The sequence below is a fragment of the Coffea eugenioides genome, chromosome 6 (genome assembly GCF_003713205.1).
Source record: "Coffea eugenioides isolate CCC68of chromosome 6, Ceug_1.0, whole genome shotgun sequence".
NCBI classification, from domain to species: domain Eukaryota; kingdom Viridiplantae; phylum Streptophyta; class Magnoliopsida; order Gentianales; family Rubiaceae; genus Coffea; species Coffea eugenioides.
The window spans coordinates 31,145,656-31,289,834 of NC_040040.1; the positions used below are offsets into that span (position 1 = coordinate 31,145,656).

Sequence of the window (144,179 nt, forward strand, 5' to 3'; positions counted from 1 at the left end):
AGCGCAAATGCTTCAAGTGATCAACTGACATTGATACCTTTTTATGACCAGTCTTTCTCAAGTCCAGTACTCTTAATGACCTAAATTTCAGTAATGGGCCATCATTAAGTTCTTGCAATCCAACCCCACTTTTGCAAAAGAATATAAAGGTTCGTAAACTATGATATGCAAGAAACTCTGGGTGCTCAAAGAACTGTACTTTTGTCATGGCTTAAAAACAAATGACGAATGTTTCCATAGGAGGGATACCAATTGATACTTTCAATTTCCATCCGATAGCATACATTTGAAGAAACTAACTGTGTCATGCCATGAATAAGATCGTGCATTTTCCATATCTCGGGAGAATTAGGATTGCCAGACAAACACTAAAAGAGGGACCTCCACAACAGATCCTTGAAGTAATCTTTACCAATGTCTTCTAGTCTTCTTCCACTATTAGGCTCTACAAATCCCTCTACTATCCATAGCAAGATCAAGTCATCCACTTCAAACTCATGGTTTTGAAGGAAGATGGAACAATAAGCAAAACATTTTTTTTAAATGTGCAAAGAGATGATAATAGCTGAGGGCAAAAAATGGAATGATGCCATTTTTATCTTGTTCCAAGTCCCAGAATGCACTCTCCAAAATTGAGTACCAGTCCTCATCAAATTTAGAATGCAAGAAACTCCCAAGAGTTTTGGCTGCCAATGGCAACCCTTTACATTTTTTGGCTATTTCCTTGCCTATTTGTTCCAATTTCTCAGGTACCTGGATGTTCAATTCTAGAAAAGCCATTTGCTTCATAACTTCCGAACAATCCTCATCAAACAAATGTTGAAGATTATATTCAAGGCCAGTGCGAACAATTGATAAAGCTAAAGTGCTTCTAGTGGTGACAATAACTCTGCTTCCTGGTTCTCCATATCTAAAATGTAAACTTAAAATTTCCCAATCATCATGTTTTTCATTCCAAAAGTTATCTAACACCAATAGAAACTTTTTTTTGTTGAAACACATTTTTGAAGTTTTCTCCGAATAGAATCCAAAGTTGACAATTTGCACTCTTTATTAGTAGCAGATTCAAGAATCTTTTTTGTAATGGCAATTGCATCAAATTCTACAGGCAGGGAAACCCAAATTTTTAATGAGAATTGTACTTCTTCACTGTTGTAAACAGCTAGGGTAAGCGTAGTTTTGCCAATCCCTACCATACCTGTGATTGGAATAACTAGTACACGTTCGTTTCTGTGACCAGACGACGGTTTGTTTATGTGAACAACAAAATCAATCATACCAAGAATATGCCTTTTTTCATCATTTCTACCCACAATTAGTTGTTTATGTAACAGCATCACGCTCCCCTAGGACATACCCAAGGGTTTGGTGGACTACCTACTCAGCTCTCGTTAGGACTCGGTCATGCGCTACGAAATTTTAGAACAATAACATCAGTAATAAAGGCGATAATAAATACAACCTCCAATGTGTACAGTTATGGATCTCAAATGCCCGTACAATCTATAAATACAGTCACGGAGTTGAATTTACAAAATCAAAACCATATGAGCAAGCTAGAAATTCTAAGGAGTGCTACGCAAACAACTAACAAAACTTAGATAAAGTCTATGCCTTCCCAATTCAACCTCTCATGTTCTCATCCTTGTAAGGAAAACAAATTTATAGAATGAGTTAAAAATCCAGTGAGATTCCAATAAAACAGGCAAGTAAACTCGCATACATGATACTATTCACAGGATATTGGAAAACAAGTCATACTCAAGCAGACCATGACATATGGTTTAGTAATCCGGTAACCAGATAGATCATGCATTAATATACGGTAAAGAACACATTTATGTCAAAAAAATATAGGCTGCTCTCAGGAACAGGTTCCACAGCTGCTTGTTCGAGATTCGTTGACTCTCCGTCAACCAGAAAATTATAATATCCGTAGATCACCACTAAACGTCAATCTCCGTCCACCGATCATCCCCCTACCAAGTCCGAACACCAAAAGTACCCATGATTCGTCAATCTCCTCGACCAAACCCTTTACCGGCTCAATTTCACCAACTAGCCATGGGGTTGAGCTTATAGCCCCAGGTATTCAAGAATCAAGTATTCATGATATGGTTTAAAACCCCAAGTATTCAAGAATTTACGAGTGGAATCGCTGGTTGTTAGTCAACGCTCACGCAGTTATTGATTGGAGCCGTCTTACTTAACGCTCCCTATCAGAGATTTCACAGTGTTCAGCCGTTACCGACTTATATTCACACATACGCATGAGTAACCCAAGTTCCAACTTACCTGACGTCTCAGATAAGGGTCTAAGGGCCCAGTTCAACCGCTGTAAGAAAATACAACCAGCTTACAAGTCATGCATGTATAACCGCTATAAGAGAAATACAGCTGGCCTACATTTGCACACACATATACATGCAAGATCAAGTAATTCAAGTTCACAGAGATTGAGTGTACATAAAAGCACACTCGTCTAGACAGGATCAAGTCACAAGTAAGCTCAACATATTATATTTTCAAGCATTTTAAATATTTCAAATCCAAATACAGGTTACTTGTAAATCAAATTTGCTGGTACATGCATGAATAAGAAATCAAAAGTTTAGTCGAACTAGTTCAAGTGCGATAAAGTACACATTTGCTTATGAGATGACAAATCAAGTGCCTAGCAATTTCTAGCAGCAATGAGCACGAAACATGCAGTTGAAACACTCACCACGGCAACAAGCTTAAGTGTTTGCTTCAGGAGCACTTCCGGCCTCACTTTCAAGTCCTAAAATCAAGAATGTAAAGTGCCATGAGATCCACTATTCCAAACTACTATATTCAAAGGAAAACACTTCCAAACCAACCAAGTTATCTCAACTCCAATCATAAAACCAAGCTCAAAATGGTTCTACAACTCCAACTTGAAGTTGGAAATGAAAGCACTAACAACTTTCGAAGAATAGAATTTTCTCCAATTTTGCGCAATGCTATTTGAAAAATCATATCTCAAGTTTCTGAAGTCCAAAATTTATAAACTTTATACCATTAGAAAAAAAACTCAAAGGATTACAATTTCTCATTTTAAGATTCTATCTACAAATTAGTCAAATTTCAGTCTCAGGTTGTTGCTTCATCCGGTAGAAAAACAGAGCAGGTGTAAAAATTCAGTCAATTTTGAAAAATCACAGATATTTATAGGAATTGAGAAAAATTCTGAAATTTTCACGGTAGAAAGCACTCTGAATATAGTTTCAAATGCAATAAACGAAACGTAATTCTGACTTTTCTACACAAAATTATAACCAATTCACTACTCATACTAGGGTAACTGTCCAATTATGTGTTTAGGGCAGTAATATGCCAAGTTCATCACACAAAACCAAGAACAAAACTATATAAAGTCACACTCTCTCTCGGTCAGTTTTGAGCAGAATTCCAGCCATGAAAACAGTGAAAGAAATGGTATTCTTACCACTTAAAACTCATGATTTTTGTTCAAATCTAACACATACTTATAGCTTAACATATTATAGAGTATTTTGAGCAAAATTGAGCTTAAAATCATCATAAAAATTTAGAAATCAAGGCTGCAATTTCAGCCCTAAATTTCGGCCAACAAGCAGAATTTTCTCCAATGGATTTTCAAACATTCCTCCATTTAATTTCCTAATTTGTCAACCAAACCTACCTAACAAATCCATAAGATTTCATCACCAACATAACAATAAATACATATAAGCCAAAAATTTCAACAAGAAACCCATCATAATAACATATACATATAAACCCTAGCAAAGCTATGAAATTGCACAAACATGCTTCCTTTAGCTTCTATAACATCAAACCTCAAATAAAATCAAAGATAAGAAAAGAAAACTATGGTTTCTAGCCAAATTCAACTCTTTACCTCCAAACCCAAAGATGACAAGCAAATCAAGAGGGATGAAAGATTTTCTTCTTCAAAAACTTCACCAAAAGTTTCTCTCCAAGCTTACCTCGAGATTGATCGAAGTATATTAGGATTTTTCGTTGGATTCTTCATGATTTAAGCAAGAGATCAAGGCTGAATTTGTTTTGTGTTTTCTCTCCCTTTCCTCTCTCAAAATTTCATCCATGATGTGTGCAAGAAGAAGAAAATGATAAAAACAAAAAGGTTTGGTCAAGATAAGAAGAAAAAAGCATGGTCTTGGTCAAACTTGGTTGATCAAGCTTGGTTGGCTAATTGACAAATGTCAAGGAAAGATGTATTATCTATCTTTTTGCCTCTCTATTTGTCTCTAATCACTAACATATTGAATGCCCCTCTAATTAACTCTTAACACTTCTTGTCATATAATTCCTTTTACGCAAAACTCCCTCTAATCCTCCAAATTTATCGCACGCACCTCACTAGTCGATCACACTAGTATCATGCACTATAAAATTTAACATGTATCAAATTAAATATGCGCCAAGGTAAATAAAGTAATGGGGTTAAGAACACACCTCAATCATCAAAGCAACTACAAATCTAAGGCAAGTAAGAAAAATAAGATAAAAGATAAGAACCTAATTTGCAGGGCCTCACAGTTTATCTACTAATGAACTGGAATGGATGATGCTTGTGTGACCAGTGTAATTAGTCATTTGGAGTATATTAAAGCCCCCAAACTTACTAACCATTTCATCTATGAAGAGGTTATTCATATCGACCTCCATTTTTCCTAATTTGCATTCATGGCATCGATATCATTTGGCACCTTTATGATATTCAGTGGTGACTTGAAGAGCTCACGTACCTGCTCTGGACTTATTTGGTCAATACCATTGAAGTTGGGAAGTTGGAAAGAAAGCTTATCAACTATATCCTCTGCATCATAGCAAAGTATGTTGAGATCTACAAGCCACATCTTCCAAGCCTCTTTGCATTTCTTGTTAGGGAATATCACGCGACCATCATCCACATAATCAAGCAAGGCTTGCATTCTCAGGAGAATTCTTTGAAATTTTCTGAACCCATCATTAACCCCCAAAATCAGCTTTATTTCTTCAGCAGCAAGGTTACATATTTTTTTGAATAGAACTTGAAAGCCCGTTGATGAAAAGCCAGATCTGAGTGTGTCTTCCATGGCTCTGGCAAAGACTGCTAGGTCTGTGTTGCTCCTAAGAAGACTCCTTTTAAGGTGTAGACTTCATTTTCTGGTCTTGGTCCACTTATTAATTAATTATTTGGATAAAGTATTATTTGAAATATTATTTAAAATAATTATTATTATATTTTTTGTGATATGATGTATGTGAGATAAAAAAAATTTTGAGAATATAAAAAGGTGGATTGAAAAATGTGTTTATAATACAAAAGAAATATTATTTTGAAAAAATTTGATATCCAAATATAAAATCTTCTATCTTTCTTGGTGGACTAATAACAGTCTCCCTCCCCACCACCCCGACAAATAATTATGAATCATGTGAGTTGATTAAAGTAAATTTACCTTCTGTGAGTGTTGGGATTGCAAACCAATTGGCAGAGGCAATGAAATGACAAAAATGTCTTCTACTAAAACAAAAACAAACAAAATCTCAATTGATTAACACTTTTTCCTTGAAATTGGATCAAATTACTAAATCAACCATGTGATTTGATCAAATTAAATTTACCTATATGAGTGATGGCAATGAAACCCAACTAGCAGAAGTAATGAAATGACAAAAATGCCTTCTACTAAAAAAACATCTCCACTGAGATTTGTCAAAACTACAAAAGAGATTGGAAGAGGGTCGGATTAGGTAAGGAGCGTAACGAGGCGGGGTTGGGACCGGGGAACACTCCCCCATCCCCCGCCCCGCTACCTACAAATTTCCCCCGCCCCATCTCCCGTCCCCCGCTCCCCCCGCCCCGCTTCCCCCGCGGGTGCCCACGTGGGGCTAATAAAAATTTGTTATATAATTTTATTATAGTTAAATTTCAGTAAATAATCAAGTATTAAAATATCACCACATCATCAAATTATTATTCATTGTAATTCCACAATTAAAACTTATAAAAACAATCAAACAAAAATTATTTGAATACAATCCAACATGATGAAATAAATACAAGTAGTCAAGTTTTCACTTTTGGCACAAATGCAATCACTAATTCATTATTGTACTTGTGTTTTTTTTGAGAAAAAAATGTTATTATATTAAGTGTAATTAGGGATTTAGTATAAATGCATTAGTAAATTTAGTATAACCAATTAATAATTTGTATTAGTACATATATATAATTATTAGTATAATTGATAATATCAATTATATTACATATACTAATATATATTATATAATACATATAACTAATAATATCATTATCATAAGTTTGTAACTAATTAAATTATATATTATATATAATTATATACATACATATATATATATTATATTTATTGTTTTAAAGCGGGTGGCAGGGTGGGGGTACACTTCCCCGCCCCCCAGCTCCATTTCTAAGTCAAGAGGAGGGGAGTTCCCCCTACTCCCGCCGCAACCCCCGCCCTATTAACCCCTCGTGGGACGGGTGGTCGTGCCCATTGCCATCCTTAGGATTAGATGCTAAGATGGCAAAGATTATAAATATGAGGTCTTGAATTTAAAATTTTAAAAAAACCTATGAAAGAGATCTTACAGTTTGACTAGAATACAATTTATTTAACCATTTAAGTTAGCCAAAATGAAACCCAAATTTTCAAAAAAAATAATAATTTGCTCAATAAAAAGAATGACAAATTGAAGGAAAAAAATCTAAAAAATTTCTTCATTTCTCCTTTTTCTTTAAGGTTAATCATAGGGTAAAATACACAGCACCCCCTTATGGTATCATTTAAAGACACAAAGTCCCCTTATTCTTTGAAAATCCCTTAACTAGGTTTTAATTAAAGTGGAAATGTGATTTCTGACCTCACATATAACTAGTCATACATTTTTACTAACACTATTATAATTTAGTTTATACTTTATTTTTCTTGCCTTTTCCCTCTTTTTATTCAAAAAAATATATTTCTTTTCTTCTTCTTCCTTTCTAACTCCATCATTTTTTTCTTTTTTTTTATTTTCCTTTCCTTTTCTTTTTTCCTTTTCTTTCATTTCCTTCTTCTTCCTCCACTGCCACACAGTCACCACTACTACACCTCTATATTCTTTCTCCTTCCTCCTCTACCACCCGCCATAACTCTCTTCTTTTCTCTCTCCTCTTCCTTATCCACTTTCTCTTTCCCCTTCCTCCTTCTTTCACCTTCTTCCCCATCTTCCCTCCCTCTCTTGCCCATCCCTCTCCTCCCTCACAACCAAATCTAGTTGTGAGGAGAGATCTAGTTGCAAATCTTCTATCGCAACTTTTAGTTTACAACATTGGTACAAGAAATTTTTTTCTTGGACGGTTGCACTCCAAGTGGAACTTAACCAAAAATAAATAAATAAATAAATTCATCAAGGGTGCAAGATAAATTCGGCAGAGAAATGGGAATTTTTAAAGCTATGACAGTTGATTCCTTTTCCTTTCTGCAGAACTTGGTAAATGCGATTCTAGGTATAGCAAACACTAATATGTTTGAAAATCATGAGAGGAGAAGGAAGATAAGTGAATCATAGAAAATAGATGAAAGCTTAGGTGGATTAGCATCTAAAGTGGTAGCCTTGCATTCGAGAAAAAGCCTCAAATATTCCTTTTAATGTTACACTTTGTTTTGTTCTTTGGGTCGGGCTAATTGTAGATTCGACAAGGATGGAATAATTCTATTGTGGGTTTCTCAAGGAATTTTTGAGCCTCAGATGGAGAAATGATCAAGGGCTGTTTTTTATTCCATGTGGTAGTTGATTTAATACTACCGTGCACAATTGATTGCCATAGTTTGAGAAGGTATAGCCTAAATAAGAATATGGTTGTCAACCGCCTGTGTGAGGTAGGGCTAGTGGCAGAAAAGCCCTAGTGGTAGAATATTACTTGGTGATAATGAACTCGAGAGTAGTACCATGTGGAGAAGAAGAACATCAAACATCTATATCAATCTCCCATGCATAAGGATTTTGAATTAGTTACTTCAGAGGTTTTGAAAAGTTCCACAGTTTTGACTACTCTCATATTGCATTCTCACATGTTACATTCTCAGTACCATGCTCGTACTCCTATTTATTTACCTTCCAACCTCTTCTGCCATCTCAAGCATTTGAGAATCTTGCACTTGCATCAACTAAATATAACTCATCTACGTTGTTCAATTGGACATATCGAATCTCTGTGTTATTGTTTTAGAGACTCCTATAAAGTCATTAAGAAAATTGATTCCCTTCATTTGTCGGAAACCCTAAAATTAAAGGGTTGCATGGAACTTTGTGAATTACCCTAAAACACAAGGCATTAGGCTAGTTTGTGCCATCTTGATCTTGACGTCCTTCAGCAATTCATGCGTATGCCTGTAGGTTTGGGATGCCTAACTACCTTACAAACTTTGAGCGGATTCCTGGTTGGATAGGATGATGGTTGCTATATAGGAGAGTTGGAATTTCTAGTTTACCTTAGTGGTTCATTCTACATATCAAGTCTGCAAAATGTGGCGAATGCGGATGAGGCCATGCAACCTATATTTAGCAACAAAAGATACATTGACAAATAAGAGTTTCGCTGGTGTGATACTCATGAAGATGGATTTCAAGTTGAAGAGAAGATATTAAAATGTCTCAAACCATACTTTCTCCTAAAAGAGTTGAAAATAGTGTTCTTCAACAGTTGTAAATTACATTCTTGGATTAGCAATCCCTATGTGATAGCCCTACCTTCCCTTGGAGCGTACCCCAAGATTTAGCGGACTGCCTACCCAACTCTCGCCAGGACTACGGAGTCAAATCACACAAGCCCTACATAACGCACGATAGAACCACAAGAAAACAAACAATCAGAGACTACTAAGCCGAAACATGATTACCAAACCATACGGTGCAATAGGATTTTGATTAAACGCTTCAACGAAAAATGCAAAGAACAAACGCCATGTCAGAATCCGGCCAAAAGTTGGCCGGATTCCTGGCCGAATTCGAAGCAGTGAGCAAAAATCAAAATTTTCAATCTCCCCTGCCAATCCGGCCAAGTATCCAGCCAAGATCTGGCCGGATATATGGCCGGATTGTCTGCAGTATTTTCCCGCCAAAATTTTTTTCTTTCCTTGTTCGAGCTCCGCACTCCCTCGATTCACAACGGATACAAGAAATGTTCACATAACCATAAAAACATCCATCGCAAACGAGTACTATTGAAACACATGATTAAACACTTATATATAAATACATCGAAGTCTTCCACGAATTAACTTGAAGTACAAACCATAGCATCCATAGTTATACAAAATACAATTAACGTTTTGGTTACAGAGGAGCGTAAACAAAAGAATGTCTATCACTAGCTCAACTCTTTTCTCCCAAAAATCACGGTATTAAAACATTGAACCCTGTAAGAAAAACAAAGATAATGGAACGGGGTGAGTTTACGCTCAATGAGGTACCACAAGTACAAGCAATCAAAATCATGGAACTTCACTTTTAACCAGTCAAATATACATTTCAAATAAGGAAATGAACAAACACCTCCAATAGAAAGGATACAGGTGGCTCTCAAGAGCCAAATTCTCGTTGCAATACTTGATCCCAACTCGTTGACTCTCCGTCAACGTTTGAAGAAACAAACATGACTATAGATCCCATTTACACCAAATTCCGTCCACCAAACATATCCCTTACTGGGCCCGAACACCTCACAGAAATAGAAGTGGTAATATTCAAGTATACCGGAAATTCAGAGTCTCCAATACCCAAAGATTCCCCAGAAACAGTCCCCATGGATTGCCAATTTTCCTCGACCAAGCACTTGCTGACTCGATTCAATTAACTACCCATGAGGTTGAGCTCAAATTTCACAGACACAGGAAGGTCATTGGATACAAGCCTCTAAATGACATCATATTAGGCACAAGTAACAGATTCAAATTTATACAGTAAACCAGTCACACAGGCCAGAGAACGAGTGTGATAAAGTACTCCCTTGTCTCGTATAGAATAAACAGATGGTACAGTCATTCAATTCACAAATTGCAAGTACAGATAAACCAGTTAAGCAACGATTCATGAGAGTGGTACACTCACCAGTTCAAGCAAAGATAACTTCAAAAGTTTTCTCCCAAAGTATGCCTTTGATCTCCAACACGTCCTAAGAATAACCAAGGTAAAACAATTATGGTTCCCACATCCACAAACCCAGTAAATGGAATGCACAAATGAGGTTCGACTACGCGTCATTTGCCTATCCAAGTTAACTACTAGTGCAAAGAGATAAAATTGTGGCTTTGGAGTAAAGCGGTTACAGTTGGTCCTAAGGACATGAACAACCCCAAAACCCTTCATTTCTACCAAAATTAATCCAAACTTGAAGGAACCAAATGGCCTTAAAATTTTGGCAGCACCTCCTCTCAAATTCCTTTACTTTTTCATCCTACAATCACTACCAAAGTTCATCCAAAATAGCCTCAATTGCACATACAAATCACAACCTATTAAACACACTTAATTAGGGTTACAACACCCTTCAATTTTAGCCAAGTGATAGCTCCAATAACCAACCACAATCATGCCCAAATTGGAAACCCTAATCTGAAATTCACACACATAAACCGAAATTTTCTTTGGGCAAGTTAAACTAGCCTATAAAATCTCAATATATCACATAACAAAGCTATCAAACCATGGCCAATTATTAAGAATCATATGAGGGCAGAAAATTCACCATAAAAGCTGAAAATTACCATAATACTACTTCAAACCATAATATGTCTCATAAATCTACATGTTTTGCAACCTTAAACCACAAATATGCTAGTATTAGAAGTAAAAAGGAATTTCTTGGCAAAGTTACCTAGTGACCTCAAGAAAAATGGTAGCTTAGCACTTCTTCCTCCAAAATCACTCCACCAACACCTTGGAATCCACCTTAGTTAGCACTTTTATGGAGTAGTTTGCAATTTGGTTGGTTGAAACTCAAGATTGAAGTAAGAAATTGTAGATGCAAGATGAAGTTTTCTCTCTTTTTCCTCTCAAAGGATTCGGCCAAGAAGGGTGAGAAAGTGATGAAATTTGGATCAAAATTGGTGTTTAGTAAAGGTAAGAAAGGTTGGTCAAAGACCACCTCCAAGGGTTTCGCGACAAATGGCATTATAGGGTTCAATCTCATCTCTTTGTTTTCCAATGGTTAATCTCTCTAACTAACCTCTAATTATCTCCTAGCACTTTGTAAAATAATATCCCTTTATACAAACTTCAATTAATCGTCAAAATTTTATTGCACTGACCACACGAGCAGGTCCCACCTCCATAATACGCTTCAAACTTAACATGAAATAATATGTACCAGGAAAATGATTTAAAACTATACTTACTTATTAAAATCTCTGGAAAATTACTATAATAAAGTAAAGTAAAGAAAATGCATGCGAAGAAATAAAATAAAAATAATATAAAATAAGAAAATTTTGCGGGTCCCCACACCCTATTTTGTGGATTGGTTGACATTAGTCTTTTCCAGTGTAAAAATTGTTCTTTTTTACCATCGCTTGGAAAATTATCATCCCTACATTTCTTAAGATATATGGAATAAATGATATAACTGTTATTGACCACATCTTCTATGGCACAGATGGGTTTCAAAAGCATTGTATGTACCCAAAGTTAGAGAAACTAGAACTTCATTTGCTATTGAATTTGGAGTGGATTGGAATTGAAAATGGTGACTCCTCGAGTGTTGCTTGATTTCAGCTTGATAAATTGGCTGAATTTTCTATCTCTCCCACGTCTCTCACCTCAATTCCCTATAATACTTGCAAATAATTTTGTGCACAGTGTTGTAATGTTTACCTGATAATGGCCTTTCGACTTCACTTGAAATAGTGCTAGTCAAAGACTGCCCTTGACTTAAAGAACGATATGCCAATCTAGATGGTGCAAACTGGTCTAAGATAGCAAATGTTTTTGGGTTGTATCTTGATATCAATGTCAGTGAAGTCGATAGTGAGGATGAGGATCTAATCAGCTAGAGCTATATGAGTTAACAACCTTATTGTTAATTGTTACCTTACTGGTTACCTATTAATATATTTGTGAAGACTCATGTATTAGTTTCATCTCTCTTCTAGTTTGCCTAATCAACTTTGTAAGTAAATGGAAGCCATAAAAAATACTAATGATAGTTGTTTTACGTCAAATTGGCACATTATGGTTTGAAACAAAAATTTATTCTACTTGTTTGTTTGACACCCCTTTTATGATCTATTTTGACCTTGAGTACTTGTTACAATAAAAGGATGATAGAATTGAGGCTGAATCAAACTGTTGGAAGAATTTTTTTTATCAAACTACTATATTTATGAAATTTTCAGTTTTTAGTTGTTTATATACTTGAAATAATGTTTGTCAAAAGTTACCCCCCGCTTAGTTAGAAAATGTTCCCAGGGTGTACATTTGATTAGGAAAATATTTACCTATCGAATATGATTGGGGTTTGATTAGCTAGAGTAGCATGAAGTAAACATTGCTGTTTTGTCCTTATTGTTTATGTAAAGACACATACCTTTATCCATCTTTCTTCCAGTTATTTTTTTCAATTTTATTCTATAAGTGATTTGTCTTCAGGATAATTAGCTATACTTGACTTACAAGTTCAGTAATCAGAGCATAGAAGCTAGAACTTTTTAGCTAAATCAGAGATCTTTGATTTTAGTGCATTGGGTTATTTTAGATGACATTATAGTACTGGCAATAATTTTCAAATATTTTCCTAAAGCAAATTATTTAACTTATAATAACTAATAATCGCAAGCAACAACAGAAAAGTCTTTGACATAGCTACTGGTGGTAACTCTGTACAAAACTATCTGCATTTTGATTAAACAAAAGCCAATTTTCTTTTTCCTGGTCTTTTCCCTAGTTATTAATGCTTATCTTGCATACCCAAGGGTTGTTTTTCAATTTCTGGGTGAGAGAAATGAGCTTGAAGCAAACTTGCTAAAAGAATTTTTATTTGATCAAAGTATTGACAGTTTAAGGAACTATTAAGTTCATCAATTTGAATAAGCTTTTCTCATAGTCTACCCAGTTCATGTTACCAAATGAATATGAATTTATACATTTTAGGGAAGAACACTTGTATTTTAAGGGAAGAGAAGGAAATCAAAAGTGTTGTTTTAGTCTAATGTAAAAATCATTGCCAAAAATCACTTGACGATGATTTTTATCGAATATTCCTCTTGGAACATCAGTTCAATCATTCGTATCTTTGTTTTGAAACAAATATATTAATTTGGCTAGGTGTAACCATCAATTGTGCACATTGAAAGGTTGATCACCTTGTTTGGTATCAAAGCATTGTGGTTTTATATTGGCATCTCTCCTTGGTACTTATGGACTTTTACATTGCAAAACTAACAGTTCACAAAAATCTACAAGGACTCACCTTTTGCACATTGTAGGGAAGAAGGAAACTCTTGGAGTAGATAGACAGTTTAAAAGTGAATATAATGTGAAAACTATTGGAACCTACCTCGGAATTATGAATGACCTGACTACTATGCAACACCATTTCTTATATTCAAGCTGCAAAACCCTAGAGGAGTTTCCAATTGTCCAACTCACAAAGTATATTTTGATCAAGAACTTAACATTACAATAATACAAAACTGGTGGTATAACTCCTCTTTTTCCCCCATTAAATTTTAGACAATGCCTACCCTCTAATTTGTATATATCCATTGCATAAGCAGCTATTGAAGATCAACTTCTCACTTGTTTTACTGAGAATGACTAAAAATTTGGTGTAAAATGTATTTTGTTGTGCTTCTATGAAATCTTGACGTGTTGCAGGGACTTTTTTTGAGCAGATTGGAACTCACCTCCATTAAGCTTTACTTGTCTAGTTGATTGACGTGGGTGGGTTTTTAGTTATGATTTCAGTATTGATCTTCTTGGCTGGCTGACTAGGGGTTATTGGATCCATGTAGAACTCTTATCAATCGGTAGATGTCACCAACTTTGCTAAACCAATCTACTTAATTTGACTAACTCTTATTATCTACCAAGTTCGATACAAGAAAGTTGACGGCGATTTTATATATTTTTCTGCTTCTCTCAACCTGATTCACATCCATTCTTCCTTCTCTAAAGTATAAGAAATGTGGTTCATGGAGATTAGTTTCGATCTTGCATTTTCATTATTTCGAGATAATTCACCAATCTTTTCTCAAAATGCTCCAGGATACTTTGATGTTTTCTATTTGCTTTTGAAATTGGTTTCCTCAACTAGTCTAAACTTGGTTTTTTGTTTCCACCTAAGCAAACTTTTTTGTTCTTGAGCTCTGGGGAGTGGAGTATTATTGAGAATGTACCCCTTCAAGTCTGATTAATTTAAGTTTACAACGTTGCCTGAAACTTCTATCTCCCCATTCATTTGACACCTCAATTGCATTAGCTACTTGGAAATCGTAGCATGTAAAGAGTTGGAAGCTATGATGGATTTCCGACTTTAGATGATAATGACAATCAAAGACTACCTCCATCTTAAAGAACGATGAACTTGTCCAAATGGTAAAAATTGGTCTAAGATAGCAGATATTCCTTTGTTGTATTTTGATTAGGAAGAGATGTACTAATAGAGAAGACCAATGAGGATCCAATCAAGCTAAAGATGTAATATCCATAAAATTTTTTATCTATCTATTTATTTAATTCAAAAATAGTAAAAGTAAAATAAATTAGTAAATAAAAACATGTAAAATTGTAGTTATATGAAAATTGCCAGACTTAAAAATGAATAAGTGAGTTTCTGCCTACTGTCTCTTAATTAACTAAAATTTAGCAGGAATGGATAAAGAACATGTGTTTGTGAGTGAGTGAGGTAGGTTAGTTACAAGCAGTCAACTTCTACAAAGTAATAGATAAGTGTTTATTTTGCATATTTTTAATCTATTTTATTACTTGGTTTTTTGTCATTTTAGTTATTTTAAGAGTTGAATAACTAGATTTCTAGTGAATTTTGTATTTTGTGGTAAAAGTAAGAAATGCTGCATTTTTATGGATTTAAATGGTTAAAACTTCAAGTTTTTATAGGTTTTAGTGACTAAGTTGTGTTACAAGTATTAGATTAAGAAAATTTTTGAAGCATTTTAAATCTAAGACCAATGGCTGCATTTCTTATGAAGATATCAAAGTTCAATTCACACATTTTCAAGGTCAACAGGCTGAAATACAATCATCCATTTCTGTTCCAAAAATCTGGAAAAGGCTACTGACTTGTTAAGGGTATTTTGATTATTTTTCAGTCACCAGACCTCCAAAGGACTTGATTCTTGATGTATTGGAAAGCTAACTCAATATGTTACAATTTTCATGTTTTGTGCAAGAGTAGTATAGCTTCCATTATTGAGAAATTCACAGATTAAATTGGCACAAAAACAAAAAAATTTTGAGGATTCATCAGAAAGTCCCAAACCTACAGGGAAAGTGAATCTGTGGACCAAAATGCCAACCTCACTTGTGTTTTCTCTTTGCAACTTGTTCACACAGTTTTTTGGACCATTTTTCTGATCATGTTTTGACTGTAGCTGCTCAAGAAATCTTGAAGGTTTCAAGAAACAACTTGTGATGATTTCAAGGAGCAATTTGCATCAACTTTAACTTCATTGTTTGGAGTTTGATTTTTCTATAAATAGGCCATTCAAGACACATTTTTACTTAACTTTGGAGGCTAGAGGAACTACCACAAAAAATTTATTTTTTCACTAGATTTCCTTAGTTCATTAGCTTAGTGTAGGATTAGTCTAGTTTTCATCCAATCTTGTACTAACTAAACTTAGATGAAGATTGAACATTAAAGGTGGAGAGGTTGATGCTCACAATTGACAAAGCGTTTAATTTCTTCAACTTTTTGCTTCTTGTATTTGATTCTCATGTTTAGTACTAATACAAGTTTGGTTCTTGTTTTCCTTTACTTTATGTTTTGTTAATTTATATACCTAGGGGGTGGATGAATTGTCTATTATTGTTATATGAGATTTTCATGGCTATTTGAGTTAATTGGCCACTAATTATGATTGTCTAAAGGTATTGTCTCATTAATGAAAGTTATGATCTGACACTAGTTCATGAAAGTGTTAAAGCTAGGGAGTGTTTTCATGATAGTAGGGAAAACATTTTTTATGGTTATAACCAAGAAATTTTATAGAATTTAATGAATCTATAACTAGTTTCTTCATCATGAAACATAAGTGAGAGATAGTTATAGGGTATGGTTTGTATATCGGTGAAAATGAGTATTACATACATTAGAAAATGAGCCATGATTTACCCAAGATAATCAATTTTATTTAGTCTGTAAATTTCACTTGTAAGAGTAGTTAGGAATTCCATAACCTTAGGCACATTTTTTGTTATTTTTACTACTTTTATTGCATGATTGTCGAGTAGATTTACTTGCCTTATTGATGATTGTCTAAATAATAAAGGAATTCGAGTCGAATTGATAATTGAAAATTTTCCCTGTGAAATCAACACTCAAATATTCCCTATACTCGTGTATGACCTGTGCACTTACAGTAGTAGAAGTTTAAGTTATATTTATAACTTGGGAGCAATTAAGGTTCAAAATTTGTATGCATCAATAATATATCACTTGACCACTATGAATAACCTACCATTTCCATTTTTTTCATCTTGAATTAGAAACTTAAAGTAAGAAAGAGGAGAAGAGAAACACTTGTGATGAATTGGAGACTCACTTAGGGCAATCACCTATACACACCTAAACAAGTCATCAAAAAAATTAGTAAATGCTCTTTTTCTTAAGTTAGTCAATTACAAGCTTGTGATTTTGTTTAATGTTAGAGATTATATTTGTATATGTTTTAACCATTGAAATTATAAGAAAGTTCAAGTCTAGCATAGGAATTATTGCTAGATTAATATTTTTAGAGTTAGCAAATTCATTAATGATGAATTTATAAAAGAAATTAAGAAAGTTTTCAAGTTTATAATTTTTTCAGGCCAAACTACGAAGAAATCGAAGCTTAGGGCCGTAGTAGAAGAAACATGTTAATGGTAGGGTGATTTTGGAAAGAAAGGGGAAAAAAAAGAAGAGGAGGCATCAAATTGTCTACGAAGAAGAAGGGTTCAATAACCCTTCATCTCTCTCACTATTGTCAATAAAAGGCCGGTGATTCCTATAACAAGAACTAGATGGCCAAGCTAGAGCAGCCATGGCTACTAGAAGTCGCAGCTACCAAGCAGGATGTAATTGCAAAGGTAACAACCGTTGTTGCTTCATAGGCTGGGGACATTGGAGATGGTAATGGCGATAAAATGATATCAATGATGAAGATGTTGATAATAGGGCTAAGGTTTGTAAAATTAGGGTTACAAGTTAGGGTTTTCTAATTTGGGAAAGAAGAAACCCGTTTTGTAATGGGCCGGATTATTTTAGGCAAATAGGTTAGATTGTTTTAAGTTAAATGGGTCAAATTAGCTATGGGGTTTTTCTAAATGGGTTACCAAATTAAAAGACCTGGCCTAAATATTTATGTACTAGTTCTTCTTTCAAGGCTAAGATCAAATAATGAACCACTTGAAAAAAATGTCTATTAGGCCACTATTGGTCAATTTGAAACTAGTCATAAACAAAAAACCGAAATACTTACTTGGTCTGTTAAGTTTTCTAAACCGATGAAATAAAATTTGTGTATTAGGCTCAAAGAATTAAATTTACAACATTTATATTTGGGCATCTTGTTTATCATAGAATAATGAGGCACAAAAATAGTTGAATTTTAATTGTCATGGATCTTCTCTTAATCAGTCAAGCTCAATGCTTCTTTTAGTAAAATCAATTTTATTTCATTAGCCCAGTATTATCAAATAAACCCAGGAACAACTACTCTAAGCCCAACTAAATCCAAGTTTAAATTAAAAAAAAGTACACATTAATAGATGAGCTTAGTCTTAGGGCCCAGCATGAACTTAAATCTGGCCCAAATTCAAGTCGGACCATTTATACAAAAAGAGAAAATTATTTCTTGGTTAATTAAGCTAAAGCAACCTTTCATAAAAGGAACCTTTCTAAATAAGAAAACTTTCTAAAAAGGGAAGCTTTCCATTTTGGGAAACTTTTTAAGCACACTTTGTAGAACTTCTAGCCATGAATTTTGGGGTTATTTAGAATAGGAATATGTACTCAAAAAATATAGGATATAGACTGATTAAGGTATGCATGTGCTTATAGGTACGAAACATGTGTGAGACACATTAAAATCTTTTCACGTAAGCAATCTAAAGTAAGTGGTGCTTACCCTTTTGTGTCTTTCAAAGATTAAATATGAGTTTTTCTCAAATGAAAGTATTACTTTGCTATAAATAAAATGGATCATATATGCTTACTTGAAATACTTTGCTATGTTATGAAATATAAAATGAGTGGCATGTTTTACCAAATGAAAAGAAATATGCATGTGATGTGTCAAATGTGCTCATGTTATGCAAAGTTTTAAATGATCATGAAATGAATGGTAGAAACTATAGTCTTGATATGTTTATGGACATCATGGTAGCTATTGTGATTGGCTGATTGACTCGTGTTCTATTATCTGGTCAAGCATTAATCTAAAAACCTCTTGATCACCTTCTAGAAGAGATTCAATCTCTAGACTGAATACTCAGAAGCCGAATATTGCGACGACCTCACCTCCTCCTAGGGCGTACCCCAGGGTTTAGCGGACCGTCTGCCCAACTCTCGCCAGAACTCACTCACGTATAACTGGAGAAAGATACCGTATCCATAGAGAAGAAATGAAATAACAATCTCAAACTTAACATATACATTGATGTTCACATCCAGCTACAAGGTTTTACAACTCAAGTACAAGTATATCAAGTTAATTGCAACAATAAACAAGTATATACCATATTAGGACAAATGCGATAAAGTACACTCTTGCCCGATCAAACGAATCACATATCATGTATTTACATTGATCAAGTATTGACAACAAATGTCCAGTTCAACCAGATATTTGGAAGCATTCACCAAAATGTAGTGCTTTTTCAAAAAATCACGTTCAAGTCCAACGCCTTGGTTGGAGTCCAAATTTGCGATAAAATATCATTGACGAATGTAAAACTCTCTAGAATTCAAAACATAGGAGTTTCGCTTCAAGAAAATCAAGTAAATGTAACTTGTTTAAATAGTATTCAAGATACTTATCAAATTTCGAAAAATTTATGCTCGCTCGTTTAGTTCCGGTAAGGAAGCGGTTAAAACTTTAGAACTCCCATTGGAGTCAAAAGAACGAGGAAAACGTATTTCTATTGATTATTACTTTCATTTTCCAACGGTACGAGTTTCTGGCAAAATTTTATCTTATATACCCTGACTAAAGAAAACTCGAATACCATAGGCGATCCAAGTCCAACTTGACCTCAAATCCCTATTTAAGTCGCGAGTATATCTACCTAGTCCTCGAGCGCAAATTTGGGCAGCACGCCCTTTGTTTTTACCTATTTTCTAGCAATTTATAGCTTCATTATTTCCTCAATCAGCCCCCAAAATCACATACAAATAATCTCATTACAATAGCCGTTCAATAGGCTAAAAGTCATTCAATTACAAAACCAAGTTAGAAAAGTGAGCGGAAATAAGGTTTCAGGCAAAGAATAAAATACCAGGTTTGACATCTTTTAGCACTTTGGTCGCTACGCTTATCGGATTGCATTGAATTTTATACTCTGCGAAACTAAGAGAAAGAGCTACAACTTTCATGAAAACCACTCAATCCGGTTCACAATATATCTAGGTCAAAAGTGCAGATTACAGAACCAGAATGTCCTTGTCAGTACTGAATTCAAATGACAATAACTCAGGATACACAATCCCGTTTGAGGTTTTTCTGGATGCGTTGGAAAGCTGAAACATAGAGCTAAAAGTTTTGTGTTTTGACCAGAGGCTAACTTGATATGGATCAAGGTGAAAAAATGCAGCCAAAATGAGGAAATGTCAAAACTGTCCACAAAACTATACCTATGGCAGCAAGGGTAATTTTGTCTTTTCACATGCTACAGTACTTGGATTGAGCTGAAATTTTACAGGCAGCTAAAAACCATCTTTCCCTACAACTTTCATGTTTTGACCTAAGGCTGATTTGGCCTCTAACATGGACTAAAAGACACGGTCAGAAACAGGACAATTTCAGCATTAAAACTGGAAATCAATTCTTACAAATCACCTTTCTTGCTGACCGAAATTTTATGTGCTACAAAGGCAACAATTTTCAACCATGAATTTACTTCCATACACTAAGTATAAGCATTATCACAACATGAACACCAAGAACAACCATCCATTTCAACAACCAAAACTGAAAATTACACTAGAAAGCTGGAATTTACTAGAACCACTACTAAAATCATGAAATCTACCTAAACAAGCCATAACTTTCACTTGTAAACCAATAAAGAACACAAACATGAACTAATACCAACCTTACCTAGCATTAGAGAAGCACAACAACCCCTAGGAAGCTTGAACCACCAAAACACTCCACTCCAAGATAGCAATCTACCTTCCTAAGCAATTTCTATGGATTATTTGACGAAACTATCGGTTAGTTTGCAAGATTGAGCAAGAAATCAAGAAACCAAAGTTGAAACTTTTCCTCTTAAACCTCTCATAGAGCTCTCGGCCCTCTCTCTTTTTTTCCTCTTAATTTTTGGCTTTGTTTTGCATTTACTAACAATAGAAGATATTTAAGCCAATGGTCAACTTAGACTTTTTCTCCACCAATCAAATTTAAGCTTGGAAAGATCCTAGAAGCTTTGATGTTACTAATAATCTTACTTTGCCAATCCTCACACTATGACCCCAACTTCTTTTAATCTTTACAATTAACTCCATATATCACTAACTTAATGAAATCCACAAGCTTAATTGCACCTCTCTACTAACCACCCAATCATTATAATTACCTATAATAAAATATGCATTGTCATACATAAACTCAATTACATAATAACCTTGTAGTCACAAGTAAAACTAGGGTTTTGATTTAAATTTAAAGTGTCCAATTAAAAAAAAAACAATGTTTGTAAAATAAAACAAAAGAAATAAATCAAAATTTTAAAAGAACAAGGGAAAAACATTTTCCTAAAATTCGGGGTATCACAAATATTACATTAACTTATTTATAAGCTAATATGACATATTTTACACTTTTAAGATCTCATGTATGACTAGGTTATGCCATGAACGACATGTTTACATTGCCACTCACGAGTATGATATGTAATAAGTTCTTGTTATGATTTTAAATAACTATGTATGTGAGAAGTGTACAAATATTATCAAAATATATTATATTATAACTGCATGATCCAATAGGGATGTCGGTCAATGTTTTAAAACTCGAACTGCTAAGTGAATTGGTGGGATATTCGGATCATGGTTCAACCGATCTAACAGGTTCAATCCCGGGTCAATAGTTTTTAAAAAAAAATAAAATATATAAATATATGTTCACAGAATAAGACATCTAGTTGACTAATTTAAGAAATCACCTAATAAAAACATAAACATTTCCAAAGAACCAGAACCTTCAAAAATAAATTTTAGTGATTAGTCTTTAGGGTCAAAAAAGTTGTTCTATTTTTTTCAGTTTAATTGACAAAAGCATAAAAATGCTAGTTCACGGTTCATTTTGGTTTGTATAGTTCACATGGGTCATATAGTTTTGACCAGTTCTTGAACCTAATCAGCCCAAAGTATGAACTAGACCAATCAACTGATCGAATCAACCAATCCGATCCGATTTTTGATGTATGACCCAAATTTATGGCTGGTTCGATGTTCGACCGATCGAATCCAATTTTCAAAACATTGGTATAGGTGCTACCTGTTGATTATTCATTTGGAACTGAAGTATGCGTAATTGATAGTAATACATCTAAAAATGCTTTAGGGTGAGTCTTGATGCAAAATGAGAAAGCAATTGCTTATGTGTCCTGCCAATTGAAATTATATGAACAAAAGTACTCAATGCATGATTTGGAGTTGGTGGCAGTAGTTTTTGCCCTAAAAATATGGATATATTACCTATATGGAGCGTAGTGTGAGGTTTTTGTGGATCATGAGAGTTTTAAGTATCTGTTCACACAAAAAGAGTTGAACATGAGATAGAGGAAATGGTTAGAGCTAATTAAGGATCATCATATAATGATTAATTGCCACCTAGGCAAGACGAACAAGATAGCAGATACTCTTAGTAGAAAGTCAAATACCATAAAAGATTTCTCGGTGGAAGAGCAAATAGAGGGTTTTCAACTAGAAATGGTGAACTCTCCAGTTGAAGCACTAGCTCCCTAATTCTTACACCCATCTTAATAGATAGGATCAAGGAAGCACAATACTTAGATACCGAGTTGGTTAAGATTGAAAAGAAGGTTAAGATTGAATGCTTTGATGGATTCAAATTGGACAAGTAGAGATTGTGTGTACCGAAGGATGAGGAGCTGAAAAGAGAAGTATTGAAGAAAACGCACAACTCAGTTAGACTAAGTGTGACGACCCTACCTCGCCCTAGGGCGTACCCAAGGATTTGGCGGACTGCCTGCCCAATTCTTGCCAGGACTCACTCACTAACGTTCTTGAAATAGCCGTTCAAGTGTCAAAATTAACATATAAGTTCCATTTCCAACCAACAATTCAAATTTCATTTACAATCCAAAAGTAAAACATAGGATTACATTTCTAAAGATTCTAAATACATCTCATCTACAAAAGTACAAGTACAAGAGATTATGTACACTAGTTCACGGTTACTTGCTCCTGCCTCCATCCCTGTAAGGAAAACAAACTAATGGAATGAGCTAAAAGCTCAGTGAGGTTCCCAAACAAGCAAACAAGTAGGTAAACACGGAAACATTTACACTTAGCACTTTGCACACTTGGCACAGTGATAAACAGTCATTTAAGAATTAATCATTCATTCATTGAAAGGACATGTGCTCACTTGGAGCCATTCATTCAAATCATTCATTCATTCATTCACCAACCATTTTCTTTATCCCTCCAACATTAGAAAATATTTGCAAATGAAAACTCCTTCAGTGTTCGTGTCTTTCATTTGTTGATTTCATTGCATTGAATTCACTGGCCAGTTCTCTACTAGATTTCGTGGTAATACTCGAGCACACCAAACATTGTCCCAGAGTCACCAACCGCCCGACCGAGTATGTTACTGGATCGAGTCGACTGGCAACGAAGGGCAAGGACCCAATTCAGCCAAAGGCTTACATCCATACACAAGTAATAGTCAATCATTGAAAATTCACTTTTACTTGGGTCGAATGTGATAAAGTACGCACTCGCCCTTTGAAAATCTTTTTAACAATCATTAGAAAGCATTTAACATTCAAACAAACATTTCACATAGTCATTTAAACCACAGTCATGCAAAGAACAGTCACCAACGATTATTGTTTAGCAAAACCAATTTCAGGCCTAGCTCCTTGGCCGGATTCAAAATCATACAATCAAGTAGGATTTTCAAATATCCAACCCTCACTTGTGAATATCAAAAGAAGATCATGTGAATAGAACTTATATACATAGACTTCATGGCTTAGTGACCCCAGGCAAAATACATGCACACTTGCTTTTGTTTTAGAAAGAAAACGATCGAAACTTTTAAGTTTAAAATGTGACATACATGGCTAAAAATCATGTTTAAAATGATCATTACTTTCACCTTGAAAGATATATAATTTTGGCAAAATTTCAGATTACATATCACCTCCAAGGTTAACTCAAACATTCCTAAGCAAGTGAAGTCCAAATCGATTACAAATCACACCTCCATGTTCACTTTCACTCTCTTATCCTTCAAGAAATGAAATGGACAGCAATTCCCCTATTTTTCTTCAATTTTCCTCCAATTTTTCAAGATAAGCTTCATGGCAAAACAGCCCAATCAACTCTGCAACTCATAAGGAAAAAGGGCTTCTTACACTAGGCTGCAAAACCAACTAATTTAGATGTATCTCTACCATATAAACATAATAAATCCATGATCTAAGTATGAGATGGAGTGCAAGTAATCGACAAAGATAGGTTTAAAAATCAGAAAAATGTTTCCGAGATCCTTCCAAACTTTTTGTCATTTCATAAGAAAATTTCAGTTTTTGTAACGCTCTTTGAAAAGTCATAACTTGAGTTTCGTAAGTCCAAAAATCATAAATCTTATATTATTAGAAAATAGACTCAAAAGGCTATAACTCTCTAGAAGACACCTTCATAAAATTCAGTCCATAATTTAGTCAAATCTCAGCCTCAATTCACTGCTCAACTAAGTGCAAAAACAGGACAGTCTTGGATTTTCAGCCCATTTTGAAATTTTTCTGATATTTATAGAAAGTGAAACAAACCATGAATTTACACAGTTAAAAGAGCTATGAGTCTAGTTTCAAATGCAACAAATGGGAATCAATTCGGATTTTTCTACACCAAGATATAACAGATTTTCCAAGACTGCTCAGAGTCTCCTGTGGAAAAAATTTTCAGCAGCACTTCCCCTTATTTTCCCTACACAGTTAAAAGAGCTATGAGTCTAGTTTCAAATGCAACAAATGGGAATCAATTCGAATTTTTCTACACCAAGATATAACAGATTTTCCAAGACTGCTCAGAGTCTCCTGTGGAAAAAATTTTCAGCAGCACTTCCCCTTATTTTCCCTAATTTTCAGCAATTTTCAAGGCTACACTCTCACCACAAGATAGCACCAAATCAATTTCACAAGATATAAGATACATAGAGTACTTATTTTAGTCACAAAACTAGATATAATCAACATATACCTAAGCTGAAAAATTCTCACACCAAGTTGAAAAATCACCAACAAAGCTAGAAGTCCCTCAAGTGAAGCCAAAATTACACGTATAAGCTAGACAAATCATTATGGCAGGCTTATAACTCACAGTATAGCTGGAAATACTCTACAAAAGCTGGAAATAATCAATAAAAACTGGAAATAATAGCCGACAACCTAAAACTACAAAATCAGCCATAGAACCTACCATAATCAAGCTATAACTCCCTCCAAATGCAAGATGAAAGAGATAAAGTAATTCTCAACCAAGAACACCTTCAATCCTCAAGGTGAGCAGCAAACTTCAGCTTTCTTTCTCAAGTAACTCCACCAAAAGCTTCCTTCGAAGATTGATTCAAGGTTCTATGAAGTGGATTAAGGTTTTTCTTTGGATTTCCCAAGATTCAAGCAAGAGATCAAGACTAGAACTTGAGTTATTTTCTCTCCCTTTCCCTCTCTATAATTTCGGCCATCCCAAGCTAAAAATGGAGGAGTTTTGGTTGAAATGGAAGCTTAATGAAGATAAGAGGAAAGCTTAGTCTTGATCAAGTCTTAGTCAAACTTGGTAAGCTTGTTGACAATTGGCAATAAAAGGAGAAATGTCTATCCCTTTGTCTCTCTTATGTTTCTTATAGCTAATCTATCTTGTTTTCCTCTAATACACTCTTAACACTTTTAATCACATAATTCCTCTAGCACCACACCCGTTCTCATCCACCAAATACAATGCACACATCTCACTAGTCAGTCAAACTACTATAGTACTCTATGAAACTTAATGTATACCAAAATATAAAAAAGGGAATGATAAAAATATTAACCTAACCATTAAAATCACTATCAAATTAAGGCTAGAAATAAGCAAGTAAAGTAAAATTAAAAGGAAATATAAATTAGATTTTGAAAAATGGGAAAATGGCCAATTTCGTCCCTAAACTTTTTTTCCTTGTCAATTTAGTCCATGTATAATTTTTTTGGCCAATTTGATCCCTATACTTATTTAGCGGTTCCAATTCAGGAACTTCGTGGCGGCGCCACCATATAAATTCAATCAAATCATTAATTGAATAATTAAGCAGGGGTATTTTGGGCTGTTCACTATTGGGGCAGTAACAAAAGAAGTAAAATTCTTGAAGGACCCAATTCTAAACCTAGAGTTGGGTGCTGAGATTTATGTCGGCAAGATTCCAATCAAGTTTTGAGAATATCGGGGCTTTATTGAAGAAGCTCCACTGGATTTCAATTTCCTCTACTATTCTGCTACTGACTATCACTACTCGGAAATCCCTTTCCTCTACAAACCAGCAGAGCTCTTCTCTTCTTTTCCCAACTGTTTCGATACGTTTGAGGCCCAAAAAGACTTGTTCTGGAGTTGAGTGCTTTGGGGACTTCACATATAGCGATTTTTATCACTTTTTTTGTTCTTCAGAGGGCCTTATACCTGATATACACCCTCTTTTCTTTTATTTTTTTGGAAGAATTTAAATTATCTTGGGTAGCTGATTTTTGTTTAATTATGTTGCAGGGATACAAGCACATTCTTGAGGATTTTCTGGGTATTGGAGGAGGTGTCAGTGGAGGAGCAAGTGGTGGTGCTGGATTTGGAAAAGGTGCAGGTGGTGGTGCTGCTGCTGGAGGCGGTGTTGGAGGAGGTGCTGGTGGAGGAGTAGGTGGTGGTGCTGGTGGAGGAGCTGGAGTTGAAGAAGGTACAGGTGGTGGTGCTGCTGCTGGAGGTGGCGTTGGTGGAGGTACCGGTGGAGGAGCAGGTGATGGTGGTAGAGTTGGAGGCAGTGCAGGTGGTGGTGCTGGTGCTGGAGATGGCATTGGAGGAGGTGCAGGGGGTGGAGTTGGGGGTGGAGCAGGCGGGGGGGAGTAGGAGGAGGGGCCGGTGGAGGCATTGGTGTGGTGCTGGAGGTGGAGCAGGTGGAGGTGTAGGAGGAGGGCTGGAGGAGCCTTGGTGGAGGTGCTGGAGGTGGGACCGGTGCAGAATAAGAGGTGGAGCAGGTGGTGGCTTTGGGAAAGGTAGAGGTATAGGAGGTGGTGCAAGTGGTGGTTTTGGGGCTGGAGGAAGTTTTGGTGAAGGGCATGGGGCATTTGGTAAGGGTGGAGGAGTTGGCGCGGGCGGTGGATTCGGAGGCGGGACTAGTCCTGGAATTGGACGTTGCAAATTGTGATCTCACTGACGCGGTTGGAAAGAAACAAAGCAAAACTGGGCAATTTTTAAGCAATGGGAAAGGAGTCTGGACAGCTTTGGAGACTTTGTTAGTCAAGAACCCAAGGTTTAGAATTGGGTCCTTCAAGTATTTTACTTTTTTGTTACTGTCCCAACAGTGAACTACCCAAAATACCCCTACTTAATTGTTCAATTAGTGACTTGATTGAATTTATATGGTGGCGCCGCCGTGGAGTTCCTCAATTGGAACCGCTAAATAAGTATAGGGATCAAATTGGCCAAAAAAATTATACATGGACTAAATTGACACAGAAAAAAAGTTTAGGGACGAAATTGGCCATTTTCCCTTTCAAAAATAAGAGAAAATTTAAAATAATTTTCGGGTCCACACTTTAAGATACACTAGAACCTAAGGAAAATTTTTGGTGGAATGAAATGAAATGAGAAATAGCCAAGTACGTGGCTAAGTACTTAGTGATTCAGCAATTTAAAGCTGAGTATCAGAGACCTACTAGATTATTGGCAACCTTAGAGATTTCACAATAGAACTGGAAACATATGACCATAGATTTCATAATAGGAGTACGCAAGACAGTTCACAATAATGATACTATTTGTGTTATTGTTGACTAATTGACAAAGTCTATTCATTTCCTACCAATGCTAAATAGGTTGGTTAGAGAGAGATTAGTTGAAATGTACATGGAGGAAATAGTTTGCCTATATGGTTTCCCAATAAGTGCAGTGTTTGATCGAGCGCTGAGACTTATCTCAAGGTTTTGGTCAACTTACAAATAGGTCAAGGGAATGGATCTGAGATTAAGCACAACCATCTATCTCTAAACGGATGGACAGTCCAAAAGAATTATCTAAATACCTGAAGACATGTTACAAGCCTATACTTTGGATTTCTCAAATGGTTAGGATAGGCTAGTGAAACTAATGGAATTTTCCTACAATAATAGTTACCACAATGGGATTGGTATGGCTCCATTTTAGGTGTTGTACGAGTGAAAATAAAGATCTCTACTATATTGGGATGTTGTAGATGAGAAACATATCACTGGCCCTGATTTAGTTGAAAGAACCCTCGAAAAGGTCAAGGTCACTTGCAAAAAGCTTAAATAGCTTAGAATCTAAGCAAAAGCTCAATGGATTTAAAAGGGAGACCACTAGAATTTCAATCAAGAGAAAAAAGATACTTTAAAATATCCCCGACTAAAGGGATGATGAGGTTTGGGAAGAGTGGTAAGTTGATTTCTAGCTATGTGGGAGCCTCACAATGAATTGGGACTCTAGCTTATTGGCCTTTTTGCCTTCCCTGTCAAGGGTGTACATCATTTTTCATATCTCATAACTAAGGAAGTATGTATCCAACCCAATTCATATGTTAGAAGACCAAACCATTGAAGTAAAGGAAAACTTGTTGGTGGAAAAAGTTCCACTAAGGATCATGGATTGCAAAGATCAGGTTTTGAGAAGAAGGGCAATACCCTATGTCAAAGTATAGTGGACAAATCATACGCCCTAAGATGCAATGGAAGAAAACAATACCCATACCTGTTTGAACAAGATATTATGTTTTGAGGATGAAACTTTATTTAAGGAGATAGAATGTAATATTCGTAAAATTTCTATCTATCTATTTATTTATTTCATAAATAGTAAAAGTAAAGTATGTTAGTAAATAAGAAGAGGTTAAATTGTAGTCACAATAAAATTCTTAGACTTAGAAGTGGATTAGTGAATTTTTACGTACTATCTCTTAACTAACAAAGATTTAGTACTAATGGGTAAAGAGCATGTGTTAGTGTGTGAGTGAAATAGGTTAGTTACTAGCAGTTAACTTCTATAAAGTAGTACATTATCGAGCCACTAGGAATAACCTATGACACTTTTCAATTTCTTTTCTTCCTCTATCAGAACTAAAAGTAATAAAAAGGAGAAGAGAGATGCGATTAATTGAAGACTCACATAGGGCAATCATCTACACACACCTAAACAGGTAAATCTTCAACAAATTATTAAATGCTCTTTTTCTTAGGTTAGTCAATTTCAAGCTTGTTATTTTGTTGAACGTAATAGATTATGTTTGTATATCTTTTGACCATTAAAATTATAGGAAAATTCATATCTAGCATAGGAATTATTGTTGGATTAATTGGTAAACTCATTGTTGATGACTTTATAAAAGAAACTAAGAAAGTTTTCAATTTTAAGACTTTTTGAGGTCAAACTATAAAGAAATTGAAGCCTAGGGCCATAACAAAATGGGCATGTTAATGTTGGGGTGATTCTAAAAAAAATAGAGAGAGAAAAAAAACAGCAGAACATAGAAGAAGAAAGAGGCTTTAGTGACCTTCCACCTCCCTCAACATTATCAGTAGAAGGCCAACGACTCTTGTTCCAAGAACGGCCAGCCAAGCTATAGTAGCTGTGGCTGCTAAATGCCATAGCCACCAAGTAGCAAGTGGTTTCAAAAGCAGCTACCGCTACTATTGTTGCTTCACAGGCTAGCTGTGAGGACCCGAATTTTTCGCACTTATAATTCTATTTTTATGGCTTAATTAATTATTTGCCCTCCTGTTTTCTTCGAATATTATTTTCTAACCTCTTTGGACCTAATTTCATGAATCTATAGCTTTGTTATATTTTTAAAGTGTCTCGTTTCAAAAATTAAATTTTGGAAGCCGTTAAGTGAAAATAGTGCACGTGCGTTTGGAACGATAACCGATTTGAGAATACAGTGAGCTTGGAAAAAAATTAGAGATACGTACATTAGTCTTAAAATAGATATTTTTATATTTAAGTAATCAAGTATTAGTTAGTGAAGTTATCGTTATAAGAATTCTTGGAGATTTCGCCGTACCGCACGAAAATTGAAAGTTCACGTATATCGAGGCGGAGCGGTAAATTGGAGATTTGAGAAATTATTCTAGACTATTAAGAGTGAATAATATTAACATGAAAACAAGTGCATTAGAGGTTTAGTGCACTAGTGAAACAAACGCGAGAGAAATCGAGCACGAAACGCTCGTGCGCGCGGGAGAGAGAGTTGACTTTCGAGTGAATTGTAGCCACACATTAAAGTTTCCTTTGGAAGCCTCATTTCAGATCAAAATCCCTCTCTCTCCAGCTCTTATCAGCCGTGCAATACCAAGAGCCAAGAACCAAACTTGCTTCATCCATTTCTTCTTCATTTCTTGCACAAATCCTTCACCATTTCACTCCAAATTTTAACAACACTTAGTTAATCACTTAGAGACCACATTAAGCTACAAAAGGGGGCTGCTTTCCACGGTTTTCTTGGGCAAAGGAAGGGCCGAAAATTTCTGTCTTGTTCATCTAGCGAAGTAAGTCACGATCAACCTCGATAATCTTGAATTATGGAAGTTCTATTGCACATCTAAACTTATGTATGCATGTGGGTAGCTTGTTTATGTTGAAAAAATGGTTGTGTGGGCTCTATGAACTCCCACATTTGATGGATGGACTGATTTGGTGAATGATGATGTTATTAATGTTATTTTGGTGCTTAAATTAGTGAAATAATGTTGGGTTGTTGATAGAAACTTAAGGATGGTGCAATGACCAAAAGTGACCATTTTGCCCCTGCTATATTCGAGCACTTTAGTGCAACTTTTTGAGGTTCTAATGGCTTTTTTATGTTTTTTATATGTTATAGTGAGTGTGTAAAAAGTTTCATTGAAAAATAACATGATTTGGTTGGTCAAATGTGTTGAATTCCAAAGTTCACCAAATCTGGAAAATTTTCCCGGATTGCCCAGGCAGTCATTTTGTTTCAGCTATATCTTTTTACTCCGATGTCGGAATCGAGTGCCGTTTGTGGCACTAGAAACTATACATACCCAGATTTCCAATGGTATAAAATACGCATTCTGATTCCACCCGAGAAAACCGTACCACTCATTTGAACTTGACTGTTCTGTTTCTCGGGTTCACTAGAAGGCAGAACAGGAACTACAACTTGATGCTCAAATTGGGGCTAGTTGTGGACAGATTTCGAAAATGGTTTCTTCTGAGAAATTGTAGCTTTGTGAATGTTTTTTCTAATGCCACCAACCACGCTCAATTCTGAGTTGAATTGAGTGAGTTGTGGCCAAAGTTTGAAACTGACTCAGTTATGAAATTCTTCATTTTGGACTGATCCTTAACTAATCTTAGTTTGGGGTTTGTTATCCGAAATTTTTGGTGTTAATCACCTATCAAATGTACCTTGGACATATCTTAGACATTATCTACTGAAATGAACCATGTTTGAGGTATTTTATTGGCCAAACGTTTTGAAAATGGAAAAATGGAAGTCCAAGGCAGATTTGCCGAGGAACTTCTTGGGACTTTAGTGATTTCGTTAATCAACTTTCCGAATGAATTTTCCTACAAAATTTAGTAGAGGAATAGCCCTTATATGGTAGGATAATACTGCCAAATTTGGTGCCATTCGGAGTCCATTTCGATGTTCAATCAAAGTCCCAAAGTTGTGAATTAAACCTGGAATTTACTTAACAGTTTCACATTTTCACTAACTTTGAGCTACCATATCTTGGTGTTCAAAACTCCGATTCTTGCTCCGCTTGTTTTGTTTTAAACTTTGATTGTAACTCTAATTAATTTCCAAATTTTGGAGGCTAGTTTGTAACGTGTGAATTTTACCGAATTTCCAAAGTTACCCAAAAACCAACCTTGAAACTGTCTTGGTATTCTAAAGCAGTAACTTTGAACCAACTTTTGAATGTCATCTATTTGGAATCATGGAAAAGTATCTTCTAGAAACTTTTAGTACTTTGGATTTAGTTTCCAACGGTACCAAGTTTTTCAATTTTGGACTCGTAGAGAGTGAGATCTGATTTTTCAAAGTTTGCTTGTCGAATCTGAAATTTCCGAACTTAAAGGAAATTGAGGGTTTCAAACTCTCCACTTTCCTCCGATATTGCTAGACCGTTTTACACTTGATTTCAAAGGCGAAAATCAGATTTCTCTTGTGTTTTTGAACGCCACTTCCGAGCCTCGATTATGAATGACTAAGGCTCAATTTATGAATTCTCCTTAGAGTGAACACTAGTACAATCTTCTCGATAAATAGGGAATTCTAAGTGATAGTGTATAATAGTTAATGGTTATTTTCTTAGGCGCTCAAGGGGACCTTCAAGAGGAACTCGAAGCAGACGCCTAAACACTTGGAATAGGTGGGCGTTCCATAGAGGAGTACGTAATTTGAAAAGTCCATGACATGCTTATCCCATGATCATTAAGTGTTAAGTGCTACATGTTAAGTATTTACCACACTTATGCATATTTAAGTAAGGTATACTTGAATTACTCAACATGAAATACTTGAAGTGCATATATTTCAATTACTCGACATGAAATGCTTAAAGAGCATATTTACGTGATGTGTTTAAATGATTAATTATGCTATGGCAGCACAAGTCGATTGGAGTGAATCTCCTCGACTCTTACATGGTAATAGTGGGACATTATGCTATGGCAGCACAAGTCGATTGAAGTGAATCTCCTCGACTCTTACATGGTAATAGTGGGACACGGCCAAAGGCGGCCTATTAAAAATGACATATGTCTACCAATTAACCGTAATTACTACCGTTTACCATTTACCGTTTACCGTTAACCGTGTTTACTTACCGTTTTCTAATCTATTTGACTACCTACTTACTTGATTACTTAATTACCATAAATTACATGTTCACATGAAATTATCAAATATTGCTTACGTGTTTATGTATTAATTGTTGCTAGTAATTGCTCATATGAAATTGTCCACCATTTTAAGGCGAGTATGTACTTTATCTCACTCGACCTACGAAAAGAATAAATTTTTACCGTTCGCTAAGTTATTTGATTACTTGTGCATGTTGTAAACTTTAAGCTGAACTTGGACCCTGCCCTTGGTTACTGACCTACTTGAGCCAGGACTGGGCTCGGTCGGGTAGGTTGGAACCCTGGGCCACCGTTTCGGTATACTTGAGTATTACCACTGGAGGGATAAGGCGATGGCCAGACAGTACCGTGGGGACCGGAAGTTATAAGGTGCAGTTGACCGAAATAGTTCCAATGGAACACCATATCCTTCAATGTGTGTTTATTTTACATAATGATAATCGTTTCATGCAAATGTGCTATACCTGTAATGTGCTCAAATTACTCGTAGAATGATAATTGTCTCATGTACTTATGTCAACGTGCAACCCTGAACCATACATGTGGTATGCTCCCTTTACTTGATTTAATAGAACTGCTAGAGTGTCTTGGAACCTCACTGGGCTGTGTAGCTCATTCCACATTGTGGATTTCTTTTACAGGGTTCGAGACCAAGAGTGCCCGAGAATAGTACTAGATTGCTTTCTTTTGAAGATCTTAAGTTGTACTATAGCGGATAGTTGTAGTACATATTCCGTTGGGTTGTATTTAAGCTTGAAAGTTAACCTAATGTAAGCGTGAGATATTTTGGAGTACTTTAATTATGTATTGAAGTTATTTAAAGTATTTCGAGTTTTTGAATTATGGATTGTACCGAATCCTGGCGAGAGTTGGGCAGGCGTCCCGCCGATACCCTTGGGTTCGCCCTTGGGAGAAGTAGGGGCGTCACACTAGCAGCTTTTGCTGCTAGCGATAGAGATGATGATGACGTTGAAAATGATGTTGCTGATTAAGGTGTTAATGATGGGGCTATGGTTCGCAGAATTAGCGTTAGAATTTAGCGTTTTCTGATTTGGGGAAAAATAAACTCATTTTGTAATGGATCGAGTTATTTTAGTCAAATTGGTTGGATTGTTTTAAGTTAAATTGGTCAAGTTAGTTATTGAGTTTTTGTAAATGGGTTAAAAACTTAAAAACTTGGGCCAAATATTTACGAATTGATTCTTCTTTCAAGGCTACGATTAAATAAAAACCATACAAACTATATATCTATTGGGCCACTATGGGTCAATTTGGAACCAGTTATAACCAGAAAATTTTACATTGGACCAAAATTCTTATTGGGCCTATTTAGTCTTCTAAGAAAATGAACATAAAATTTGTTTATTAGACTCAAAGATTAAAAGTTGTAGCATTTATATTTGGGCCTCATATTTAGTCATAAAATAATAAGGCACAAATACAGTTTACTTTTAATCGTCATAAATCTTCTTTTAATGGATCAAGCTCAATGCTTCTTTTAGTAAAACTATTCAATTAGCCTAGTATTAGCAAATTGAGCCAAGAATAACTTCTATAAGCTCAAATTAACTTCTAAACCCAAGTTTAAATTTAAAAAAAAAAATCAACTAATAGATTATCTTAGTCTTAGAACCAAGCACGAACCTAAATCCGACCCAAATGAATGTTGGCCCATTTATTCAAAAATAGAAAATTAATTATTGGGTAATTAAGTTAAAACAACCTTTCATAAAAGGAAACTTTCTAAAAATATAAAACTTTCAATTTTGGCAAACTTTTGAAGCAGTTTGTAGAACTTCCAAACATGAATTTTAGGGTTATTCAGAATAGAAACATGTACTTTAAGAGTATAGAATACATACTGATTAAGGTATACATGTGCTTATAGGAACGAAATCAATGAAACGCATTAAGATCTTTTCACATCAACAGTCTGAGATAGGTGGTGCTTGCCTCTTTGTCTCTTCGAAATGTTGAATATAAGTTTTTCTCAAACAAAAGTATTACTTTGTTATATGTAAAATGGATCATGTATGCTTACTTGAAATACTTTTCTATGCTGTGAAATATAAAATGAGTGGCATGTTTATCAAATGAAAAGAAATATGCATGTGATATGTTAAATGTGCTTATGATACGCAAAGCTCTAAATAGGCATGAAATGAACGAGAGGGGCTATAATCCTGATATGTTTATGGACAATCATGATAGTCATTGTGCTAGGCTGATTGACTCACGTTAGGATTTATGATCAAGTGATAGTCCAAAAACCTCTTGATCTCACTCAGAAACTAGATATTACATGTACTTGTTTATAAGTTGATATGAAATGCTGTGAGTAACATGTTTAAAATTGCCACTCACTAGTATTTTATGTAACAAGTTTGGTTACGATTTTGAATAACTATGCATGTGATATGTGTACAAATACTACCAAAATATATTATAGTACAATTGCATGATCCAGCAAAGGTGTAGGTGCTACCTGTTGAATATTTATCACTCAACCCATTTTTTTTTATTTTCTTGTACTTGAGGACTATGAGGTAGTTTACGTCAAGGAATGGAAGATGATTTCTATTAGAATGTTTAGTTTCAAGGAAATAGGTATTTGGTTTAGAATTTGATAATTATGAAGTTGACTATTTGTTAAATATTAAATACTTGTTATCTGTCTGAGCATGTGAGCTCAACTAGATATTTAATATTAAAAAATCATCTTCCACATTATAAATAATTTCACTGTTATTTAGTACTGTAGTATTGTTCAATTACGAATGTAGTCTTGTATTTCTCGAGTGAATCTTGAGGATACAACGGATATCTTGTACCTGACACGTGCAGGCTAGATCGGTGACAAGAGAAGCATTAGGTAGATACCTGTTTGGTTTGCTCTTATTGTATTTTTGAAACTCATATACTAGTTTCATCTTTCTTATAGTTTACTCAATTGATTTCATAAGTAATGTACTCTTAAAGGTCATCTAGTATACACGTCTTGCAAGTTCAGTATGAAGGCAATGGGACTAAATCATTTTTGTGCAATTAAAGATCTTTGAATTTAGTACTTTAAGCTATTTTAAATGGTATATTAGGCCAAGGAACAATTTTTGTATAATCACAATAAAACAAATTGTTCTAAGTTGCAATAACAGAGAAATGACACTGTGCAATGGTGCGCAAGTCCTTGAAACTACTGATGATGTTGTTATGTATAAAACAGGTGGAGATGTGAGTTTAAACATATATCAGTTATGCCTTTGTTTTTTTAATCACTTTGATGCCCTAGTTTCTTAATGTGTTTTTGACTTTGAGTGCCTGTTTCAATATATTGTTGCTTTCATTTTTTGGTTGATATAATTGAGGTTGAGTCATACTTATTAAAAGAATTTGTTTACACTGCTACATTTACCAAATTTTCAGTTTGTGGCTGTAAATAAGGTTTTCCATTAACTTAATCGATTTAAGTGAGTAATTTAATAGGAATTCCATTGTCTTAGGCAGCGATGCTTAATGCAAGAGAAAGAGAACGTAATAGAAAGGTATGCACTTGACAAGGTGTTTGTATAGTATTTATGGGCTGGATCTTCTTTCAAGGTTAAGATTAAATAAAGGACTATTTGAACTAAATGTCTATTACGCCACTATTGGTCAATTTAAAATCAGTTATAAACAAAAAAATTTACATTGGGCTAAAATGCTTATTGGACCTATTAAGTCTTCTAAGCAGATGAAACAAAATTTGTGTATTATGCCCAAAGAATTAAAGTTACCACATTTATATTTAGGACTCTTATTTAGGGCCTATTTGGAACCCAAGTTTTTTGGCTAGTTTGTTTGCTACTAGTTTTTTAACAACTTTAACTACAGGAACCCAAAAAAACTTATCAAAATTTTTAACCTATACACTTCAAAAATATCTAGTACACAAAAAACTCTCTCTTTTCTTCTTTTTTCTCCCCCATCCCAATCCACCACACCTTCATTGCCGGCCACCACCTCCGCCGCCGCTTCCGGCGCCGACGTTCCCTTTTTTTTCCTTCCTTTCTCCCTCCCTCTCTCCTTCCCTCCCCTCTCCCCCTCTTCTCCCCCTCCCCTCCCCTCCCTGGCCACCCTCTGGTCACACGACCAGATTGGGCAAAGGGGGAGAGGGAGATGGAGAAGAGGGGGAGAGAAAAAGCAAAAAAAAAAATTGAAAAGGGCTTGGGTGCTGGTTCTCTGACTTCGGGAAGGAGAGGTGAGCAGAGACAGAGAAGAGGGGAAGAGAAAAAGAAAAAAATTTGGGCGTGCAGGTTGCTGGTTCTTGTGGGAGACAGAGGTGGCGGGGGAGGGAAGAGGGAGGGGGAAGGAAGAAGAAGAAGAGAGAAAAGAAAAAAAAATGAAAGAAAGAGAAAAAGAAAAAAAAGAAAAAAAATGGGTAGGGCCATGGCTGCTGGGGAGGCAGAGGTAACGGGGGAGGGAAGGCGGAAGGGGAAGGAAGAAGAAAAAGAAGAGAGGAAAGAAAATAAAAAGGAAAGAAAGAAAAAGAAAAAGAAAAAGAAAAAGAAAGAGAAAAAAAAAAGAAAAGGGAAAAAAAGTTTGGGGGATAGATTTTATGGGTCCTTTCCCATCATCTTTTGGTTTCTTGTATATCTTACTTGCGGTTGATTATGTCTCTAAGTGGGTGGAAGCCAAAGCCACCCGTACTAACGATTCTAGAGTGGTTGCAGAGTTTTTAAGATCAAATATTTTTGTCCGCTTTGGAATGCCAAGAGCTGTGGTAAGTGATAGAGGGACACATTTCTGTAACAAGACGATCACTGCCTTGTTCCGAAAATACGGTGTTCTCCATAAGGTATCCACAACGTATCACCCGCAGGCAAACGGTCAAGCCGAAGTGTCAAACAGGGAAATCAAATCAATTTTGGAGAAGATGGTGCGCCCAGATAGGAAGGATTGGAGTTTAAAGTTAGAAGATGCACTATGGGCGTACTGCACCGCGTATAAGACGTCGATTGGGATGTCCCCGTATAGACTTGTCTTCGGTAAGACTTGCCATCTTCCCGTGGAGTTCGAATACAAGGCGTTTTGGGCAATGAAGCAGTGTAACATGGGATTAGACGAAGCAGGGGTCCAAAGAAAATTGCAGCTACAAGAGCTGGAGGAGATAAGAAATGAAGCGTATGAGAATGCCACGATCTATAAGGAAAAGAGTAAAATCTTCCACGATCAGCAAGTTGCGAGGAAGTCTTTTGTAGTGGGGCAAAAAGTCCTCTTGTATCACTCGAGGCTTAAACTTTTTCCTGGTAAGTTACGTTCTCGTTGGATTGGTCGATTTGTCGTTTCTAATGTGTTTCATTATGGTGCAGTGGAGATCCAAAGTTTAAAAACGGAAAAAAAGTTCGTGGTGAATGGCCATCGCCTGAAGCCTTATTATGAGGGATTCTCTGTTGAAGAAGTAGAAGTTGTACACTTCCAAGATCCACTTTATCTTGCCTGAGGGTCTCAGCCATATCTATCCAAAGACATTAAAAAAAGGCGCTACTTGGGAGGCAACCCAAGACTATTTGTTTCAGTTTTCATACATTTTTGAAGTTTTAGTTGAGTGTTAGTGTCATTTAATCGTTTGATGTTTGGTGGTAGGGAGTTGGCAGTTAGACGTGCCCACGCTAGGTGGTCACGTCTAAGGAATGGAGTTGGAATGCGACGACCAGAAGACTCTATAGCAGTTAACTGTGCCCACGCCAGGTGGTCACGTTTAAGGGAAGAAATTTTCGTCCACGGACAGAAGACACTGTAGCAGTTAGGCGTGCCCACGCTAGGTGGTCACGCTAAAGGATCAAAAAAAAAAAAATGGGGCGAAAAGACGAAATTATCCTTGTTAAAAAAAAAAATTTTCAAAGGACCCGAAGCCCTACCCTTTTATTTCTTCTTTATTTTCTTTTTCTTTCTTCTTCTTCCTTCTTTTCTTTCTTTTCTCTCTTCCCCGCACGCTGCACGACCGCCGCACCTTGCAGTCCATCGTCGCCGCACATCCGCCACCGCAGCTCACCCCGGTCCACCGCCTCCCTTCAGCCCGCACGTCTTCTTTGCCCAGCCGCGCGTCTCCAGTAGAGCCCAGCCCGCGGACCGCCGCTCGCGGTCCCCAGCAGGCGCACGACCAGGCGCCACCCTCCAGCTCGTCTCTTCAGCGCACGCGGCTCCAGGCGCAGCTCCAGCCGCCGTCGCAGCCAGCAAGCTCGCGCAAAAGCTGAGCCTAGCCCACTCGGCAGCGCACGCCTGCGCCAACCAGCAGGCGCGCAACCACCGCTGCGCGCAGCTCCTCCAGCGCGCACAAACCCAGCGGCGAGCGAACCTCAGCGCGCCTGTCCAAGCGCGTGCGACGCACCCGCGGTGCCTTCATCCTATTCCGTTGCTGCCGCTGTCCCTACACCACCATACCCACTACTTGCTGTTCTCCCCTCCGGTGATCTCTTTCTTTAATCTTCTGTCACTGAGTAGCTGAGGCCAGATTATTAGTTTCTATTAGCTGATGCCAGATTTTAATTTCTTAGCTGAGGCCAGATTTTTGATTTGCTAGCTGAGGACGGAAAATTTTGTGCTTGTTTGGGTGCTGCAATTTGTTCTGTGGTTGATTGCTGATTATTTGTCAAATTTTGTGCTCGACCAGTGATTTTTGGGGGAAGAATTTTGCTCTGATTGCATGTTTAATTAGCTTTTGGGGGAATTTTTGCTGTTTTCATCTGTTTAATTAATTTTGGAAGCTTGCTACTTATTTCCCTGATTGTTGGTGTTTGGGAGCTGTAATTGGTAAACCCTACCTTGTCGACTGCCTGTTCACATATTCCTAGCACATCTTCCTTGTCCAGCAGACCAAATGACTAAACCAATAGCTAAAGGCAAGAACAAACCTTCCTCCTCCACCCCACAGCCTACGGTCCCCTTGAGTGGACCTGTCCCCTCAACTGGGCCGGGAGGGCCCCGGACCGTCCTCTTCGGCGCTTCCACCGTCTTCCTCCGCCGATAGCCAGGTTGCAGCCCTTCGATTCCAGATGCAGCACATGGACACTCGTAGGAGCGGATGGAGCGTCAAATGGCCGGCATGACCCAGAATTTAGCACAATACCTCCACCACGTGGGTTTCCGCCCACCGTGCCCTCCACAACCTTAGTTCACCTCTGCCCTCCGCCGTATTAAGGGAAGTGTTGTTGCCTTTATCGCTTTATTTTCATCTTTATCCGCTTCCATTGAGGACAATGAAAGGTTTAGGTGTGGGGAGGGTTAATTATGCATTAGTTGTGTTTTGAGCTGTTTTATGTGCATTTTCCTTGCCTTAGTAGCTCTCTTCTTTTAAATTGTGATGAATGCAATTGAGATGTGAGTATAAGCAGTAAGTTCATGCCATGGGGTGTTCTATTTTTCTTGATATTATATTAATTGATGAATATGCTGGACTTGACTTCAATTTGATCACTTGTGCAATTTTTGGGCCTAATTTTTCGTTTTTGTGAGTGGTTATTGCACATGGTTTGTCATTCTAGAATTTGCTCGGTTATGCATGTCAAGACCACATTTAAATGAGTTTAATGCATTGAAATGATAGGGCACCTAGGAATGAGCCATTTTTGGATTTTTTTAAAACCAACCCTTGGATTATTTACCACTAGAAAGCCAAGTTGAGCCTTAACTCTTATTCTTCGCTTGAGACCCTAGTTTTTAGCCATAAAACTTTTTTTTTAGGCTCTCTTTTTGAACCTCGTGTGAAGAAGTGTTTTGACTTCATTATACAGAATTTTGGAGTATTATTTGAGAGGCATTACACCTATCTATGAAAAAAAAAAGAAAAATAAGAAATGTGAAAAGAAGACAAATTGCGGAAAATCAACAAGTAAAGTTGATTTTTATGGTGCTGGTTGGGAGTTATTGAAAAAAAACAAGCAAAAGAAAAAAAAAGAGACAAGAAGGAAAAAAAGCAAGAGGGGAAGTAGATGAATGGAAAGAGGAGAAAGAAAAATCGAAGGTTGTGGCAAGTGCCAATTTTTACTTCGCTTGAGAGATGGTTGAGGTGCCTTGAAGTTCCCAATGTGCAAGAATCTGTGTAATGAGTTTCTGAACACTTTCTTTATACTTTTACACCCTTTTGATTCCTTTCTATCCTACCTTCTCACCCTAACCCCATTACAACCTTGCAAAGTCCCTTGATTGTTGCATTTAAATCCATAAGTAAGTGATGGCGATATGATATATGAGCAAACTTATGGTAGTGTCATTCTATTGTGTTGATTTGAGAGCCATCTTATATACATTTCATATACACTTTGGAATGAATGAGTGCACTTTAAACTGCAAGAATTGTTGATTTGGTAGATTCTGATTTCGACGAGGTTATTGGGGAATTTGGAATGCCATTCTTGGTATGAACTGCTGTGAATTGCTTCGTATCTTGATTGTACTTCTGAGTTAATTATGCTTGAGGGCAAGCATAGTCTAGGTGTGGGGGAGATTGATAGGGTGCATTTTAGTGGGGTATTTTGGGCATTATTGCACAATTATTTGACTAAATATCTTCATTAATTGGGTGGATTCTACTGATATTTTATTTTGGTGCTAACTGCCGGGCGTTGGAGTAAAAAGTGCTAAAAAGAGGTAATTTTCTTGGAGTTGATTGTCAAGCGCAAGTGTTCCAATTCGAGATGGAGTCTACGTGGAGCATTGGTTGAAAATTAGGAAACTGCCACCTTTTATAAGATGTTTTATTAGGGAATAATTAGTATTATGTTTTAGAAGGTTTCCCTTTTTCAATTAGAATTGGAGTTCTATTCTTTTGCAAGCCTTTAGTTAGTGGAGGCCAAGGTATTAGTACTTGATAGGAAACAAAGTAATAAGAGGAAAGAAAGTCGGATCCCGCGGGATTGCTACTTGGCCAGGGCCCCTGTTTGACTCCGAGGAGGAAACAATAAGAGACGTGAGGGCACTAGACTTGCTCTCGACTTTTGTCTCCTTTGGCCGACTTTGAAAAGGAGAATTGCTTTGGTTTTTATTTTTTCGTCTCTTTTACTTTTCTTCTTTGGACGGAATTTGGGAGACAGCAATTGTAAGCTTCGAATAGGTTGGTTCTCCATTAATGGAGAACTAGCTTCTTATTTCTAGTCAAGGGACAACTGAAGATTTGGTTCTGCAATTACTGTGAGATCGTATTTATTTTAATCGCTTTCTCATTTATTGGTATTTATATGATTCCTGCTTTTAATTGTTATAGCTCTTGTGTATGATTGATTAGTGCGCAATAATTAATTATTCATATAGGCTATTTTGCTAAATAGGGGTAATTGAATCCGTAATTGTTCGTTACCTCTATCCCAGTAGCAACTGGCGTAATTGGGTTTATGTCAGGGAAACATACGATCTAACTTAAACAAACCCTCTTAGCGTGTTTGTTAGTTAGGATTGGGCCTTTCTAATTATTAATGCAATCTAGAAATTAAATCCTACGGTCGTACCTAGGGTTGTTTTTGGGTTAGAGAAATAGCTAACGGTCGTACCTTAGCTATCGAGAAATTAAGGAAGGGTTGGTTGTTTATCGCGTGCATGACAACTATAACTAATCTATTAATAAATGTGGAATTATCTGTGAATCAATGATCAGTGCCTGAACCATTTCTGAAGTGTACCCTTGGCTAGAGTTTTCCCCAATCATTTCTTTTAATTAATTATTTTCTGCAGTTAATTTATTTAGTTAGCATTTAATCCAAAACCCCCCATACTTTGGACTCTAGAAGAAACAAATTATCCCCAGTCCCTGTGGATTCGACCCTACTCACCGCTATATACAAAATCTGTATTTTTCTCGAGTAGGTATTTATTATTGCACAGGTTCGGCACCTGTCAATTTTTGGCGCCGTTGCCGGGGACTGGCATCTGATTTATTTGTTTCTTTTTGAATTCAGTTTTTTTTTTATTATTATTATTATTATTCCTTTATTTTTCTCTTGGTATTTTTGCTAGTTTATGCCCCGTTCGTCTCGCACAGGTGAGTTGATATACGATCCTGAGGTTGAGAAGGCAGAGCGTAGGCGAAAACAAGAAACCAAGAGACGAAAAGAAGGACACTTATCCTTTGCAAACGAGTCAGTAGAAGACGAATTTAGCATGGCCAACACCCAGACATTAAGGGAGCTGGCTACCCCAGACCTGACTCATCAGCCCTTGTGCATCACGTTCCCAACTCTGGCTGAAAATACCTCTTTCGAGCTGAAATCGAGGTTGATTCAGCTCCTGCCTTCGTTCCATGGTCTTTCTGGTGAAGAACCCCACAAACATGTCAAGGAATTCGAATTAGTTTGCTCCAGCATGAAACCTCCTGGGGTCACTGAGGAGCAAATAAGACTGAGAGCCTTCCCCTTCTCTCTCAAGGATGCAGCGAAGGATTGGCTATACTACCTACCTGCAGGTAGTATCACCACGTGGGCACAATTGAAAAAGAAATTCCTGGAAAAATTTTTTCCCGCATCCCGGGCTACGAGTTTGAGGAAGGAGATTTGCAGCATCAAGCAGTATTCCGGGGAGTCATTGTACGATTTTTGGGAAATGTTCAACAAGTTGTGCGCTAGATGCCCACAGCATCAGATTAGTGAACAACTGTTGATCCAGTACTTCTATGAGGGACTCCAGTCAACTGACAGGAGTATTATTGACGCTGCGAGTGGAGGAGCCCTGGCGAACAAGACACCAAGGGAAGCATGGGACCTTATTGAAGCCATGGCAGAAAACTCTCAGCAGTTCGGCTTCCGTGAGAGCAATCCTACCCGTAGAGTCAATGAGGCAGAGACGTCATCCATCCAGCAGCAACTGTCAGAGTTGACGTCTGCTGTCAGGCAATTGGCCATGAGAGACACACCGCGAGCAAAGGTGTGTGGAATCTGTACTAGCATGGACCATTGCACGGACACGTGCCCCATTTTGCAAGAGGTGTGACAGCCCACCTTCCCCTAAGGCGAACCAAAGGGGTTAGCGGACTGCCTGCCCAGCTCTCGCCAGGACTACGGCATCAGTTTACGTCGATCTATAACGTTCCGGAACATACCATAGCACGCAAACAAGTCAAAAGAGTCAAAATAAAAAAAATGAAAATTTGCGCCGAAGATGAATAGTGCAGGCCACGTCAGAATCCGGCCAGAATCTGGCCGGATTTCCGGCCGGATTCTCGGCCGGATACAAGGCAGAGAGCAATCCGAAATTTTTTTCAAAACCCTTCACAATCCGGCCGACAATCCGGCCAGTTTCTGGCCGGATTCCTGGCCGGATTCAGTCCAGTGCCTTTTCGTTCAAAATTTTTCTTTTGCCGTTTGAAAGCCGAATCGTTCCGAAGTTCATCCAAACATCAATTTAACATATACACATTGAAATCCAACATTGTCAAGCCAAAATGGCATACCAAAATAGCTATTTAGTTCATACATAAACAAGTAGCCATTTACACACCAAACATTGGTGAATCAAAACACTTAGGGTTTTCACCCTCAAGGAGCTAAGCAAAATACATATACATGAGCTCAACTTGTCATAACCGTTTCCAATTCCTGTAAGGAAAACAAATAACACGGAATGAGCTAAAGCCCAGTGGTACACTACTACATAAGCAACCAAAGTCACATAAGGATGAACTTTTATTTAAAGTGCACAAATAAGCAGTAAAGCAAAACGGTAAAAGGATACGGTCGGCTCTCAAGAGCCCAATTCCACGCTTGCCATCTTGATCCAATCTCATTGACCCTCCGTCAATGTTAAGAGTACCAAACCGTAGACCTCACTATACTTCCATTCCTTCCACCCAACATACCCCAACCGGGCCCGCACTCCAATTCAGTAGTTTTTGGTAATACTCGAGTTTACCGGAACCAAGGGTCTCATTACCACAAGGTTCCCCAGTACAGTCCCCGTGGCAATTCAATCTTCACGACCAAGCCCTCGCCGGCTCGATCCAATTGACTACCAAACGGGGTTGAGCTCAGTAATACAGTAAGGTCGTTGGACATCGTCCAAACAACACCAAATCAGTTTCCATAAAATGGAATTCACCAACCAATATATCAAGTTCAGTAATGCAGTAAAACGGTAGCCAATCAGTGACAATATCAAAAGAGGTGAGGGCGGTCAAGTACACCCTTACCTTAATCAATTTCAATATCCAAGTAAGCCTTCAAGGCATCACTACACATAGCACAAAGCCACATTATAACAAGTAAGTGAGTAGTATACTCACCAAGCAAGAAAGTGGTGTTTCATACACCGTGGTCACCAAGACGTCGTGAGCTACCGTCACGTCCTAACACATGTAACACATTCAATGAGACTCGATTCCGAGCCATATAGCAATGCCAATCATAACCCTAATAGGGTTTTACAACCATATACAAGCATGATAGCAAACCAGAAATTAAGAAAGGCTTTAATGTAGGCCTTGATAAGAAAACCGGTTTTGACGTCATAATGCGGTAATGGCACAACTCTCACTACAATTATCGGTTGGGGGTGTAAAATCCACCGTTTCGAAGCTATGAAACAGGGCTACAACAATGTAGAAGGCCACTCAGTCCAGATCCTAGCACAACTAGGTCAAATACGCCAAATACTAAACCAGCATTACCAAAACAGGTTTGCAAAATACACAAAACTGTAATGAACACAACTCAGGCTATACATGTCCAAATGCCGAAATTCCAAAGGCATACGTTAGATAAGATATCCATCTACATTTCATCAGAAGACACCAACTTCAAAATCCAAACCAAATCCAGTCAAAACAGGCAATTACTATCGCAGTTCGGACATTCTGTTCACCAAAAAAAGCAACAGTAAAAACGGCATAACTCTCTCTATACTACTCCAAATTCCCTGAAATTTTGCAGGCATATCAAAATCATCAATACCTACAACTTTCATGTTTTAAGCAAAGTCTAATTCGGCCTCTATCTATGACCTAAAATTTCGGACAGATTAGGGGTTCATGAACCCTAACTTCTCACATTTCATTCCAAATCCAAAATTGATTGCATTTCACAACAATTCACACCTACTAGAGCCAAAGCCCCTTATTACCAACCATCATACTAGTCCACAACATCAAAATCATATGAAACCAAAAAATTCCTCATAAAATGGAAAACTTCACCAAATCAAGCCAAACCAAGAAATAAATCATATATTCCAACACTCAAGCCACTTCTAAGCATAATATAACCATCATTAGGTGTAGTAGAGGTTCAAGCATCACTTACCAAGTATCAAGAGATGTAGAGAGGTGTTGGCCACCTTAGAGCTTCAAACAAACTTCACTAATACACTTACTATCACTAGAAGGAAAGATTGTATGGAGTAAAAACTAAGTTAAACACTTGATTTGGTGGATTGGACAAGTTGGAAGCTTGAAATGTTGAAGAACTTTCTTCCTCCTTGCAAGAGAGAGGTTCGGCCACAATGAGAAGAAAAATGGTGAATTTTGTGAATTTTTTGGAGATATTAACTAATTTTGGTCAAAAGTAAAAAATGTGAATAGTGTTTCTTAAAGTCCAACCAACCATCTAATGACACTTGGCATCTCATTAAATGAAATTCAATCCTTTGGTCACCTCTCACATCAATCACCTCACACTCCTTTACTTATCCATTAACACCCGATAAATTTTTCACAGTATCCGAAACTTAACCTTATTGGCCGAATTTTTCCTAACTTTTTGCACTAGTGGGTCCCACGTCCTTTCTATATCCGTAATTTTTCAAAAACTACCCAATGCTAGGAAAATCATCTAACAACTATAATTACCCATAAAATCCACCAAGAAAATATTCCTAGGCCAGAAAATGCAGAAAACATGCAATTAAGGGAAAAAACCCTAGGAAAATTATTAGGGCAATACGGGTTCTCACAAGAGGACGGGGGCGGAACAGGTAACATGGCCGGAGGCTTGCCCGCTGCCCGTATGCAGTATGACCCGTACTCCAACACATACAATCCCGGTTGGAGAGACCATCCCAACTTCAGTTATGGGACCGACCGCAAAATTCACTCTCTCCAATCGTCCACAGGGTTTCAGCAACCATGGCAGCAAAAGCCTCAACTTCGTCCGCCAATTCAAGTAGCTCTCTGGAGGATATTGTCAAGAGTCTGGCTACAACTACCGCCCAACTGCAGCAGGAGACTAGGTCATTGACCACGAATATGGCTCAACTCCAGCAAGAAACCAGAGCCTTAACCATGAGCACCACTCAGTTCCAGCAGGACACCAGAGCAGGCATGAAAGATATGGATGCTCGAATAAGCCAATTGGCAACTGCCATCAACCGCCTGGAGTCCCACGCTCAGGGAAAATTGCCATATCAGCCCGAGACAAATCCCAGGAATGTAAGTGCTAAGACACTGAGGAGTGGCAAGAAACTGGAAGGGCCTAAAGTGGGAAATTCAAAAAGCAGAAGTGAGGAGGAGGTAGAAAAGGAAATTGAAGAGGAAGGACGTATTCGTGAGGATCCTAAGGTAACCCCCACCTCTCCACTCACTACTAACTCTAACTTACCTCCTTTCCCTTGCAGGTTGGAAAAGACAAAGAAGGTAGAGAAGGAAAAAGAGCTTTTGGATGTGTTTCGAAAAGTGGAGATTAACATCCCCTTACTGGATGCAATCAAGCAGATACCTAAGTATGCTAAATTCTTGAAGGACTTGTGCACCCACAAGAGGAAGCTAAGGGGAGATGAACGAGTAGCGGTTGGAGAAAACGTGTCAGCTATACTTCAAAGGAAACTCCCACCAAAATGTGGAGACCCAGGTATGTTCACTATTCCCTGCAAGATAGGAGGTACCCCAATTAGGAAAGCAATGTTGGATTTGGGGGCGTCAATTAATGTTATGCATAAGACAATCTATGCTTCCCTTAATCTTGGCCCATTAAAAGGCACAGGCATTATAATCCAACTTGCAGACCGTACCAATGCTTATCCAGAAGGGTTAGTTGAAGATGTTTTGGTACAGGTCAATGAGTTAGTCTTTCCTGCAGATTTCTATGTCTTAGATATGGGAGATGAAAGGGCATTAAACCCGTCACCTATTTTGCTAGGTATGCCATTTTTAAGCACAGCTAGGATGAAAATAGATGTAAATGAGGGTACTTTGTCGATGGAATTTGATGGGAAAATTGTAAATTTCAATATTTTTGATGTGATGAGGTACCCGGATGAGGCTAATTTTGTTTTTGCTTTAAGTGTTATTGAGCCCCTTGTGCAGGAAACATTCGAATTGAATAGGGGCGATGCACTGGAAGTGACATTGGCCAAACATCTGGAGTTAGGGGCAGCTCTTGATATAGAAATAAGTGATGATCTATACCGTGCAGTGGAAGCACTGCATTCACTCCCACCAGTTTCGTCAAGGTATGAACTTACTTCTCTCTTTGTGCCAGAAACTCAGGCGAAATTGTTGCCTTCTATTGTGCAGGCACCGGAGTTGGAGCTCAAACCTCTCCCAAAGCATTTGAAGTATGCTTTTCTCGGGGACAAGGAGACACTGCCAGTCATCATATCTGTACACCTGTCACCAAGGCAAGAAGACAACCTGATTCGTCTTCTTCGAGATCATAAGGAGGCGATTGGGTGGAGTATAGCGGATATCAAAGGAATTAGCCCCTCTTTATGCATGCATCGGATCCGGCTTGAGGATGACGCCAAGCCAGTTAGGCAAGCGCAACGGAGACTGAACCCACTAATGATGGAAGTGGTGAAGAAGGGGATACTTAAACTCCTAGAAGTGGGGATCATCTTCGCCATCTCAGATAGTCCTTGGGTGAGCCCAGTGCAAGTAGTCCGAAAAAATGCGGGAGTAATCGTTGAAGAGAACCAAGAGGGTGAGATGGTCCCGGTGAGGAAACCCACAGGATGGCGCCAGTGCATTGACTACCGGCGTCTGAATGCTGTGACGAAGAAGGACCACTTCCCTCTGCCTTTTATTGATCAGATGATAGAGAGGTTAGCTGGTCGTGTCTATTACTGTTTTCTTGATGGTTTCTCAGGTTATTTCCAGATCGCGATAGCACCAGAGGACCAGGAGAAAACTACATTCACCTGCCCCTTTTGTACATTTGCCTACCGGAGGATGCCGTTCGGCCTCTGCAATGCTCCGGCAACTTTTCAGAGGTGTATGGTAAGTATATTTTCTGAATATGTAGAAAAGATTATTGAGGTGTTTATGGATGATTTTAGTGTATATGGAGATAGTTTTGATGAATGCCTGGATAATTTAGCTTTAATTTTGAAGAGATGCATTGAGACAAATTTAGTTCTAAATTGGAAAAAATGTCATTTCATGGTGGATCATGGAATCGTTTTAGGGCATGTAGTTTCGTCCAGGGGGTATAGAAGTGGATAAAGCAAAGGTCGATATTATTTCTGCTTTGCCTTACCCCGTAAGTGTACGGGAGGTGCGTTCCTTTTTGGGTCACGCAGGGTTCTACAGGAGATTCATCAAAGATTTCTCCAAAATTGGAGCGCCCCTGTTCAAACTGTTGCAGAAGGATGTAGCATTTGACTTCACCGAGGAGTGCAAGGTGCCATTTGACAGGTTGAGGGAGTCATTGACATCACCACCTGTTATCCAACCTCCAGACTGGAGCCTCCCATTTGAGATAATGTGTGACGCGAGTGACTATGCAGTGGGAGCGGTGCTTGGGCAACAGATTGGCAGAGCTGCACATGCAATCTATTATGCATCAAAAGCGTTGAATGGAGCTCAGCTCAACTACTTTACAACAGAGAAAGAATTGCTAGCTGTGGTTTTTGCACTAGAAAAATTTAGACCTTATTTGTTAGGTGCAAAAATAACAGTTTTCTCTGATCATGCAACTTTAAGGTACTTGATGACGAAGAAAGATGCTAAACCAAGACTCATCAGATGGATCCTGCTCCTTCAGGAGTTCGATTTAGAGATTAAAGATAAAAGTGGGGCAGAAAATTTAGTTGCTAATCACTTGAGCCGTTTGCTTGCTCATAAGGAGGAGCAACCATTGAGGGAGGCATTTCCAGAGGAGCAACTACTTGCCCTTAACTCGTCTACACCCTGGTATGCTGATATAGTAAATTTCTTAGTGACAAATCAATTACTTGCAGGGTGGCCAAAGTCTAAGAGAGACAAGTTGAAGAGTGACGCCAAATATTACATTTGGGACGACCCGTACCTTTGGAGACAATGTTCAGATCAAGTGCTAAGGAGGTGTGTAAGTGCAGGTGAATTTCATTCCATTCTAAATTTCTGTCATTCGTTTGCATGTGGAGGGCATTTTGGACCCAAACAAACAGCTCACAAAGTGTTGGAGAGTGGCTTTTACTAGCCCACCCTTTTTAAAGATTCGTACTTATTTTGCAAATCCTGTGATAGATGTCAAAGAGTGGGAAATATTTTTCGTAAGGATCAGATGCGTCAAACCCCCATGTTGTTTGTTGAAACCTTTGATGTTTGGGGGATAGATTTTATGGGTCCTTTCCCATCATCTTTTGGTTTCTTGTATATCTTACTTGCGGTTGATTATGTCTCTAAGTGGGTGGAAGCCAAAGCCACCCGTACAAACGATTCTAGAGTGGTTGCAGAGTTTTTAAGATCAAATATTTTTGTCCGCTTTGGAATGCCAAGAGCTGTGGTAAGTGATAGAGGGACACATTTCTGTAACAAGACTATCACTGCCTTGTTCCGAAAATACGGTGTTCTCCATAAGGAATCCACAACGTATCACCCGCAGGCAAACGGTCAAGTCGAAGTGTCAAACAGGGAAATCAAATCAATTTTGGAGAAGATGGTGCGCCCAGATAGGAAGGATTGGAGTTTAAAGTTAGAAGATGCACTATGGGCGTACCGCACCGCGTATAAGACGTCGATTGGGATGTCCCCGTATAGACTTGTCTTCGGTAAGGCTTGCCATCTTCCCGTGGAGTTCGAACACAAGGCGTTTTGGGCAATGAAGCAGTGTAACATGGGATTAGACGAAGCAGGGGTCCAAAGAAAATTGCAGCTACAAGAGCTGGAGGAGATAAGAAATGAAGCGTATGAGAATGCCACGATCTATAAGGAAAAGAGTAAAATCTTCCACGATCAGCAAGTTGCGAGGAAGTCTTTTGTAGTGGGGCAAAAAGTCCTCTTGTATCACTCGAGGCTTAAACTTTTTCCTGGTAAGTTACGTTCTCGTTGGATTGGTCGATTTGTCGTTTCTAATGTGTTTCATTATGGTGCAGTGGAGATCCAAAGTTTAAAAACGGAAAAAAAGTTCGTGGTGAATGGCCATCGCCTGAAGCCTTATTATGAGGGATTCTCTGTTGAAGAAGTAGAAGTTGTACACTTCCAAGATCCACTTTATCTTGCCTGAGGGTCTCAGCCATATCTATCCAAAGACATTAAAAAAAGGCGCTACTTGGGAGGCAACCCAAGACTATTTGTTTCAGTTTTCATACATTTTTGAAGTTTTAGTTGAGTGTTAGTGTCATTTAATCGTTTGATGTTTGGTGGTAGGGAGTTGGCAGTTAGACGTGCCCACGCTAGGTGGTCACGTCTAAGGAATGGAGTTGGAATGCGACGACCAGAAGACTCTATAGCAGTTAACTGTGCCCACGCCAGGTGGTCACGTTTAAGGGAAGAAATTTTCGTCCACGGACAGAAGACACTGTAGCAGTTAGGCGTGCCCACGCTAGGTGGTCACGCTAAAGGATCAAAAAAAAAAAAATGGGGCGAAAAGACGAAATTATCCTTGTTAAAAAAAAAAATTTTCAAAGGACCCGAAGCCCTACCCTTTTATTTCTTCTTTATTTTCTTTTTCTTTCTTCTTCTTCCTTCTTTTCTTTCTTTTCTCTCTTCCCCGCACGCTGCACGACCGCCGCACCTTGCAGTCCATCGTCGCCGCACATCCGCCACCGCAGCTCACCCCGGTCCACCGCCTCCCTTCAGCCCGCACGTCTTCTTTGCCCAGCCGCGCGTCTCCAGTAGAGCCCAGCCCGCGGACCGCCGCTCGCGGTCCCCAGCAGGCGCACGACCAGGCGCCACCCTCCAGCTCGTCTCTTCAGCGCACGCGGCTCCAGGCGCAGCTCCAGCCGCCGTCGCAGCCAGCAAGCTCGCGCAAAAGCTGAGCCTAGCCCACTCGGCAGCGCACGCCTGCGCCAACCAGCAGGCGCGCAACCACCGCTGCGCGCAGCTCCTCCAGCGCGCACAAACCCAGCGGCGAGCGAACCTCAGCGCGCCTGTCCAAGAGTGTGCGACGCACCCGCGGTGCCTTCATCCTATTCCGTTGCTGCCTCTGTCCCTACACCACCATACCCACTACTTGCTGTTCTCCCCTCCGGTGATCTCTTTCTTTAATCTTCTGTCACTGAGTAGCTGAGGCCAGATTATTAGTTTCTATTAGCTGATGCCAGATTTTAATTTCTTAGCTGAGGCCAGATTTTTGATTTGCTAGCTGAGGACGGAAAATTTTGTGCTTGTTTGGGTGCTGCAATTTGTTCTGTGGTTGATTGCTGATTATTTGTCAAATTTTGTGCTCGACCAGTGATTTTTGGGGGAAGAATTTTGCTCTGATTGCATGTTTAATTAGCTTTTGGGGGAATTTTTGCTGTTTTCATCTGTTTAATTAATTTTGGAAGCTTGCTACTTATTTCCCTGATTGTTGGTGTTTGGGAGCTGTAATTGGTAAACCCTACCTTGTCGACTGCCTGTTCACATATTCCTAGCACATCTTCCTTGTCCAGCAGACCAAATGACTAAACCAATAGCTAAAGGCAAGAACAAACCTTCCTCCTCCACCCCACAGCCTACGGTCCCCTTGAGTGGACCTGTCCCCTCAACTGGGCCGGGAGGGCCCCGAACCGTCCTCTTCGGCGCTTCCACCGTCTTCCTCCGCCGATAGCCAGGTTGCAGCCCTTCGATTCCAGATGCAGCACATGGACACTCGTATGGAGCGGATGGAGCGTCAAATGGCCGGCATGGCCCAAAATTTAGCACAATACCTCCACCACGTGGGTTTCCGCCCACCGTGCCCTCCACAACCTTAGTTCACCTCTGCCCTCCGCCGTATTAAGGGAAGTGTTGTTGCCTTTATCGCTTTATTTTCATCTTTATCCGCTTCCATTGAGGACAATGAAAGGTTTAGGTGTGGGGGAGGGTTAATTATGCATTAGTTGTGTTTTGAGCTGTTTTATGTGCATTTTCCTTGCCTTAGTAGCTCTCTTCTTTAAATTGTGATGAATGCAATTGAGATGTGAGTATAAGCAGTAAGTTCATGCCATGGGGTGTTCTATTTTTCTTGATATTATATTAATTGATGAATATGCTGGACTTGACTTCAATTTGATCACTTGTGCAATTTTTGGGCCTAATTTTTCGTTTTTGTGAGTGGTTATTGCACATGGTTTGTCATTCTAGAATTTGCTCGGTTATGCATGTCAAGACCACATTTAAATGAGTTTAATGCATTGAAATGATAGGGCACCTAGGAATGAGCCATTTTTGGATTTTTTTAAAACCAACCCTTGGATTATTTACCACTAGAAAGCCAAGTTGAGCCTTAACTCTTATTCTTCGCTTGAGACCCTAGTTTTTAGCCATAAAACTTTTTTTTTAGGCTCTCTTTTTGAACCTCGTGTGAAGAAGTGTTTTGACTTCATTATACAGAATTTTGGAGTATTATTTGAGAGGCATTACACCTATCTATGAAAAAAAAAAGAAAAATAAGAAATGTGAAAAGAAGACAAATTGCGGAAAATCAACAAGTAAAGTTGATTTTTATGGTGCTGGTTGGGAGTTATTGAAAAAAAACAAGCAAAAGAAAAAAAAAGAGACAAGAAGGAAAAAAAGCAAGAGGGGAAGTAGATGAATGGAAAGAGGAGAAAGAAAAATCGAAGGTTGTGGCAAGTGCCAATTTTTACTTCGCTTGAGAGATGGTTGAGGTGCCTTGAAGTTCCCAATGTGCAAGAATCTGTGTAATGAGTTTCTGAACACTTTCTTTATACTTTTACACCCTTTTGATTCCTTTCTATCCTACCTTCTCACCCTAACCCCATTACAACCTTGCAAAGTCCCTTGATTGTTGCATTTAAATCCATAAGTAAGTGATGGCGATATGATATATGAGCAAACTTATGGTAGTGTCATTCTATTGTGTTGATTTGAGAGCCATCTTATATACATTTCATATACACTTTGGAATGAATGAGTGCACTTTAAACTGCAAGAATTGTTGATTTGGTAGATTCTGATTTCGACGAGGTTATTGGGGAATTTGGAATGCCATTCTTGGTATGAACTGCTGTGAATTGCTTCGTATCTTGATTGTACTTCTGAGTTAATTATGCTTGAGGGCAAGCATAGTCTAGGTGTGGGGGAGATTGATAGGGTGCATTTTAGTGGGGTATTTTGGGCATTATTGCACAATTATTTGACTAAATATCTTCATTAATTGGGTGGATTCTACTGATATTTTATTTTGGTGCTAACTGCCGGGCGTTGGAGTAAAAAGTGCTAAAAAGAGGTAATTTTCTTGGAGTTGATTGTCAAGCGCAAGTGTTCCAATTCGAGATGGAGTCTACGTGGAGCATTGGTTGAAAATTAGGAAACTGCCACCTTTTATAAGATGTTTTATTAGGGAATAATTAGTATTATGTTTTAGAAGGTTTCCCTTTTTCAATTAGAATTGGAGTTCTATTCTTTTGCAAGCCTTTAGTTAGTGGAGGCCAAGGTATTAGTACTTGATAGGAAACAAAGTAATAAGAGGAAAGAAAGTCGGATCCCGCGGGATTGCTACTTGGCCAGGGCCCCTGTTTGACTCCGAGGAGGAAACAATAAGAGACGTGAGGGCACTAGACTTGCTCTCGACTTTTGTCTCCTTTGGCCGACTTTGAAAAGGAGAATTGCTTTGGTTTTTATTTTTTCGTCTCTTTTACTTTTCTTCTTTGGACGGAATTTGGGAGACAGCAATTGTAAGCTTCGAATAGGTTGGTTCTCCATTAATGGAGAACTAGCTTCTTATTTCTAGTCAAGGGACAACTGAAGATTTGGTTCTGCAATTACTGTGAGATCGTATTTATTTTAATCGCTTTCTCATTTATTGGTATTTATATGATTCCTGCTTTTAATTGTTATAGCTCTTGTGTATGATTGATTAGTGCGCAATAATTAATTATTCATATAGGCTATTTTGCTAAATAGGGGTAATTGAATCCGTAATTGTTCGTTACCTCTATCCCAGTAGCAACTGGCATAATTGGGTTTATGTCAGGGAAACATACGATCTAACTTAAACAAACCCTCTTAGCGTGTTTGTTAGTTAGGATTGGGCCTTTCTAATTATTAATGCAATCTAGAAATTAAATCCTACGGTCGTACCTAGGGTTGTTTTTGGGTTAGAGAAATAGCTAACGGTTGTACCTTAGCTATAGAGAAATTAAGGAAAGGTTGGTTGTTTATCGCGTGCATGACAACTATAACTGATCTGTTGATAAATGTTGGAATTATTTCTGCATCAATGATCAGTGCATGAACCATTTCTGAAGTGTACCCTTGGCTAGAACTCTCCTAATTATTTCTTTTAATTAATTATTTTCTGCAGTTAAATTGTTTAGTTAGCATTTAATCCTAAAACCCCCTATACTTTGAACTCTAGAAGAAACGAATTATCCCCAGTCCCTGTGGATTCGACCCTGCTCACCGCTATATACAAAATCTGTATTTTTCTCGAGTAGGTATTTATTATTGCACAGGTTTGGCACCTGTCAATGAAATATGAAATGAGTGGTATGATTTACCACATGGAAAGAAATATGCATGTGATGTGTGAGATGAGCTTATGTTATGCAAAATTCTAAATGGTCATGAAATGGATAGTAGGAATTATAGTCTTGATATGTTTATGGATGGTTATGGTAGTTATGTGTTTGGCTGATTAACACATATTATGTTATTTGGTCAAGCAGTAATCCAAAAACCTCTTGATTGCCCTCCTGGAAAGGGTTTATTCTTTAAATTGAGTACTTAGAATTTGGATATTACATGTACTTGTTTATGAGCCAGTATGAAATGTTTTACACTTCTAAGATTTTTTAAGTTTGACTATGTTATGCCATGAACAACAAGTTTACATTACCATTCAAGAATATTATGTGTAACAAGCTTTTGTTAGGATTTTTAATTACCATGGATGTGATAAGTGTACTAATACTTTTAAAATATATTATATTATATCTACATGACCTAGCAAGGGTGTAGGTGCTACCTGTTGAGAGTGCTGAGTGTTCGTTACTCAAACTACTCCTTTTTTTTTTTTTGGTATTTTCTTGTAGACCTCGAGAACTAAGAGGAAGTTAACATCGACGAACTGGAAAATGATATCTATTAGAATGTTCAGTTTCAAGGAAATAGATGTTTATTTTAGAATTTGATAATTATGAAGTCGACTATTCCAGAATATTAAATGCTCTCTGGTTTGTGTTTCCATTAGTTGTTTTGAGCATGTAAGCTCAACTAGATGTTTATGTTATTTCTAATTTTAGACATTTTCCACACTATAAGTAATGTCATTATTATCTAGTAAGGTAATGTTCAATTATGAATATAGCCTTGTATTTTTTTTGAGTAAGTCTTGAGAGACAGCGAATGTCTCATACTTAGTACGTATAGGGTAGAGGAGTGATAAGAGATGCATTCGATACGTACCTTTTTAGTTCGCTCTTAATGAATTTTGAACACTCATATACTGATTTCATCTTTCTTATAATTTACTCCATTGTTTTCACAAGTAATGTATTCTAAATGTCATCTAGTATACGTGTCTTGTAAGTTCAGCATGAAGGCAATGGGACTAAATTATTTTTGTGCAATTAGAGATCTTTGAGTGTAGTACTTTAAGCTATTTTAGATGACATATTAGGCCGACAAATAGTTTTGGTGTAATCTCAATAAAGAAAATTGTTATGAGTTACAATAACTAAGAAATGGCACTAAGTGATAGTGCACAAGTGTTTGAAACTACTGATGATGATTGTTCTATTAAAACTGATGGAAATGTGATTTTAAACATAGGCTAGTTATGCCTTTGTTTGTTTATGTTTTTTAATGTTTTTTTGACTCCGAGTGCCTGTTTCAATATACTATAGCTTTTTATTTTTTGGATTGTGGTTTTCTATAGAAAAATTACTACGTTCCCATGAATACATTTGCCAATCACTTTTTTTACCTCATATACATCAAATCTCTACAATACATTTTTCTACAACAACTCCTAAAAATAAGAGAAATTTCTAATTTTGTGATGAATTTTAAAAAAATTCTACAAAAGGGGTGATTTTGGCAATGGATTCCGTCCGGGGGTCTTCGCATTCGTGAAATGCGAGCTCTACTGAGCTCGCATTTCACGAATGCGAGCTCTGCTTATTGAGCTCGCATTCCGCAAATGCGAGCTCTAATATACACTTGGCATAGTTGTATCATGTATGCACGTCTATTTTTTTTTTTTTTTTGGTATTTTACTTCCTTGCCTTAAGTTGCCTGCAGATGTTTGTATTACAAATATATGGTATACTAAATATATAGTATGCACATTAATTTCTTTGGATTGCTTAAGGGTATATTGTTAATAATAGGGGGTTTAACCATAAATTATAACAATTATGAAGTAATATATATTAGAAAATTAACACAATTATGAATTTTTTTTTTTGTAAAATTCAAATTTAATTAATAAGAAATGAAATAGGCAGTAAGCATTTACAAACGGAAAACAAAATCCTACAACAACTCTAGGACTCTACACCTTATTAAAAAAAAAAAACTAGTTCTCTATACCTCAGAGAAGCTAAACAATCCTACAAATAAACTGCAAAATAAATCACAATAACGCAAATTATGCTAAGCTAATAAATACTACTGTGCAACAAAATTTTTGTCTTTGTCCCGCGTGAAACTACAAAGTCAAGAAATCTGCCTAAACATTTTGTTAGCATTTTTCCAAAAGCAGAAGATGGAAAATTGCCCATTTGTACTGGGGAGTTCGTGATCTTTTCCTCATTCTAGTCTACTTACAATTCTTGGAAAAAGGAATACTCACATCTCAAACAACAGCCTGTTCATCTGCAGCGTCCCGCAGAATTCTAGAAAGTAGGTGGCAATATTAATTACGTTTCAAAATTGACTGCTGCGATAACTAATTCGATGGCGCTCCTTAGTGGGAGTTCGGTGTCGCTGAGCTCACTTGAGCTGAGCTCGCATTCACGAAATGCGAGGTCAGTGAGCTCGCATTCCATGAATGCGAGGTCAGTGAGCTCGCATTCCATGAATGCGAAGATCCCTTTTGTAGAACAAGCTCCAAAAATCGCCCCCGTTGTAGAATTCTTTTTTTTTTCCATCATAAACTAAGAATTCACCCTAAAAATAATAATCCAAACAATTGTGGCTGTAAATAAGCTTTTCCATTAACTTAGCTGATTTGAGAGAGCAATTTATTAGGACTTAATACTATCTTAGGCAAGGATGCTTAATACAAAAGAAAGGGAAGGTGATAAGAAGCTATGTACTTGACAAGGTGTTTGTAGAGTACTAAATTTAGGACATGTCTCTTCAACCATTTTCTTCATTTATTAACTGGATAAATTTATAATTTGGATAGAGTTTTAACTACGGATGACTTGAGTTTAAAACTCTTAGGTGATTTCTAGTATTAAATTGAACCATCATATCAAATTTCTAGTGTTTATCATTTAATTGAATGGCATCTGTTCCAATACTATTAGTCTCGTCACACTCGACTCCACCCCTTAACAAGGTTTTATTGGTAGTAGATTGCCTAAATCATGTCAGTGCTCACTAATCTACTTATCGAAGCACAATTTCTTTTATTGAATTTTACAGTGAAATTAAAAATTACAACACATCGCAATAGAAAAACAAAAATCACTTCACTTCTAGTCTTTTTACATGAAGATTCTAACAAAAATTCGGTCTAATCATTGATAGGTCACTCATATGGCACCTCAGCAACCAAATCAGCATGTGCAAAATCTATTTATGTTGGGGGTGAGCTACACAGTTTAATGAGACCCCTGGGCTTAAGTTTTAGATGCATAGATAGACCTAATATAAATTATACTCAACAAGCAAAGAAAAAATAAATAAATCATAATACAATAAAGGATACGACATTGATTGTTGGTGGCAATCCTGTTTCACCTTATACTACCATTACGAGTTCAACCTCCTACTCCTAATCAATAAGTCAGTTCTAAAAGTACCTTTTACTCTTGATCTAATAAGTGGACAACCTCCTACCCAAGTATTGCATTGGCACCAATGTGTGCAATGACGTTCGACATAACTCTTGCTTGCTTGACGGATCAAGGCACAATACTGGCATAATTACTTGTACCAGTGTGATAAAGTACACAATTGATACGGTCAAACACATGCGATCACGATTCACTCTTTGACATGACAAATTCATGAACATTTCCCGATGTGGTAAAGAATACAATCGGCAAATGATTCAATTCACTTGTAGATTAATTCAATGATCAAGTACAATCATCATGTGTTTAATATAATAGTCGCACATTAATCATATATGATCATTCATCAGTTAAATAAAATAAAGGCATGCATTATGGTAGTATTTAGATGCACATGAGTAGTAATTTTAATTTAACTTCGTTCGGTTTTAGCATCGATCTAGCATAATTACTATATGGAGTGTAGATCTAAAACTATATGCTTTTAATAAAACAATATTTGAGAATTATAGTATTTATATAGGCATAACATATATCTACATGCATGTAAATGGCACTGACTTTAGATATTCTTGGTGTTAGATAAGGCTCACCTTTTCTGACACTATTTTCGTATTATTGTCTTATCTTCTTCTCTTTTAGGACACTCTTCACTGTATGCTTTCTCTTTTGAACTTACTTTTTTACTCTCTTGTGAGTGCAGGTAAGTACTCCTAAATTTTGACATATGAATGAGAAGGGGGGCTATTTATAGTTGTTTGTAAAGAAGACGAGTTAGTGCCATAAGAGAGAGGTGATGACACGTGCCACCTCAGTATGTGAAATGTGTCGTGCTAGTTGACACTTGTCATCACAAGGTGACATATGGTAGACAAAGTGCCACGTGTCTTGACACGTGGTAGATGAAAGACATGTGTCTTGGGCATGTGGTAAGAGGCTTTGCCCAATTGTAATTGGGTACTCCATGTTTGAGTAAACTGTATTTAGGCCACAAGTAGTTCAACCTATCAGCATTCAGGACTTATTTCTGTGTATTTCTATGTAATGTTATTTAAATAAATGTCTCGAACTTTTACATGTCCATTTACTTAAGATATTACGCATAAATAAGGAAGTATCTCCTCCCCTCAATTTGGATTCAATAAAAATAGTTTCAAGGTCAAATTCTTAATGGATAAAAAGTCAATTTTCCCACAAAGAACATATTCTAAATTTTCAGCTCAGGGTTTAATTTTAAGAGTCTTAATTAGTAGGGTTACATGATTAGAAAATTTCCAAAAAAAAAATAGATTTAGCCTAATTTAATCATAGAGAACAATTATTGGGATTTTTTGTTCTAATTTTCTACGTATTTTGAATACCTAACTTTTATGGTATTTTAGTCTCCACAGACTGGTCAAACTTTGGTATGAACTCTATTTATTAAGTGGTTTATTATATTGAGAAATCCTTCTTCATGAGTGAGACTCTATGATCCAATTGTAGGGTTTGACAGGCCTCACATCATAAACCTAGCATTCTGCAAATTCTTCAAATCCTCTTCTATTAATATTATTGATTCCATGAATTCTACTTTGAGTTTTATTCAACTACTAGCTCTTAACCAATACACATTCAGCCGCACCCATACTTTATTGGAGCAAGCACACAAAATAACACTAACACTAGTCGTAACTGTTGGAGCACTCCATGGAGAATAAAAACTTTAATGACTATTCTATACCATCATTTCTTGGATATAAAACTAATGATGTATCAATTAGACTCTAATAATTGTATAATCAAATACAAAAATTAGATTTGGATCAAGAACTTAACATTGCAATAGGGGAAACTGGGCCTGACACCTCTTTTTCTTTCCGGTTAGCTTATATTTGGGCCAGACGGTTCTTTTGAATTACATCAATCCATATGCTATCAGACAGGTGACTAGCAAGTTTCCTGTCCTCACTTCTCCTGATAAGACACGGATAAACAGTGTGTATAACATGTGCTTCTTTGTGCTTCTACTAATCCCAAAGGTGTGTTGTGGGAATTGGTTATTAAGTGTATGGGAATTCCCCTTTCTTATTTTGTTTGTTGTTTCTAGTTGTTTCATTTTTTTAGTGTTTTTTCATCCTTTGTGTCAGTGTCAATCTTTCGGCTGGCTTCCTGTGGATGATTGGATCCTTCAACTGTTTGTCTAGAGGTCGATATGACCAACTCGCAAAGCCACACAATTTTATTTTTACTTGCTCTTATTACGTTACATGTATGACAAAAGAAAACTGACAAAGAATTTTACTATTCTTGAATTACAAGACTTGTAATTCGAAATTTTCAATATGAAGTGTATGACTCTTGAATAGAATTATGCTAGAGTTGAACTTTTGGGTATATTATAGTGTCTCAATGCAATAGTGAGTCTAGCCTGTCCAAATAAAAGAAGGGTGAGTTTCCTACTATGCAAAGGGACCTCTTGCTACTAGTCAGCTGGAATTTTTGAATAAAATTGGAGGAAAAAGAATAATTAAGGGGTGTGCCTGGTATTCAATGAGGTTTGTCTTCTCTTCTGAATTATATAATATCCAATGCCAGCCAAAACAATAAAAATGATAAAACCATCAACCACTCCTATCACAATTACACTCCATTTCTTCAATCCAGAACTCTTGCCATGGACCTGATCTCGACTTCCCTTCGGCATTTTAACCCAATAACTCCCTGTGCTTCCCCTCTGGATCTCCTTAACTCCCCTAACCAATCCATAGAGAAAACATTGCTGCAAGTTTGCATCAGCTTCAGCTGACGAGATGTATAATGCTGCAACACAAGTACAGTTATCCAAACACAGATTTGCACATGCGTCTTTGCTGATATTGACCTCGCTAGGGGTTCCCTGCCTCAGAATGCTCGTAACGCCTTGCAGCTCAACCATCTCTGCCTGGTTCCTTCCACACAGCCCTTCAGATATGCCATCAGTACTGCAATCTGGAAGTGACCCGATACCTTTTGTCATTAGTCGAATGCAAGAGCAGGCGTTGGAGAATGTACAAATTCCATATGGATTGCAAGCCAAAGGAAGATCACATGTCCCATTGAGTGCTTGATAGGAAGCTTGGAATATTTGTCTCTCAGCTGAGTAATAGTAGAGCCCTAGATTACCAGTGGAATTTCCCAGTGCTAGAAACCTCACGGGCTGAGGCTGTTCTGAGGTAATCTGAGCCACTTTCTGGAACTTACCATTGAATATTTCAAGCGCTTTGGAAGTCAATTCTATATATGTAATGTTTTTCTCACCATAAGGGTACGGCTTAAATTCCCAATAAGAATACTTCCACTTGCCAGAATTCAAATACAGTACAATCTTATCATACTGAATTTCAAACGAATAGAATAAACTCGAGTTGTTGCTGATGAAAGACGTTAGCCGAGTCCTTGAACTTAGCCTTTGCCCCTGAAGCATTACATCAGTTGGGAAATTGAAAGTTTGCCACTTAATCAAGTTCAGAGGATCTACTAAAATGAGATTACCTGTCTCTAGCAAGTGCAGCCTCTACAGAAATACAGAATTTGATGGAACATCAATCAGATAGTAGTATATCAAGATTAAAGAATGAGCACACATTTTGTCAAAGAAGAGATCAAGTAAGCACAATCACCTAGGTAAGTAAGGATCTGCTTTGCAATATTTACCTGGACGCCTTGTCCAGATGTTCCACTCCTCCATCCAATTATTTCTTTCTGACCTTTCAATTGCAGATCTCCATCCTCTGTGAGCTCGAGCATGCATTTGTCTGCTGTGTAGAATCGAGAGAAATGGCCAGAACTCCATACCTTAGCATTTCCTAGGAAGATATCTAGTGAACACGCGTACTTGTCATCCAGAGCTTCAACACTGACTGCAGTTCTAAAGTTGGGCTCGGTTTGGTCAGTTTCCATAATGAAAGCTCTCCCCACGAATCCGCTGCTGTATGCTGGAGGTATAGCCAGTGTTACATGGTAGCCAACGAGAACATCAGAGTCACAATAGGCATGGAAGAAAAGATAAACAAGGAAAACGAGATGGCAAATTTTCATTTCAAGATTGGATTATAACAGCAGTGCATATTTTCGTGGGGGGCAGCTCTGGTACTTTAGTTTAGGGGTCTTATTTTCGGGTGGAAGCAATAGAAATGAGTGGAAGAAAAGTTGGCATGCTGCCATGCCTTCGATTCACAGACTCAGAAACAGCCTAAAAGCACACTTGTCTAGTTGCCCCTTCATCGTTGCTTTTGTTTTGGCTGGTTTTTAATTTATTCCCATTCAATTGTAACTAATTATCTCATTACCAAATAAAGTAAAATAAATAAACAGCTCATTATCTTTTAAATAAAGATTATAATCGTTTAACTCTTAAAGTGATTTTGCTTCCCAACGTGTCTCCTAACCTTATCTCCCTACTATTCCTGATTCCATGAATTAAATCCTCTAATGGAAAGAAACAACAGTTTTCTCAGTTTTCTCTACGTTTCATCCTCGATTGAAAAGAACAATAGTTTTCTCTATATTGTTTCTATCGAGAGACTCTCTACAAAAACGGTAAACAAATAAAAGAACGAAAAAAAAATAGCATGAAATTCCTTCAACCAAGTAATAATTCTCTAGGAGAAAGCCCAAAAACCCTAGTAACTTACAAGTGTAGACGTTAGAAGATAATACTCGTTTTCTTATTTATACAAACATTGACTTTCACTTCCTTTTGTAAAGCAAGTTGTGGTGAAATTCATCTGTAAGGTAAATAACAATACATCATTTTTCTTTAATTTCCTTTCCTTCTTTCTTTCTTTCTTCTTTTCTTTTTTCTTGGCATGGCCTTGGCCCTAGTACTGTTATTGAAGGACAGTTGTAAGAATAATTAGAGTCAGAAAGTTGCTCAATATAAAATTGAACCAGCAGTTAAGATTGTCCAACTTTCCAGCTCTATCAGGTACTGTGATTTTATGGAAAAACAGAAGAGTGAGCAGGTGGAGGTGGTGGTAGAGTTGGAGTAAAATAGATTGTGATTTGTAATACTGACCCCATGTGTCTGAAGGGTCAATTGGATGCTTCTTCTTTTAAGGTTAGAGCGTGCAATCCCCTTTATGAGTGGTGGATTAAAATTAGACTCTTTTCTGTTTGTGGAAGCTGACGCCATCATGCCGGCATCACTACCTGTGGCATTTGTCTTGGGGTGACACCAACTCTCGCGCATGAATGACGCCTGAAAAGTTTGGTGTGGGGGAAAAAGAGAAAAAAAAAAAAAATAAGAGACTGAAGCTGTTACACTGGAGCACAAATCAAGCAGAAATAGCAAAATTTGTTCCTTCTGATGATCACAGATTTTTGCTTATGCTTAGCATGAGACATGGAAGAAAATCAGGGATTGCAATTTTCGACACGGTAAGTGGACAAGACGCAAATACCAAAACAAAAAAAGAAAAAGAAAAAAGAACAAGACTTGACTGAAACAAGATAAAGAAATAATTTATGTAAAAAATGGATTGACACAAACACTGATGTGTTGACACGATTATTCTATTAGTGACATGTCAAGACTTTGTTTCGAATGTGCACTTTTTGCTTAGCTAGTAATGATGATAATGATTTTTGTGCTAATGTTAGCTCATATGCCTTAGACATTTTGATGGATGAGGAAATTATGTTTCCTCGTGTCTTTGAACACGAGTTGTACAGATTTTCGGGCCTTTGTTCGAAGTGTATTCTCTCATTATAAATCAATGCAAGTAGCCTAATGTTTCGAAACAAAAAAAAAGACATGTTAAGAATTTTGTAAAAAATACTACTATTCCGTTCCTCCCTCATACGACACCAAAAATGAAGTTGTTCTCGTTAAGGTTCAAGAAATGTGTTGGTGTGAATCTTTATCATGCTACCAAATCAGCCGGAGCCAGCAACCTTTGTCGCGAGTTATTACGTTTTAATTACAGAAAGCAAAAAGGGAAAAAAAAAATGCCAACTTGAAGCTCAATTCAGCAAAGAAACTTTTGCTATCGTCAGACGTTACAATTACACATGTAACCATAATTTTATGCTGCGTACACAAAAGTAGTTGGCTTGGTATTCAGCCAAATTGGCACATAATTTTATCTTGACAGGTGTTCAATTGGTACTCGTTAGATAGGCTCTAATTTTAATTTGATGAATAGAAAAAAATCAATATTTTTAGCTTACATTTTAAAATTTGAATGTTTGCAGTTATTTAGTTAAAATTCAATTCCCGATATCTGATTTATCAAAACAAAATTTGGACGATAACAAGATGGTGGTCTTATTGAAAAAGTTATTTTTTTTAAATCAAATTATCGATCACAGCCATTGAACACCCCAAGTCAGTTTTATTTTCTATATATTCTTATAACATCATTAATGGTCCGAAGCACAAATATGTAATGTGGCCTAGGCCCTGATGGATAAAATTGGGAAACCCAATTCAAATACCAGAAAAGCAATAAGAAAATTGTGTCCAGAAACTCGAGAATCCCATTAATATGTAAGAGGAATTAAGAGAATTGAGTGCAGAACCTCAAGAATCCCATTGATACTGTTAATAAGTGGATGACAGGGTAGGAGATGGTACATTAAGGAGGAAGATGGAATGAGACTTGGGGAACAACAACAAATGAGAAAGAAAGCTCAACAGAGCAATTCTTTACTCTAAAACAAAATGGTCAAAACGTGAATACAAGACCGGAAAATGCAAAACGACAAATGGCCAAATAGAGCTATGCCAACTGGATGCTCTAACAAAGGTAAACGGAAATATTGTGACTTGAGACTAGGGGTGGAGCTGATAGCTACTCGACTCGAGCTCGATATGTACTCGATCAGAAGCTCGAGCTCGAACTCGCTTCATCGAGCTCGAGCTCGATCTCGAGCTGCTCGTTAGAGCTATCGAGTCGAGCTCGAGCTCAGAAATTTGATACTCGAGAGCTCGACGAGCTCTATCGAGTATTACATAAAAAAATTTAAAAAAAAAATTATATATAAAATTACTAATATAGGTAAATAAATTCTGAGAATTTATCAGTGAGTACCCTTATCGAGTCGAGCTCGAGTATTTTAAGGACTCGATCGAGCTCGAGCTCGAGCTGTGATTCTCCGACTCGATCGAGCTCGAGTATAATTATATTATAGCCGAGTCGAGCTCGAGTATAGCGGTACTCGAGTTCGACTCGGATCGAATACACCCCTACTTGAGACCTTGACTCCTTTTTTTCCAAATCACGCCTTTAGCTAATTAAAAGCACCGCCAAAGAGACACAACAAAAACGTGTCTTACGACCTGCGCCTTCTTCTTAACTTCTTTCTTCCAAATCACGGCTTCAGCTAATTAAAAGCACGTTTTCAGCTCACTTCAACAGAAGGGCAAACTATAACGCCGCAACCCATATTTTATTTTCGCAACAAATTTATGTTAAAATGACAAAACTACTCCTCCAAAGTCTAGATTGCATTAGGACCTGAGAAGGATAATTTTGACATATTGTGCAAAAATGACTGCGGAACTACAAAATGGCCTGTAACATTAAAGGCACCCGAATAGAATGCACCTGACCTAATCAACCCTATAACATCCATTAAACTCCTCGGCTAACTAACTATTCAGGACTAAAGGGTCCAATTATTACTGCTCCTGCAATGTTATTATCAAGCTCCATCATCTTACCGGAATGGTTACCTTAGAGTTGGTGGTGTTAGGAAAAAAAAAATTTTGTTGGCTGTTCTACGAAGAAGTATTGACTTATGTGGAACGGAGTTAGTAGCATTCTTATGAGAAGAAGGCATCATCTTCTTGTTCATTATTATCCCCATTTTTATCACTTTTACCACTTTTACCATAGTGATTATCCTCTAGTTGTTTACCACTACAAAAAGTGATTGCATTCACATGTTCTTTAGGATTCACCTCAATTTTACTTGGAAATTTGTCCAATTATCTCAAATTAATGGAATTAACAATATTACCTATTTGGCCTTGCATATTCCTAATCACGGGCATCATATTGTTCATGCTTATTTTAACATCATCAAATCTTTCTTTTGTTTCACGAACATGTTTTTCAAAATTGACGTCCAAAGTGGAAATACATGGCTCAAGTGGCCTTGTTGAAAAATCAGGTGGATTGATAAGTTTTTGTGAATTTGATTGGTCTCTCCACCCTAAATTATTGATTGGTTCAAGTGGCCTTGTTGAAAAATCAGGTGGATTGATAGGTTTTTGTGAATTTGATTGGTCTCTCCACCCTAAATTAGGATGATTCTTCCAATCGGGATTGTAAGTGTTTGAAAAAGAATTATTTTGAAGTGGCCAATTGTAGTTGTTAACACTATAAATTTGCTCCACATGAAAACAAATAGCACTATCATGATCACCGCCACATGTTGAACAGTATGCAACACTTACATGAGAATTTGACCAATTTCTCCCTTCTTTACTTAACGACTTCTCAATGTTATCCATTCGAGAATTAAATATATTTTCTAATTTAGCACTTAAAAAGTTGAGTGTGTCAATTTGATACATACATGCCACTCTTCTTGACTTATTTCTTTCATTTGTCCATTGATAGTTGTCAGAGGATATTTCTTCTGTCAAAGATCGAGCATCCTAGGTTGATTTTCCCATTAAACCTCTACCGACGGCGACATCTATGTTGATCTTGGTTGGATAGTTGAGTTTATTATAGAAAGTTTGAACAACCAACCAATCGGGAAGGCCATGGTGGAGATATCTTATTTGAAGATCTTTAAATCTCTCCTAAACTTCATATAATGACTCACCTTCATGTTGAGTAAAACCTGTGATATTCATGCGAAATTTAACTATTTTTTTGGGAGGAAAATATTTATTCAAGAATGCTTTTGTCAACTCACCCCAAGAAGTGAAAGTATTAGGTGGATAAGAATTAAGTCATACTTTCGCTTTTATCACAAAGTGAAAAAGGAAATAACTTTAACTTAATTGTATCATCACTTACTCCATTTATTTTGATTGTGCCATATAAATCCATGAAATTAGCTAGATGAGTATTCGGATCCGCTGTTGCATTTCCTCCAAATTAACTTTGTTGAACCATTTGGATGAACGAGAGTTTGATTTCAAAGTTGTTTGCATTAATTGCCGGCCTTACAATATTAATTTGTGCTCTCGATTCCTTTGACAAGGCATAATCCCTCAAAGGTTTTGGCCTTTGCTGCTCTATTTCGACGGGAGTTTTACCTAGACTTTCCATCTCAATTTACTCTTGTTGGGTGTGTCTTCTTCCTTTGCTCGCCGTATTTAATTCTTGAAGGTAAATTGTGCCTTTGATGAAGAATTTAGTACTTAGAAATAGCCAAAATTAACAACTAAAAGATGCAAAATATAAGATTAGCAAAATAAAGATAAAGTAACAAAATCTAGATTAATAAATCTTGCTTTAACTCTAGTGTTGGACCCTCGGCAACGGTGCTAAAAACTTGATAGGGTCTTTTCACTCACTGCGAATTTTAAAACCTTATCACCCTATTTCCGCAAGTGCATGGATCGTTTATTGAATATATGGATAATAAGCGTCGATCCCAGAGGAATTTAGAATGTAGCAATCACTTGAATTTAATTACTTGCTTTATTACCTAAACAATCAAAGTTAAGGAAGTAAAAACAAAGAAAGTTAACTAAGTGGTACAAACACCCATGGAAAATCTTAGTGTAGGCGGTATAATCGGCCATATGACATAAATCATAATATAAAACTGGCCATTAGGTGGTAAAACCAACCATATAGGAGATATGTTGTAAAAATAAATAAATAAAAGTAAAGACAAATTAGATTAGAATTGTTTAAAAATTAAGTGAGAAGATCTTAGGGATTAGAATCCTTTGTTATATCAAGATTAGAAATTAGTTAAAATGATTATGCTTATGATTCAATGAATTATCAAAGAATAACTTCCAAATGTATGTCCTTACTTTCGCCAATGGGCTTTCTTAAGAGAAACTGCCTTGGCTAATTCCTCTAAAAATTACTATTGCCAATTTCTTTAATTTTTTGAATCATCCTTCACCTAAGTTCATAGAGAAAATATAAGAAACAAGTTAAATAAATTCAATGAAGTTATTTTATGAATCCAACAAACTATTATTCACTACTTTCGTAAGAATAAGACTAATGTTTAAGAACTTAGATCTATTTCAAGGTAACTTTCATTGCTCAACAATTATTAAATCATTCATAGTTGATGGCCAAACTGTGACAGCCCCACCTCCCCCTAAGGCGAACCAGAGGGTTCGGCGGGCCGCCTGCCCAGCTCTCGCCGGGACTCAGTCGTTCACTACAATCCTCAAATGAATTACAAGAATAAACCTCAAATATTACAATATAAATCTCCAATATACATCAAATTCTCCAAATCCAAACTAATTCCCAACTATACATCAAATGATTCCAAATCCAAACTGTACAAGATATAAGCCATCCAGCCACGTGAATAAGTACTACCAGCCTTCCTTTGCCATGAGCCCTGTGGAGGGGAATAAAAATATTTTTGGGGTGAGCTAAAAGCTCAGTGAGTAACCAGTAAAATCAGTAATCAAATCGGTTTAACAATAGTTCATTTCAATGATGTCATTGATTCATAAATCAAATGATAAATCTAGAAACAATTACGACATTTACAAAACATTACATATGGAGTATCAAGAATTCAAGAAACATTTACAATGAAAAGCGATAGTAACATTCATTAAAAGGATACGGGTGGCTCCCAAGCCAATTCTTTTGTCGAGTTTGATCACTGGTTGACCCTTAAGATCCTGAGCTACACAGCTCACTTCTCTTGCCCAAGTCACGAGCAATAAATGCTCTAAAATATTTTTCAAGCAATAAATGCTTTAGTTCAAGGAATAAATGCTCTCAAGCAATAAATGCTCTGGTTCAAGCAATAAATGCTCTACAAATATTCACAAGCCATGAATGCTCTATAACAAATCATAAAAATCATATTTCACAGGTATTAATAGCAACTAATGGGGTTTAGATCGAGTGCGATAAAGTACACCCTCGCCTAAGTGCCCATTCATAGTAAACTCATTTTTGTATTGAGTTACACAGAAATCCTGATCACTCACATACAAGCACGCATGATATGCCAGAAAACAGTTCAAAAGTAACTTTGGAAACAGGTCAAAAGTAACTTTGGAAACAGTTCAAAAGTAAATAATGCAGGAAACGGTTCATAATTAACTTTAGAAATAGTTTGAAGTCACTCACCTCCATGGCTCAGAAATCATCCATCATATATCATTGCCTTGCTCAAATCCAAGTCTTAGATCACAAACCCTATGCAAACAGGTCCCTTCAAAGTTCGGACAGCACTTCCCTTGAATTTACTAACTTTTCCAGCCATCATGGCTTCATTATTTTTCTCATTCAAACCCAAAGGTACACACAACAACAAGTTCATCCAATAGCCATTCAGCAAGCTCCAAGTAGTACTAGTACAAGTCAAACTAGGGAAAAGTCCGGAAATGAAAGTTAAGCTCAAAACCAGAAAAACAGTTTTGACGTCATTTTGCGGTAATGGTACCAAAGGCACTACGATGGTCGGATGAAGGTGCAAGACCCACTGTTTCGAAACTAAGAGATAGGGCTACAATATTACAGAAGGTCACTCAACCCAGTTTCGAGTGTAACCAGGTCAAAAATGTAAGATACTACACCAGAATCACAAAAACAGGTTCACAAAACGCATTCTAGCGGAAACATCATAAATCAGGCTCTCCAAGTCCAAATCCAGAAATTCCAAAACCAGCTGAAAGCTAAGAAATAGGGATAAATTTCATCAGAAGGCCTCAACAACCAATTCGGAATCAATTCCAGCCAAAACAACCAATTACAGGCGCAATTCTTACATTCGGGTAAAACCAGAATAGCAATAGTAATTTCGACTTTTCTCATTCTACACTACTCCGATTGACCTGAAATTTTGTAGGCACCACTAAAATGTCATTTCCTACAACTTTCATGTTTTAAGCCAAGGCTAATTCGGCCTCTATATATGAGATATAAATTCGGGCAGAATGTAATCATCATGAACCCTAACTTGTCAATTTTTCTTCCAAACAGAAATTGGTTGCAATTACTCACTTTTTCCACCTCATAGAGTCCTTAAGCATCATTTCCAATCATCATACATGACCACATAATCATACTCATATTAAAACAGAAAAATCCCCAAAAATTATAAAACTTCACCAATTCAACCAAAACCAAGAAATAATCCATAAAGTTGCACCTTATACCACCACTAATCATCAATTAAGCATCACTAGAGGGAGGAGAGTGGTTCTTCACAACTCACCTTAGCCATACAAGAGATAGAGCAACAAATCACCTTAGCTTTCCAAACAACTCCACAAAACACCTCAGGACCACTTAGCAAAGAGATTTTATGGAATGATTTGGAGTTTTATTGGTTGGATTTGAAGATTGAGCAAGAAATAGAAGGAAGAAATTGAGAGCTTTTCTTTCTTTCTTGAGCAAGAACATTCGGCCAAGAAGCTTGCAAAATGAAGTGATTTTTGGGCCAATTTGAATTAAATGGTAAAGTTATGAATAGTAGTCAAACTCAAGACTTAATCTTATGGTGACACTTGTCACCTTTTGGTTCAAAACTTATCTTTTTGTCTCTCCAATACAAATATCTTAACACATTGTACAATAATATCACTTAATACAAAATTCCAACAAGTTGTCAAAAATATAATGCATTTACCGCACTAGCGGGTCCCACGTCCAAAATACGCTTTTAATTTCTCAAAAACTAACCGATACTAGAAAAATCATTTTAAAACTATCTTTGCTCATAAACTTTATCTGGGGAATTTTTCTAATAAAGAAAATGTAGAAAATGCGGGTGATTAAATAAAATAAACCCTAGAAAATTAGAAAATTTTCGGGTTCTCACACTCATACTTTTCGGGGCGTCACACAAACAATTCGAAAGCATAAGCACAAGTTCTCAAACTAACAAATCATGAAAAAGCATGATCATCTCCTAACTATTTCCAATCAAAACTACAAGAAGTTCATCTTCACTCTAGAATATGAAAAAACTTAGCTCAACATCATATTAAGAACATCTAAGCATGAAACAAACTTGTAATAAAGTATGACAAATAAGAACAAGAAACAAAGTTTAGAAAGAAGAATTCTTATTCAATATCTTCAAGTTTGAATTTTTGAATTCCTTCACAAGTTGATCTCTCAAATAAATTTGGTATAAGGGTGTTTTCATCTTCCTCTCAAAACTCTTAAACTAAGAAAGAAACTCTCAATATGAAACTAGAGCTAAACTATTTCTATCTCTACTTCTACTCTATTCTACTTCTTACTACGAGGTGGTACAAGATGCTAAAGGTGCTCAAATGAATGAGATATAAGGGGTATTTATAGATATTTTTGGATGAGAAAATGAGCTTATAATGTGGTCCTAAAGTTGTTCTTCACTTTTCCAACTCAAATTTAGCTAGAACCAGCCAGATTTTATCAGAAAAATTAGTCCATAACGTAGTGTGAAACGAATACAAGTTGCAGAATCAACTTGTAGAAGCTTCTTAGGGATATACCTCACGGATCGCCTCGCAGTTCTTCATGTTCTTCAATTTTGCACTTTTTGCTCAAATCTCAACTTTGCTTTATTTTTGGACCAACTTCAACTGCAATTTTCTTGATGATGGAAGCCGAATTAGCTCTTGCACAAAATATGAAAGTTATAGCTCTTTGAATTAGCTTTTCAATGCATCAAGAATAAGCTTATTTGAATCTCTATAGTCTAATGAATGACTAAAATACCCTTAACTGGTTGATGCTTTATTTTATCTTTTGACATAAATTTTTTCAACTGTATTTTGAATTTTGGCTAGGAAAATCAATGAACTGTATTTTGATGTGTCACAAGAATTGTAGAGATACATATGTCTTAGCTTCTAAATGGATTAGGAATCATCTCAATCCGATACTTGTAATTCAAGATATTGCCAAAATACCAAGATGTGTCAAAACTATCAAACTCTTCTTAAGATGAATCATTTCAAAGGATACCAAAACCTATAAAAACAACACAAATTTGCATATTAATCCAGACTTTTGCATGTTGTGGTTAAGAAACACTACTTGTATTAAAAACAACTTATAAAGGAATTCAATTCTTCCATTTTAACTTAAAACATACCAAAAATTTACCCTAAAACCTAACTAAAAATAGGCAAAATAAATGCTAATCACTCATCAACACTTCTCCTTCGCAACACCACCCCGCCAACAATTTTAGCAAGATCTTCAAGGGTTTTTCATTGATTTGCAGTAATGTCCTCTATTTCTGGATCTTAGGGTTTCTATCTCATTTGTGAAGAAAATGATAGTTTTTCATTTTCCCTCTTTTGGTTTAGTGTATTTAATTAACAAGAGGTAAAAATAAAAAAGAGTAGTTAAGTTTTGGATGGGTTTTCTAATTTAAAAGAAAAAAGAGAAATGGTTCGAAGGTGGGGCTTTGTTCAATTCTTTAGGCCTCATCGACATTTCTCCTTCGCAGCTCCACCTTGCCAACAATCTCAACAAGAGCTTCAAGGGTTTTTCATTGATTTGCAGCAATGTCCTCTATCTCTGGATCTTAGGGTTTCTCTCTTGTTTGTGAAGAAAATAGTTTTTCGTTTTTCCTCTTTTTGTTTAGTCTATTTAATTAACAAGAGGTAAAAAGCAAAATGAATAGTTAAGTTTTGGATGGGTTTTCTGATTTAAAAGAAAAAAAGGGGAAAAGTTGTTAAGTGAAGTCATGTGACTGCACATGTAATGATTCTGTTAGAAAATTGAACGAAATCTATCACTTACCCAATTTTACGCAAAATTAGACAGATTGGGGATTACATTGCTTTGATAAATAGATTGGAAACTAGATTTGCGCATAGGGACTAAAATTGTAACTAGTACACTTAAAATGGGTTGATTAATCTATAGATCAAATTCAAGAACATTTCTTCTTTTTTCTTATGTGAAAGGTAGTTTTCAATATTGTTTATGACATGATTTATGACTATGAAGATTGTATGATTAAAAACTGTAAACTTGGACTTGCATATTTTGTAAATAACATTTAATTTTCTTTTTTCATTTGTCTTAGTTCACAATAACTCAAAGGGTTTTTCATTTACGTAATGGTTAACATTATGCATACCTGATCAATTGATCATTATTGAACGTAATAAGTGTCAATGGTTAAGCTAGAAGACCAATATTTAGAAGGAAATCAGAGTAAATGAGCTAGCTTATTCTATGTCATTCTAGGTCACTTGTTATTTTGTGTGTTCATCCTTATCCTCTCAACTTCCCCGCAGATCACTTACCAGGAGAGGTTTTCATGGATCGGGTCACGAGTCCATTGACAATTTCACCGACTCTAACCGCAAATAGCAATTTGGTAAAATTGTATTTTATACCCTAATTCTATTCAATCGATTAACTGCTAATTGATTAACTTGCAGGATAGGGTCAGGTATACAGGGTAACCTAACCCTCTTGTACTTGTAGGAAAAAAGAAAAACAAAATTAGATTAACAAAGAAAATAATATAATAGTTGTCCAAATTAATAAAAGTATTTAATCCTATAACTCTAAAAAAACCACCAACAAAATAGAAAATCAAAAGACAATAGATAATTAAAACATAAAATATTCCATACATTTTCATTTTTTTCTACTTCTTGAAAACTATTAATTCATTTTTATTAAGGATGACAGGTTGCTTTACAATAAAAAATGCATGGTCTAAATATTAAAAACAAAATAAATAGCGTGGTGAAGGGGATAGAATTTATGAGAAATGAAAAGGAATTTTGAACAAAGAGAAAAAATAGAGTAATAGAGTAAATGAAATTAGTGGCAAAGAAGATAGGAAATGGACAAAAGAAATGGAAGATAGGGTTAAATATATAAGTTCATAAGTTATGACAAATAAAATGTATAATGGCATGTGGTTCATAATTTAAATTATTATTAAATGACTAAATAATTTTGGGTTGAGGTTTGGATACTGATTATTTTAACCAATCTTCCATATATGCGAGTAGGCTCAAGTAACAACCCCATTTTTTAAAATTGAAAACCATACCCTAACATAATTTCTCAAGTAGGTTCATATAACCTACCCATTTTTAAATTTATGAATTGGTACCCTATTTTTGGGTTTGGACCAATTCGATTTTCTTGGTTACCCACCCTTTCAATTCTTTTTGAATAACCCTAAATGACATAATAGTGTACAAATATTCCGTTTAGGTTTAATTTATCAATACGGTCATATATCTCTTAGCATCCAAAAAAAAAAAAAAAGTGTAGGGCTACAAGACAAAATTAAGTTACTTTTTTTAACCTTTGAACCTCATCCAAAAAAATTGTAATTAGAGCTAGAAGATAAAAATCAATGCTTAATCTTTCAATCGAGCTCCCCATTTCAAGATTGGTTCATAAATTTAACCAAACCAGACTCAAACAAAAGCTTTATGCTCATTAGTTTTGAAGCTCATCCAATTCTAAGTATAAAATAGAATTTGTATAAAAACCCAAACAACTTGAGGTCAACTCGACATTTACATTGAGCTGCATAGAGCAACCTGCTTTAACATCTCATGCTTTCCACCGCACATTCGGTTTTGTAGGAAAGATTTATATTAAAACCAAACCTTCCTTGTCTCGTACATGGCTAAACAAATTTCATCATCATTTAATCTTCAAACATACCACATCAGAATAAATTGTAACAAATATCTCTCTAACAATGTAATATACCAACAGATTTCCTAATACAATGTGTCCCCTCCCCCCCCCTCCCCCCTCCCTAAATCATGCTGAACAAATCCCACCAAAACAGATATTTTTATTTTTTTTAAAAAATCATGCTCAAAAAATCCCATGTTACAAACCCCAATGCTAAATCCCGATTTTCTTTTGTACAAGGAACATCTCTCCAAATACTCACAGCCAATCTAAACTATGCCTACAATTCCAGCTACAACAGCACAAGTTGAGGGAGAACGATGCCGAATTTATTACCTCATTCCTCATTCGCCAAAGTTGATAGACTGTAACAGCTAGCATTAGCCTCTTCAAATTGACAGCAAAAACACTTGCCCTTCCAATGGTGACACATCCAATGTAGCTCATCAGGCCAAGCACTTGCAACGCAATAAGTAAAACAAAAGGCCGGTACTTTCTGCAAGACATTACACACAGAAAGGATGATTAATGGTTTCAGCCTCAATCACCACATGAAACACAATTAGAGGGTGCAGCAATATACCAACTCCTTAGCCTGTCTCTGGTCAACAGCTTCTTCTTACATGCAAGCCACAGGATGAAGAAAATTTGAGAACAAAACCTGTGCTTCACACCAACTGGTACCGTTCAACTTTACTGCCTGGGCATCTCAAGACACGAGTGTTCTATCGCTGATTTCAAAGAAACTGAACAGGTGTACTGGTAGTCCAGTAGATAGAATCAGAGCTATCAGGAAGAGGAACAAAGCATATTGGAGTAGCCAAGTTCAACCTTCTCACCTTGAGATTAAACTTTTTACCTTGAGGCCATTGCCAATCCCTACATTTAATAAATTGAGCTACTTTAGACCCTTTACAATTAGACCAAGAGGATGGAGAAATTTCCCACTGAACTTCTGGTGTGGAGGGCCTATAAGTTGCCAAAAATCAAACCAAAAACTCGTATTTTCCCCAACATCTATCACATGCATGATATAATGGTGTACCTAACGCCTTAGCTTAAGCAGTTTACGCCACACCCAAGAACAAACAGATGGTGTCTGTACACCCCAAAAAATGACTTTTTTGCTCTTCAAATTGACACCTTAAGAAATGACTCAATGATGTCCTAACAAGAATAGGCATGATTGTATGTCAGATGCCATAACAGCATTTCCGCTTATTCAGTTGTGTAATGAGATCGTATCACTTGAGCTATCAATTGAGAGAAATTTCTTCATCATCAATCCAAATATTAGGCACATGAACTATCTTAAACCAGTCTTCACCTCCATCCTTGCGGCATCTTTCTGTAACCTTTGGACAATCTCTTAAGATTAAAGATTGAAGTGAAGGAGGAAGTTGATGTTCTGCATGCAAAGATTGCAGGGCTGCACAGTAGCTTATCTCAAGTTTCTTGAGTGCTTTAAAATGTGAAAGCAATGGAAGATCATATAATTTTGGGCAGCATATTATAGACATTTGAAGAAGGCATGGAAAGTCTCCATTCTCCATTCCGGTCCATTCTTCAAGGTTAAGCATGTTCTCAAGTGTCAATTTCTCCAACTTGGGAAATGCTTTCAAGCCTTGACTTCTATAATTTCTGCAAAACAGACGGTTGATGTCTCTTAGGCCAGCCATACCAACTATTTTGAGGATACTCAATGAGGGTAACTCTCCCATAGAGGGTAAAAGATAGCAGTTCTTGCAGTTGCAAAGGGTGATGCTTGCAAGATTAGTGAATGATGGATTACTAATCCAACTTGGAAGTAATGAACCATTGTAAAACAGTATCTGTAAGCTTTCAAGATTTGTATGTGGCTGAAGATACTCCAAGATCTGCTCTTCAGCCTTGGAGTTTTGATATCTATGTTCACCCCATCTTAACTCAAGTTTTGTAATGTACTGCTTGCTGTTTAGAGCAGCTTTCTTAGCTTCAACCACGTTTGCAACATTTTCAAGCCTTGCGATGCAAAATGTTCCAGTGATATTATCCAAATCTTTTAGCTCTGCAACACTGCATCCTTCTTCCCTTCCAACTAGGAATGCTTTCAAGGTTTGAAGATTTGTCAAACTCCCCATTCCTTTCGGAATGAAGTTTAATTGACGTACAATGTCAAAGTCCAAATGTCGAAGACTAGTCAGATTTCTCATTCCCGGAGGCAATGAACAAAGAGCAAAGCAATCTCTGAGTTTTAGTGTTTGTAAACTATAAAGGGTTTCAATTGATCTAGGCAAAATTCTAATGGGAGTATAAGAGAAGTCGAGGTAATGTAATAATTCTAAACACCCTATAGAACTTGGCAATCCTGATACGAGGGTTCCACTTAAATCCAAAGTTCTTAAACTCTTCAAGCATAGAAAAAGATCACGAGGTAGCTGATTGATTGAGGGGACACACTCTCCAAGAAATAGAAGCGTGCGCAATTGTTTGCAATTTTTAAGAGCCTCAAAATGACTTGAATCCAACTTTTGCAAGGATAAATGTAAGGTTTTTCTAGATATGTCCTTCAACTTCCCTTCCTCAAACCTTACATAGGATTCCTCAGAAAAACCTTGTTGAAAATACCACATAGAACACTTAGATTCATTAACCTTATACTTTTGCTGTCTATAGAGCTTATTGAATCTTGAGGGCACAATATACTCCTTATATACCAAAATATCAAAACAAATGCCACCCTGATTCTCCAGTTTTTCTTTAGCTTTGGCAACAATGAGTTCCTCTGCAATCCATAATTGCACCAACGTATCCTTCTCAAATTCATAACCAAGAGGAAACAAGGTGCAATATGTTACACACCTTCTGACATACTCAGGCAAATTCTCAAATTCAGCATCCAAATTTGTAGCAATCTTATTTGACTCTTTCTTCCCTCCCGTACAATATGTTCTCTTATCCTTGGATCCAGGTTCAAATGGTTCAAGTGGAGATTCTTTGGCCTTGGCTATTTCACTTGTCTGTTGATTTCTAGATTCAGTCCATTTCATTACAGTTGCCCGAAATTCCTCTGGTGATACATGAATTAATGTAGTGGGAACTTTTGATCTTCGATGTTTCAGAGCATATCTGGATGTCAGAACAGCCTGCTTAGGCTTGGAAATTTGGTATCCAGTGACAAGCACTTTCGGATGATTTTTAACATCATCAGCTGACATCCCACCACCAACTACAGCTGCCACTTTTTCCCAACGATTGGGACAGTCCTCAGAAAACAACTGCAGAGCACTCTCAAGCAACTTCTCTTGAGTTAAAGTCCACGTAGTTGAAGAAGAGATGGGAGAACCAAATGATGGTACTGAGGGCACCTGTTTGCAATTGGCAGAGCACAGTTTATTACAAAAGCTACACCTTGTAGATTAATAGCATCTACATTTGTGTAGAATATTCAATAGCATCTACATTTGTGTAGAATATTCAATAGCATCTACATTTGTACACTTTCTTCTGGAGGAGATTAGTACTTGGTGTTGAATAAATCAAAAAGAGAATCTTCTTTAAGAGACTCATTATTCTGTTTCTTAATGTCTTTGATAGTTGATATGGTTTTAAGAGAAACTAAGACCACTTAACTTCTGAAGAGATCAATAAAAATCTAAAAGTATCAACAAAGATTAACCAAGTGCAGCAGTACAAATTTTCCCACCATTTCTCTTGTAAGTTACCTACCAGTACTTTGATGGCTATATTTATAAAGGCCAACATGGTTTGATTCAATGGCTTCCGATTTATCTTGGACAATGGTTGCGCTTTGTCACAACTATATATACAAGTGCTAGCTTAAGTTAGTTCACAATTAACAGGTCTAATACTTCCATGAATTTTGATTCATTTTGGAAACTATCTTACACAAATAAGAACAGGAAATTCGAAAAACCAACTTGGGAAAATTACCGCACATAACATGATCTACGTATACGAATTCTCAAAAGCTTTGCTAGTTCTCACTGATTAACAAAATTATTTAGGCTAGTTATTGCAGCCTGAAATTTCTGGCTACTAGCTCTAGTAGTTTTCCTGAAACTTCCGAAAGCTATTCCACTATAATGTGAGGTTTACGTACTCTCTCATGGAAAAAAAGTTTCAACCAACTTAATATGCATAGTGTGATCCTGACTTTATTATGTCTTGATGTATGATATACATCAAATAATGAAAAAAGGGGTATTTAATCACCATAACGGTCCCTTAGTATCTAGCAGTCACTTAACTTTCAAAATAAAAAAAAAGCAGAGAGATTATGTTTATGCTGGAGCCATAAACACAGATTTAAACTTCCGTTTTGTTCCCCTTTTTAATGTGATCAGTATAAACTCACTTTCAGAGAACAGTTAACAAACTAAGCTTCCTGTACCACAATTGCATTATAGAGATTACCGTAGATTCACCATAGTCTTTAAAATTTCCCTGATGCTGCTCATGTTCATCTGGAAAGTCACCCACTGAAGCAACCCTGTAGCCAGCCTCGTTGCGAGCTTGTTCAAATTTCAGCCGATGGGACAACTTCTGAACCTGTTCCCTTTCAATTTCATTCACACATTCTTTCTCACGCCCAAATCCCCTCAGACCAAGTCCTCCTTGATGCCACCTGATTCCGGACTCTTCTGGAAAACTCGCAACACTGTATACCTTATATATTTTCCTGACCTGATACCCTCTCACATAAGCCTGCCAACAGATTTACTCTGATTAAGACGAGTATTTCAAATTTTTTTAACTGAACCAGTTTCAAAGGGCTTATGTCATTTGGCTGCAAAGTTCTACATGACGACAAATTATACTTTGCATCCTCAACATATTCTTCAATATTCAGTCTCCGTTTTGAACTATTATGTTTTAAGCATCATGTTTCAAGAAGCAAGTAAACTTTTTTGACATTGGTTCTGAGATACCCAGGATTTCGAAATAAACTCTACTTTTTGAATTCAGATTCATTCTTCCCGGAATTATATTAAAAGAAAAGAAGAAAAGCATTTTCAGAAATATCCTAATAAACAACATAAAGAGTGAACTGCATAGGGCACTGTGACTAGAATATGACAATGAAAAAGCAAAGGAAGGTACTTTAATTCAGAAATTAACAAAATAGATTAGCGTAATTTCAATAGTTATAGCTGAAGTATATGTAAGTATATTACACATCATGAGATGTCAATGTCACCTGTATCTTTATCACTTTCTGCCGTCTTGCAAGAAAATCCTTGTGACCTTTCCAACCTCGATATGTCTTCTGTATGGATAAAGCAGCTGAGGTATGATCCCTTGAATCACTGAATGCCAAGTTTGATGCATCCAAAAACCCCTGAAATGACAACTTGAATGGATTGCATTACTTTATGAATCTTTTTTATCATTACTTGAAGAATTACATTAACAGGAGCATGTGAACAAAGACTACACAGAATCACTTATTTCGACATTTATAAACAGAGAAATAGAGAAATAGTAAAACCTTTCTTCGAGCAGCATCCATCAAATTGTTTGCCCCGGGTTCGTTTTCAAAATTTTAAGAACGTATATGAATTACATTTTCATTCTTTCTTTCGCTTTCAAAAGTTTAAAGATTTATTACCACCAATAACAGTTAGGGCCTAATCCTAAATTTCAGCTGGAGTAACTATCGACTAGGACGAGTAAAAATTGAATCCCAGAGAGGATAGAAACAAACTCCACAAGTAAGCTTTTCTTAGTGAAGGTAATAAACTATAAGCAAGCTTCGTTAATTGAAGGTATTAACTAACCTGGATTTTCCTGCTTCCAATTTTTCTGAGAAAAATAAAAGGATGGCCAAGTAGTTGCTCAACAGTCCATCTTTTCCCCTGATCTTTCTTCAAACAACACGATATAAAGTCAGCAAATTCTGGTGATGCTGTTGGAGAAGCTTCAGGTGGCTGTTCATGCCAGATTGTCTGCTTAAGTATTTCCCAGTCAGATTTTCTTCCACAGTTGAAGGGGAATGAGCCCAGATACAACTCAAGAATGGTTATCCCAAGGCTCCATACATCTCCAGAGTACCCATTGTCCATTCGTTGGTTCAAATCTAAATCCAAGTTTTCAGGACTTGTGTATGCTGCCATTGAAAACCCACCAAGGAATGAAAAGGTTTGTCCCAAAAATGATATCTTTATACCCTTTTGAGAATTCATGAAGATTTTTGAAGGTCTGATGTTTCGATGCAAAAGCTTTCTCCTATGGAGGTAAGCCAAGCTGGACAATACTTGACTGGCTATGTCTGAAAGTGTGGATTCATTGGTGATATGGCTTCCCTCGAGGGATTTGCAGTTCAAGTACTCAAGCAAGAGAAGAAAGTTTTCATCTTGATCAAAGAATTGGTAGAATTTGATCAAATTTGGGTGGTCTAAGTGCTTGAGGATGTTGATTTCATGGTGGATTCGTTCTTTTGAGTAGAAATCTTGAAGACGGGATTTTCCTAATTGTTTTAGTGCATAGAGGTTTCCAGTTGGGTGATGCACAACTTCGAAAACTTTGCTCCCTCCATCTCCTTCTCCAATCAGGCTTAGCTGCTCTAAATCATCAAATTCAATGTCTGGTGATGGTTTAGACATATCGAAGGAACTTGTTGGACTTTGAAGGTAAGCTTGAAATTTGTGAATACAAGACAAGACTAAGGAACTTGTTTGTATGATGGTTTTAGATGGATAGTAGATGCCATATCACGAATAAGGTGGAGTTTGACAGGAGACTTTTGGGATCTGGTGAAAGACGTACACTCCACTGGTGATTCTTAACTTTTTACGGTTGAGTCAACAAGCAAGTAGTCTCACGCTTGGATATATCGATTTTCAAAAATTTTAAAGTTTAAATTGTGTCACACCATTGCAATAAATACTGTGGCACAGATGATTAAATCTTTGAAATCGAATCAACATAAGGTTTGAAGAGCAAATAATTATACTACAAAAGATAAGCACACTCGACTTTTGATATTTTATTTTTCTATCTTGATTTAATGGTTAGTTTCGTTGAAAAAATAAAAAATCTATCGATTATTGGTCCGACAGAGAGGTTCCAGAACTATGCACGATAGGGAGAAGTATTTTTTTTAAGTTAAACATTGCAAAAAAATAAAAATCTAACAACTTTTTTTTTTTTCAAATGTTGTCCCCAACCAGGCTACATTAGTTCTGGCAGGGGTGATTCTTTTCTAAAGTAACATGAAGCTTTTTCTTTTTTAAGAAATTTGTCTCCTACTGGGCTTACTCTACTCGATAGGGGCGATTCTTAAAAAAAAAAAAAGTGTGCCTACAACACCAAATTTTTTTTGTGTGCAAAATGTTATCCTTTTCTATTCAACAATTTGAGTTTGTCCTTTTTTACCTCCTCTCTTAATATCCAAAGACAGCGTTTGCAAGATATTCTCGATATATTGTTAAGAAATTGTGATTTCCAAAACGTAGACACATGGGATTATTTTCCTTTATCATATTCAGAACTTTCGGCTAAATTTCCGTGCAATCCATCCAATTTGGCAGCCATAAAGAATCTCAATCCATCTATATTTCTAGAAAACAAAACAAAAAAAAAAAAGCTGTTAGACTTTTTTATTTTAGACTTTTTTATTTTGCAGCATCTAACTTTACAAATATGTATGTAGATATATACTTCAGCATGACAGGCATAATTTTGGTAACTCCCTATCAGATCAACAATTGATCAATTTTTTTTTTTCATCTATAATATAAGGCATTAGCCCTTTCAATAAGCATTTCATTTCCCACATTTTTATATACTCATAATGTACCAGTATTTCACTTTCTAGTTTTTATATACTCTTAACGCACTAGTATTTCACTCTATAGTTTGCAGCTAATAAGCATTTCATTTCCCACATATATTTTTATATACTCTTAATGTACCAGTATTTCACTTTATGGTTTTTTATATACTCTTAACACACTAGTATTTCGCTCTATCGTTTGCGGCTAATTCCTTAGATTATCGATGAAAAAAAAATCAATCAATTATTGATCTGATAGGGAGGTTTCCAAAACTGTACCTGCCATGGCAAGAAGAAACACACACACACATATACATATTAAGGTTTGACACTGCAAAGAAAAAAGTTTCATAGTTTTTTTTTTTTTTTTAAAATGTTGTTCTCTGTTGGGCTGACGCAGTCCGATAGAGGTGATTCTTTTATAATGCAACTTGAAGCTTTTTGTTTTTTTTTTTTTTTTAATTTCAGAAATCTGTCTCCTAGTGGGATGATTCTTTTTTTTTTTTTTTTTTTTTAAATGTATGGCACGCCATTCATGTACTCACTTCAGAGGTATGGCACGGCTGTGTAGGAAATATTTGGTTGTTCATGACCTTTACATTTTTTTTTTGAGTCTCGAACTTTACCTTTAATAATGCAGTTCCAAAGGTGATTTAATGTTGGCCTTCAATTCGCATCCTACGAATGTTGGATGGTTGTCATGAAAATATAGAAATGGATGCTTAAAGTTAAACATACTCTTTTCTTTTGGAACTTGATTTTCTTTATCTAGTCTTTTCAAGAAATACAAGAATACGTGTAATATCAATCATCAAAATTATGAACTTAATTTTTAGTACGTTCACTTGATGCCATTCATTTGTGAGAAAGTTTTGTGCACATCATTTGTTTTCGTTTTCTTTTCTAAAAATATAGATGGATTGAGATTCTTTATGGCTGCCAAATTGGATAGTTTGCATGGAAATTTAATTGTAAGTTCTAAATACGGTTAAGGAGAACAATTCCATGCGCTTACGTTTTGAAGATCATAATTTTCTTAACAATGTATTGAGAATATCTTACAAACGCTGTTTTTGGATATTAAGAAGAGGTAGAAAAGGACAAACTCAAGTTTTTGGGTAGAAAAGAACAACATTCTACTTTTTTTCAAAGAATCACCCCTGCTAGGTAAACTAAGCTTCGCAGGAGACAAATTTCTAAAAAAAGAAAAAGCTTCAGGTTATTTTATAAAGAATCATCCTTATTGAGCTAACGTAGCCTAGCAGGGCACAATATTTGAAAAAAAAAATTGTCAGACTTTTTTTTTTATTTTGTAGCGTTTAACTTTAAAAAAAATCTTTCTCTTGCTGAGTTAGCACGGTAGGTGTAGTTCTGAAAACCCTCTCTCTTTCGTACCAACAATTGATCGATTGTTTATTTTTTCAACAATAATATAAGGAATTAGCCTTATCTAATCCTTATGTGACTTAATATAAAAGTGTTCAGATAATTAATCCTCTAGATGTCAGTACAGAGCTTTGACACTTTTTTTTTATTTCTTTTTATTCAAGGAGATTTCTGGGATTTCACGTGGTGACAGCAGGGTAAATGCTAGGCCAGGAATTTGGACCACAGGCAGGAATGGTTGTACCTGCAATCGTTCCTAGCGATTTTGTGCATTTGGTATACCGCATAACTTTATTTACACAACGCGTAACTTTATTTGCACAGTGTATAACTTTAAAACAAATTTTTGTAAGTCTCATACACGTTATTAAAAATGAGATACAAAAAGTGATTTGGATCGTATAATTTTTTTGGACCAAATCTTGACCGTGAAAGGGTCAGGAGTCCAGCCCCTCATCCCAGGAATTTAGAGTCTGAACTAGGAAGCATCATCACAATTCACAAAGACTTCTGACTTCTGAGTCCTCCTTGACTTGGGAACAGGAAAGTTGACCTTTTGGCTAAACAAGGATCAGACTTGAAGGAATTATTCCTAAACTTGAGACAAGCCTTGTTTTCCTTTTGTTGAGCACATTGTTTGTAATATTTTGTCCATGGAATCTGCATTTCAATCTGGTATTGCATCAGCTTCCTTGCAAGTTGTTCTTGAGAAGATTGCTAACTTTGCTGTGAGGGAAACCAGCTTGATTCTGGGAGTTGATGATGAGCTGAGAAGGCTGCAGAGAACACTCCAAAGAATTAGAGCTATTCTGGACAGTGTAGAGAACAATCATCTGAGTCTAATCAACCACAGCAGCAACGAAGCCTGGAAGATGTGGCTTGTTGATGTAGAGAAGCTCTCATATTGTGCTGATGACCTACTTGATGAGATCTCGTTGGATATTTCGCGGGTACATACTGACAATTCAGATAATGCTAATAATAGCAACCTGGTACGCAGCAACCTCTTGTCATCTTTTAAATTGTCAATGCCCCATGAGATATGTAAGATAAGGAAAGAACTGGAACATATTTCAACTGAAATGGATAGTCTTTTCCTAAGTAAGTTATCTGCAGTGGGATCTTATAAGATGCATACCCCACTTAATAATAACTTTTGTGCTACAAGTTCATTGGTTGATGAAGAGTTTGTAGTTGGAAGAGAAAAGGACAAAGAGGATATCATCCAGATGCTATTGATGACTGAATCCAGTAGGGGCAATTTATCTGTGATTCCTCTAGTGGGTATGGGAGGGATTGGCAAGACGACCCTTGCTCAAGTTGTTTACAATGATGAGCGTATATTGAAGAACTTCGAATTCAGAATATGGATTTCTGTGTCTATCAATTTTGACCTGATCGGGATAAGTAAGTCAGTTGTTGAATCCCTCACTGGAAAAAAATGCAAGTTGTCTGACCTAGATCCCATTCAGTCTAAACTTCAAAATCTACTATTTGGGAGAAAGTTTCTTCTAGTTTTAGATGATTACTGGACTGAGAAATATGGGGATTGGGATGCTTTATGTTCACCTTTAAGAGTTGGACGCCAAGGAAGCAAAGTTATTGTAACAACTCGAAGCACCATAGTGTCATCAATTCTTGGTACAATTCGAGCATATGGTGTGCAAAGTTTGAATGATGAGGTCTGTTGGGAATTGGTGAAACAAAGAGCATTCTCAAGTAAGGATGAAAGGGAGAAAATGAATTTGGAAGAAATAGGGAGAAAAATAGCTAAGAAATGCAAAGGACTGCCTTTAGCAGCGAAATGTCTTGGAGGCATACTTCGTTTCAGATCTGATGAAGAGGGGTGGAATTCCGTCTTAAACAGTAAGATGTGGGAGCTTCCGCAGGATCAAAATGAAATTTTTTCTGCTTTAATACTAAGCTATCATTTCCTTCCTACACATTTGAGAAAATGTTTTGCATATTGCTCCATTTTCCCCCCAAATCATGAGTTTGAAATGGAAGAGTTGGTCCTGCTGTGGGTGGGAGAAGGGTTCATCCAACCTAGACGAGAAATGAGACTGGAGGACATTGGTAATGATTTTTTCAGTGAATTAATCTGGAGGTCCTTCTTTCAATTTTCACATGTTAACCTACACAACCAGTCAATATACAAAATGCACGAGCTTATTCACTGTATGGCACAGTTAATTTCTGCAAATACATGCTTTCGCCTGGAGGAGGATATACAACATTGGCCTCCAGCATTTAACAATGCTCGTCATTTGTCCCTCTCTCATGAAAGTGTCCAATCAATTGGGCCAAAGGCCTTCGCTTGGTTTAGGCAGTTACGAACTTTAATAATGTCTACGAATGATACCAGTGTCTCACAAGTTCCTTACGAACTATTTTTGAAACTTCAATTCCTGAGAGTGTTGAACTTGAGCCATATGGGCATTGATGAACTTCCTAGTTCCATTGATCGCTTGAAACATCTTCGCTATCTTAACCTTTCTGAAAACCACATCCAAAAGCTGCCTGAACCAACTTCAAACCTTTTAGCTTTACAAACCCTCAAGCTCAAAAGTTGCTTTGAGTTTTTTGAACTTCCAACAAACATGAAGAATCTGACTAATCTTCGACATCTTGACTTGGATGTAAAGCATCAGTTAAACTACATGCCATCAGGTTTTGGAAATTTAGTCAACCTCCAAACACTTAGTGCATTTATTGTGGGAAGAGCAAGAGGCTGTGGTATCAGAGAGTTGAAGAATATGAGATTCCTAAGAGGATCATTGTGCATTACCAATCTTGAAAATGTGCTGAGTCCAATGGAAGCAAAAGAGGCAAATTTATTCAAGAAACCATACCTTAAAAAACTTCAGTTGGAATGGAACTGCCTTGGGGATAAAATAGATGAGCAAGAAGTACTTGCGGGCCTTCAACCTCACGAGAACCTTAAGGAGTTATCTATATCAGGGTACAATGGTGTCATGTTTCCTAGTTGGATAAGTAATCCAGTGTACAAGCTCACAAATATTCACCTTCATAGCTGTCTGTCTTGCTCAATTCTCCCTTCTCTTGGGCAACTTCCACTCCTCAAATTTCTTTGTATTGAAGATATGGCTGGTTTGGTGCATGTTGACCATCATTTTTGTGGCTTCGGTAGTATTAAAGGGTTTCCATCACTGGAGTCACTAATATTCCAGGACATGCCAAATATGGCCACATGGAGAGGATTGAATGGAGATGATTTGCCTTGCCTACGTGAGCTCACTATGAGTAATTGCTCAAGGCTAACCAGTTTGCCATCACTTCACAACCTCAATTTCCTCCATAATTTAAACATTGGCGGCTGCCCAAGACTTCAAGCATTACCAGAAGAAGGATTACCAGAGTCTCTTCAACTCCTGATCATTGTTGACAGTGCCATCATCAAAGAAAGGTGCAGAGCTGATGTGGGTGAAGATTGGCACAAGATAAACAGAATACCTAAGATAGAGATTGATTATGTTGAGATTCCCATAGTGGTGCATGGAGTTTAAGGTTTGCTGATTGGTCTCTATATTCATAGTGCTTTGGTGATGGTAACATGGAGTGTCTGGGAGCCGAGTCAAGTGAAGGAATCATGTTTTAAATGTCAGAAGCAAAGTGCAAATTTTTGTTAGTTAAATCCAGAATTTTTCTCTATACAACAGTGAAATGCATGTTCCTGATACGAATGGTGCAAGCAAAAGAGAAAGCCAGTTCATGGAGGTTATGGCTACCTTTGAACAATACGAAACATCCCATGTAAGTCCTCAATTTACTTTTTCATTTCAGAATTGCTACTACTTCATAGTTGGCAGAATTAGTTTAGAGGGATAATTGCTTTATACTGCCCTTCGTAGTTGGCTTTTGTCACCCAATATTGTTTCCTAATGATATGCGCAATATACATGTTATCTGTTCCAGTTTTTTTCCCCGTTATACACTGCAGAAGGTACTCTTTCTATACCATGTGAAAATCAACCAATACAACTAGGGCAAAATGCCCTAATGGCTCCCAAACTATTACGAAATGCAACTTTTGACCCTCCAACTATTAACTAAACCTTTTGTCAACTTAAGTCATTATATCTAACAGAAATAGCACATCGTGCCCCCCTAGGGGTGGCAATTCGGGTCCAATCAGGTTACCCGTCAAAAAATCTGTTGACCCGAATCCGACCCGTCAACCCGTGACGGGTCAGTATATCTGACACGAACCCGAAAATTTTGGGTTGGCGGGTCGACCCGAAATGACCCGAAAATTAATTTTAATTTATTAATTTATCACTGTAAATTCTAATAAAATCAATTTCTCACAAAATTAATTACATCATCAAGTAATAAAAATTTAAATAAATAATTTCAAATCAATTCCAAAATAAATTAAACACCGTAAAAGTGTTTTATCCCAAACCAAATATAAAATAAATTAAAACGAATTATATTATTTGTCCAAATATAATAATTTTAAGTTCACACAAGGTAAATAAATTCATTTAAGATTAAGTAATTAATGCCTTTGAAAAAAATGAATGATTTAGTTTAGTTAGATAAAATAATTTTTATGTTTATTAAATTATTTTTAATTTATAAACGGGTCATATCGGGTCATATCAGGTCACCACGGGTTGACCCGAAATCGACATGTTTTCTTTTCGGGTTCATCGGGTTCGACCCGATTCTGACCCGAACCCCCAAAACTTCAACCCAAACCCATTAATTTCGTGTTAGGTTCGTGTCGTGTTTTCGGGTCGTGTCAGAAATTGCCACCCCTATGCCCCCCAATGACCCTCAAACTATTATAAAGTTCAACTTTTGGCCATCCAACCGTTAATTGATAAGTTAACCCTTCAACTAATTAAAACATATAATCCTAGTCTTTCCATCAACTTGAATTGTTATGTCGATCAGAAACATTACTACATGCATGTTAGGGGGGTATACTACAATGTCCCCATTTTTGTGTCTAAACCTCAAACATATGCAGCACATTAGTGTCACAATCAAGACACAAGCAATGGCTATGCAGCAATATATCACCATTTTAATCTCCCCAGACATGCCTGAATTTGATGAATATAACCTGAATCTAATGAACATGTCCTATGAAGATGAAAATGCCCCTCGATTATGCCCCCTGCTACACATGTAATATGTTCGACATAATGATTCAAGTTGACAAAAGAATTAGGATTATACTTTTTAATTAGTTGGAAGGCTAAAATTTATCAGTTAATAGTTGGAGGACCAAAAGTTGAACTTTGTAATAGTTTGAGGGCCACTAAGGAATCATGAATCCCATAGCTCAAGTTGATGTAACGACTCAAGCTGATGGAAGAACTAGAATTATACGTTTTAATTAGTTGTAGGGCTAAAACTTATCAGTTTATAATTGAAGGGTCAAAAGTTAAATTTTGTAATAGTTTGAGAGCCACATGAGAATTTTGCCCTTACAATTATTCGCTAGCCATTGGTCCTTAAACTTTTCCCTACACACATCTGTAGGTTTAGCTTATGATCTGTTCTGCTATTTCTTACCAAGTATTGAATAATTGACTAAATTCATTTTCATATTAATTTTCCTTTAAATTGTTGAGCATTACACACACACATATATGTCCATATAGTACAGTAGTGGATGTCAGAGTTCATAGTTTTAATAGTGTATAATTGGAGGGAGTGACATTCCAATTAGAAAACAAGTAAACTGACTGGTGAGCCTATCCTCAATGTCTGCCAAGTGATCTTCAATTACTTCAGCACTTCAGTTGTAACTTGTAACAAGTTACCTTTCAATTCTGAATACAGTGGCAACTGCAATGACTATGCAAGGAGTAGCTCACACTCACTGTCATCTTATAGCAGCAGTGAGTCAGAAACTTCTAAGAAACAGTGAGGAAGTACTATTGCCTTATGCTTTTGCTCCCTATGAATCAAAGCTGAAAATATCTAATGGCTTGTGCCTGTTGTCTACACCTGTATTAAAATTATCAAAGAAATTACAACGGTTCTAGTGGTTGGTAGGCACATCTCCACAGTGATAAAAAAAATTCTTTATAGAAGCTTCAATTTTCATTTCTTAAGCACCCTTTAGAATATGTTATGTCAAATTTGTGGTAGTTAAGAGTTAGTGTGGATAGAATTGTTCTTAATATTTTGTTCACTATGACTGCCTTCGAAATTAATTACAAAATCTCTATTGAAAGTAGAGATTTTGGAAGTCAAATCCAGGTTACATCATAAATTAAGTTATCCATATTAACATAATCTTAAAGAAACATAAGCAATTGATCAGTACTGTTTAGCTTTCAGTTTTGAGGTTCCTTTCAAGAATAACTGCTCAAATTATAAGACGAAGTATTTTGCTTGCGAATATTTCCAGAAATTGGTCGTTTCGTGACAATTCATTTCCACGGGTGACAGCTACTGAAGATAAAGATTGTAGTGGAATAAAAAGTCTTGCTTGGTTTGATCTAGAAAGAGCACGAAAGTCAACAGATCTTTGCTTATGCATATCTAAATGAATTTTAGCATGAAAAAGAGGCAAAACAGGCAGCAGCACAGTTCTACAAGGAGGGGCAGCAAAATTTGACACTCTGCAGACTGTTCTGGTAACTCTACATTCCACAGCAATATCTTTGTTTAACTTACATTATCAAATTATTTTAACTTTTTGACATGGAAGTCTATTGCTCTTTGCAGAGTGGAAATGTACACTCCTTTCAGTGGTTTGATTGATGAGTTACAGTGCAAAGAGATTGACTGAGTTCATCTAGAAAATATCAAAGATTATGGCACTTCAGAAGAAGTGGTTCTGCTTTGAAAGGCATTGTGACCTGAACCTATTCGATGCCATACATTTGAATGTGCACATTGTTGCCGTAAATAGTAGATGACAAATACATTATATTTATAGTTGACAAATATATTGTAAACTCTTTCCTTGTTCTATGTCAATTTATAAATTTAATGACTCAAGTTTTGAGTTTGTTTGCTGCATTACAGTGTGTCAAAGAGGCAGCACTGTCTGTGGATCTTTCTTAATCTCAACATATTGCAATGTCTAAAATCTGTTTAATAAGCATTTTCAATTCTCCCATGTTTGCAAATTTTAGCCAGCATGCTTTCTTCTTGTCAAGGTAAAACCATCGGTTTTAACAAGTTAAGATTCCATTAATTATGAATATGGAAAGCCACATGTTTAGATTCATTGGCTAATGATTGCAGGCTACTTACTTGATTGACTTTCCTGGTTTCAGTCAGTTCACCAGGTGTAGATCATGCTAAGATAGTTTAGTAGTTAAAGAAATTAGAAGTTGAAGCCTAAATTCTTAGGTCTAAAACTGGATATCTTCCACTAGTTAGATCGGAGTTTGTTGAATTCCTGACAGCAACATAGTTAAGTATTCACAAATTATGCAAATCAACTAGAAATGGTCCTTTCCAAGCACTACACACGGATATTGCCAAACAATTTTAAAAAAATGTTTGGAAAATGATAATCTCAAAGTGTTCTTTTCTAGCATTCTATATACTTCATTACAAGACTGCTGGTGTTGCTTGAATATTTTGAGTAGGTGTGGTTCTGCTTAACTAATCAGACTTATTGTGACTTTCTCCAGCATAGCTTTTCTGGTTTTATTTGATGAAATATTGGTTACTAATATCCTTTAGGGGCAGAAATAGATGATATATCAAGATAATCTTCAGAATCACAACTTAGTGGTCTGGTAAATGGGCCATCCAAGGGAGTTAATGGTGTCACGAGAACCAGTAAAGAATTTGTGTAACCATGTCTGTCTCAAGAGTGGTCTTGCCTGCCGGAAACTAGATATCAGTGCTACCATTGGCATATGAGGTAACAAGTCTACCAGATTCCTTTAATAGTTTTCTCATAATTTTAAATCGCATAATATGCATGAGATTGTGGAAGATTTTGAAAACATGCTCCTTTTGGAAAAACGACATAAAACAGCTGCAACACATAACAAACTCAAGAAGCATTCTGCAATCTTAAATGGTCGTAGGCTGCACAGAGAACCATTGACAATTTGCTTGTAGAGCAGCATTCTGTCAGATCACCTCATCCTAATAGCACGATCACATTTTCATGTCTGATGTCACTCAGCTTCTAACTCCTGAACAAATAAATAACTAAATGCTTTTATTAATTCGCACAGAGAACAAACCAGAAGTCTTTGCTCGTTGCTGGAATATGTTCCCACCCTGCAACCTTCTGTCCCCCTCTAGTAGAAACTTCGTAGATCTTCCTGCTCTGTTAAGGTTTTAACATTTGAAGGAAAAAGGTTCTTCTTGCGAATTGCAGGTGAGATCAATTGAACATCCTCTTATATCTGATCTGTGGTATTATGTTGTGGCCTAATCAGCAGAAGCAGTTTAACTTTTTTCCTTCAAGTTATTCACCTGCAAAACTCGTAGTCAAACTTCATTATAACATAGTTGAATATACAACAACCCCTTACTCGAATCAGGAATGGTAGTTTGTTTTTTCTCCCACACTTGGTTATGTAAGTTCCCCAAATGACATAACATGCATTTCACGGACTCCATGAGAAGGGATACAGTTTGCTGATCCTAATTGATGCTCATAATTAATCTCATGCTTTGAAGAACTATTGAAATTCATCTTTTTATGTTAGTTGAATGAAGGCACTGTCATATCTGATTTACTGGTTATGCAAACTGAGCCTAATGCCTTGGTTGGCATCATAGCTTCATCTTCTTTCCAAGGAAAACTAAAAACGTAAACTCAGGGTTAGTGCTACGTAATACATGTATTCCTGCGCTTATCTCCCAAATGCTTTCTCTATTTCTTTCTTTGCTAGCATCTTCAACTCTATCCTCTTATCTCAGTTTCTCCCTACGTCTTCCACGCTGTTCTCTCCTCCGTCTCTAAACTTCTAGTGCATGTTTTTTTCTTCTTTGTGTTTTGTTTTATTATTAATGTGTATTCTTCATTGTTGGAGGGAATAATGATCTAAACTTTACACGGACAAGGCGGTCTACACTAACATGTATACCTACCAGATGTAAGCTCAAACAAAGATACTTGCGCTTCTGTTTAGCTTTTCTTGGTGAAAGCTTGAAAAGACTATGTGAATAATAATATTCTGGTAACTCTTCAATCCCTTGCACAGACATACACTGGAAATAATTTGAAAGCAATTAATACTACTGAACATATACATCACTTTTCATGACCCACAAATTCAAAAAGCAGTATAGAGGAGCACCACTGGACAGATTTGTTCTAATTGCATTCTTTTGCTTTTCTCTAACTCGTTTTATTTCATTTTTAATAATTCCTAATAAATTTCATGCAATTCAATAAAGTTTAAGATGAACTCCCTCGTTGCATATTTGGCAGCTGTTCGGCAAAGAATGAACTTAATAGTGAGACTTTTTTATTTGACAATTAAAATGCTCAGGAATAGAAAGAAATAATGGAATGATTAAAATAGCTAGATAAGTTAGATAAAATTTGTAGGCTTTTGTAGGTTTATTGATCAAGAATTGCTAGAATAACATATTATAAGTTTCCAGAAATTGAAGATACATATGAAACCGAATACCAATTAGGATAACCATTGATAAACGAAAGAGTTGTGTTGTACATGTATGAAATTATGAAGCTTCTATTTACTTTTTCCATAATTGCTTAACTTCATATGTAGTAATATGCTGATCATTCCACCCTCGTCCACAAAGGTGTCCCAGTTTGCCTCTTACGTTCACAACCTGCAGCTATCCCTTACCTTTACCAAATTCGGCAAATATCTACCATTTTTTATGAAAATTTTATTGAATTGCTCAACACCTAATTGGTATTCGTGTACATAGAATATTGCAACTTACAATAAAGTAGATGTGAATAGTAAAAGTGTCAAAATAAGTTGTGACAAAAATAAGTTTCAATCAATTAGTAGTATTAACAAATTTTTTTAGCTAATCTATTTAAGTGTACAATTTATTATCTAAAATTCACAATACAATTAATATAAAATATTATTCTATTTATGATGTGTTTCCAAGGAGATTAAAAAGTAGTGTGTGTAAAAGTGTGTGAAAATATATTTATTTATGTAAAAATGTGTTTATCTACGTGAAAAAAATATTTTTGTGTATATAAATGTATAAGAGAAAGTCTATATATCACAATGTAGTAATTGATATGTTGGATCATTTTGGGTCATGGGTTTGAGATGACCCAATATGACCCAACCTAATCTAAAGTTAGACGGATTGAGTATAACTCATTTAAGCGAAAACCCAATATTAATCTGTTCAAAACCCGCCCAACCCGCTTAATTGCCAGGTACAGGGTGACGTACCTGACAGGTCCTAGATGTCCACGTCTTGTATATGGTATTGGTCTAGAAAATTCAGTCATCATCAGTTTACATGTTCATGATACTTTCACTGCGTAAGATCTAACACGGGGTTGGGAAAGGGTTCCGAAGTTGTACGTGGTTTTATCAAGACAATGACAGACAAAGCAATGCGCCGAAAATGGAGCCGTTAGATCAGCTCAAGATTGGTCCAAATGGCAGTTTGTGAAAAAGCCAAGGGACTTAAATTCTGGTGTATCTACTTAGTGTATCTACTTTCGCTTTGGGGAGTTGATGTTCAGCCGTAGCAATTTCAGTAAATTTTAGGCAGCAAGGTATGCAATAATATAACTCCAATTGCAGTTTACCTAATGCATGGAGAATCTGAGGTAGCTGCAATTGCTTTTAACTGACTTTCGTGCTCATTGTATGGTGTGTTCCATTAATTATTGGTGCATAATTGAATCAACTTTCAGCAACATTCATCTGAAATGATTTCAAATAAGCATCAGTAGGCATCAAGAGCACACTGATCTATGTTCTGTTCTTCTATGCAGTTCTCCATACATACTTATCAGTGCATCCCAATTTTCATAGGCAATTGCAAAAGGCAAGGATAAGTTTGCAGTTGAAGGAATTCTTTCGGTGATAATTCATGTCATCAAGTTGAAAGTTGAAACTGCACGTAGTGTTCACCAGGAACAATGTTATATCTTTTTTAAAGGACTACACAGAAGACTTCCTTCAAAAAGAAAGGACTGGGAAGAATGAGATAACGTGATTGAGCTTCAGTCAGTTATTTTCAAGGCTGTTATCTTTATCTGGACAATTATTACTCCTATAATCTACTACTGGAGATATATGTATTGTGTTGGTTCAAATGTTCATTATCAGATGCAAACTTGCCGTTACAACAATCTCCACATGTTCTTATTTGTCTGCAATGAATCTAAATTTCTTAATTTCAGTGATTACTGATTGATGCTTTACAAAAATGGCAAAGTTGATAGAATCTGTTGGAAATGTACAGCAAGGATCAGATATCTTATCCTGAGTGCACTGACTTATCGAGTGCAAAAATTTCTTCTTCAACATAGTATCTGTGTGGAATTGGATTCTGTGGATAGTTGTGGTACTCAAGTTCCCCTCAAAATGGACCAAGATTAGTTTTGAGATGCTGTGAATCTATTTGCAATCCTAAAATCTAGAGGCTGAGGTTTTAAAAGGATGAAAGACTTAAACAGGGAAACTATTGGTAACTTAGTTTGGCAGGTTTATAGATAGATCGAATATCTCAAGCTAGTTTAACTAAATGCATGGATATAAAGATTATATTACTTGCAGGTTCAGCTTTATTGCATGGAAATCATTCATTGACAAAATGACTTTCATTTTCGTGTTTTACACTGTGAACAGCAGAAACTATATTTCGAGATATTTGTTCATAATCAATCCATATGCTAGGAATGTGGGCTATCTTGTACCAGTCTTCTCCTCCATTCTTATTGCACCGTTCTTTTATACCAGGGCAACCTGTAATTACCAGTGATTCAATTGAAGCTGGCAAACCTCCTTCAGGCACAGACTGCAGCTTAATGCAGTAGCTTATCTCGAGATATTGGAGGACTTTGAGATGGAAAACGGATGAGATCTCAAAAAGGTTTGGGCAGTATCTTATATAAACCTGAACTAGGCTTGGGAAGTCACCATTTTCTGCTCCAGTGAACTGTTGAAGGTTAGGCATGTTGTCAAGTGTCAGTTTCTCCAACTTTGGAAACAATATTTGGCTTCCAGTTGTAACATTCCTACAAAACAGGCCATTTGTATCTCGCACACCATTCAATCCAACAATATTCAGATATTTGAGTGAGGGCAATTTCCCGACAGAGGGCAAAACTTGACATTCTACGCACTTGTAGAGGGTAATGCTGACAACATTAGCAAACAATGGGTTGCCAATCCAGCTTGGAAAGAATTTACCCTTGTAAAATTGTATCTGTAACTCTTCGATGCTATTATGTGGCTGCAGACATTCCAAGACTTCCTCTTCTGGTGAAGCCTCATCAAACCTGTGATCTCCCCATCTCAATTCGAGCTTTTTTAAGTACTGCTTCATACTTAAACCAGCTTTGGTAGCTTCATCGATGTTCGCAACATTTTCAAGCCTTGCAATGCAGAGTGATCCAGCAATATTGTTCAGATTCCTGAGCTCTCCAATGTTGCATCCATCATCTCTTCCAACCATAAATGCCTTTAAAGTTTGAAGACTTCTGAGATTCCCCATGTTTCTGGGCATGCAGTTTAATTGGCGGATTATATCCAATTCAAAATGCCTAAGATTGATCAACTCACTTATTCCCTCAGGCACTGCATGAAGAGCAAAACAACCTCGAAGATTTAGTGTCTGCAAACTGTAAAGAGAACCAACGGATTCAGGCAAATTTTTGATAGGTGTATATGAGAGGTCAAGATAATGTAGTGACTCCAAACACCCAACAGAACTTGGTAATTCTGATATCTGAGTTCTGCTCAAATCTAAAGTAAATAAGCTCTTTAGGCAAAGGAAAAGATCACGAGGTATTTCCTTGATTGAGGAGCCATAATCACCAAGTAATAATAGTGTGTGTAGGTCTTTGAAACATTTTAGAGTCTCAAATGTCAGTGAATCAAACTCCTCCATGTCCAAAGACAAGTGAAGTGGCATTTCAGTGGGGACACTTAGTTGATCCTCAATTCTCAGATAGTGACCCCTGGATAGCACTCCTTTTTGGCACCAGCACGAAATTTTAGATTCATTCACTTTGTACTTCTGCTTGCGATGAAGATTGTCATAGCTGGAAGGAACTATGAACCCCTTGCTTGCTAAAATATCAAAGCATACCTTTCCATCATTCTCCATCCTGTCTGTAAGTTCAATATCAATCAACTCTTCTGCAATCCATAATTGGACTAACTGATCTTTCTCCAACTCATAGCTTGTTGGAAACAAGGAACAATACTGCATACACCTTCTAACATGTTCAGGTAAACTCTCAAACTCAAAATCTGCACCTTGCATTATTCTCCTTGAATCTTCTGCCCCTTCCAAGAAGTGCATTCTGTTCTCCAGTCTGAATTCTAGTTCTTCAGATTCAGTGCTCGAATAATCGCTTATTCTCTCTTCTTTCTTGTCTGATGCATTGTTCTTATATGTGACACCTAGTTCCTTGGGCATCTCATGCAAATCAGCCTTTGCTTTAAGCCGCTTCCTTTTAGCACACCTTTGGACCAGAAGTGACTGGTCTGATATGCTCCTCTTGAATTCCCCTGGTCTCCTTTTGTTACTTCCAATATTTTTTTGGGCTGACTTCCCCTCATCAACTGCTGCTGTCACTTCTATCTTACCATTTTGGTGATTCTCAGGCTCCCGGGACAACTGCAATGCACTTTCAGACAGCTTGATTCCTTTGGAAGTCATGGAAGAAGAAAATGAGGATGATGAAGACAAAAAGGGCTGTTGGAGTTTTGTCTTTTCTTCCATTAAGTCTCCCTGTTGCAATTTCAGTACTGAATTTTTCAATCACTAGCACAATTTCAGAATTGCACAAAGACAATGTAATAATGTACCAGAAGAATATTAGTCCATTGTTATCCTTTGAAAAGTCTCTAAACGAACTGCACTATCTTTAACTTGTAATATTCAACCAGGAAGACATGCAGATGTACTTTAGATTTTGAAGCTTACATGTTCCTATGCATGCATCTGTTCTAAGACTCCACATGAATCAATTGTATCTTTCAGTTCAAACCAACACTAAAGCAAGAAGAACAAATGTTATTAGCAAAGATTCTCATGCATAACATAGGAATAATTAGCCAAAAACTCAAAGTTGCTGCAGCCTCCCTGTTCGTTAAAGCGTAACAAACCAAAATTTTGTACTTCTACTATCTACAACAAGTATGATTTGGGTAAAAGTTATATACTAGGCTTCCAGAATTTTATCATAATTAAGTAGGGCGAGGCTGAATTTTTCGATGGACAAGGTCCTTTAAAGCAATTTACTGATATGGAGTGACTAATGCAAAATTGGGCATAATTTTGAGACTATTTGGAAGAAAATAATTGAAAATCACAATGATCTCAATAAATATGCAGGAAATTTGTGTAACATCAAACATAAGGATCTTAGTGGCTCAATGCCCCTTTCATTATACCTACTAGTAAATACGGTTCCCATGGTTATTTCCTACTATTCTAAATTCATCAACCAAAATTCTTAGGTTCCTCCTCCCCTATCAAATTTTTGCTTCAATCTTATAAACTTATGAAATGAAAAAAATTTCAATATTTATTTCCTTTAATTTTCCAAAGTATGGTAAAAGTGTCTTTGTCTATTAGTTATTACAGTTTCAATTGGTGTACAACAGACACACTTAGAGAAAAAGATATAGTAGAGTAACTTTTTCTATTGTCAATTTAATTATATACAAAATTGCTTTATGATTGTTGTAACTAGCAGCGGGCAAAATGGATTAATATCCACCAATCCATCCATATAAACCAACCTTAAATGGATTTGGATGATCCATAAAAATTCAATGGTTTTAAATGGATAACCATCCAAACCCAGTTATGTTAGTGGATTTAAATGGATTATTCATGTCATCCACACATATCCCCTTAATTTAAAAAAGAGAAAACACACATTGTGATTGAAAATATTTATAAAAAAAAAGTGGGATGGAATTTTGTGGGATCATCTATTTTTCCTTCATAACTGCCTTATATACCAAGTTGCCAATAGCATTAATTGTATTTTATTCGCTTCTAGTTCCTAGACTTCTTCCATCCTTTTTAAAATTATATTTTAGTCTCTACTCTTTTTTTTTTTAATTAAACTCTCATATAGTAATGATCACAAACTTGCACATTCTAAAGTAAAAAAAAAGGTAGAATGCGTCATTTAGTGTCAAAGTAATTTTTTATTCTTTTATTCTTTTATTTATAAAAAGGATTTTTCTAACAAGTGTTCCCGTGACATTGGTTAAGATATATAAGTGACACCTTCTTTTTTTTTTTTTTAATAAGTGGAAGGTCTTAAATCCAGAATCTCCTACTTACAATTCCTCTCTCCTTATCATCCAACCCAACCCTCTAAAAAATAAAAACTAATTTGCTAAGTAAATATAAGGTAGCTTGTATATCAATGGTATAATAAGGATTTTCATACATTTCTAGGTACTATATGCTCATGTGATGAAAATATTTTACTTGTTAAATAACATAAGATCTCTTATTGGAACTCTATTTCTATTCAGGGCATTCCTCTTGAATAGGAGTGCAAAAAATTGGAAAAGTAAACTTCTTTCCACTATAAAGCCATATTCAATTCACCTAAAAGTTATAATAATGTAGCCAAGTCCTTAATTGTTTATTACTTTACAAAATGATACTTGAAGTAATGATGAAAGGTTAAATTGACCACAGTAGTTAGATTTTCTTGGAACTAAAATAATTTGAAACTACTTTATGAAGAATTGAAATAGAGTAATAGCACAAGCATTTGTTATTACCAAAAGGTTTTTAGGTGATTTAAGGATAGAACCTTGGATATCTGTATTTTTAAAAAAAAAATATTTGGATCTTAAATTTAGGACTTGAGAGAGTAAATGGATAAATGGATGGATCATGGTTTTACACTATTCATTTAAATGGCATCCATTTAGATCCATTTATTAAATGGTTTTAATTGGATTGGATCAATTTGATCCACTATCCATATATCCATTTTGTCACTTTTTTTTTTCAGAGACGATAACTATTGTATAGCCTATCTATCCTAGACTAGAGGGGAGGGGGAACCTAAAGAGACTGTGTTTGGGGCTAGCAGGAACACAGACCTTACTAGATCAAAGGAGTGTTTTTGACACAACTCTTGGAATTTTTTTTTTTCTGCAGATGGGATTTGAACCCTCACCTACAGCCCAAGGAGGGACTTAAAACCCTCCCTGGTGGCCACTGAGCCAAGCTCAGTGGTTCCATTTTGCCACTTCTAGTTGTAACTTTTTCCTTGGAAAGGAGATTTTGTTAATTAAACTATATGATTTGAAATTCTCTGTCACAAAGTTTCCCTGTTTGATCTATGGTAAGCTGTTCAGAAAATCATTGATGATTTCTTCTTTTCCTACTATGGAGTCTTAGAAGCTTTTCAATTGACCAATAAATCTTAACTAGTGGAATCTGGTTCTTCAAATTGAAGGGAAAAAAAAAAAAGAACTAGTGGAATTTAATGGTCAAAAAGTCAAATGATAGTGAATGTAACTTCTGAGAATCAAAAACCAATTTTGACGAATTTTGTGTTCAGTCTAACTATGTTATTCAAATGTTTTGATATATTTAATTGGTCTTACAATAAATAACTAAAAAATAATAATTGCAAACTGAAGAAGTAAAATATTTATGCTACTACATCGTCATTGACAAAACTAAGAGTTCAGCAAAACAAGAGTGACAAGAATTATTTATTTGACTTTTTATACTGCTCTCTTCTTAGTCGTCATTTCATTAATGGTCTAAAGGGCCACAATTTTGTCTTTTCTTAAAGGGAAGAATTAGAGACAAGTGATTTTCAAAACAAGCCAGAAATTAAGAAATGGAAAACAGCCTATAAAGAAAGTGACAACTGCAAAAGCGAGAGTCAGAATTGATGAAAACAGTTTCCTCCTATTTTATTACCCAACGACCACGCTTATTGGTACCCTATAAAGAAAGTGACAACTGCAAAAGCGAGAGTCAGAATTGATGAAAACAGTTTCCTCTTATTTCATTACCCAACGACCACGCTTATTGGTACCCTTTTTCTTCAAGCAAAGTCAATAATGCAACACATATTATTGATCTCGTGAATGTACATTGATAATGTCTTGTGTTTTTTTTTTTCTTTTTTGGATGATGAAAATATCTTTTCTTGAACTCCAAATTTTTATTATCTAGAACTACTTACAGTCACTAGCTAGCATGATTAGGTACTTATGCGGAATTAGAGACTCAAGTTCCATACCGATATTCCGAAATCCTAAGGCCTAATTAAGGTAACTCGAAATTTTTGTTTGCGATATTTTCAATTCATTACTTTATTTTTCATTTTCGACACATTTGATCTTTTACATTGATGAGATTGTGCCAATCAAATACAATTGAGGATTGGTGAAGTATGCAAGTCCTGTGAACTTTCGTGGATTCAAATTGTTAAGGATCAATTTTTCAATATTGGAAGTAGCACTCAAGCGTAAAGGAATAGGGGGAGGATTCCAAATAAGAGGAGAGTATTGGCTAGTAAGGTGGGAGGGATTATAAATAAGAGGTCTTTGATTCAAAACCTCCCGCTTATAAAATAAGAGTGAAAATTGCATAAAAGAATAAAATTATGACTTTCTTTGAATAAGTATAATGATTTTCTTGAAAAATGCATAAAGGAATAAAATTACACTTCTCTTTGAATAATTGTAAATAGTTTCTTATATTTGGAGTGTAAAATCAATTCATTATATATGCAATAAACCAGCCTAATATAACTTCTTAAATCCCGGTACTCCTCTACTAGAATTTTTTTTAAATAGATGGAAAAATTTTTTGGAAGGGAGATCTTCTTTTGATAGTTGTGTGTTTCCATTCCTTTTCTTATATTGCTGTCAATAAAATAAGAATTATTTTCCTTAAACAAGTGTGATGGAAATTAATGTTACCTATTATACATATTTGTTTCTCGTGAAAGATAAAAAGAGAAGCTCAGCAAAAATTTTTAAAAAAAAAATTCTCCAAATTCTCCTGAATTTTATCTTTTAAAATTTGTGCAAGAATTCCCCTTACATTTTCCCTTTTTAAAAATTAAAAAAAAAATCCTTAAAAAATTCTTCAGAAAATCAAACAAGAATTAAATTCAGTTTAAAAAACGTAAGCAATATGTTTATGATGGCATAGTTTACAAACTGATTAGTAGAAACAAACCTTGAGATTGCTGCCAGTTGAATTCTGTAAAATGAAAGGATGATGAAGAAGCTGCTCAGCGGTCCATCTTTTTGCCATATCTTTCTGCAAACAACAAGAGATGAAGTCCCTGAACTCAGCTGATGCTGTTGAGAGATCACAAATATGACTTAGCTTTAAAGCAGAAATTTCTGTGTCAAGAGGAAATGAGCCCAAATACAGCTCAAGAATGCATAACCCAAGGCTCCATAAATCCCCTGCAAAGCCATCGAGCGAGTTTGTCCTCTCAGGATGAAGATGCCTTTCATCTGATGGCCTAAGAAGCTGCAAAATTCGCCCGAAATACACAATTTTGACGCATCCCAGTTTAGTACTGGCGAAGAATATTCTTGAAGGCCTGATTTCTCCATGCACAATCTTTCTCTGATGGAGATGGTACAACGCCTCCAAAACTTGACGTGTGAGATCACTGAGAGAGGATTCATCAGCGATATGTGAGCCTCGGAGGGATTTGCTGGCAATGGATTCGCTTAAAACATGAATACCATCATTTTGAGCAGAAATTTCATAGCACTTGAGTACATTGGGATGATCCAGGCCCTGGATGATCCCAAACTCCTGTCGAATATCTCTCCAGATGGATTCGTTGTGGCTGCCATGTAAAACTGTTAAAGTGTGGAGCTGTCCACTGGCACGGTGGCGAATTTTGTAGAGCGTAACTTCCTCATCTTTCTCAATCAGGCCTGTTTTTTCCAGTTCTGTTGATTTCAGCAACAGAGTTGTGGATAACATCTTCAGGTGGAGCTCCGTTGGATTGATTCTTGAGTATGGGAAGATTAATACTTGAAGAGGGCAATTATAGTTATTTAGTGTTGCTGTTAGTAGAGGAATTCGGATTTCTAGAAAATCTTATTTAAAATTGAAGACAAAACTCAGCTCGATTTTTTCTTAGTCTTCATTCAACAACTTCTGTTTAAAGCATGATAATCATTTAGTTTGAAAAATGAAAAAGATTGTCGAAGACTGAGAATAGAGGAATTGACCACGACTTTGCCCTTCCTTTGGTTTAGTGCCCCTGACGTAGGGGCAAAGTTTGAGTTTTGCAAATTTTACTTTATTTTTAATGCCTTTGTGGAAACTAAATCATTTCCCATATATTTGGTGCACTAATTGACTCGCAAGATACACTGAAAATTGCTGGTGAAAATTCTAATTCCTCTTAGTAAAATTAAAAAAAAATTATGGCAAAAAAAAAGTATATGTGCTATAACATATTTGTTGGTCATATATTTTCCTAAGCAAGCTTGCCTCTGATGGATGGAAAAAGTATATGATGGACTTAATCATGATTTAAAGATTCTTGGTATTTCGTCCTATCTGGCTGATCCACAAAGGTCTTGATTTTCACAGGGTGTGAATGATATCCATTGCTTCATGTTTTGTTGTACTGGTGGTCTCTAAGGGTCCACAGATGGATCTCGCAAATATTTGGGTCCTAGATGGGTTCACATATTTGTCAGATGTTCCACCAAAGATCTGTATCAGAATTTGCATTCTCTGGTAGATCGTGAGACTGACATCCAGCACGGAAATTTCAGGTGAAAGGGGCAATGAGCAAACCAGCTTGACTGCGTGAAATCGTTAATCAAACAATATGAGAAAACTGAATAGGTTGGCTTGAATTGAATAATTTGGTATTTCAGGAAGGATTCTAACTGCTAATAGGGGGAATATGACTCTAATTCTTGCACCTAGAACACAGAGTATAAGTCTTACCCAGATCTTGAAATTTTGCTTGATCGTGGCCAAGGAGTCCTTTGTTACTTAAATTAACTGTTGAAGAACAATAAATCTACAGCAGTCTAAACAAATGTGAAAGATTTGACATTGTGGATTTCGAATTATCTAGACAAACTGAAAAAGGTAGAGCCTATTGATGGTATTATCATGATCAGATGTACCTTTCCTGACTTTGACACTAACAGTTTTAACATACATCTGTTCTACCAATATTGGTAACATCCGTGACATTCAATCCAAACGCATCCCAGTTGAGATGTTTAATATCAGGTAAAAGAATTTTTTTTTTCAGTGTGGACTGAGACTGATGTGGAACGGTCCGGGCCGAGACCGCAACCGCGACCGCAACTTTGAACTGTGGATAGAAATCTTGATGGTTCATGTACCTAGTTTAGTTACAATGAAGATATTTTATCAGAAGAAATTGGAATCTAACTTATCAGTCAAACAACAATTATTGCATGGCGGCTTTCAATGCCAACATGGCATTTTCTGCCATAATCTGAGGTAATAATACAGTAGCTTGCCGGTAGACTGCTCATTTACTTTCCTTTTAGCTTAGTTTTTAATTTTGCAACTAAAGATTATTATATTAAATGCCAGTGGAATTTCAGTATCTGGTGAACGTGGAGGAAACGTCTGAATAACTGTCTTGACTTCCCTAGAAGCATGGTTCAAAGAATTCCATTCCAAGTCTACATTGACCACGGAAAATGGACAACTTGGAACAGGAAATTTGAATTCCAGGCTAATAGAGCGTGCATAAATATGAAGGAAATGGTGCAATGATCAAGAGAGTTAAGATAAACCCTTTTAAAGTGAAAAGGGAAACCAATAAAAAGTAGTTGGATATTTCAATTTACTACCAAATTAACCAATGGAAGCTGCATTTCAAGCTGGAATTGCACAAGCTTCCTTGCAAGTTCTCCTTGAGAGGATTACCGACTTTGCTGTGAAAGAAACAAGCCTGATTCTGGGAGTTGATGATGAGATCAGAAGGCTGCAGAGAACACTCCAGAGGATTAGAGCTATTCTGGATATTGTGGGGAACAATCAGCAAAGCCTGCTGAAGCACAGCAGCACTGAAGCATGGAAGATGTGGGCTGCTGATTTGGAGAAGCATTCATACAGTGCTGAGGACCTACTTGATGAAATTTCGCTGGATCTTTTGCAGGTCGGTGCTGATTATTTGAATGAAGCTAATGAAAGCTATCAGGTGCGTAACATGCTTTTGTCATCTTTTAAATTGTCAATGCCCCATGAGATTGGAAAGATAAGGAAAGAACTGGAAGATATTGCTACTGAAATGGATAGTCTTGTCTTGACTAAAATGTCTGAACTAGGGTCATATAAATTACCAGCTAAATCATGCCTTACGAGCAATTTTTTTGCCAAAAGCACTAGTTCACTGGTGGATGAAGGGTTTGTAGTTGGCAGAGAAAAGGACAAAGATGAGATCGTCAAGATGCTGTTGACAGCAAATGCCAATAGGAGCAATGTCTCTGTGATTCCTTTAGTTGGTATGGGGGGTATTGGCAAGACAACCCTTGCACAAATTGTCTACAATGACAATCAAGTAGTAAAGAACTTTGACTTGAGAGTGTGGATTTCAGTGTCTGTAAATTTTGATGTTATCGGGATCACCAAGTCAATTATTGAATCCCTGACAGGTAAAAAATGTAAGTTGTCAGACCTAGATCCCATTCAGTGTAAGCTTCAGAGTTTACTCTCCGGAAGGAAGTTTCTTCTAGTGCTAGATGACTACTGGACTGAGAAGTATGGGGATTGGGATTCTTTGACTTGCCCTTTTAGAGTTGGACTTAGAGGGAGCAAAGTTGTAGTAACCACTAGGAGTTCAGTAGTGGCATCAATTCTTGGTACATTTCCAGCATATCATCTGAAAGTTTTGAATGATAAGGACTGCTGGGAATTGATGAAACAAAGGGCGTTTGCAAATAAGGATCCTGAGGAGAATATGAATATGGAAGAAATGGGGAGAAAAATAGCAAAGAAATGCAGAGGCTTGCCTTTAGCAGCCCAAAGTCTTGGGGGCATGCTTCATTTTCAATTCGATGAGGAGGAGTGGGAATGCATCTTAAATAGTGAGCTATGGGACTTGCCACAAGAGAAAAATGATATCTTTTCATCATTACTGATTAGCTATCATTTTCTTCCTTCTCATTTGAAAAAATGTTTTGCATATTGCTCCATATTTCCAAGGAATCATGAGTTTGAAAGGGACAAGTTAGTCCTGCTATGGATGGCAGAAGGGTTCATCCAACCTAGAGGAGGAAAGCGACTGGAAGATGTTGGTAGTGATTATTTCAATGAACTGATTTGGAGGTCATTTTTACAATTTTCACATGTCAATCTGTACAACCAATCAATGTACAAAATGCATGACCTTGTTCACGGTATGGCGAGGTTAATTTCTGCTAATACGTGCTTTTGCTTGGCGGAGGACATATCGTATTGGCATCCAGCATTGGCCAATGCTCGTCATATGTCTCTGGGTCATGCAAATCTGCAACAGATAGTGTCAAAGCCCTCCACTTGGTGTAAGAACTTGCGTACATTGTTGCTAATGCCCAGAAACAGCAAAAGCACTGTGCAGCTTTCTTATGAGCTATTTTTGAAACTACGCTTCCTAAGAGCGTTGGACTTGTGTTGCATGGACATCTATGAGATTCCTGATTCAATTGAATACTTGAAACATCTTCGCTTTCTTAACCTCTCCGAGAATCACATCCAAAACTTACCTGAATCCATCACAAACATCCTTGGTTTACAAACCCTCGTGCTAAAAAATTGTTTTGAGTTCCTTGAACTTCCAGCAAACTTGAAGAAGCTTACTAACCTACGACATCTTGACCTGGATATAAAGCATCAGTTGAACTACATGCCATCAGATCTTGGAAATTTAGTCAATCTTCAAACCATGAATGCATTCATCGTTGGAAAAGGTAAAGGATGTGGTATAGGACAGTTGGGTAATATGAGATTCCTCAGGGGATCAATTTGCATTACGAATCTGGAAAATGTGCTCAGTGTGATGGAGGCAAACGAGGCAAATTTATGCATGAAGCCATTCCTAGAAAGTCTTCAGTTGGAATGGAATTATTCTGGTGATCGAATAGATCAACAAGAAGTACTTGCTGGCCTTCAACCACATCCAAATCTCAAGGAGCTAGCAATAACAAATTATGGTGGCTTTATGTTTCCTAGTTGGCTAGGTGGTCCGCTGCTCAAGCTCAGAACTATTCACATCCGAAGCTGCCAATACTGCTCTGTCCTCCCATCTCTTGGGCAACTTCCACTCCTCAAGCATCTTTGTATTGAAAATTTGTCAAGTTTAGCAAGTATTGACGATCATTTTTGTGGCTTTGGTCCTACTAAAGGTTTTCCTTCTTTAGAGTTGCTAATCTTTCAAAACATGCCAAATTTGATGGAATGGAAAGGATTAGATGGACACGATATGCCTCTCCTCCGAGAACTCACCTTTATAAACTGCCCAAGACTAACTAGTCTACCATCACTCCACAACCTGAGTTTCCTCCATAACTTGAACATCAGCCACTGCCCAAAACTTCAAGCATTACCAGAGCAAGGATTGCCAGTTTCTCTCCAAATCCTAATCATTTTGGAAAGTGCCATTATCAAAGAAAGATGCAGAGTTGAAGAAGGTGAAGATTGGTACAAGATAAAGAGGATCCCCAAGATAGAGATCGATTATGTACAGATTCCCATGGTAGCATGACAAGGTTAGTGGCTGCATTACCTCTAGATCCACTGTACTTTGAGGTTGTATTCTGATTACTACTGACAACAAAATAAAGTAGACGAAGCACATTTATTTTGTGGCTACAAAATGCATAATAACTTTCTCTGTCCTTTCATTGTGCTTGTCTAGAACTGTTCTTACTATGAGTCTCGATGTGCTTGCCATCACCACCGAGATCCAGCAAGTAAAAGAGTCAGCCAATTCATGAAAGATATGCATAATATTGTGCTCATTTTTGCTCACTAATGAAGCATCCTCAGTAAGTGGATTTTCATTTCATTGATTTCTTTTAGGGTTAAAACAACTTCAGAATTGTACGGATAAAAATTTACGCATATGGTATTTGATCACTTGTTAATTATTTAGTAAACTTCACGAGGAATGGACAATGTATCCACAGATCATATGCATTAATAGTTTTTCCTGATTTTACAGCATAGAATTTCCACTACTCATTGTCATTAAAAATCTACTAGTATTATCATTAGAAATCTATCTCATTTACAGATCTCGGATTTTCATGCTTATTGTCATTAGAAATCTATCTCATTATTTCCTTCCAAGTCACATGATTAGTAAGTGTTCTCCTTGAGGTCATACAATACAAGAGGAACAATTAATACTCAATTTAACAGTTCTCCACATTGGAGGCCCTTATAAATGCCCTGAATCTAGTAATGAACTTGATTTAATGCAGGTCAGTCGGAACTGAATTGCATAAAGGAAAACATGACAGTATCTTAACCATCATGACTGAAAACAGGGAAACGTCTGGTACATTAGCTTTCAGAGGCAGCCGCTCTGACATCATGAAATGCTACCTTCAAGCTTTAAAGCCATTGTCAACCTTGAAGCTATGTGTAAAGAGCAGCTCGTGTTTCACTGTTAACAGCAGTATCCAGCTATGTTAGCACAGACAAATCAGAGTTCCAAAGATGCTGCTACTTTTTGTGGGCATAGTGTGAATTACCTCCGGATCTGTTCCACTAACTCAGATTCAGTGGGGGACAAGTCTTCCATTATACATCCCTGAATTATGCATGTCAAAGCCACAACTACCTGTGATCAAATCATCAAATACACCATTAGGTTAGAGCAGTTTCTTGCCGCATGTAGCTTTTGCAATGCAAAGTTTGTAGCAGATATTTTGGTTTTGATGTTTCTGAAACTATCCAGTTTCAAAATGTTGTCTAAGCTTGAAATGAAGGAGTCATTTTTCAAGTTTTCAAGTTCTCAGATATTTCAGTTAAACTTGATCAGAGAAGTAGTGTCTCAAATGCAAGTTATTCCAGGGATATTACCCATGGCGAACTTGCTTACAGAAGGTAATACTCAATGCACTCTTTCCAATCTAAAACCCCCTAGCTCACGTAGTGTGCCCCCTCTAATACTTCACAAAGTGTGATCAACTTTAATTTCAAATCTTGAAGAAGTTTGAACAACTCTAGAGGACCTGCTTCTTATATCATTTTCCATATCGTGGTCGAACATTTGCCATTTTACTGTACATCTTCATTCAAGGATAATTATTCAGAATCTATGCCACAACGTCCATAGAATTACTTGATTATTTGAATTCTTCCATGCCTCCTTGCACTTCTCAAAATACAAAATTCTGCTTGAGACCTGATTTATATGGACTCCAATGTCATTCAGAATTTACAACTTATTCGTACGAAGAAGAGCAGCCACATTCATGCACATCCATTACACTTAAAAAAAAAAAAAAGCCTAAACAGCTAAGAGGGTACACAAGGCTTTTAAAAAAAGGCGCATATATGAAATAGGACTGACTGAAGTTCACCATGAGCAACAACATTTATGGTATTTAGGCATTAACCTTCTTTATTCAGGTATTTGGACTTAACACGAATTTTCTAGGCTGCTAATATGTTACTTTCCATGTTGACATGAAACTGGCTAATATCTTATCACCTTCTAGGTTAGAAATTATACCTTATTTATAGAGCATCTCCTATGTGGATCCCAGCACAAACATTTTTCTGTCAACTGTACCATCCAATAGAGCTGGTGAAGGTCATGAGAATCTTGCAATGCAGGGTCTATTAACTCATGAAACCTTTTTTCTCTCAATAGTGGTCTTGCCTGTTAGAAAAGAAAACAAGTTCACTGATAAGGTTGCTGGTCTACAGAGCTATTACAACATTTTTCTAATATAGTGCACCGCTGGCTGTCAGGTAATTCAAGATTTGAACAAAATCTCTGTGACATAGCAAGAGAAATAAAATGGCTGGCTACCCATCTCAAGAAGCTCTGACCATTAGTTTCATCTATGCTCTTTCGACCTGTGACCAACTCTAGAAGAACCACTCCCAAGGAATAAACATCTGCTTTACTTTTGCAAATTCCACTTTCTTCACATTCTGGTGCCATGTATTCGAAAGTCTTCAGTACCCTAGCTTCATATGATTGGTTTGAGGACTCGTACTGATTTTTTGCGAGTCCAAAGTTAACCAGCTGTCCAAAGTAAAAGAACAGTGCATAAAAGATTGCCATGTTCTTGTCAGCCAATCAAGCATAGTTCAAATCATTGCCTTTTAACAAACTAATCTTACCAAGGGCTGGTGGTCATGGGTTAAGAGGATGTTGCTTGGCCTCATGATTCCATAAATCTTTAGACTATGCAAATATTCTAATGCTTTTGCAGCTCCAAGTGCTATCTTTACTCTTCTTTCCCATGTCAATTCACAGCTTTTGTCTGCAGGAACATCTATCTTGATTAGTTGTACTGAAACTAAAAATAGCAAATAACTATTTCAAGTTATTGTAACTTTACTTGATAGATGTCGGTTGAGGGAGCCATTACAAATATATTCATAGACCAGTAGCCTGTGTGATCCTACCGAACATGATCCTAATAGCATGGCGACATTTTCATGTCTAGCCTTCCCCAGCTTCTGAACCAGTTCGATAAACTCATTTTCTTCTATGGTTGGTGAAGTGTGTTCCCTTATAACAATCCTCTGTCCATCACTCAGCGTACCTTCATAGAACTTCCAACGGCGATCAGCTAATAAATTTTTTGCAGAAAAGTTGCTCGTAGTAAATTGCAGCTCACAGTAACTGAATTTCCTTGTATGTCCAATTTCTGCTCTTCTAGTCTTGCATAATGAACAGAGATAACACTCAGTTATGTCTTCTTGCTGTCCCCCTGCATTTGCCTCGGGTGAATTGCTTCTTTTTATCATTGTATTTTAGGTTCAATTAAACCTTCTTAGACTAAAAAAATGTGGTTGCTGGAGACTTACTTGTACAAGCTTTCTGGTTCCTATTGCTTTGCCCAACTTCAGTTGCCTTGGGTTCTCTCATATACTTAATGCTGTTATCACGTTTGATTCTCAATATTCCACAAGACAAATTGTCCAGAAAGTACTTTTGAAACTTTTTGAGGTGCCTGTTGATTTTGAAGAAACATGGAAATTATGAGATTATTCCAGACATGGATGACACTATAAATTTCTTCTCCAAATTCATGGTTAATGACAATCATGATGGCCTGCAAATCAAACATATCGAGCTCATCTCAACTAATGTTTAGGAGTATAATACTTGAGAAAATCTATTTAAGGTCACACCAATGGCTTTATCTGATTGGGAATATCCAGCTGCGATTGAAAGACCATTAACATGTGCAGAAGATCTGAACTTTTAATCACAAAATGGCTAACCAGCAAAGTTTCTGGTGGATCCTTTACTTTATTTATCATTAGTCTCAGACGTTGTGGATAAATTGATCATTGGGTATTAAAGACAGACCAAAAAAATACTCAGTTCTGTAGTTCAACATCCACATTCATAGTTAAGATTATTGTGTCAGATGCTCAGGATTCATGAAGGGAATTTTACATCACTTTCTTCCAAGAGGATGGAACAGGAAATTCAATGAGGCATAAATGTTTGTGAGATGCCATTTCCTAGCATATGGCATTAAGAGACAGGGCTGAGTGGATATCTGCTATTATGACTTGATACCATAAACTGATTTTGATCTGAAGATCTGAAAGGTATCTATACCTTGTGTATCCAATTCTTATTTCAGTCCTGAAACCAACATTTATTTATCAAAGTTGGCATACTGGCCTCCTTGCAATGAAGGAAAGAGGGAGGAAATTCAGGTTACTACTTGTCCAGGATTTTTATCCGAATATCATCTTTTATGATCTTGGCCATCTTCATTTTTGCTTCCTTTAGCAGAAGTGATAGAGGGATAGAAGGTACTACCTGTCAAGTATCACCATGGTGGCCTCAAATTTCTTGGCTGTATCCACTACTATCTCCTTCAGTGAGCCTGCATCCACCGCTAGTTCAAGTTCTACCTACACACGTTGAATTGCATCATTTACAGGACAATTTATACTGCGAACCATATTCATGGTATGTTATCTATATGGCAACACAGCCTATTGCAGCTCAGAGAGATTACGGTTCTTGTCAATTTTCATTTCTTCTCTTATAGGCAGAAAGACAGGAAAAGACATGATATTGATTTGACTAAATAGGTGAAGTCATAGAAAATGGAAAGAAAATTAGTTATATGTTCTGCAGTCAAAATGTTTATGCATGGACACTAAATGTGGTGGTGATGCAACAGATGAAAGTTACACGAGGAAGAGGTACCTGTTTCTGTTCAGCCAGCATACGTACTTCTGTAATTTTTGCACTGTTTAAAGATTCTTTCTGCAATTGAATTTCTTTCATCATGTCATTCTGTTTCTTCCTATGTGTGGCACTTGAGTGCAGTTTGCTTTTGTTCCTTGCTGCAAACCACAGAAAACACAAAAGGGAACCATAAGAACTAAGATTTTTAAAGGAACACGAAGAATACATGACACCAAATGCATAATATTCTGAGAATGATTAATTGTATCAGAATACACAACATGAACCTGTAAAATTTTTGCTGTACGAGTCTATGTTGTGACCCTGCTGAAAAAGCTTAAAGCAGTTTCATGATATCAGATTTTCAGGAAACATATATGAAAGATTTTCTACTTCACTAAAAATTGCAGATACGCGCTTCCTCCAAAGTTGTTTGTTTTTCACTTTTACTTCAGAACAACAAAAATGGCCTTCTCTATTTTAGAAAAGAAATTAAGCTTTGACGTGTCAAAATGGAGCGGAGAACTAAACTGGCTCAAAAGTGAATATAAGAAAATCAAATTTTCATCTCAACCAATTATCCTGGGTATTGCATTTGCTAGAAATTTCCGAGTTCCTATATTGATTCTTCCATAACCAGTGATTCTACTCAGTATACAATAACAGAACTAAAAGCATTCCCCTTGGAAGAAATACTAATGCTAGTAGCAAAACTGCATCACATGCTCATTTTCTACAATGAGATTTTCAAACACCTGCAGGAACTCTCACCTAATAACATGCATCCAGTACTAGAGCATGTAGCTTCAGTTCTGAATGGCTGAATAATTCGAAGAAGCCTGATCTTGTCACCAATTTTCAGTGGAAAATTTCTGAGAGCAAATGTGACAGTTTCAATACCACAAGGCTCCACTGATGCATCTTGAATCACCAAAATCTTTTGAGCTGCACTGGACATGTTTCTGTTACAAAAGCCCCGCAAACCAAAACATCAGTTATAAACATGTTTTACTCCTTTGAGTACAACACTTAGTTCATGTTTAACACTTCTACTTCAGAACATGAGATTAACATGCTATGTTGAGAGGTAGACTTTCTAGCATTTTAAAGTGACAGGTCATGCCTTACTGATGCGTATACCCAGTAGTAATTCCTAAACCAGTAATGCATTACTATCTCCTCTAAAATGTTATTTCAAGGAAAAATAAAAAAGATACATCACATGTTTATGCATTTAATCTACCCTAGTTTTTGCCATATTCAACCTCGTCACACCATCAAAAATATGATGATCATAGAAAGTGCAGATATACTAAGAATTGTATACGGGTCATACTTACACATAACAGATGTCACGGTTTAATAAAATAACTTACCTAAACAAGAAAGCTGTGGAAATGCAACAACTTAAGTATACTGGTGCGAGAGTTTGATTCAGGATAAGGAATGGGAACAATCATTTCTGCATTTTATGTATAGCAAAGCCCACTACTTGCTACAATACAATTCTTTTTCTTGTTAGCTCTATGCTATCCGATTTTTAATCCAAATTCTTTTGGAATTTTATTGCAAGACAAGTCCAAGAACTTGGTCGCGTTAATAACAAGTCAAAAGTCCTTTCAGCATTTTTGTTCATCACAATGTCAACTAATATTCTTCCAGAATATTACTTCATCCATGTGCTTAGTTTGCTAGTTCCAATGTTCCTTTATCTTTTTGGATTTACTTTGCCCTTTTCTTTGCTTCTATGGCCGTTCATACAATTATTTTAAAGACAAAAACGGTACATTCTTGAATTTTGTATTTCTTTGTTGTTATTTGCTGAAGGGGATTCAGCTTTGTAGTTTTTTGTCCTTTGGGATATTTGCCCAACATGCTTCTTGATTCTCTTTCTAAAAACTCTCCAATCTACATTGCTTTCAGCTAAAAATTACACCATGGATTTTACAAAAGACAGCGACCCAAGAGGATTTATTGGCTGATTAAAATGTAGCATGAGACCAAACAAAATTGTGCTGGACATGAAAATGAGGGGAACAGAAAAATTTAACCAAGAATGTTGAGAGAAAGAGTGTATAACTATTTTAAGAGACTTTAAACATACCCAAACCTAGGTGATTGGCAAGCAAGATTTGACTTTTTAACTTGCCCAAAGAAATTTTCTTCTAGACTTAGAATTCGTTTACAAAGACTAAAAAAGTCAAGAAAGATTAAAAATCTGTGTACCCCTAGCTATTTTCGTATAGACAACAAAATTGGATATGAGAAAAGAACTGTCATAACCTAGTTATAAAGTAAGCAATAAAAAATTAGGATAATAATTCAATATTTTGCCTTTTATTCTGGTCAAGTTGTTTCCAAGAAAAGCTTTATAACCCCTGTCTTATGTCGTATGCTTGATAGGTCGGCATTCTTCACATGTTGCAATCAAATTCTTTGTTGACATTACCAAAGTGAAATAAAATAAAATAAAACAAACTAAAATAAAGATAGAATAAAGGAAAAATTGCCATGGTTTAATCAGGAAAGAATAAAGAAAAACCCAATGATAATGAGTAAAAACAAATTTTGACGTGAGAAATAATCTGTTGAAGACAGAGGGCAATTTAGTTTTAAACAAGCCAATAAAATTAGGATGACGATTAAATAAATACCTTTTACTTTAGTCTTTAGTCATGTTGTTAGGCAACAGAAGCTGCAAGTATTCTCTAGCTTTTGTATTGTCTTCTTGGTAGGCTACTCTTATCATTTATTGTTCGAATTCATTACTGTTTAACAGAAAAAATGAAAAAATAAGAATCTTGTTTAATCAACAGAGGACATACTGAAAATGGTGAATCACCTTTGAGGTGCCATTAAAAAGTCACTGTTTATTCGCTTGGTGATTCACTAGTATGAATATATTTCTATAAAGTTTTTGCGTAAGAATTAATGTTACATATATACTGCGTACAAATTTCTTTACAATAATGTGAATGAGGCAATAAATAGGGTTAGAGGCAATAAACCCACCAACAATTGGTATCATTTGTACTTTCTCTCTTAATATTATTTTTGTTGCACTTTACCCCTTCTGTTAAACCACACTTATTTTTACTGTTTAAAAAATACCAAAGTTTCAATATTGCCCTTATCTCTATTTTCCTCCCTTCTTCTTTTTCATACCCAAGCTTCTTATATCAACCATTTTTAGCGATACAATTTTTTTTTTTTTTTGAGAAACCAAGAACTAAGTTCTTAAAATATTTCGCCTCTATTAAAAAAATCTCACCATGTTAAGTAAATTTGGAACTTTGAATTGTTAAAAATATTCCTCTTCAAATTATGTACATCAATAAGTGGGGGCAAGACGCAATTTTGCTAAAATATCTTTCATATACATGTCATGGACATTTGAAAATTTTGTTGTTGTTAAAATTATAGGGTATACTTTTCTAGTAATTATTTTATGATTTTATTTATTCTACAATAAATTTCAAGGGAATGTGATTTTTTTAAGTGGTTGGATCCCTTTTTTTAAATAATTCTCCCCCCAAAAAATTGAAACTTCTTTTCAAGTACTGCTTCTATTATTTATTATGTCGAGGTCATTAATGTCTTATGCTAAGCCATTAGTCTTGACCGTTAGTTAAGGAGGAAAAATGGAAAAAATATAACATTAAGGATAAGTACAAATGGCACCAAACATCATGGACACTTTAGTACTTTTAACCTGTGTTTTGAAACTCGGACCGGACCGGCCAGTTCAGTCGGTTGAACCGAGAATCGGGTAGGCATCCGGTCCGAGTTGCTTTAAAACCCGAGAAACAAAAACTCGGTCAAATTCGGTCAAAATCCGGGTTTGACCGGAAAACTAAAAGAACCGCTGGAACCGGAGTCTGAGATCCAAAGAAGAGTAAAGACGGATGGTGTGGGGACCACTTAAAAACTAAAGCCACGGGACATGTGTTGTACATAATTGCTGCCAAGAATTAACATCTCTGTCTTGTGACCTTTGACCGTTGTTGTATTCTGAGCATTTTTTTTATTTTTTCCATCTTTTCCTGTTTTACCCTTTTTGTTTTCCTTTTTTGATTCTTTCTTTTAATTACTCTTAAATCTCTTCACATATCCTAACATAAATCTCTCTCAAACAACTCCAGTGGAAGATCTAAGTTAAAAAAGGGATAAAACATTAAAAACAAGAAAATAAAAAATTCACCTAGAAATATTTTATCAATTTTATGATTTGACCCCTAGAGTACTAGAAAACTATTATTACACCTAAAAAGATTTTAGAACTTACAGCTATAGCCCTAAATTCTTGTAATACTTTTCAAATAAGCCCTCCAATTTGGTTCTAAACCTGTTGAATATGCACTAAATTGTAAATTGTATAAATTGCTACTTAATTAAACTACCTTATTTGTATTTTCTTGTAAAGTATCTTAGAAATATCAAATATATATTGAACCTGCATTTCTTAGTATTAATATATTTTTAGAAAATTTACATAATATATTAATTTTTAAAATTAAATATATTTATGACGTCATCCGGTTCTTGAATGGGTTCAATCCTGACCTCGACCGAGTTCAAAACATAGCTTTTAACTCCAATAAATATTAGTTTGTGGATGTAAATGACAGTATATTGTGTACTATTGGCACATTTTACTTAAAACTCATTAAGCTAAAGACTTAGCACCAACTACTTTGTATACTATTGGTAGGGCTGTTCAAGAATCGAACCGCTCGTGAGTCGATCGCGAGCGGCTCGACTCGAGCTCGATCAATATCGAGTTCGAATCGAGTTCAAGCTAATCAAGTCGAGCTTAAAAACATTAAGTTCGTGCTCGCGAGCTCGATTATATATATATATATATATATATATTTACTTTAATAGTAAAATTACATATATATCCCTAATACTTTATTATTTGTTACAAAATAATTATTTTATTTATTTTTAAAAATAAAATATTTATTTTTTATTTTTTAAAAATAAAATAATTATTATTTTTTTATTTTTTAACCTCGAGCTCGAGGTTAAGTTTCATAAAATTAACTAGAGACTCGGTTCGATTAGGCCAAAACTCGACTCGACTCGTTTATACCCCTAACTATTGGCACATGTTACTTAAAAGTTAAAACTCATTAGGCTAAAGACTTAGCACCAACTACTTTGTGTACTATTGGCACATGAATGGGACATTTATGGATTGCATACTAGTTTGTGTTAAGCTCAAAATCATCAAAATGTTTTAACCCATGATTACCACTTATTTCCATGTTCTTTCACGTGGTAATGTAAACAGTACATACCAATATGCAAAATTAGTAAAAAAAAAAAGGGGTCATCTGAAAATCTTGTTTATACTTTATAAACGAGTTCTAGACACGAAAATGTACATGGATCCCTATTGCATAAAATGATATAGCTGAAGAAGACTACCATATTAATGTCCTTGCTTTTCGTCATTGTGTTTGAGTTTGTTTACATAATTCTGAAAATGTACATGGATCCTACTCTGGTTCAACTATTGGCATGCAGGTGCAAAACATGGCAGCCGTTGCTTGGCAAAAATTATCAAAGAGCAAGAGAGATCGTTGTAGCACAACATATAAAAACAAGCCAGCACTCTTAAAGAAAAGAATCCCAAATTTGGTTGCAAGAGAACAATGCAAAAGAGGAGTAAGAGGATAAGACATGCATTGGCATAAATTTCTTTTTTAGATGTGTATCATGTATTCAATGTACAATGAGATGTTATTTAGCTATACTTAGAAGTAGCAAGTAGTTCATTTAAGTTATTGACGAAGGTAATTTGGCCCGATAGGATACACCTGCTCAGTGTTCTCTTTCAAGGGTAGATTAGCTAGTCAAAGGGCTGAGTGAAGGAAAAAAGCAAACTGTATAGAAAATTGGATTTACTGGGTTGCTGGATGTTGATTGCATTAAATGCCTGGTACCATCGTGAAGTGGACAATGGCCAACTTCAACCCATTACATGCAGTACTTGGATTGCCGTGTAGCAGTCAAATCCCTATAGATTGCTACAAAAGAAAGGTTCCTGCAAGCACCAAATTAATTTTTAAACCCAAAGAATTACAAAGCGAACTGCAAAACCTACCACTTGGGGCTGAATTCAAGATGAAGTTTTTGCTTCTTGTCTACAGTTGCTTTTTGTTACCTACATCAAAATTAGGCATCTCCATTGCATTGTGTCAACACTTGGTCAACTTGGATTCCATTAGAAAAATGAATTGGTGCTAATACGTGTTAGATTTTTTATGCATCCAATTGCAAAACTGGAAATTTGACAATGGAACTGGTGATAGAAAATGGATTTGCGGATATGTATTTTTCTTTGCTACAAGAACCTAATTGTTATTCATTTTATGTGGTTAATTTGGCAATGGCTAAATATTAACTATAAACATTGATTCTTTATATATATAAGACAAGTACTTATACTTCGATCGGGTTGACATTAAACATCACAGTATAAGTAAGATAAGTCAGCTATGAGGGCCTAGACTGATAAAACATTTAGGAAAAGATGATTACTAAAGTTGAAGAAACACGAGAAATTTGGTGGTGAAAAGGTATGTAATAAGTTATTAATTGAAAGTCTGTGTAACCATTGCTATCTATTGTTTTATTAATTATTCAAGTGACCTTTTTAATTGATGGCAATTATAGCCTGGTTAGCCTTATAGCACTACCAACCATAGCCTCAAGGAATCCAGTTGCAAGACAGAGGAAAATGCAGCAACAACTGACCCCAATCTGGATGCCATGTCAAGAATTGAGGATTCAGGAGTAGGGAAATTTGCGGTAGGACATGATCCAGCCCTCCATATGAACAATAATTGCTTGTGTGTGATTCTAAGTGCTAACTCTTTCACTTGTTTTTGTAGTAGTCTATGAGGGCTATGTTTAGCGTGGCATTTGATCATATAAAATTACTAATTGCAAAGGGAAAACTCAACAGATAGGCAGTGGATGGTCATAGCATGCTAAAAGAATCAGCAAAATTGGTAGCTAAGAATGGCTACAATGCTTCTAGTGGTGGTAAAATTAAAGATGAGGAGGAGAATGAAGACGAGGAGGAGGTCGGGAACAACAGGAGCCAACATCAAGGGAGCCAATATTGCGGACTTCTATTTGGTTGTGAAATGAGATTTCATGCATCTCACCTCAATTTCATCACCATCATCAACGTTATAGCCATCCTCACCTACTGACTGTTGATTCTTTCAGCCTGCGACGATTATCTACTAGCAGCTTTATATCTTTCTCACAAAGTACTTCCAATATAAGATCCTTCATCACTTTTCTGTTGAGCTCTCCCTTTGCAATTAGTGTATTTTTTTGAGATTAAATGCCACACTAAACATAGCCCTCATAGACTGCAATAGAAACAAGTAAAAGAGTTAGTGTTTAAAATCACACACCAGCATTACTATCATAATATTCAATTATTGTCCATATGCAGGGCTGCATCATGTCTTACTGCAAGTTCCATTACTCTTAAATCCTTAAGTCTTGACATGGCACTAAGATTGAGGCCAGTCGTTACTACATTTTCCTCTGCCTATCGTCAGTAATGCTATATGATTGACCAGGCTACAATTGCCAACATTTGAAAAGGTGAATTAAATAATTAATAGAACAATAGCTAGCAATGGTTACACAAACTTTCGATTAATAACTTATCATCCATCTTTTCATGACCAAATTTCTGGTGCTACCTCAGCTTCATCATGAAATATCTTTTCCTAAATGCTTTATTAGTCCAAGCCCTAACGGATGGACTTGTCTTGCTTATAATGTGGTGTTTAATGTCAACCTGATCGAAGTATAAGGTCTTTCCCAATATATAATGAATCAATTAATATTTAGCTACTACAAAATTAACCATATGAAACGAATAACAAATTAGGTACTTACCGCAAGGAAAAACACACACCCGTGAATCCATTTTCTATCACCAGCTCGATTGCTGGCTTTCCAGTTTTGTAGTTGGATGCATAAAAAATCTTGCACGTATTGGCATCAATTCATTTTTTTGATGGAATCCAAGTTGATCAAATATGGCCACAATGTAGAAGGGATGTCCTACTTCGATGTAGGTAACAAAAAGAAGTTGCAAACAAAAAACACAAACTTAATCTTGAATTCAACCCCAAGTGGCATGCTTTGCAATTTGCTTTCGTAATTCTTTGAGTTTTAAGAATCGTTTGGTGCCTATAGGAATTTTTCTTTCGCAGCTATCTATAAAGAAATGACAGCTACACGACAGTCCAAGTACTGCATGTACATCCCTCTCCTTCATTTCAACTCAGATGTCTATGGATTGAGGTTGTCCGCTACCCATTTCACAATGGTACCAATTTTAATGCAGTCGGCGTCCAGCAACGTATAGAATCTAATTTTCTCTACAATTTGCTTTTTGCTTCACATTGCTCCTTGAAAAGCTCACCTACCCTTGAAGAAGAACATGGAACAAGTCATCCTACAAGATCAAACTACCTTCATTAATAGCTTAAATGAACTACATGTTACTTCCAAGCATAGTTAAACAACATCTCATTATACATTGAATAAATAATACACATTTAAAATCGAAAATTTTGCGAATGCATGTCTTACCCTCTCACTCTTCTTTTGCAGCACTCTCTTGCGGCTAGTTTTGGGATTCTTTTTCTTCAAGAGTGCTGGCTCATTTTTTTTTTGTATGTTGCGCTGTAACAATCTCTCTCATTTTCTAGCAATTTTTGCCAAGCAACAATTATCATTTTTTACATGGGTATACCTACAATTAAACCAGAGTAGGTTCCATGTACATTTTCAGAACTATATATAAACAAACAGAAACACACTGATAAAAAAACAAAGATATTAATGTGGTACTCTCCTTCAGCTACATCATTTTGTGCAGTAGGGATCCATATATATTTTTGTAGTCCAAAACTCACTTATAAACTAAATTTTTCGATGGCTTTTTTTTTTCTACTAATTTTGCATATTGGTATATACTATCTACATTACATCTTGAAAGAGTATGCAAATAAGTGGTGATCATGGATTAAAACATGTTGATGATTTTGATCTTAACACAAAGTAGTATGCAAATTAACCACTAATGTTTTTCTAGGCGGAAGTAAAAATCTAAAATTAATGATCAATGCCAGCCAAGAAAATGCGACATTAAATTGTACACTATCAACTAACCACAAAATATCACCGATCTTAGATCCTTTTTTTTATTTTTTATTTTTATTACCATTACCTCCTCTACGTGAACTTAAAAGGTGCCATAAGATTTAAAGGTTCAGCCATGAAGAGAAGAAAGTAGTATTGGTACTTGATAATTACTACATACAAGAACAACAATATAAAAAAAAAACTAAAACTAAATGGGAAAAGTTCAAAAACAGTCACGATTTAATCTTAAACTAACTAAATGGTGAAATAACCTTTTTTCAAATTAAACTAATTGATAAGCCTTATTGTCAACTAATAATTTACAATAAAAAACTCAGATTTGATTCATATATCTATACATTTATCGCTGCTCTGTACACAGCCATTGGATGTTTCATAAACTAAAATAAGCAAATAAAGGATGACAGTACATGAATAAGGGGAAGACTATGAGGGCAATTAGATGTAGGTCCAATTTCAAATTACTATACTGTCCTAATATTCATATAACTTATATTACAAAAATAATAAATAAACAGTACTAAGTCATTATTAAAAAAATATAAGCTCTATTTTAGTGTAATATACACTTTTCTTCTGCATAAAAATTAATGTTTGTGAAGTAATTTTAAAACTACACATATACAAGCATAAATCATTATTGTCTCTCCATCAATATCACTTTTGGATACCTTCGTCTTTGTCCCATTCTCTTCTTGCTTCTTATTTAGTTCACAATAAATATCAAATGCGTGTTTAATGTTAATATTTGCTTACTTTGGCGACGCTAAGTATAACCATTCAAAGCTGCATTAATATTTTTACAAGAAAACATTAAATAGTGATGGTGGTGGCCAAGAATGTTCTCCTTCATTTGGATCATGTCTACGTTTTTTTACCAGATCCCAGATCTTCCCTCATTTTTAGCAACTCTTTTACATGTCCAAGCCATAATCAAGAGTCAGCAACTCAACTTCACTAATATGCACCTAGAAATGTCACTAGGATGATTACGAACCTTGCTCAACTTAGTAATACACAATTATTTCAATTTCCAAATAAATAAACAACAACTTCGACCATTATCGTCCAATCCAATGACAAAGACAATAAGTTTCAGCAAGTATACAAGCATTCAATAACCTTATACCATAGTCAAGCTCGACTAAGCATTCATAGTTGCCCACATATTGTAAATTGCCAAATAAATATAAGAAATCTTACTACAAATAAGTCCCTTTATAATATCCTTACACGGTATTCTACATCAGAAAAGGAAAAATAGAGATGAAGTTAATATTTTGTCAATTCCTAACTCAACGAAATAGTGCATTCAAAAAATAATTGAACTAGAAATGAATGAAGCACCTTTAGACACAATGAAGTATATTTTATATGAATGAGAAATAATGTCAAAATGTTTTATTGATTAAACCATATGAATTGAGGCCATTATCTACTTAGCCAACTTACACTACTTTGTGTAAAAGTGCAACTTTCTCGTGTAAATATATAGAATAGTAATATAATTTACCAGACATCACCTAGAAGTAGCAGTTCACAATCTTAACTAATCACCAAAGAAAACTTAGGCAATAGCAAGTGCCCTACTAAGTCCTCCACTAATACAAATATACCAAAGAACACTTAGACAAGTGCTTTACCAATAACAAGTGAAATACCTTTGGACAAGATAAAGCACATTTCCACAGGAATGAGGAATGATGTCAACATGTCTTATTTATTTAACCATATGAAATTTGAAGCCATCATGCTCTTATCCAACTTACACTAAAATAAAACTTTTTCATGTAAATGTCTAGAATACTAGTATAATTTATTAAAAATCACATAGGATCAGTAGTTCACTACTCCTTCGTCCCAAAAAAATTGTCACTTTTCAGGAGGATTGCTTTTTATCAACAGTGAAGACAATTTAATCAATTTTGCATTACTTTCCTATTATGTCTTCACAATGCATGTTCACTAGCAAAGAAATGTCTTAGGAGTCAACATGTGTGCAATCCGTTTGTTTGGTTTGTCTCAAGAACGCACATGTCACTTAAGTCACTCAACCGTAGGTAATCTATCCGCAAGATTGAGTAACACTAACCATTGAGTGCTTTTAATCTTTCACTGACTAGTGAGCTAAAGGGTTTGGGCCACTGGGCCTTTGGTCCAGTGGTCATCTCAAGCCTTCTTAGGTTTGGTGGTGCAGGAAGTCAAGGGTTCGAACCTTGTCTTCCACAAAATTTGTCACAATATGTGACGGTTTTCATTGACCAGTTTCGATAGAGTTTCTACTCACATCGAGTCCCCTCCCTCTCCCCCCTAGAATAGGCTAGTTTAGGTTATAGGAATTCTATTGTATCAACAAAAAAAAAAAAAAAGAGCTAAAGGGTTTGGGCCCACATTTTTTAACTAATAAGATAAATTTTGTCAAATAGAGACGGTAAAGATTTGAAATTTGGTGAGAAATACTTATTCATTTTGGGTAAGTGACATTAGATTTGGGACAAACCAAAAAGTAAGGCATGACACTTTAATAGGATGGAGAGAGTATTTCATAAGAAATATAAAAAAGAGCACCTCGACAATAACAAGTGTTCTACCAATAATAGGTGTTATACTAGTTGAAAAATACCAAAGAATACTTAGACAAGTGCTCTGCCAATAATACATTAAGTACATTTTTACGTGAATGAGAAATAATATAAAGGTCTCCTATTGATTGAATTGTATGAATTTGAAATCAACATCCATTTAGCGAACTTATATTACTTGTGTGAAAGAATAACTTTCTCATATAAATACATAGAATAATAGAGTGTAATTCATTAGACATCGTCTAGAGCTAGCAGTTCACAATCTCACAACTAATAGAAATATACCAAAGTAAACTTAGACAAGTTCTCCATCAAGTGCTATGCTAATGGAATTATATCAAATAAATCTTATACAAGTGCTCTGCTAATAACAAGTGAAGTACCTTTAGACAAGATAAAACACATTTTTACAAGAATGAGAATTAATGTCAAAATATCCCATTTATTTAACCATTTGAATTTGAAACCATTATGCACTTATCCTACTTACATTGAACTGGTGTAAAAGTTAAACTTTCTCATGTATATGTCAAGAATATTGGTGTAAATGTCTAGAATACACTACCTTGGATCAGTAGTTCATTATTTCATAACTAAATAAAAATAAACCAAATAACACCTAGACAATAACAAGTGCTCTATTAATAAAAATATACTAAAAAAACACTTGTCACTTTGACAAGTGTTCTATCAATAATAGGTAAGATACCTTTAAACATGGCAAAGTACATATTTTTAAATGAATGAAAAATGCTATCAGAGCATCTTATTAAGTTAACCATATAAATGTGAATTCAACATCCACTTAATACAATATTTTAATTCTAAGATGCATCATATAAAGCTGAACTCTAGTTCACATGAATCTTTATATTGATGGACTTGTTAGACATATGCAAGGCTCATCTTGTAATCTCATCCAATAAATGATTGTAAACAAATGAAACAAATTGACCTATTAATTTAGTATGGAAAACAATTTATAATGATCAAATGTCCAAAACTTGGCTGTAAATTAACTGGTAAATTTTTAGTTTAGTGCTTAACAAGTCTCTTTCAAAACTCTATCCCTAAAGTTAATATGCATTAAGATTAAAATACTTTCATTTTGCTAATTCATTACAAACTCATACAACCCATTCTCTTGCAATTATTCACAATTCAAATATATTTTGGATTGCCAAACAATGATCAAGAGGGATGATTTATTTTTTTCTGTCTTTTACACACACAGCTACGTGTTATAACATCAAAGCACTGAATGTTCACATGATTAAAACATCTAAATTTTTCTTCAACAAGAACCATTGAAATTAAAAAAATTCTTTGTCAATTGAGAACTAAGAAAGCCCCAATTTGCACATTGATTTAAATGATTAGAAAAATATTAGGGTTTTTCTAAATTTTGCTCCTATAGTAGACAATAAAAATTGAAAGTTTCTTGATAGATATTGAAAAATACATGCCTTTCTATCACCTTATGATTATAATTAATGAAAACAAAAAAATTCCCAATGTCCATGAATATTGTGAAAAGCCAAGAACATAGTTGATAGTTTGACGATGTGAGAATTTTTTTTTCTTTTTGAATTTCATCAGTCCACAATAAACGATTCAGCGGATCTCAGGTTTGATGGACAATAAAACTGCGAAACATTACTTTTGATGGAGTTGAACAAATTGCGACTAGAAGTTGAAGATGAAGCAAACGCCTGTTCTTACTTGTGATTTGAGTGTTTTTTATTTCTCAAAAGAAGAAGACAACATTAGCTGTTTATTACCCGATTTTCTCTTTTTCTTTCCTAACCTGAAACAATGTCATATAAGCATAAATGAATCCTGAATATCGACTAGCACATTTTTAATCCTAGCATGAAATGGTCTAAAATGGAAAGTGTCTTAGATTGTGAGGTCTCGGATCCCAAAGGAGATAAAAGGAGAGAAATATGTCGTACAGATTTACATATATTTTTTTCTTTATAAGTTTCTATCCAGAGACCTAATGAATTTTTCTTAGGATTATGTAAAAGTTTCTTAGAAATATATATTCTAAGCTTCTAGTATACATCACCACAATCTACTGAAATAGAAATTTTATAGTAATTTGTGTGTCTTTCTATTCCAATACATATTGAATCTGGAAGTGCAGTTTGTCCCATGTAATTGCAAATGGTTTACGATCTACTTTTTGTGAGGACCCAAAATTTTCATATTTTTCACTTTAGATTACTTGTTTCTATTTGTTGAATGATAAAGGATTTTTGTACCTTATTGCCTCTTTCAATTTATTGCATGTTGGTTTCTTGGGGTGACATACCAATTAGTCTAACTAGTGGGATGTGTGCAATAAATTTGGTGGACAAGAAGTAGTTTAGTGTAAAAAGGGATTATGTGACAAGAGGTGTTAAGAGTTAATTGGAAGAAGAGAAATGTGATTTGGATAGATATTACTTGGATAATTAGTAAGATAATTGGATAGACATTTCTTCTTTTCTTGAAATTTGTTAACTAGCTAACCAAGTTTGAGCAAGACCTTGACCAAGATTAAGCTTAAAATTTATCCAACCCAAGCTTCCATTTCAATCACCATTTCTCCTTCTTTTGAGCTTGGGTGGCCGAACTTTTGAGAGAGAAAGGGAGTGAAAAACTCCAAGATCAAGCTTTGATTTCTTACTTGATTAGTGAGAGAAAACAAAAGAAAACCCAAATCTATTCCGACAAACCTTGAATCAAGTTTGGAAGGAATTTTTTGGAGAAGTTCTTGGAGGAAGAAAGCCTTTACAACCCTCTTGATTTGCTTGCCATCTTTGGGTTTGGAGGTAAGGAGGTGAACTTTGCTAGAACTCCTAGATTTCTTCCTTTCTTTTTCAGTTTAGTTGATGTATGAGGTAATAGAAGTTAAAGGAAGGACTTGTATGAGGATTTTATGGTTTTCAAGTTCTGTTTCAAAAATTCCAACTTTGGTATATAATCTATTTAGCTTAGTTTAGAGTTTCATATATATGCAATTTTGATGAAAATGAAGAATTTTATGGAGGCCTGCATGTTTTTCATGGTATGTTGTGAATTTTTCAGCTTTGGTGTATACTAGCTTTAACTTAGGTTAAAGTTTTATATATGTGAAATTTTGATGGATTTCTTGCCAAAAGTATGTACCATACACCCTATGACATGTTATCTTGATTGATAGTGGATTTACCATGGAAATAGGGGTGGTAGTTGAAGGTTTAATTATAGAAAACTTGGGGCAAGTTGTTGGAAAGTTTTTCTTGGTTGGTCAAGTGAGATAGGGAGCTTTTGAGTTTTAGGTTTGGGTTGATTGTGATCTACCTTTGCTCGAGTTACTTGAGAAACCCTTGATTTTCACATATAGGTTGAATTTGAGCCAAAACAAAGCGATTTAAGAGGAGGAAATGATGTTTGCCCCAAAACGTTTGATAGTTGGAAATTTCAGCTTTATTGCTAAAATTTGTATGGTGATTTTGATACATTATGGCTCAAGACACTTGACAAGATTTTGATCTTCACATGTATGTTGGATTTGATCTAAAACAAAGAAGTTTACGAGGAAGAAAATGATTAGCTTTAAAATGTTTTATTGTTCGAAATTTCCAGCTTTGAACCTCAAGAGTTTTGCCTCGTTTTCTTCAAAATTCGTGACTAGAATTAACCTACTTTTACTTCACATTTTGCTTGAGATTTTGATCAATCATATACGTGGTTTTCCCCCGACATTTGAACAATTTTGGAAGTTATATTGGGGGTAAAACTGGCAAATTGATGTGTCTTCTATATGAAGTTTGAAACTCCAAGTTTCTTATTTCTATTCATTTTGAGTTGCTAGACTCTTGATGTATTATTTGACCACAGGACTCGAGAGTGTCCAAAAGGATAAACCAGGGTTTGAAGTGGAAAGATTATGAACAATTAGTGAGTGTTCCAATTGCATGTTAGAACCATGTGATTTACTTGATTGATGCTTCATGTGATTTGTTGATCGAAATGTGACTTGTTGTCTGAAATTGCTAGATATCTTGACTTGATATTGATTAGCCGAGTGTGTACTTTATCATGCTCGACCTAACTTGATTGAACTCTTGTTATCCCGTTTACAAGTGAATTGATATACATGTGCATGACTTGATACACATGTGAATTGATAATCGTGATTGGATTGGAATCCCAAACTCCATCGGCTAGTTTGTCGAATTGAACCAGCAAGAGTTTGGTCGAGGAGGTTGATGAACGATGGGGATTGTTTATTATTTAGGGAAAATGACCTGTTTCATCCCTCACATTTCGCAAAAATATTCTTTTCGTCCCTCACTTTTAAAATGAAGCAAATTCGTCCCTGACATTTAAAAATTAAAACTATTACATCCCTGAATCTAATTTTCAATCTGAATCAAACCATCCAATAACCCAGTAATAAATTTCGAAAATAGAATTCATAGATCATTCGGTCAACTTCATTGTATTCACATGACATTTATTAAACCAAAAAAATAAAAATTATAACATAAAAGACCATTCTTTGTCTTGGAATAGTAGAGTTTTTTTTTTTTATAAATCTTTTCATGCACCGTTAGTATATCCGCTTGGGAATCTAGATGTGTATCATAAATATAAAATTTGGTATTTAAATTTAAATTAAAATGATATGGCGGTACATAAAACCGTCAGTATATACAATGATAATGTAGAAAAGATTAATTTTTCTTTTTTATATTATTATTTTTTATTTTTTTTTTAGGTTCATTAAATTTTACATGAATATCAAGTTGAGTTAATCAAGTGATCTACCAATTACACCCCCAAAATTTGTAATCAGGTTGATTGGTGGTTTGATTCAGATTGAAATTTGGGTTCAGGGATGTAATAATTTTAGTTTTTGAATGTCAAGGACGAAATTGCTTTATTTTAAAAGTGAGGGACAAAAAGAATATTTTTGTGAAATGTGAAGGATGAAACCGATCATTTTCCCTATTATTTATTGTTTATTCCACTGGATGTATCCTCTGAAACTAGTATATTCAAGTATTACCTCTACTATTATTTTTGGATTTCGGGCCCGGTAGCGGGTTGATCGATGGACAAAAATTGGTGTAAAGTGATGATCTGCGGATATTGTTACTACATTTCAAACGTTGACGGAGTGTCAACGGACTCGGAAATGCTGCTGCTGGACTGGTGCAAGTGAAATATTGAATGGGACTAAGTGCTACGCCTGAAATCTGGCAGGAGCTACTGTATCAGTTGTATCAACGTTTGAATCTTGGGTGCTCTGCCTAGAACTTGGCGGGAGCCACCGTATCAGTACCGTATTCTTTTCTTATTGGTGTTAAATTGCTTATTTGAAAATGTGAACTGTTAATGATTTCGTTTATAACTATTTACTGTCCTCGTTTCAAGATTTTGATATATGTGATTGATATCTTGCCAATTTGACTGCATGTTTTCTTGGAATCTCACTGGGCTTTTAACTCATTCCATTATTTGTTTTTCTTAACAAGGTACGGGGATGAGAGAGACAAGAATAATAATAGTTTGTAATAGGATATCTTAAGTTTGTATTTGGTCGACACGGTATTATGGTACTAGCTATTTAAGTTCTTTTCTTTTGGTTTGTACTTTAGTTTGAATATTTAAGAAATTTGTAACTTGTAAATGTTATATTGAAGGATTTTAGTATTATTAAATTTAGGATTTGTAGTGAGTCATGACGAGAACTGGACAGGTGGACCCCCAACCTCTGGGGTACGCCCTAGGGAAAGGTGGGATCGTCACACATTCAATCTAGGTAAGTAATAGAAGTTCATATATTTTGCACATTAGATAAAAACAATAGTTTTAGTGCATCCTTTATAATTTATTTTCAATCCCTTAATCTCAATTCCAAACACATTCACAGAAAATCTAAAAACACATTCACAGGAAATCCTTTACGTCCCCAACATGCATGATTCTAGGCAGATAACTAAAAGTTTTTCACCCTAATAACTATAGCTTTTTAAGGCTTTGTCTTTTTTCTTTTTCCCAGTCATATAAGTAGTGGAGTTGTAACTTGCAAGCTCTTACTATAGATCTAAGACACAAATAAAAAATTTATCGAAGCAATCTTCTTTCCCCTTTGTTATATCTCTGAAGCATTGGAAGCCTTCTTGATATTACGAAACAAAATACCCGCAAGGGTTAATTATAAAAATTCCCTTTAATCAGTTTTTGCATTTTTACCCCTTAATGCTATTTTTTCTCACTTCACCCCTTAAACCGTAAGTCAACTCTAATGTTGGGTAACAAAAATGTCAAAAAGACATTGATATCTCTAAGGGATAATTATAATAAATCCTCTTAAGGTATGCCACATTTTGCATTTTACCCTCCAATATCATTTTTTTATTTGTCTGTTTGTCCCTAAAACCATTAGTCAACTCCAATTTTTTTTGTACCATTCAAGAAAATAATATTTAAAAAAATAAAAATCCCTAACCCAATAATGAAAATTATTATATATATTCATGGATATAGATCTTGTTAGATTTTGTTCCTATAATTATAGTTTTTTTAGATAGAAGAAAAATATCTCGCTCATTTCATGTCATAAGGGTAAAAAATTATTAGTGCAAAATTAAACTATAAAAAAAATTATTCAAGGTCTGTAGGTTGGGTTTGCTTGGATTGACTATTATTTGAATTTTTTTTTAGAATAATAGCACTTTTTACAAGTTGATTTTTGTGAGATAAAATGTACTTGAAAAAATAAAAAAAATGATAAATGTGTTTATGATGTAAGAAATTTTTTTTTAAGAATAATTTAGCAATCCAAATAAATTTTAGTAGCTTCTAAGTATGGTATATTAAAAAAACAAGCCTATAAACTTTGAAATCCAAATTAACCATGTGTCTCTTTTTTTTTTCAGTGTTACCAACAAAAGAATGTATACTCCTATATAAAGAAATATCTAGCTATTGAAAGAAAAATTTAACCACATGTACATTTGTGAAAAAAAAAATTGACAATTTCTCAGCCATTTTAGACATTTAAATATATTTCATATTTTAATATTTTAATAACAATTTTTTTCCATTATTATGTCAAATTAGTAAGGTATTCTTATCAATCCAAAAAAAGTGAATTATGGAATGAAATTTAACTAGGACCATATCTATAAAATATTATTTTTCATTATTATGTAAGGAATATTAATTTTTTAGATATTATTTGTCTTGGATGTTACCAAATATTAGTGTATTTTTAGTAATAAACAAACAAATTGAGAAAAAATGATATTAGGGGATAAAGTGCACAACAAGCTATATATTAAGGGAATTTATTGTAGTTAACTCTTAGGGGTATAAATAAGAAAGTTGACTAGAAATTTAAGAGATAAAGTGAGAAAAAAATAATGTTAGGGAATAAAATGCTAAAATAACTATACCTTAGGGGAAGTTTTTGTGATTAACCGCATTGTGACCAAGAGCCTCTACGGTACAGTGTAGATAGTGGCATAATAGATGTAGGTACTAAAATAATAAATGTAAATACTAAGGCTTTGTTTGGAAAGCAATTTTTTAAAGAAAAATTCTTACGTTTTCCGTGAACACATTTTTCAATCATTTTTTTTATTTCAAATATATTAAATCGCTACAGTAATTTTCCTACAAAAATTCTAGAAAAATGCACTACAAACAAAGCCTAACATAATAACGTCTAAAAACATAACAAATTTTTGCACACAAAATTTAAGGAGAGAGAATATTTTTTTTTTTTTTTGTTTATAGTGTCCACATCTTCTATATTAGTGTGTACATATGTTATACTAGCATTTATAACATATGTTATACTAGCTATCACTACCGGTAACAACAAGGCTCCTAATTCGAGGTGCATTGTGACAAAAACTACTGAAATGAGTGGAGGGGGGGGGGGGGGGGGGCTGTGTGGGAGGGGAGGGGGGAGGCAGGAAGAAAAAGCACCGTCAGCATTTTAGATAATTTTATTTGTTCATTACTTTTCCTTTTTCTATTTTTTTTCTTTCTCTTCTGTTCCCATGACAAATTCCGAAATAGAAGTGTATGTGGAAGTTATAGTCCAAGGTTATTTCTTTGGAAACTATTGGTAAAATAAACCAAGTTTCTAGAAGTTTCTTATTTAATTATTTAGTAATTTTATTAGAGTCAAATTTTAGTAATTTTTTTATTTAATAATTGATATTTTATTGGGTAATTATTTGTGTGATAGTTTTTTATAATTCAAATTTGTTAAGTTACAAACAGAGTATCTGTTCGAGCATTTTGTTAGGATTTTGATAGTTCAGAAAATATTCTTCGTTATTCTAGTTACTGTGTTATATTATTTGAGTAATTTGTTTTCTTATCTTCCACATATATTTTTGTATTATTAGTGTTATCATAATCTTTTTTGTGTTATTAGTGTTATCATTGGAGCTCAAAAAAATTGTATAATTTTTTTGGATTTGACATATAAGTATTTCATAGAATGCCCCTTTGACCTTTCAATTGTGAATTTTTTTAGTAGTTCTGATAAGCTCTAACCTAACATAGAGAGAGACACTAATGCAATTCACACCAAAAAGAAATAGTAAGAAATAACTAACAAAAAAAACCCTAATTTTTTCTCCTTGGCCTTGAGGGAAATTATGTGCTAATTAATTTGGACAGGGAAGGATAAAGATAGATGGATTGCAGAATTGATAAGGACTCAAAAAGAGTAGCCCATGACATGAATAATGAGTCACGTGCTGCCCAATCCTACCCGGCCTCCCTTGATTCCATTTCCCATACGATGCTAGAGCAAGCTGACAGACAAGGGACAGCATGCAACATTGTTATACTGCACCTCTCACCACTCTCGTATTTTAACCAACGCCACATTATGACACTGTTGCACTCGCACTCCTCCTTACTCCTTAGTCTGACACCTCACTCACTTTCTCTCTTTCTCTCTCACACACCACACACCACACACACTCGCTCACTCACTCACTCTTCCTCTACAATTACAAGAATTTTGTTTGTGGGTTTTTTGTTTTCGTGCCATTTGAGCCATTGGATCAGAGGTATGACGCTTCTCCAGCACCTTCCTCTAGCATTTAGCTTTTTTAATACGGTGCCATCCTTTTTTTTTATATCTTTTTTGTTCTTTTATCTTTTTCTCCTTTCTTGATGTGCTTATTCTGATGAATTTGACTTGTTGATTAGTGCATTTCCTTCAATTGGTGAAATGGGATGCTGATTATTTGGTTGATTTGGTTTTTATGGCTCCACTTATTGAAATTCTGATCATTGTCGATGAAAAAAGTTGTTTCTATTTTTTATTCATCCTTATTTTTAGTCTTTCTTACTGAATCTGTTTTCTTGGTTGTGTTTTGGAAGCTTGCTTGTGTAGTCTGTTTCTTCACAAAGTAGTCAGTAGCTTTGGATTCTTTTATCTTCTCTCTATGGGTTATATTGGAAGTAAGATCTGATAGTATGAAATCAAGGCAGCATTAGTGAGTAAATTTATAAATCTGGGTTCTTGTTTCTTTGATATGATTTACATGAAGTTGGATTATCCTTCGCTTAGTTGACCATTCTTTCCTGGGCATTGAGATTTTTGCATTTAGCTTTGATTGGATTATTTGACTGCAAAATGTGAAAAACTATACTTGTGGCACTCTGGCTACAATGGATCTTACTAACTTTTTATTGATTGCAAAAAAAAAAAAAAACAATTTTTGTAATGATTACAATAAGAGTTCTAATAGATGCTTTTGTATTTTCAATAGGGATTATGTTGGCTTATTAGTCAGAGAGGGGGAATTTTAGTAGCATAAGTGGGTGGAGTTAGGAGCTTGGGAGACGGAGAGATGTCAAGTGACAGAAACACCCACTGGTGTTATACTTGTAGGCAGCCTGTTGAAATTCGAAGACAAAATGCAGTTTGCTCGAATTGTTTTGGAGGCTTTATTCAAGAGCTTGATGAGATTCTGACTATGAACTTGGAAGATCAAAATCACAGGCCAAGATTTATCGAAGCTGTATCAAATTTTTTGAGGCAGCAAACATCAGTTAGAGGCAATAATAGAGGGCGAACAGATTGGGGAACTGACCATGGTAGTATTTGGAATCCATTGCTGATTTTTAGTGGCGACATGCCCGTTAGGTTGCCAGGCAATGGTGGACTTGTAGAGTTCCTTAATGATGCTTTGGGGTTCAGGCAAGAAAATGGTGGTGATTATTTCGTTGGCCCAGGAGTGGAAGAGTTCTTTGAGCACCTTACAAGCAGTGATCAACGTGTGCCTCCTCCAGCTTCAAGATCCTGCATAGATGCCCTTCCTACCGTCAAGATTTCCAAGAAGGATGTTCGCTCTGATTCTCATTGTCCCGTTTGCAAAGAGAAATTTGAGTTAGGCTCTCATGCTAGAAAGTTACCTTGCAAACATTTGTATCACTCAGATTGCATTGTCCCATGGCTAGAACAACGCAGTTCATGCCCTGTTTGTCGGCAAGAGCTAACATCAGAGCAGAGAAATCAGAACTCTAGAGGACAAAACCGAAGCAGCAGTAGGAGGTTTAGTGGAAGGGAAGGCAGAAGTGAGAATCCAGAAAGACGTAGGCCATGGTCCTTCTTGTGGCCTTTTGGCTCATCTCACTCACAGCGTCGACGTAATGGGACAGCTGAAACGAGCTCCGTGGCAGTACCCAATCATCAGGATTATCACTATACAGAGTATTCTAATTGGCCTTTTGAATAATAAGCTCCGTTAGTTGAGTTTCTGTTTAGTTTTTTCAGATATTCTTTTTCACCATAATGTTCATTCACTTGTCGAACAAAGCTGATTTCCTTGTAACAAAGGGAGTGCTTAACAATTGAGTGATGTGTTCAAATTTGTGCTATAAAGATTATTGAGTTCTTTACAACTGCTCTTCAATTTATGCTTTATTTCTCTGGAATATTCACCGTTCGGCCTGTTGTTATTTTCTCTTGTTTTCTATGCCTTTCGGTTTTTGTCATCTTATTGGCAACTGACAAGCTAGTTCTGATATGTTTGGAGCTTGCCTAGGATCCTTTCATTTCTTGCTCAGAGTAGCGGCTTTTTTTATTATTTTTCGTCCCCATTCGGCATCTTATTCAGAACTGACAAATCAATTCTCATGTATTATTAGCTTGTCTGAGGTCCTTTCATTATTTGCAAAGCTACAACATGTTTTGCTGTTTAAAATATATTTAGAGTGTTCTTGCACCAAGCACGGCCAAATTTAGTTTCTGGTGGCTCGGGCATCCAAATATTTCAGTAACACATTCATTTTTTTTGTTATTAGGAATACAGATAAAGATAAGTCACAGTACACAGGAGTATATTTTGTGCCTAGTGAGTCCTATGTTGCTCACTATGACTTCCAAAATTATGCACTCTTTGAAGGAAGGAAACGTTGGCAGGATTTTCTCATTATTAATAAATGACGGCACGTCAAGAGCTCTTTCTTCAATCCCTAGTGCCTTTATAATAGTTCCAGTCTTCAGGACTTGAAGTATGCGATTCAGCATCAGTCTCAGTTTATTTCCTACTTGTTATTACTACCTTTAGAGCCATTTCCAAATAACGACGCTTCTGTTAGTTTCACATTCATTATAGTACTAGGCTTATACAAGAAGAAAAAACGTATCAAAACACTCCCCTAAATCTTTGGAAACAACAGTCTTAATACCCTCAAACTGCCACAGCGTTGTGCAAATAAAAGCCCAAGTCTAACCAGAAAATCAAGAGAGAACCTACCTTTTAGAGCCGAAACTTGATTAATAGTTGCCAATCAATCTTCAAGAAGAGAAACTTGATTAGTAGTTGTCAATCAATCTTCATGGTGCTGGGATGCATGAAATCCAAATTCCACTTCAACTATAAGCTCCCACATTCAACATCTCACTGCAGCCTCACACTCTCACAGCCACCATGAAACACATAAGTAAATAAGCACAAGCATAACTGACCAACAAAGCAAAAAGCTCAGTTCTGAACATAGAAGAAGCCAGGAGAAAAAACAAAGCAAGCGAAGAGCCCAAGGCAAAGTTGACTTGGGTAGTTTTGTAAACCCCAAAAGGATTGAAAATTGTCCTGTCTTGCATACATTAAAACACGCTATCTTTTTAGCCCTTACAATACACGTCTTTGAAGCACAAGGTGGTGTTTCCCTTCCTATTACAGGGCTGTGAAAGGATATAGCCATCTTCAGCATCAAAATAAGTGTTAGATACCTCAAATTATCCAAACATTGACAACGTTTAGCTCGTACATCTCAAAGGTTGACAAAGTGTCAATGTTACCATGAACGTCTCAAGGTGCCTTTTCCTTCCAAAAAGCAAAATAAAAACGTTCAAGTGGACTATGATATTTGGCACCTATAGAGCAGAAGCAACACACCCATACCAAAAAAAAAAAAAGGTTAGAGACCTCCACAGGTACCTGACTAAACTACAAAACACAAAGCAACCAACTAACTTCAAACCTATACATTCTCACTCAAATCTTCACATACCAAATTTCACTATCTCAAAAGTTGCTAAGAACAACAAGAATCCATATGCAACCTCAATTTAAAATAAATGAATCGTGTGTGTGTGTGTGTGTATATATGATGTCGTTCAGAACACCAGCAATCAGTTAGTTACAAGACTCTCACGAGTGCATTGCATCAATAGAAGATTTAGGATCTCTAATTGCCATAGCATTTTCTATTATTTCCCTGCATCATTGTATTGAAATTGAAACCCTATAACCAATACAAGAGAAGCTAGACACTGAGGCCATAGCCACTCTCATCTAGCCATTACATCATCATAAATTGCATGGCACTTTTCTAATATTGGTAAAATTCAAAACCATCGTATAAATAAGCTCAAACATATGAGAGGAGTTAAAAAGAATTCAATGCAAAAGATCTACAATCACAAAACCACAACAATCTAAAACATGACAATACAAATTCTACCCTCATTAGTCTTAAGAGACTCTGTGAAGGGCTTCTTAGTTTGTAAGTTCCATAATGGCAGTCACAATATCACCATCTGCAGCCTTGAGAGTTTTAACAGCCTTTGCCCCTGAAACACCTACTTGAGTCATTACCAGTTCTATGTCCTTGGGTTCTACACCAATTTCATCTACATCTTCATCATCCTAAGCTCCACTTGATGGTTCAGGCTTGGAAATCACGTTGCTGAGATTACGAGCCTTGAACTGCTCTGCAGCTTGAGTTTGCAATTGTGAGTTCAAATCTTCAATCTTGGCTTCGCCAAATATAACATATGTGTCTGAAGTTGGACTCTTGAAAACATCTGGTTTTGAGATAACAAATAGAATCTGAAATATAAATAATGTCACATATTCACAAAAAACGTCATAGCTGTTCAGAAAAATGTCACCGAATTTGGAATAGTAATCATTTACAAATAACTATTCAGTAAAATTTATAAATAATCTAAATTAACTGACATTCTTGCTCTTCTTAACAGTGACCCGGCTGACACTCGAGATGGCCTTTATCTCAAGCTTTAGCATTGCCTTTCGACTTTTCTTTTCGCTTCTACTCTATTTTGATCTTCCACTACCATCTTCTTGTCCTATCAACAGGCAGTATGATGTCATTTATAAAGTGTATAGTTTTAGAAATTTCTAGATATAAAGAACATATTGTAACTATTTTCCAAAGCAGTGAATTGCCACATGAAAAAATTATGTGTTTATGCTCATTATTGCAAGAAATGAATGATGTCTAGTTGGTGCAATCATCAAAATGTAGTATCCGTCTGAGCTAGATACACACTTTTTACATTGATTTGTATACTATGTGAGTTAGAAGCTTCGAAAAGCTTAATCTTTCATATGAAACCAATAAAAACTTGAGACAATTTCAGAAAGGCAAAAAGGAAAGAGGAGAAACAAAGACATAGTGTCTCAAGTTGCAGCTAATTGATATGCATATAGCTAGGAAAGTTGGTTTCAATATCAAAGTTTCTCTACTCTGCGTGAGTAATTAACTTGAGACAAGGTATTGCAAAAGAATAATAGAAAATAAATTTGGATGTCATCAATGGAAGAAAATGACATTAACATGAAGATTTCCAATATCACAAATGCTTACCATCTGGTTTTGCGAAATTACATCCTGTTAAAATTGATGGGGTAAGAGTATCAATTGTATAAGTGATTTTTCCCTTGCACCCCTGAACTCTCAATATAATTTTTAATTGGTAAAAGCTAATCATCTGACAATGAGCCAAATTACCTTCGCAACCACAAAACCAAAAATTAGCACACTTGCTCTATCCCCCTTTTCTTCTTCCATTTTTTTTTCTTTATCACTTCTTCAATCTTCTTTTCTTCTTCCTAGTAGCTTAAGGCAATCACCAGCATAGGCACAGCAGTTGCTGTTGGGCACCCCAGCTACTTGTCCTGGATGATATACAGAAATGACATACTTCTTGTCTAGACTCATTTTAGACAAAGCTCCCAAGGAAAAATAAATGATAAAAACTCTCCACCACCATAATACAGCCTAGTAACCCCCTCAACACCATGTCACCACTACTCAAGATTTAAAATCACTAAAAGTAAAGTCTTTCTCATACAAAATCAAGCTTGAAATCCATCACTCTTGCTTTCCAAATAGCATAAACACCACATTGCCAGCAAAGAAATCTACATTCCGACAGCGTAGACAAAAACAACTAACAACACTCTGACAAAATCGACAAGACTACATCAATAGTTTCTTGAACAACATGAGCAAAAACATACCACTATCATTAAAACAGAAACAAGTGTCATGGGGAAAAATAGAGCTTGATATAAGCAACTGGCACAGAGTTTGATGGACAACTGGGAAGAGAGGAAGAAGAAGTACAAGGTCGCCATTAAATTAATGACCATTCAATGGGGAAAGAGAGAGCTTGATATGGGCAACTGTCACAGGGTTTGATGGACAACTAGGAAGAGAGGAAGAAGAAGTACTAGGTCGCCATTAAACTAATGACCATTCAATGGCCTGGAGCAGTGATAAAGGAGGAAGCAAAAGGCAAATAAAATAAAAGGGGCCAAAAGAAAGGAGAAATGCATAATAGGAGCAAAGAGATGAGAGAGATTAAGAGAAGGGCAACGCTAGAAAATTAAAACGGAGGGGGCCAAAAAAGAGGAGAAATGCATAATAGAAGCAAGGAGAGGACATAGATTAAGAGAAGGACGACGCTAGAACTAGGGTAGGGAACGAAAGCCAGAGGTGGTAGGAGAAACCATGTGGGAAACTTGGGTGAACATTGAATTTAGGAAGAATAGAGAGAGGAGGGAATGAGGAATGAAAATGACCATTAAAGTAACGGACAGGTAGTAGAAGGATGGAGAGGAACTCATTTTAACTTTTGTCATACTTATAAAAGGGTAAAACATATTTTTCTTACATCATAAAGATAATGTTCAATTACAACGAAGTTAAATAGAAGTGAAGCCAAGGGGTTGTAACATCTCCTACCGCAGATCCAAGCCAATCAGCATATCCTTTTGAATCAGAAATAATATTCTTTTACGTATGCAAATTTTACAGGAAGTTGCTGCATTTTACACTGTAAACAATTCATTCATTAATGTGAAAATAATTCTATTACCAATAACAAAATTTATTGCACCAATCGGACATGACAGTTAAGATTCATGAGAAAACTTTTACAAGTAAAAATCTTTCAACAATTGTATTTCTCCAATTGAATAGTCTATACTAGGGACATCCTAAGCAAATTGAAAAATATAGAGACTACAACAAAGGCATCAAGTTTCCACAAAAGGGTCAAAGTTAGTGCAAAAGGTTCTATATCACACAGAATATGCAAAGTACCTTCAACATCATCATCATCTTTGTCATCATCATCTTCTTCTTCATTCTCATCATCATCGTCCTCAACCACAGGTTCCTCAGGCTGTAAAAAAGCATAGTCATTAAATAATATGTCAGGAATACTGCAGAGCTATTCAATCAAATGCCAACAATTGACTTTGTTTTAGGCATGATGTAGCTTAATGAACAAGGGGAAATGCTAGGAGAAGTAAGATTTTAGCCAACAACAAGACAGGAACAAAAGAATTTGAATGGCAGATTAACCACATTGAAAAGATCTTGACCAGTCTCTTGTATTTCTATTGACAACATGATACCGCAAAATCAAAACCATACAAGAGAAGAAGGAAGGAATGCATCAAAGGCACCAATTTGTTAATTGGGTTCCAGGGGTCAAGTATCCAGTTGTTTGTTGACTTTGAAGGAGTTTAATGCAGCCTTGAATGAAGTCTGTTATTGACACTTATAAGTTACATCTACAAATTGAAATGAATCTAGTACCCATTCTTTCATTTCACCTAGTCACATAACCTAAAACTGCTATCAAGGGACAAACTCTAAAGCTCAAATGGGCCAGTGAACCACAAAGTAACATCTGCTAAAGGCATTGTAGCAGGTAATTTCCACCTAGTTGGAGATGCATTAAACGAAGTATTGAACCATCACTTCAAATCTTTAGTAGCAAAAAAAATTATTTCAATAAACACAAGGCAGAACAGGAACTAAATCGACTTAGTGATACCAAGCATAATTGCCTATCAATAAATTAGATATTTTGCATCATTTGGGCACATGCGAGATACTTGCAGACAACAATATCTTAAAAAGTGCAAGCCTTGACTAGACTAATTACCAACCTTAAAGTACTTAGAAGTCAGTGACTGCAGTATGTCACCATGGTGTGCTACACAGCTAAAATTAGGAAAATCCTTTGATAAGTCACTCTGAAAAGTTATTAAATTACTAAATTGCAAGCCAACGTTAACAAAAGTAAAGTCCTTCTCAACTAATTATTGCCAAGTACCATACTTCTATGAGCAATGGAGGACATGGAAAATGCATCCTGAATTGTTCATTATGGATAGTTGCATTCCTCTCAAAAAGTCATCCAAATTACATAGTTGTTACTTTAGAAGAGCTCCTTCATTTCTACCTGAAACAACAAGGAGTTGCTATCAACAGGTTCTTTATAAAGCCAATGGCAATTCCATAATCAATTTTCAAAAAGGTTATTTCATTTTAGCCAATAGTTTCATGGTCATGGAAACTCCAAGTGCAGTTCCACATGCACAAGATTGAAAAAAAAAAAAAATTTCCATTCAAGAGATTGCACCTTTTTGCCTAATAGTCTTTTTTACAATCACTTATTAAAAAACAATTTAAAAACTTGGCTCCAGTATTATTCATTAACCAGCCTTCATTTTCAACACATCTTTTGGATTTGAAGTATACATCCTATTCAATCAGTAGCCACAAAACACCAAGAGAGGCTATATCTTTGCATTCTAATTGAATATAAAAGTGTTCATTCTCGTTCATATCTCAATTCCTTTCATCAAAATTGATCAGTTTCCATCAAAATATACGAAACCACAGACCAGTTAACCCCCAATACTAACACAAATTTGTCTCCTAAATATAACTATACCTCAACTTTCATTGATCACTCTGGAGAAACACACACACACATACATAAGCCAAAAGATACATTGAACTAAAAATAATGAATTTTTGTGCAACTGAAGGAGCAAATAGATAACTAGTTTCCTTAAAAAAATTATAGATAGTAAGAATTTATACCAAAATAAATCAACAGATATAAGAGAGATTAAGATTACATCAATTTTTTGTTGCTCGAGATAGCAGCCAAGAGTTCTTCCTGAGTCTGAGCAGTCATGCTGTCGGAGAGGATGTGTCGTTTGTGTGTGTTTTAGACAGGATTTGGGGTGACAGAATATAAACCCTGAAAGAACCCTAAATACTAGTAGTAGAAAATTTTGGCTTATTTGCAATTTGTATCCTCAAACTAACTGACTTTCGATTTGTAGCCCTAATTTATCAATTTTCATAATTTAGTGAGAGTTGTAATATCGCCTTGTAGGACGTTGCTCTAATTAGCTGAGAACCAATAGAGTTCAAAGAGTTATCTTTGAATTTAAAAACATAAATAGCTCTAGATGGATAAGGATGTTTTTAGATTACAAAATTTAAAACCTTTTCATACTAAAACAATAGAAGCATCAATAATCCTCAACTTAATTGAACAATGCATCATTTATTGAACATATAAGGTATTAAAGTATTAAAACTAACCGTTCAAGAGAGTATAATAGATAATAGATAATAGTTCAAGAGAGTATTACAATTAACACTAAATTTGAGATGGGATTGAAAGGTGTCAACAATTACTCTGGTCTTGAACTTATATGAGTCAAACTAGAGCTCTTTAAAAATACAATCAACTCTAGGTTAGACTTATTATTGGGAGCTCGTCAAGGTCAAGTTCAAGTAGTGTCATTTTTAGATTAGCAAACTCGAGTACGATACTATTCAAATTTATTTCGGCTCATTTACCCCATACTTTAGTCAAAAGTATTTTAAATTTGAGAATATATATTAATAAAGAACTTTGGCTCCTAAGTATATAAAAAATAAAGAGTTATGGTAATGGGGGATGTGACAGCCCCATCTCATCCTAAGGCGAACCAAAGGATTCGGCGGACCGCCTGTCCAACTCTCGCCGGGACTACGGATCGGGAACAAACGTAAACCCTACCAACCACTCAAAGGAACTTCGAGAAGATAAACATTTAGAACCCAGTTGAGCCGAACTAAGAGATATAATCAATATTTGGTACAACAGTCCCACGTAAAAAAAATCAAAACGAAGTGGAAGTGCCGCCAGGACTACTAGCTAATCACATCCTGAAAAACTTGTTCCGAAAGATAATACAGTGCTCGA

The 144,179-nt window shown here is 36.0% G+C and overlaps 8 protein-coding genes, 1 non-coding gene and 1 pseudogene across 16 annotated transcripts; 5 read left to right on the forward strand and 5 right to left on the reverse strand.

Moving 5' to 3' along the window:
- Positions 1-17,268: 17,268 nt before the first annotated feature.
- On the forward strand, positions 17,269-27,110 carry LOC113774054 (glycine-rich protein 5-like). Its single transcript, XM_027318628.1, has 3 exons — positions 17,269-17,334; positions 26,462-26,768; positions 26,860-27,110. The coding sequence occupies exons 1-3, from the start codon at positions 17,269-17,271 to the stop codon at positions 27,108-27,110; spliced, it is 624 nt and encodes a 207-aa protein (XP_027174429.1).
- A 34,375-nt stretch (positions 27,111-61,485) lies between these two features.
- On the reverse strand, positions 61,486-63,300 carry LOC113775697 (G-type lectin S-receptor-like serine/threonine-protein kinase SD2-5). 2 transcript variants are annotated; one of them, XM_027320679.1, is made up of 2 exons: positions 62,750-63,300; positions 61,486-62,510 (listed from the first exon to the last, which is right to left on the reverse strand). In XM_027320679.1, exons 1-2 carry the CDS (start codon positions 63,131-63,133, stop codon positions 61,584-61,586), a joined length of 1,311 nt encoding a protein of 436 aa, XP_027176480.1. In that variant the 5' UTR covers positions 63,134-63,300; the 3' UTR covers positions 61,486-61,583. The 2 variants fall into 2 exon arrangements, with proteins under 2 accessions (XP_027176480.1, XP_027176479.1); XM_027320678.1 differs by having other exon boundaries at positions 61,486-62,609.
- A 4,509-nt stretch (positions 63,301-67,809) lies between these two features.
- Positions 67,810-67,916, forward strand: LOC113776574. The gene has a single exon (XR_003469060.1). It is a non-coding gene; the product is annotated as a small nucleolar RNA R71 (small nucleolar RNA).
- Positions 67,917-75,986: 8,070 nt separating this feature from the next.
- On the reverse strand, positions 75,987-82,478 carry LOC113773058. Of its 2 annotated transcripts, XR_003468742.1 has the most exons (5): positions 81,627-82,478; positions 81,047-81,187; positions 80,263-80,553; positions 76,430-79,193; positions 75,987-76,342 (listed from the first exon to the last, which is right to left on the reverse strand). XR_003468742.1 is itself a non-coding variant. In XM_027317580.1 (4 exons), exons 1-4 carry the CDS (start codon positions 82,449-82,451, stop codon positions 77,103-77,105), a joined length of 3,348 nt encoding a protein of 1,115 aa, XP_027173381.1. In that variant the 5' UTR covers positions 82,452-82,478; the 3' UTR covers positions 76,355-77,102. The 2 variants fall into 2 exon arrangements, 1 of the variants encoding a protein (XP_027173381.1); XM_027317580.1 differs by lacking the exon at positions 75,987-76,342 and having other exon boundaries at positions 76,355-79,193.
- A 3,648-nt stretch (positions 82,479-86,126) lies between these two features.
- LOC113773275 (disease resistance protein RGA2-like) lies at positions 86,127-92,035 on the forward strand. Of its 3 annotated transcripts, none has more exons than XM_027317886.1 (3): positions 86,127-88,783; positions 91,404-91,632; positions 91,724-92,035. In XM_027317886.1, exon 1 carries the CDS (start codon positions 86,140-86,142, stop codon positions 88,534-88,536), a length of 2,397 nt encoding a protein of 798 aa, XP_027173687.1. In that variant the 5' UTR covers positions 86,127-86,139; the 3' UTR covers positions 88,537-88,783; positions 91,404-91,632; positions 91,724-92,035. The 3 variants fall into 3 exon arrangements, with proteins under 3 accessions (XP_027173687.1, XP_027173689.1, XP_027173690.1); XM_027317888.1 differs by having other exon boundaries at positions 91,445-91,632; XM_027317889.1 differs by having other exon boundaries at positions 91,553-91,632.
- A 4,701-nt stretch (positions 92,036-96,736) lies between these two features.
- LOC113774055 lies at positions 96,737-104,128 on the reverse strand. Its single transcript, XM_027318629.1, has 2 exons — positions 103,358-104,128; positions 96,737-98,899 (listed from the first exon to the last, which is right to left on the reverse strand). The coding sequence occupies exons 1-2, from the start codon at positions 104,126-104,128 to the stop codon at positions 96,737-96,739; spliced, it is 2,934 nt and encodes a 977-aa protein (XP_027174430.1).
- A 2,489-nt stretch (positions 104,129-106,617) lies between these two features.
- Positions 106,618-110,113, forward strand: LOC113775717 (putative disease resistance RPP13-like protein 1). 4 transcript variants are annotated; one of them, XR_003468923.1, is made up of 3 exons: positions 106,618-108,897; positions 109,047-109,176; positions 109,615-110,113. XR_003468923.1 is itself a non-coding variant. In XM_027320707.1 (2 exons), the coding sequence occupies exon 1, from the start codon at positions 106,659-106,661 to the stop codon at positions 108,891-108,893; it is 2,235 nt and encodes a 744-aa protein (XP_027176508.1). In that variant the 5' UTR covers positions 106,618-106,658; the 3' UTR covers positions 108,894-108,897; positions 109,615-110,113. The 4 variants fall into 4 exon arrangements, 3 of the variants coding, with proteins under 3 accessions (XP_027176508.1, XP_027176507.1, XP_027176506.1); XM_027320707.1 differs by lacking the exon at positions 109,047-109,176; XM_027320706.1 differs by lacking the exon at positions 109,047-109,176 and having other exon boundaries at positions 109,681-110,113.
- On the reverse strand, positions 109,772-114,495 carry LOC113774056 (interleukin-1 receptor-associated kinase 4-like). The gene is made up of 10 exons (XM_027318631.1): positions 114,309-114,495; positions 113,556-113,695; positions 113,160-113,254; positions 112,187-112,332; positions 111,494-111,672; positions 111,177-111,395; positions 110,934-111,023; positions 110,481-110,543; positions 109,888-109,976; positions 109,772-109,799 (listed from the first exon to the last, which is right to left on the reverse strand). Exons 1-10 carry the CDS (start codon positions 114,493-114,495, stop codon positions 109,772-109,774), a joined length of 1,236 nt encoding a protein of 411 aa, XP_027174432.1.
- Positions 114,496-134,312: 19,817 nt separating this feature from the next.
- On the forward strand, positions 134,313-136,269 carry LOC113775569 (probable E3 ubiquitin-protein ligase RHC1A). Its single transcript, XM_027320509.1, has 2 exons — positions 134,313-134,415; positions 135,124-136,269. The coding sequence occupies exon 2, from the start codon at positions 135,205-135,207 to the stop codon at positions 136,090-136,092; it is 888 nt and encodes a 295-aa protein (XP_027176310.1). The 5' UTR covers positions 134,313-134,415; positions 135,124-135,204; the 3' UTR covers positions 136,093-136,269.
- A 1,920-nt stretch (positions 136,270-138,189) lies between these two features.
- On the reverse strand, positions 138,190-143,145 carry LOC113776060 (annotated as a pseudogene).
- Positions 143,146-144,179: the final 1,034 nt, after the last annotated feature.

What these genes read in the sequence shown, in the direction of transcription:
- LOC113774056 (XM_027318631.1), bottom strand. Translation starts at nt 114,495, where the DNA reads ATGTCCAGTGCAGCTCAAAAGATTTTGGTGATTCAAGATGCATCAGTG. An exon ending in ACCATGGTGATACTTGACAG is followed by an intron (nt 112,333 to 113,159) that starts GTAGTACCTTCT and finishes CAAAATCAACAG; the next exon opens with GCACCTCAAAAAGTTTCAAA. An exon ending in GAACCAGAAAGCTTGTACAA is followed by an intron (nt 111,673 to 112,186) that starts GTAAGTCTCCAG and finishes TGCTATTTTTAG; the next exon opens with TTTCAGTACAACTAATCAAG.
- LOC113774054 (XM_027318628.1), top strand. Translation starts at nt 17,269, where the DNA reads ATGGCCAAGCTAGAGCAGCCATGGCTACTAGAAGTCGCAGCTACCAAG. An exon ending in AGCAGGATGTAATTGCAAAG is followed by an intron (nt 17,335 to 26,461) that starts GTAACAACCGTT and finishes ATTATGTTGCAG; the next exon opens with GGATACAAGCACATTCTTGA. An exon ending in TGGAGATGGCATTGGAGGAG is followed by an intron (nt 26,769 to 26,859) that starts GTGCAGGGGGTG and finishes GAGGTGGAGCAG; the next exon opens with GTGGAGGTGTAGGAGGAGGG.
- LOC113775697 (XM_027320678.1), bottom strand. Translation starts at nt 63,133, where the DNA reads ATGAAAATTTGCCATCTCGTTTTCCTTGTTTATCTTTTCTTCCATGCC. An exon ending in CATCTGGACAAGGCGTCCAG is followed by an intron (nt 62,610 to 62,749) that starts GTAAATATTGCA and finishes GTATTTCTGTAG; the next exon opens with AGGCTGCACTTGCTAGAGAC.
- LOC113775717 (XM_027320707.1), top strand. Translation starts at nt 106,659, where the DNA reads ATGGGGGGTATTGGCAAGACAACCCTTGCACAAATTGTCTACAATGAC.
- LOC113773275 (XM_027317886.1), top strand. Translation starts at nt 86,140, where the DNA reads ATGCATACCCCACTTAATAATAACTTTTGTGCTACAAGTTCATTGGTT.
- LOC113774055 (XM_027318629.1), bottom strand. Translation starts at nt 104,128, where the DNA reads ATGTTATCCACAACTCTGTTGCTGAAATCAACAGAACTGGAAAAAACA. An exon ending in CAACTGGCAGCAATCTCAAG is followed by an intron (nt 98,900 to 103,357) that starts GTTTGTTTCTAC and finishes AAATTGCAACAG; the next exon opens with GGAGACTTAATGGAAGAAAA.
- LOC113775569 (XM_027320509.1), top strand. Translation starts at nt 135,205, where the DNA reads ATGTCAAGTGACAGAAACACCCACTGGTGTTATACTTGTAGGCAGCCT.
- LOC113773058 (XM_027317580.1), bottom strand. Translation starts at nt 82,451, where the DNA reads ATGTCTAAACCATCACCAGACATTGAATTTGATGATTTAGAGCAGCTA. An exon ending in TTGGAAGCAGGAAAATCCAG is followed by an intron (nt 81,188 to 81,626) that starts GTTAGTTAATAC and finishes TTGTCATTTCAG; the next exon opens with GGGTTTTTGGATGCATCAAA. An exon ending in AAGACTATGGTGAATCTACG is followed by an intron (nt 79,194 to 80,262) that starts GTAATCTCTATA and finishes AATTGCAAACAG; the next exon opens with GTGCCCTCAGTACCATCATT.